Source organism: Erythrolamprus reginae, chromosome 2 (assembly GCF_031021105.1).
Source record: "Erythrolamprus reginae isolate rEryReg1 chromosome 2, rEryReg1.hap1, whole genome shotgun sequence".
Lineage (NCBI taxonomy): Eukaryota > Metazoa > Chordata > Lepidosauria > Squamata > Dipsadidae > Erythrolamprus > Erythrolamprus reginae.
This window is the reverse complement of record NC_091951.1, coordinates 124181138-124325316: the sequence shown is the minus strand read 5'-3', so window position 1 is coordinate 124325316 and position 144179 is coordinate 124181138. Positions and strand designations below refer to the sequence as shown.

The 144179-nt window shown below is 41.9% G+C and overlaps 1 long non-coding RNA gene across 1 annotated transcript; it reads left to right on the top strand.

Moving 5' to 3' along the window:
• Window positions 1–25903: 25903 nt before the first annotated feature.
• LOC139160929 (uncharacterized) lies at window positions 25904–133355 on the top strand. The gene is made up of 3 exons (XR_011558039.1): window positions 25904–25987; window positions 26867–27081; window positions 133269–133355. It is a non-coding gene; the product is annotated as an uncharacterized lncRNA (long non-coding RNA).
• Window positions 133356–144179: the final 10824 nt, after the last annotated feature.

Sequence of the window (144179 nt, the reverse complement as noted above, 5' to 3'; positions counted from 1 at the left end):
TTATCATTATTATTATTATTATTATTATTAATTAGATTTGTATGCCGCTCTCTATCTATCTATCTATCTATCTATCTATCTATCTATCTATCTATCTATCTATCTATCTATCTATCTATCTATCTATCTATCATCTGTGTCTCTTGTATAAGAACATCATACTTATAATTCCCCCTCCCCAGCAATAGCCTTGTTTGATTTGATTGGATGGGCTGGGCTGAATGAGAACGATTGGCTCCCAATTACCCAGTCAGCTTCTTTGGCTGATGGTCCTAATCCATTCTAAAACACAAGCTGTTGCGAAGCCTCAGAGACCATTTAACGATAGGATTTATGTTCTTTAATCTAGCACAGTTTTTTTAAAAGCTTTGAAAGGTTGGAGATTTATTACCTGGTTTTGTTGATCTCCTTTTATAAGATTGTGAGCCTTTCCAACCCTGTATCTAATATTTCATTTAATAATAGCCTTGAGAGTTCCTAAGAAGCACATTTCCAGGAAAATGTTACCCTTCATAGGAGCTGAATACCATTCCATCTCTACCATCCTCACCTTTGACCTTATCTTCCCCTGTTGGACATACCATAGGGTCACATGTTAGCACACTCTTTGGCATGGTCTCCATTGCACATATATCTTTTAGCAAGGAGGGATATTCATCTGATAAAGAAGCACCAAAATACAGGCAGCATCGTTGGCTTCAAATTTAATTCTTCAGGAGGCTGCAGTGTTTCAAACTATAGTTCAAGAGGGAGTTTTCAAAAAATTAGAAAGTGATACTGTTGATACTAATTCATTCATTTATTCCATTGACAATTTCTATACTTCCCTCTCAAAATGACTTTGGGCAGTACAGAAATATTTACATAGGGTGACATCAAATATACAGTTTCTCTCAACACTGTTATTTTACTGCTTTATTTAAATCTGGATTAACAAATTCTTGTTCTTAAGGATTGTCAGTTTATCCTAAATTGAATTTAGTTAATTCATCTGAGATGACAAATTAATGCACATTGGGAAAATATTGGTTATTATAATAAGGGGTTTTAGTTGTTTTATTAAATTGGATTGTTACATGTTGTTTTTTATCATTGTTGTTAGCCGCCCCGAGTCTGTGGAGAGGGGCAGCATACAAATAAATAAATAAATAAATAAATAAATAAATAAATAAATAAATAAATAAATAAATAAATAAATAAATAAATAAATAAATAAATAAATAAATAAATAAATAAACAAACAAACAAACAAATAAATAATGTTTTCACATCAATAAAAGATAATAAATATCCAAAGTGTCACCAAGGCAGATGTGCTAAAAATATCTTTGAATTTATGTCTTGATTTTTGCTCATATACCAAAATGAAGTAGAAATTATTTCTCAGTGAGAAAAGGTTCTTGGCATAAGTTGGGTATTTAATCCACAAACTAGAACAAATATAGTAAAATGATTTCAGAGTATGAGATTTAGACTTCCGTCTTCGTGCTCATAAACAGGATTCACACTTTATTTTGACAAATTCATGCCTGTTATGGACTCCGCCTTAGGTCTCAGTTAAGAATTAGTACACAACAATGCCTTCATTGCCCCTTGTTCGCTGTCTCCCTTTCTTTAAAAAAGAAAAGAAAGGTTATATTGGTTATTTTTTAGTCCTTGGAAGCAAATGATGATTTTAGAAAAAGTTACATATTTTGAAGAGACGATTAACAATTTTGTATTCAAGTTTTTAAATAATTCTTTAAGTATACTCTTTTGACCTGAGAATTACTTTAGTACAGTGGTACTTTAAGGTGACCAGATTTTAACATTGCTAAAGAGGAACATCATTGGGCATGGGGTGTGTATGTGTGTGTGTGTGTGTCTTGATAAAAAATTTGGTGGACATGGAGCAAAAAAAATTCTTTTTCTTTTTCTCTCTCTCTTCCTCCCTCCTTTTCTCTCATTCTCTGTCTCCCTCCCTCTTTCTCTCTCTTCCTTGCTCTGTTTTTATCTCTCTCCCTCCTTCTTTCTTTCTCTTCCTTCCCTCCTCTCTTATTTCTCTCTCTCTCTCTCTTTCTTTCTTTCTCTCTTCCTTTTCCCCTTTTTCTTTCTCTCTCCTTTCCTCCTTCCTTCCTCCCTCCCTTTCTCTTTCTCACTCTTTCTCACTCTCTCTCTGTCTTTCTTTCCCTCTTTCTTCCTTCCTATCTTTTTTCTCTCTTTCTCCCTTCCTCTCTTTTTCTTTCTTTCTCTCCCTTCCTTTCTCTCTCTTTTTTCTCTTTATTTCTCCCTCTCTCTCTATTTCTCTTTTTTCTCTCTCTCCCTCCTTCTCTCCCACTTGCTCTGTTTCTCTCACTGGAATATCTCATTTGCCAAAATATGGTTCAATTCTTGCCAGTTTAATTCTCAGCTAGTTCCAAGGAAGTGATTTAAATGCCCCAATACCTGAGGCAAAACTCCAATCGGCCAATGCAGCCATGCCACAGCAGGCTTCACGTGTGAGGAGGAGCGGCCCAAGTGCATGTCTTCTTTCTCAAGACTGGTGCATGACCGAGAAAGGTGCGGGCAAGTGGTGGCAGTCGGAAAAGAGGGGGCATGGCGACCCATAGTTGGAGCCCCCTTCTGTCCTGGTCCTGGGAGAGGAGGAGGAGGGGGGCCGACTTTCGCAGGGCCCCAGGAGAAGCCCGGGTAGGGGTGGAACAGACATGGGGGGCAGGGGGTCTCTGAAGGACTTCAGAAAGCAGCTCTCCTCCACTTTCCTCTGCTCGCCCCCTCCCTTCCTCTTCCGGCTCCCCCAGTGGCTATACAAGAGCGCGCAGGTGGTGAGAGTAATGACCCCTGTGCGCTCCTTCCTGTGCTTTACCCAACCCTGAGGAGGGGGCTCCTCGATGCCAGGTGTGGGAAATGAAGGGGTGGTGGATGAGCGGCCTCAAGAGGGGTGACCAGATGTCGACCATGACAGCAGGAGCTGTTGGAACTTACCGAGCTGCCAAGGCTTGTAAAACTCATCTTGACAAACCTTGGCAACTCAAGAAGGTCCTCTTCTTCCTCCACCTCTCCACGCTCCCCTTTGTGTGCTGCTTCTGCTGTCGTGGTCGATGCTGCTGCTGCTACCAGTGTCGCCACCGCTACCGCTCAGGCTACAACAAAGGGAAGAGAGGAGGAGATGGAGGGAGGGGGAGGGGGAGAAGATGGGAGTGGGGTCCATGTGATGCCGATGTTGCCAGCCTCCTCCTCCTCCTCCCCCAGGACCGGGACAGAAGGGGGCTCTGACTCTGGATCGCCACACCCTCTCTTTCCTGACCGCCACCACTTGCCTCTCCATGCCTGGGAACAGCGCCTTCAAGTAGCACCCAGGGCACCTTCCTTGGGTTTCTCCTAAAATGTCTGGGTGGAGGTCTGTTAACATGGAGGTCTGTTAAAATCAGGACATTTTTGAAACCCAGCGGGACGCGGGAGAAATTATTCAAAACCGGGACTGTCCTGCCAAAAGCGGGACGTCTGGTCACACTACTCTACTTACGAATTTAATTTGTTCCGTGACCAGGTTCTTAAGTAGAAAAATTTGTAAAAAGAAGCAATTTTTCCCCATAAGAATCAATGTAAAAGCAAATAATGCGTGCCATTGGAGAAACCACAGGGAGGGTGGAGGCCCTGTTTCCTCCCAGGAGATTCCTAGAGAGGCCCCACAGAGGCTTCTTCCACCTTTTCCGGTTACAGTTTTGGAGGCTCCGGTTTGTAAATAGAAAATGGTTCTTGAGAAGAGGCAAAAAAATCTTGAACACAACTTTTCTTATCTAGAAAAATTCGTAAGTAGAGGCGTTTGTAGGTAGAGGTACCACTGTATTAGCCTGTCGGTTTGCTTTATCAATTCTGTTTGTTTCTGTTCATCTGATATTCCTCCTAAAAAAGCCAGATTCGACATACCATAGGTATCTGATATGTCATATGTTCTTACTTAGCAGTAAAAAACAAAAGTGAAGAATTTATTGTGTTTGCCTGCTCTTTCCCTGTTCTCCATTAGAATACCTGATTTCCTATTCCAAATATATTTGAAGATTTTTGTTTTTGTTTGTCCTAATGTGCCTGTAGCTATCCTGGGTGGGAGCCAGGCAAGGGAGGGAGTGACAAACTATGTTTTAGGGCTTAATGACATAAATCCTCTGGCTTATGTACTTGGCCCAATATTGGGACCCAAGTACCAAGGAGTAGGGTTTGCATTGTGACTTCACCACTTGTTTGTCCCTGAGGCTAGCTCTGGATCTGATGCCTTTGCCCTGGGTAAAGTCTTTGTTCATCTTTTATTGACTCCTTACAGTTTGTATTGTACATGTGCAAATAAGGTATCTTTCTGTTCTATGCAATAAGGTATTGCATGGGGGGAAAAAATCACAATTTTATGAATGGCCAGAATAGAATTTAACTAAGAAGGTCTACTGCATATAGCAAATAAAGTTGTCAGATAAATCTGTTATGGTTCTCTTTAAGACAAAGTTATGCTATTTATTGATATGATTCCATCTCATCAATATATATGGTGTAAATGTGTGTGTGTAGTGGGGTTTGCACCTGCTTGTGCGCGCGCACAAGCACACACAAAATGCATATATACAGTACATATACACCTACATACATGTTCTGTCTGGGTCACTCCAGAAGCCAATACCAACCCAAAAAGAGAAGCCAGACACACTGGTAAAAGGCAAAGGCAGTTTTATAAAATTCAAGAAAAACACAGGTAACAGAAAATGTCCTTACAAACAGGAAAATGCTGTATCTTCAGATATATCCACGAAGGCAAAAGTCCATGCAGCAATACAGAATTCTTGCTGCCAAGCCGAGGCTGTAGATAGCAGACCTACACCTCCCACAGGTCTTCCAAAGCTGCTGGGCCACAAGCCAGGAACAGAGACGTCGAGAAACAAGACAGGATAACGCAACTCCAAACTGATAACATTCCACATGGCTTCAAGGGCTTGCCTGCCTTTTAAACCCTGCTAAGGAGGACCACACCCAAACCTAGCTGTTCCTAATTCGGTGCTGATTCTTTAATTGCTCCTTTCTTTGATCTGACCGTCTCTGTCGCATGTCAATGACGGCTTGTGCGTCATCACCTAATGACTCCAAGCTACTGGCTGGGGAGAGCCCCCCCCCCCTGTTGCTCTCATGCTGTTCTCCTTCATCCCATTCCTGATTTTCCTTTCCCCCGTCCGACTGTTCAGCCCCCTCCTCTTCGCTGTCCTTCTCCTCCGGGCATGGAGCCAGCAGAGACACAGCCGGTCACTGAGCAGCATGAAGCTGAACCACAACAATACATATGTGCACTGAAGAGGTACCAAGATTTTTACTACCACACTGTGGGCGTGGTTTATGCAGGATGCCCTGCATTTTCTTTCAACATCTTTCAGTGCAAATTGGGGGCTCTGGTGTGGAGCTCCATTGTCGCTACCCCGTTGTGTGTCCCCCCCCCCACGGTCCGGGCAGTAGCTCACCCCTGCATATGTGTATATGTACATGTATCTGTGTATGTTTATATATATTCCTAATATGTTCTAGTCTCAGATTGCTTAGAAATTTAATGCTGGAATATTGACTTGATATTGTCTTCTTATTTTCCCAGAACTGGGAAAAAAAAGAATAATGCAGCAAATATGTTTTGTATTGGGAAATAGATTAGATGATTAGATTTATTGGATTTGTATGCCGCCCCTCTCTGTAGACTCGGGGCGGCTCACAACCATGGTAAAAAACAATACATAGTAACAAATCTAATATTTAGCAATCTAAATTACAGTTTTAAGTTAAAAAATCCAAAAGAAACCCCAATATATAAAAAACAAGCACACAGTCGAGTCATACACAGAAACTACATGGGCAAGGGGGAGATGTTTCAATTCCCCCATGCCTGACAGGGGAATACCTGGGCAAACCCTTGGAAACTGTCCAATGTTGAGAGGATAGAGGAAGTAGAAAGAGAAAAAAAATCATAGAAATCATAGACATGAACTGGGGTATATAGTTGCAAATGAAACAAAAGATTTATCCCTCAAAAGAAAAAGCTTGTTTTAGGATTAACGTCTATCTGCCAGAGAGTTAAACACATTCCTGATGTGAAATCAGGCTAAAGTTAAACAGTTAACTATCTCTATGGCTTGATGTTGTAATCTATGTTCCAACAATCTTAGGATGATTGGGTTGTTATATTTTATCTCTCCAGCTTGCAAACTTCCCCTTTTAAAAAAAAGTCATTTCATGGTTTATGGCATGATATAAATTGATAGCCTTATCTGACAGTCTTGAAAATGACCTAAGTGCCTTTTTTTTGTTTCCTTTTAAACCTCATGTCGTCATGAATTATTGAGACTAAACATGATGTCCTTGATGTAAACATGGACTTTTGAACCGACTGTGTACAGAAATTCATTATGTTTGTTCTGCTAAGCAGGGATGGTAGTGAGAAAAATAAAAGGCTGGCTGGAGCCCAAAGAGTTGGAAAAGCAACATGTGTCAGATGTACCTGTTGATAAACACCACTTTGAATGCCAGCTTGGCATGCATGGGTGCTCTTTGGAATAAGGCAAGAGCCAGCACATTCAGATATGCTTGGTGTAACTCCCATTCCTACTTGCCAAATATGCTTCAGCGAAATCTTTTTCAAAGGCATGACTAATAGTCATTTAATGGGGCACATGATTCGTAGTTCAAAATATTCAGAGCAGCATATACCTTCTCTGGCTTTAGTAGGTGACTCTCCACCAACAACCTATGCACACGTGTTGCATTACCCATTGGAAGAGGATTTAAAACTTCTGCATATTGTTTACCAAGGGTAATAATATGCACAATGAGATCAGATTGGTCTTACAGAAACCTCTTCTGCACATGGACCACTATGTCATCTGGATCGAGGCCCCATATAAGCATTGAAACACTAGTGGTTCTGGGTCCCGTCAACTAAACAGTGCCGTTTGGCGGGACCCAGGGGAAGAGCCTTCTCTGTGGCGGCCCCGACCCTTTGGAACCAACTCCCCCCAGATATCAGAGTTGCCCCCACCCTCTTGCCTTTCGTAAGCTCCTTAAAACCCACCTCTGTTGTCAGGCATGGGGGAATTGAGACTTTCCCTCCCCCTAGGCTTATAAAATTTATGCATGGTATGTCAGTATGTATGATTGGTTTCTAATTTGGGGTTTTTAAAATTAACTTAAATATTAGATTTGTTTATATTGCATTATTATTGGTGTTAGCCGCCCCGAGTCTGCGGAGAGGGGCGGCATACAAATCTGATAAATAAGTAAGTAAGTAAGTAAGTAAGTAAGTAAGTAAGTAAGTAAGTAAGTAAATAAATAAATAAATAAATATCTTTGTGATATTATGCTCATTTTAGGATTGTGGCTTTTGGTTGTTGTTGCTGCTGCTGCTGCAGGTCAGTTACTCCATTGTATTTAATGTCTACAGTTGAATGCTGTATAGCTGAATTTCCTCTACTCCCTGCTTTATGTGAGGATCATCTACCAAAGCTGAAACACAAAGCTATCAGTAGATGATCTTAGATAGAGTATCTTGGAATATAGTTTAATGAGGGAAAGGATATTACGGGGAAAAGGAAACCACAGAAGACCCATTAGTACAATGTTTTATTTACAGAGAGCCCCAGAATCTGTTCTTGGTTTCTACAAGTAGAAAGGCCTTTTCCAAAATTCTTAGAAGATCTGCTGACAATGTAACAATGAGCTTGATGGACAATTTGCTTTGACAGTTTGGAAGATACTTTCCCAACTATCTGTAATTTGTGTTGCTGAGCAATCATTCACTGAAAACTAGAGGTGCTTATACTTTAACCCCCAAGACCTTACTGCTGATCATTCACTTCTCTTCCATTCCTCCATTCTCAGCATTGTAGCCTTTTCCAGACAACATAATGTATCTAAAGGTAGGTTATTTGAGCCCAAAAATGTGTGAGGAAGTTTATACAAAGCTGAACAATCTGAATTTTTCATTTTCATTGAAAATGGGAGTTGAGACCCAAAATATTTTTTATACTGAGCTTGAGGCCCTAGATGTGTGATTGAATCCATATACACGGCTCAAAAAAGTTAAGGGAACACTTAAACAACACAATATAATTCCAAGTAAATCAAACTTCTATGAAATCTAACTGTCCACTTAGGGAGCAACACTGATTAACAATTTCACATGCTGTTGTGCACATTCAACTTTGTACAAAACAAAATATTCAATGAGAATATTTCATTCATTCAGATCTAGGGTGTGTTATTTGAGTGTTCCCTTTATTTTTTTGAGCAGTATATATTAGTGATAATGGTTGTTGGGTCATTATTTTTTTACTTTTAATATCTGATTTGTATGCCGCCCCGAGTTCGCGGAGAGGGGCGGCATACAAATCTAAATAATAAATAAATAAATAAATCTGCTTTTGTTATTTATTACTTACTATCATTTCTTTTCATTTCATTTTAATAATTGTTAGCTACCCAGAATAATGTATTTGAAGTAGGCAGTTGTATAAATTGAATGAATAATAAATAAATATTATTTTTTAAAAATATTGAATGCTATAATGCTTTTATCACTCAACAGTATTTGAGTAGCCTCAATAAGTTGAGAAAATGCCTAGGCTAACAGCATCGAGCACATTAAAGTAAAGAGCAAGGTTAAAAGTGAATACATCATGAAAGTGAAGAACATCTTAAATTCCAAACTCAGTGGTGGAAATACCATGAAGGCAATTAACGCCTAGGCAATTCCAGTCATTGGATACAAAGCTGGAAGACTTGACTGGTTTCAAGTAGAACAGAAGTCCTGGATAGGAAGATCAGAAAAATAATGATAATGAATTATGCCTTTCATCCACACAGTGACGTTAACAGACTCGGTTTGCCAAGGAACACAGGTAGGCATGGAATGTTGCAAGTACATCAGACATTTAAAGGGAAAAATAGCGCCGGTGGACCTCACTCACCGGCGCCTTTTGCAGGAGGGCTCGGGCAGACACCAGGACACATGGCGTAGCCGCCATGTTAATTTTCGGCCGAAATCTCGCGAGATCGCGAGATTTCGGCCGACGATCAGGCCAGGGTGGCCTGATCGATGACGTGTCCGGGCGGGGCCTGCCAGCCCTATAAAAGGGCGGGCAGGCCTGGGCTCAGCCTTTTCGCCCGGACCTTGTCATTGCGAGCAGACACCCGCCCTCCCTCCCTATTTTGCAGTGTGCTATTCTGGGTCTCCCTTAGGGGGCCGAATAGGAATTTTTGGCTGTCTGGCCTCTTAGCTGTGGCCTATTCCACACTGAGGAGAAAGATAAGCGGTTAGGGGTGCTAACCTGTTAGGTTAATTGGCTTACCTTTGGTCATTTGGGTAGGCAGGTTAGGGGCGGAAAACTGGGTGGTGGTTTAGCAACTGCGTGTTCTCCGTTGGGCATCTTTGGGGATGATTGACAGGTTCTATCCAAGCTTGTGGTTTTGGTGACCTGAGCAGTTGGGGGGAACCTGTCTTTAGGTCCCGCCCATTTAATTCCCCTTCTAGGGGTTAGCCGGCGGGACCTCCCACATGCAAGTGCATGGCAAAGTCTCAGGTGAGGGAGGGGTCCCTCACCTGGATTAGCATGGAGCTACGCACAGGAGTTGCCCAGGAAGTTTATTCTACATCATTTTCCGCCTCGGAAGCAATTGTTTGACCCTGCGGGTCCTTGTTAGGGTCATAGTTAATTATGCTAGTTATGCTAATTTAATTAATAAATTATGCAAATTTATGTTAAATAAAAATGACCCAGTTTTAAATCCAGCTCTTGTGTCCGTGTCGTTACTCCGCGTCTCCTGCAAAAAGACATTGGAACAATATCTGAAGTGCAGTAAAGAAGTACACCAGGAAGATTGACTGAGTACTGAACAGACTAAACTGGCATACAGTACAGTCCAAATGAAGAACAGAAAATAGACATGGCAAGGAAATGTATTACATGGTTAGTACATTAAAAAAAAGCAGGTAAAGCAACAAAATAAAACCAGGCAATAGCTAAAAGCAGGAAAGCTGAAGAAAGAATAGAAGAACTCATTCTAGCTGTGCAACATCACACCTTAACAAATGCACACGCACACACAAATTAAGTATACTTAATGCATTTCAAAACAGAGTCTTTCTTCCTTACAGTTCAGTAATTGTGTCAAGGCCTGAATCATCTTACTCCTTATATTTTCCCCAACATCTTCAGGAATAGCTCAAAACCTTAAATAAAATGTTTCTTGTGCTTTTCCTTTAGAGCAAGTTTATTTTCCTACTGTCTTTATTTTCATTTATGTATTATATTAATATCTATATCTATATCTATATCTATATCTATCTATCTATCTATCTATCTATCGATAGATAGATAGATAGATAGATAGATACAGATAGATAGATAAATCTATATTTGTATGTACATAAAGAACAAATGCATAAATATCCAGGATTGAGTGGAGAGCAATAGACAGCAAATGCCATCTTTGAAAAGAAGTTGAAGACATAGTAGACTACCTATTTAATTGCTGTAAGAAGATCACACTAACTGACTACAAACAATGGCATGACTAAGTAGCAACAATGGTAAACTAGAATATCTGCAAGAAACACCACTTGTCTGCAAGCAAGAACTGGTGGGACAACAAGGTAGACAAAATAATAGAAAATGGAAAAGCTAAATTGCTCTGGGATTTAAAATTCAAACAGACAAACACTTGGACTTGACAAAAAGACAAAAAGATTGTATAGTAGATGCTGCAATACCTGGAGACAGCAGAATAGAAGAGAAAGACCTGGAGAAAATCATACATTACAAAGACCTGCAAACAGAAGTAGACTTACAATGTCAAACAAAAGCAAAGCTAGAAATAATAATAGGCAATTTGAGTGTAATCCCAAAACTTCTACAGTAGAGTGTCACTCAACACTGACAAAATCACCATAGGTCAATTGCAAAAGGCAGTTTTACTTGGAAGAGCTTATATCCTACAACAACACCTTTAACACCCTCAAACAATGCCTGCAGGGCCTAATTCGGCTTGGCTGGTATTATGTGACATAGGCAGTCCCTCAAGTACCCTGGCCTTATGCCACATATAAATTTGAGATGTTCCACAGGTGCTTTTTCAAGAGGCAACTGGACTTTCTGGCTTTCCTTTGAAGACATTTCGCTTCTTCAAGACGTGAAGAGATTTCGCTTCTTGGATGAAGAAGTGAAATGTCTTCAAAGAAAAACCAGAAGATCCAGTTGCCTCTTTAAAAAACACCTTTGGGACAACCATGACATGGACGACTTAGAATCTCCAGTTTGAGATGTTCAGAGAGTGGCTTTATCTTTGATTCAGCCTTTTGTAAGCTGTTATATTTCTAGAGAACACATTTTATCATTAAGGGGTTTTAAAAAGGAAGCAGATTTTTTAGAAATGTCTAACTTTTAACTGTAATAAATCTCCAACAGTAGTAAAAATGTTGCTTTTCCTAGCCAGAATTTTTTTCAAATGATAAAGGTATTTTCAGCTGTTAAATAAATCAGCACCTAAAGTCTTTTTTCATGTTCTTGTTCTTTATGTTCTTTTTTTATACTTGTTTTTAAGCTAATGTTTTTTTGGTAAAAATACACATGAAGCAAATTTTGTTTAATGCCTTTGATGTTTTAAGATATTTTGGCAACTAAACTTGCAAACCATAAGTCAGCTCTTCTATTATTATTTACTCTATTTGTTAACCACCCCAATTTTACAACTCTGAATAACAAGATAAAGCGAACCAGAAATAATATTGAAAATAAGATATTTCTCAGTTGTCATTTTTTTTAGTGGCAACCACAGATGTAATGAGAGTTGCTAACCATTCCATTTCAGTCTAACTGCAAAGAGGTCACTTTGTATGTTGGCTTTGTAATATTGTAGCTTTACACTTATGCATATTGATACAAATGCACATTTAAGTCATCAGGATGGAAGCAAAATCAAGTGAATACCAGGTTAAAGCAATTTTGAATATCAATGGCATGCTAATGTGAGAATAAAGAGAGATTTTTTAAAACTTTTGCCTGCACATATGAAATTGCCCAGAAATTCATAATCATGGAATAGCAGCAACTATTTATATGTAATTTTTCCTGCAGGAAGCTTACATACTATGCCCTTATTTATTTTTTCCCCTAATAAATATTCTGTGGGATAGATTGGGCTAAGATTGGGTTGGTTTTAAAGTCGCCTAGTGAGCTTTTGAGGCTGAAAGTAGTCTAGATCCTTTTTCTCAATCACTCTGTATTTATTTTAAGTTTTGAAAAACACTTTAATTTTCTAGCTTATCAGACTCACTTCTTGCCAGTCAGCAAAGTTGAGATTCAAGGAACAAGTGACCTTAACAAGAATGTTGTGGAGTGGGAGGCTTGCAAGACAAGGTTTATGGAAGTGGGGGGGGGGGATGTTGAGAGTTGCTCAGACCAGAGACTGGCTGCTGAATGTTGATGGGGAAATCTGTCCTGTGCTCTCTAGCCAAGGACACCAATTGAAAGGCTATAGATCTTAAAAGCCCCTTTGAGATTTGGGGAGTATTCTCATACTTTCTACAAATTTTCTCTACATCAAAGAAAAAATGTGAGATACTAGGTCCCTTATCACTTTGTAGGATAAAAATACATTCCCACTCTTGAGACAAAGAGGAGTAAGACCAGGTCAAGATAACAAAGAGTTTGCACGTTGCCAATTTGGTGTCTTTGTCCTATTTTTTTTTTCCCTGATAAAATGAAGAGTTATTCCATAATGTGTAGCTGGGTAGGTGCCACAAAGCCATTCTCTTCAGGCTTTATTGATGGATACATTCAATTCTGGATAAATGGAAACACTTATAAGTGGGGCCCGTACTTGTCCATCTGTCTGGGAAGAGTTTGATCTGGTGACACCTGATGAAGTGGACAAGGCTATTGGAGCTGTGAGTTCTGCCACCTGCTTACTGGATCCATGTCCCTCCTGGCTGGTCTCGGCCAGCAGGGAGGTGACACAGAGCTGGGTCCCGGAGATTGTCAACGCTTCTTTGGGGAGGGGGTTCTTTCCAGATCCCTACAAGGAGGCACTTGTGCGCCCCCTCCTCAAGAAGCCTTCCCTGAACCCAGCCATTCTTAACAACTACCGGCCAGTCTCCAACCTTCCCTTTATGGGGAAGGTTGCTGAGAAGGTGGTGGCACTCCAGCTCCAGCAGTCCTTGGAAGAAGCCGATTATCTAGGCCCTCAGCAGTCAGGATTCAGGCCCGGCTACAGCACGGAAACTGCTTTGGTGGCATTGATGGATGATCTCTGGCGGGCCTGGGACAGGGGTTTATCCTCTGTCCTGGTGCTTCTCGACCTCTCAGCAGCTTTTGATACCATCGACCATGGTATCTTTCTGCGCCGGCTGGAGGGGTTGGGAGTGGAAGGCACTGTCCTTCAGTGGTTCTCCTCCTACCTCTCCGGTCGGTCGCAGTCAGTGTTAGTGGGGGGGTCAGAGTGTGACCTCTAGGCTTCTCCCTTGTGGAGTGCCTCAGGAGTCAGTCCTCTCCCCCTTGCTATTTAATATCTACATGAAACCGCTGGGCAAGATCATCCAAGGGCATGGGGTGAGGTATCATCAGTACCCGGATGATACCCAGTTGTACATCTCCACCCCATGTCCAGTCAACGAAGCAGTGGATGTGATGTGCTGGGGTCTGGATGGGTGTCAACAGACTCAAACTCAACCCTGATAAGATGGAGTAACTGTGGGTTTTGTCTCCCAGGGACAATTCCATCTGTCCCTCCATCACCCTGGTGGGGGAATCATTGAACCCCTCAGAGAGGGTCTGCAACTTGGGCGTCCTCCTCGACCAACAGCTCATATTAGAGAAACATCTTTCAGCTGTGGCAAGGGGGGTGTTTGCCCAGGTTCGCCTGGTGCACCAGTTGCGGCCCTATCTGGACTGGGAGTCACTGCTCACAGTCATTCATGCCCTCATCACCTTGTGGCTCGACTACTGTAACGCTCTCTACATGGGGCTATCTTTGTAAAGTGTTTGGCAACTTCAGATCGTGCAGAATGCAGCTGCGAGAACAATCATGGGCTTCCCTAAATATGCCTATGTCACACCAACACTCCGCAGTCTGCATTGGTTGCCGATCAGTTTCTGGTCACAATTCAAAGTGTTGGTTATGACCTATAAAGCCCTTCATGGCATCGGACCAGAATATCTCCGGGACCACCTTCTGCCGCACGAATCCCAGCGACCAGTTAGGTCCCACAGAGTGGGCCTCCTCCGGGTCCCGTCAACTAAACAATGTCATTTGGCGGGGCCCAGGGTAAGAGCCTTCTCTGTGGTGGCCCCAGCCCTCTGGAATCAGCTCCCTCCAGAGATCAGAATTGCCCTCACCCTCCTCGCCTTTCGTAAGCTCCTTAAAACCCACCTCTGTTGTCAAGCATGGGGGAATTGAGATATTCCTTCCCCTTAGGTCTATATAATTTATGCATGGTATATTTGTGTGTATGTTTGGTTTTTAATTAGGGTTTTTAGTTATTTAAAATATTAGATTTGTTATATGCTGTTTTTATTATTGTTGTTAGCTGCCGCGAGTCTATGGAGAGAGGCGGCATACAAATCTAATAAATAAATAAATATGGGTGTAGGAAATGTGTGAATTTCTGGATAACAAAAGACATTCATATAAAATGTAATGAATTATAGCATGACAATAACTATACTAGCAAATTTCAAATGAAGTGTTTTAAAATATTATTGTTTCGTAAAATATGGTGTGTGAAATAAGAAAAAAAGAGGTTTATTTCATCTTATTTGACATGATTAGCTACTTTCAACTAAATTTCAACTAAAATTTGAATCCTACATATCTGTAAATCCATGTGACCAGTTTCATAAGAGCTGAATTGGGTCAATATTTTAGGTAATGTTTTATAAATATGAAAGTAGAGGTTTCACACTACAACTCATTCATCCCAAACAGTATGCATTTGACAGCAACGAATGACAGCAAGTGGTTTAGAGTCCCTGTTTAAGATATGGCACAATTATACTATCTAATATTAGATGACCTGTAGTTAAAAGTATTGGCTCTTATTAGGTGGTAGCCAACTTTCTAAAGTTTGTGTAATCTTATGTTGTTAGTTGAGAATTATTTAGTACACATTTAGAACAACAAGGAAATATTCCTGAGCCCAGATGCTATTGTAATCTACAACTGTGGCCATACTTTTCTTAGGCAAATTTGAGATAGTAAAATCAAACATCAACAAAACATCAGCATATGCAAAAGACAACGCATAGAATTTCCATTTTTATTCATGTTTCATCAAAAAATGAAGTTAGTTCATATTAGTACTTGAAGTCATCCTCTGTTAGTCATTGAACTGTTGGGGTCGTCAGGCTGATAAATTGATAGGTTTTTTGCTCAGTTTTATCTAGTACTTCCCTAACAAAGACTTTATTTCTCCTCTTCCTTTCCAGGCATTTATAATATGACATACAAATACTTATGCGCACACTGTTATTTAAATCAATCTTCTCCAATTTAGTAGAGGGCTTGCATAGCTGAAGAACCAATTGCCTTCATTTCTATGCACCAAGCATATTCCAGCAGAGTAGGTGAGCTTTAGATTCCCTGTATGTTGTCATCTTGTGGGTCTCAAAGAAATGTGCCCTTTTCTGTTATGGCTTCCACTCTCTGGAACAGCATTTCCCCAGAGATAAGGACTCTGACATTTCTCCTGGGGTTACAGAAGCTCTTCAAACTTGGCTTTGATCCCAGGCTTGTTGCTGAGTTATTTTTTGTTTGTTTGTTTAAGATTCCTGTTTTATTTGATTTGTGTCCTTTTACAGATTGTTTTAATCTGGTTATATGTCAGGGTTTAGATTTTATCTGAATTTATGAATCTGAATGTATGGCTGGGGTAAAGTTTGTATGCGATTAGTCTTGGATGTCTATAATAAATTTAAATAATAAAGAAGCAAACTCAGTACCTTCTGGTCTACGAAAGTGCCACATAGGTACTCACATGGTTATTCCTAGCATTTCAAAACAGTGGTGTTTATACAAGTCTGAAATTTTATCCCAATGAGATGGGGAAAACTGATTTAGGCCTTTCATCGGTAGTAGTCCTTCTTTTCCTAATGCTTTCTAGGCTTGGCATTAATTGCTTGCCATGTGAAGGTTGGTTTTAGAAGCTATTCTTGGAAAGTGACATTTAAGTGGCACTAAATAAGTCAATGATCATGTGGACATTAAAAGCTTGCAGGAGATATATAGCATGCAGGACTCTGATGTGAGGATTTTAAAAGAAGGTTGACATTGTATAGTTAGAATGATGGGAGTGTACAAAACGCAGCCCAGAGACACTTGCAATAATCTAATTCAAACATTTTCAATTGGCTCTCTGATGTAGATTACAATTTACAGAATTTCTAGCCAATGAACACTCCTACTAAAAAGTCTGAGAGTTGCTCCAATACATTTAGAAAGCATCAGATTGGGAAACTTAAATATAGTTAAAGAAATAGAGGCTTCACAAAGATAATCATAAAATAAATAAACTAGCCAAACAATCTCAAAAGGAAATATTGAAAGGAAAAGATAGTTGAAAGAAAAACTGTGAATTTGAAATAAATATGATGACTAAAGCTTTTATATCAATCTGTAGTGGAAACTTGCTCAGTAATGGGCTTCTTCAGATACTCAATTAGAAGTGTAGCAAATACATGTTTCTCAGCAGTTATGTGAAATCTAGCTGCCTTCTATTTTGCTGGACTTCGCAATGAGTGAATAATTTGTTTTCTGTCTACTAGTATAATTATTAAATAGAATTTGCTAGACAGTATGTTCAAGAAAACCTACTGAAAAGACCTCCAGTGTGATTTAGTGATGCTATTTCTTTCCTCTCTCTCTGTCTCCCAACATTATATCTGTAATCAATCAATCAATCAATCAATCAATCAATCAATCAATCAATCAACTATCCATGTATACAGTTAGCCATTTTGCTCCACATGAATGAACTGAAGGGGGAGTTTAAAAAAATTGAAAAAAGTACAATATTTATTTATTAATTTCTTAAATTTCAGCTCTCCTATAATGTGTATCTCAGCAGCTATACAGGAAACTACAAGAGGAACAAACATAACATGGGCCAGAAAAACCATGCAACACCAAAATTGTTAGATTACACGGAAATGAAGAGGTGACAAATAGGAACCATTCAGCACCTTTATCTCTCCCTAGCTGGAAGTAATATGGACTGCCAGCAGGCTGCAGGGAAGCCGCTTTTAAAGGCTTGCCTATAGCCTGCTGGCCACTGACATCAATTCATTTCTCCCGCGCTAGACAAAGCAATCAGCTCCATATGTCAGTACAAATCTGTGTTCCATATATCAGTACATAACAAAAATAAAATGGGATCAACTACTTTTCTCACCTGTGACAAGCTAGCAGTGCCAGGCTAGGTTGTATGGTGGTATTCTACAAGCACCATGACAGACAAATGATATTATTCCAAATCCTGGAAGATGATGTTTTCTAATCAATGGCAGCCTAAGCAAGCTCCTACTACTAAATCTAATAGGATGAGTAGGAACAAATGCATAAAGGGTTGAAAAAACTGAAGTAGTTCTCTATATTAAAGAAAAAAAATGCAGAAAATCCATGTGTCCATTTCATATCTAAATGACAAAGATTTAGCAGTTTCTCCCACATGGAATTTCAGATGTGTTGAACTTCTGGCTGAACAACCACTGTCCTTATTTCTCTCTCCCATGCTCTTTGGTAAGGATGGGCAGTAATTTGGATTCAGTCTCTAAAAAAAGTGCTTTTAAGTATAGAGAACCACAAACGTAATACCTCTCTGTAGTACCTTAAAGCAACCACCCTTTTTCCTTCAGATTTCACAGCTAGATAGTTGGGGTAGGAAATTCTCAAAGCTTTCCTCTTGTGTCCCATTAAATATATATTCTTGGACTTAGTGCCTGATAAATTCCCTTGACTTTTTCATATATAAATTAAAAAATAAAGTAGTTTATTAGTTTAGCATGCCTCAAAGTCTGGTGTTAACATCTAAATAAATTAGAAATTTCTAAATAAATTTTTGGCTAAAAAATATTTCTTGCTTCCTGCTCATGAATCTTCTTTTAAAAAAAAATTAAATAAAAATTGAGTGGCTGCAGCCTGGTGCTTGAAAAGCTCTATCTGAGCAGAAAACAAGAAATGTGGGAGATGTAAGGAACAGTCTGGAGAATAAAGTGGGTAGCATCCTTGTTTTGGAGAAGTAGAGGATTTTTGGAGGGTGCTAATTGTAGCAAGGCAACGAGTTTCTGAATACTTGAGCTTTCCCATAGCAGCTACTTTACGAGAGTACAGTCATCCTTTCCCTAAATCTCAAATATATTCACTGCCTTCAAAGATTGAGAAAGATCTACCCACTACATCACACTAGTCTTCAAGAGAAAAGAAAATAGAAGATGTGAACATACTGATATAAGATTTTCTTATATTTATCATTTCATCAGATAATTGCTTGCTGTGTTAGACAAACATAGTATTTGTTATATTAAACCCAAGCTTTAAAGCCATCCTGATTTAACAACTGGCCTCCAATCTGGTTTGTCACTAGCAGTGGTTGCGACAGCTGTACAGGGAATAGAAGCTAAGCATAGATTGTAGTCATCTATGATGTGGGACTATTGGCATCTGTCTTGTATATCAATCTGTGGGAATACAAGGGACCTTGTAAGCAAGTGGACAGTTCAACAGCTGGAGATATGGCAGGGGGATGGCTTTAGCTCAGCAAACTGTAGCATTTTAGCACATGGTTTGCATCTGGCATGATTTTTTCCCCCTCTAAAGTATTGAGTTACACAAAACTCCCTCCCCCTCACCCTATGAAGCACTTTGCACATCCGTTCAGACTCTTTTGCATGGATATAGAGAGTTTTTGCTTTGCTAAAATAAGTGCACAGATTCTGCAGGGTTGTTGTTTGGGTAGGGAACTCAAATGCTTTATATGAATATTTAAAAAGCGACAGGTTTGAAGTTCAAGGGTAATCTGCACTTTTAAAAAAACAACCTTTATAGTGCACCACTATTGCCATTTGTCCAGATGTGACTCTAAAACAAAAGACACCATAAAACCATTTTGCTTATTAATGGAAAACAAATTGAAAACTATAACCTAGACTATGAAAGTATTGTTTCACTGAGGTTTTTTTTTAAAAAAATCAGCGACTGATGCTAGAAACTGCTGTTATTTTTACCAATTATATATAGATGGAATTTTAGAATGAATAATATAATTATAGACTGCTATTGAAACAAAAGAATAAATGTTACTACTGCCAGACATACAGGTCCTGTGAATGAGACAACCAGAATAGATTGACCCACTAGATTCTATAAGACTGAAATTGTGTTTAAAGTTGTTAACGTAAAATTAATTATGGCTGATTAATAAGAGCTATCTACTCTCTTATCCTAGTCTACCATCACCATAGACAGAGTTACAGCAAAATTTCTCAATGCAGTAAAATCACCAGTCAAGACTGATTCAAAAGGACCAAAAAAATTAGTAAGATAAAACAAAAATCTTAAATATAAATGTTAGGGTGTATGAGTTTTAAAATGTTACTTCTCTGCACACAAGCACAGGCGCAAACACGCACACGCACACAAACACACACTTTCCATTTTTACATGACCCAAATATTTTGTAGTCTCTCTCTCTCTCTCTCTCTCTCTTTGTGTGTGTCTTTGCCTGATGACTTCCTAGTTTTTGCACCCTGAAGTTTGCTTGACAAAATTTTCAAAGTGGTTTGCTATTGCCTTTTTCCTAGGAGAGTGACTGGACCAAGGTTACCCAGCCATCTTTCATGCCCAAGGAAGGGACTAGAATTCACAGACTTTGGGTTTCTATCCCAATGTCTTAATCACTAACACCAACCTGAATATTTCCAGACTATTGTACCTAAAGGATAATACCAACACTGAGGATATAAAAACAGAATGATAGGCTAATTCAGCATGAGATTAAAAAAATTGCATTCTTCCCGTAAAATACTGCCCTTAATGACAGTTTTTTGTTGGATGTTCAATCCATTAGCCTGGGCAGCTTGAGGCTGAGAAGAATTTGGCATCTCTCTGAAATGACCTTCATAGAACACCTTCATTTGTCTTGATATAAACTTAGTTTGACACTTAATATAAATTGCTGAATGGCACCAATGACTGATCAATGCCCTGGTGAAGATAAATGGGGTATATCAAGGTGGGAGAATAGGAATGAGGTAGAGGCAAACTCTATCTCAACATAAAAGAAAGACCCCCCCCTCTCTCCCCATCCTTCTTGCCCCCATTGTCATAAAAATGGCATAAGTGTTCTCATTCAGTAAACTTGGTTCCAAGTACAATCAGCCTTGGGAAAGATATAACGGGAAAGAGAAGTGAAACAATCCTGTCATGCAGTGAAAACATAGAACTTCAGCAAACCAAAATGTAGGGGGAATTTATTCAAGGGTTTAATTTCATGTTATTTAGAGCACAGGCAAGTATTCAATGATTCATGCTATATTTCTTTACTGACTGTTGTATTTCTCTTTTTCCATAATCCAAATTCTAACCCTGTTTTTTTCTTTTTTTAAAAAGTAAATGTTTAAAATTTGTTTGATTTCCAACTATATGATTGCTTATTTTGGCCAATGTTGTCTTCTTTCAAAAAATATAGGGAATTAGAAGACCTTGAATTTCTGAGTACAGTACCTTAAAGTGTGTGGTGGGGGGGGGGGGGGAGCCTTTCTTGAATCCACACGCTCTGATTGGAAAATGTCATTTTAATACCGGTATTTATTGAATGAATACTACAGATGTGTCAAGAGTATGTTATGATTAAAATCTGAGGGTTTGAAATTTTGCTGTGTAATAATCACTGTAATGACTGAAAATTTAGGGCTGTTGTGTAAAGTACGTAGACGAATGTGATATTTTAGGTTTCCAAAATGATGATGACATAGGAACAATTTTTCGTGATGGCTTAATGTTTTCGTGATGGTTTAATGGTATAAAAACTGATATGTGTTCTCCCTGTCCTCCTTCAGAATACAGATGAGTTCTATGTCTCCCATTCTTACTCAGTACAGATAGAAATTCAGGAATTTTTTGTCTGGAGACAGTAGAAAAGAAACAACTGAAGAAAACCAGAAAATATAAAGACCTGCAAAAAGAAGTAGAACTACTATGGCAAAAGAAAACAAAGATAATGCTAATACCGATAGGGACTTGGGTGCAACCCCAGAACCACTGGAGCACCAAAAATCACTGGCTGCCAATTGCAAAAGCCGGTTTTACTTGTCGCAGGATATAAACTTTATATATATCCTGCAACAATGCCTTTAATATTATTCAATAAATATCTGCCTATTGCAAGTCCTTCGGAAGGAGGTGAGAGGTGGACAAAACTGCTAAATCCAGCCTCATCATCTTGCTGACTGTGCAACCAACCATAAAAACATCCAGCAGGTTTTAAGGAATGTTTTATAAAAAAGAAGGTTACTTTTGCGGCAGTATGAAATGCAGAGGCGGCTAAATTTTATTTCAGTGAGCAATTTGTGTTGCTATTAGAAAAGATGCCGAATGAATTCATTCACTCTCAAGCATTTGGTCTTTTGGCATAGTGGCAGTACAATAGGACTGGATAGAGGGACCAAGATAAAAGATTGCCCTGGCTGACAGGATGTATTCTGCTACAATGGGTAAGTCAGTTGCCTTCATATTATTTCCTTTGCAGGAAGGATATTAGATTTATTACAGGGCTTGATACTGAGAGATCAGGGCAAGGCAGATCAATAACTGAGCATTGATTAGCTGAATAATTGCTCACTCCCTGATTGCCCTGTAAGCACATATTCTGAAACACCTGCATTATAAGTGCACAAAAATACCTGAAATATAAATTTCAGGTATCAATAGAAATGTCAATTCTGAAAAGAAAAAAAAAGTGTTATTGATCTGGAAGGTGTGGAGGAACCTTTCACTTTCTGGCAAGCAATTACACCTTAACAGAGTGGCATACAAAGGAATATACGTATTATTTCTTTATATATATAAAGATATAAATATTTAATAATTTTATTAGGAAGGGTAAATTCTTATACATTATAAAAAGACAAACACGAATACACACACACCTTTAAAAACTAGAGAAATACCTACTTCTCTCTTCATTTACATATTACCTCTTATATAATTCTACATATTATACAGATTTTTCATATTTGTATTTTTCATGCTTTCAAATTTAATTCTATGTCTTATATAAATAAAGGTAATTACTTAACTTCATAATATATAAAAGATGTAAACAGAAGCAAAAGTTAAATGTAAATTACAAATTATATTCATTCTGAGTTAAGTAAGTGATTCTTACCAGATCATAAGAAATCTGGTATTTATCTGGTTTTTACTTATGCATAATTTTAGCATATTTAACCAAAAAGAAATAAAAAATTCTCTATTTTCGAAAATTGGAAGATTCATATTATTTCATATAAGGCAGTCCTAAATTTAAACTACAGAAGATCAGCCTATCACATTTTATTGATATGAACACAAGGGCGGTCTTCTCTCCATTTAGTAATATGGGTAGTCCTCCACTTAGAACGATTCATTTAGTGACCACTTAATTTCAACCAAACCTAGTACATATGAATTCTATCTGGTGAAAAATACTGGGGTGTGTGTGGTTAAGACACTCCTAGCACCCGTAGGGGTGTCCTTTTGTAACAACTGTTGTGCTCTGTATACTAAACCTACTCAGCGATCATGTTCTGTTCACTGAGCCTAGCTCAGCATTTTTCTTAATAGGTCTAGGCCTCCCTCACACAGTAGGCCTATGAAGAGAGCCTGATTATGCCAATACAGAGGGCTTTCAACAAGTGTCTCATGGCCTAAATGGTTTGTCCACTCCCACTTTACTGCTGCAGCCCAATCTCACAGGGAACAGCTTTGGCCTGTGTTCCCAGGATTGTCCTTCGCCGCAACAAAGGCCTAGGCCTCCCTCATACAGTAGGCCTGTGAAGTGAAGGGAGCCTGATTAAGCTACTACAGAGACCTTTGAACATGCCATGGCCTAAGGGTAAGCAAAGTTGGCTCTTCTATGACAGGTGGACTTCAACTCCCAGAATTCCTGAGCTAGCATGATTGGCTCAGGAATTCTGGGAGTTGAAGTCCACAAGTCATAGAAGGAGAGCCATGTTTGCCTGCCCCTGGCATAAGTGGATCATCCATCCCCACCCCACACCTTCAGCCCATGTTACCAGGATTATCCTTCGCCCCAACTAATTGCACAAAGGACAGGACCGCCCCAACTGAGGTGAAACAGGTATGGAAGTTAGAGAGGAGATCAACTATTTCAGCAGGGATGGAGAAAGTGCAACATGGGCCAGCTGAGGGATTTATGTTCCAGTCCCAGTTTGAGGAAATGGTAAAATGGGTGGTGGCAGAGGCAGAATAGCGCTTCTAAACCCCCCAGCTGTCCACAGGTTCTGTAGCTGGTATATTTAAAATTTTTAAACCCTGTAAATAAAATTGCTTTGATTTGATACTATTGATATAATTCATTCCTAATGTCTGGTGCAAGATTGGGATAAATAAATAACTACCTGGGCAATGCCAGGTAATCAGCAGCTGAAGAGATGGAGGCAATGCTATGGGAACCAGGAGAAACACTGATTATTTTAACCAGGGAGTGATTGTACTGTGCTAAAATGCAAGTTGAAACTCAGTCAGAGCCTAAATGTGTTGTGTGCATGATGTGTGTTATGGTTCAGGAGATCTTATGAACTCAGAAAATCTGCTGAACTAAGATATCCTGGATAACCTTACCATGAGGAAACCTGTTATAGGAACCCAGCCTGTCTTTCTTGAGACTCAGAAATCTTTTTCTTATCCATCAGTATGCTTGCTTGATCATTTCAACAGAGTCAATCCTAGCATTCCCCTTTTGCTCCAAATTACTTATCATGAAAAGAATTTGAGCAACAGAAGAGTAAGCATCACATAGCTCTCCTTGTTCTAAGTCCTCTATTGAAACTTAGTTGTCTCAGTTCTTTTAGTTTTAATAAAGGCAAAATCAATCTTTCAAGGAAAAAACACATAGCTATGTACATCCTGATTAATATACTGTAGTTCGACCCATTGCCAAGAATAGACAACTTGTTCGCTATTGCTATTGTGTTAGTTTAGGCATCAAGATGAGAACTGAGCAAATTTTTATCCAGTCTAGCCCTATGACCAAATGCCAACTTGACTATTTGGCCACTCATTCAATAACCCAGTCGGCCATTGATAGTGACCTGTCAAACATACATCACTGCATTATGGCTGTGTATGAGCTAAATCAATGATGGATCAATTGACCATACTATCTGCTTGAATCAGAGTCATCTGACCTAGAGACAAAGGCCAGATTACAAAAAAAGAAAAAGAAAAAAGTAGCATTTAATATTTCCAAAGAATAACACAGCAAAATAAATGAAGATTCCGAGATGGCGCAGTAGTCAGAGAGCAGTATTGCAGGCTACCTCTGCTGATCACCAACTGGTAGCAGTTTGGCAGATTGCATCTCACCAGGTTCAAAGTTAACTCATATTTCCATCCTTCCGAGGTCAGTAAAATGAGGACCTAGATTGTTGGGGGCAATATGCTGACTCTGTAAACGGCTTTGAGTGGGCCGTAAAGCACTATAAGTGTTATTGACAAAAATCTACAAATTTGTGAATATCTACTAAGGTAATTCTAAAAGTCTGTCAATATACATAATACATCTTCTCTTTTCCAGAAAGATGATTTCATGTTCCACAGTGCCACTATTCCCAAGAACTGCAACAGCACATCTACTTGTGCAGGCTTCATAAACAATTCAAAATAAGTATTTCAAACTGTGGGCGCAGGCAGCACCTCCCTGTTATTCATAGAATCAGCCTCACTTTTTCTTCAAAGTTCTGCATGAGTTTAGGGGAGGAAAGAGGTGGCCGGGATGGCGCAGCAGGTAGAGTGCTGTACTGGAGGCCACTGAAGCTGACTGTAGATCTGAAGGTCAGCGGTTCAAATCTCATCACCAGCTCAAGGTTGACTCAGCCTTCCATCCTTCCGAGGTGGGTAAAATGAGAACCCGGATTGTGGGGGCAATAGCCTAGCTCTGTTAAAAAGTGCTATTGCTAACATGTTGTAAGCCGCCCTGAGTTTAAGGAGAAGGGCAGCATAAAAATCGAATAAATAAAATAAAATAAATAAACAAAAAAAATTGTTTTAAGCCTTGTATGAATTTAATGGCCAGATCCTTGAAACTCACTCTACACTTAACCTAATTCTTTGCATGTCAAAACTTGAAAAAAGACTGGCTACTTTAATACGTAAGAGAGAAACGTATTGCACTTCCATGAGGACTGAAGCCCTTATTCAGATCATGTGGGAAGCATGTGCAACCCTAAAGCTTGCACTGCTAATGTTTAGTCCAGCTGCTTCCATCTCTTACCAGTGTGGATGTTAAGTGCAGCTGGCTAATCCCTACCAAATCACTGTTCCTGAAAATTATTTACTTATTTGAGCAGAAGGTGGCTTTCTGAAGAATTGTGGGGCTACTGGAAGGGGGGATTGGAAGGGGAGGGGCAAACAGGCAGGGGATGCATTTAAAAAAAAAATACTATCTATATTTTCTGAATGTGGATATTGGTTAATTAACATATAAATGAAGACAAAGTTTACAGATGTTACTCAATGTCTTACATTCATATTCTTTCCCTAACCGGTTTTCCATATTATTTCTGAAGAACTCCTTTTTTCCCTTTCCATTTCATTCTGGAGGTTTGCCTCTTCTTGATACTTTCTTCCTTTTCCATAGAAGTCTTGTAAGATTTATCCAAATAACATCTTACAAACAAGAAAATTGCAAAGAGAAGAATGGCAAGAAACCCATCTTAGGCATCAGGTACATAGGTTTTATTCCCTGTTGTTGTTGTTTTAACCACACAGCCCTAGCTCATAATAGAGAAAATGTGAATTTTCCTTACCTGTTTGAATCATGATGGCAGCTCTTTAAAATAAATTACTTTTAATTAAAAGCAGGTCTCCATGATTTGTAGCTTTGTATACTGGAAATGGGGCCAGAGCTGTCTCATTTCATTTCTGCAGAAGAATGTAACCCTAGTCTCTTGCCAGTTTATACCATTTCCATGTCCAGCCATAGATAATTTCTCATGGGCTCAAAACTTTCAACAATACCCCATTATGTTTCATGACTCATAAAATGGGCTGTTGCCCATGGAAAACCATGTGTCTTAGGGCAGCTTGCTCCCTCCAGCATGTTTGAACGGGTTGCACACCATTCACGATCTTGCATGGTTTATTATGCTTGTGACTTGCATACGCTTTGCTGTTGGAAAGAGCATATTGCATCAGAACAGGAAATAAAAATTATAGGCTGGGATGCATTTCAGTGGGAAATTGTACGCTCACAAAATCTGCCACAAACAAACATCAAACAAAGGACAGAGCTGGGATAAACATCAAGCTTTTTTGACATCAGCAAATGTTTTAAAGCTGTGTTCTAAGATGGTAGAAAGGATAATGTGTTCATTCCTACCTAGATATTAATTATGTTTTTTATTTGTACAGTAGACTGTCCCAGTAAAAATGTGTATTAATTAAGAACCCCTCCAGACAGTGATGAAACTGTCCTCACTGAATACTTATTCATGTAAGCTTCTGGCAATTTGACGTTTAAATGTACTGTTTTAAGAGAGAAAAAAATTCTGCAGCAACACTTCGCATTTGAAAACAACAGTGTTTTTTCTGGTTTTGTTGCAAGGGACATTCAATGACATCAGTGGTTCTCCAGTGGGGAAATGGGTCACCTTCAAGCTTGACCAAGCTCTGGCATTTCCGCTGAACACTGCATTTCAGAGCAATGGCTCTTTTATACCACAACCAAGCTCAAAGGAAAATACTTCAGTTGCTAAAGAGAAAAGGCGTATGGTCACAGGGGCGTGGAGTCAGTTCAAGAGCACCACAAAGGCCAAAAATGTAAGTGCCCTGATTCTCCATACAGTAAATAATTCTCCCACGACAATTATTTGCTAATGATACCTGTGACACTTTTTCAAATTTCCAAAGAAGTTGAAAAAAGTCTGCTTTTTAACCCATGGTTGTGGGATGAAATAATAGATTAAAAGAAACAAACTGTCTCTCTGCATTACGTTCATCTCTCTGCGTTAAAACAAGACCACAGATTATATGATGGAGAAGGCACATCTAAACATACTTTAAAAAGACAAAGGATGGAGACACACAAAATATTTTAGAAACAGTAAGGAGGCAGACTTCCTCATTTTGCAGGCACACAAATAGAGAGAGAGGAGCCAAAGGAAATGCTTATTTTAATTTAATTAGCACAATTACCTCATATTAAGTAGTTAACAGGATTGTTTTTCTATATATTTAATATGTTCTCCCTTTTCTAAAGTTCAGTATATCAGTTTGCAGCAACATGCAAAGTCTTAAGACATAAGCAGTTGCAACCAAGTCTTTTAAAACCATACTGAGGTCCCTGCAGCTGTGAAAGGATTGCGTATTTATCTATTTATTACATTCTAAAATCTTTATTCCATAATCAGAGACATGCATGCTTTATTTTAAATCTTAAGAAGTCTCATTATTAAGCTCCAAAAACCGATTGGAGTTGTTTGTGCAAAAACACTGATGCAAAGCAAAACATCCAAATCCTAGTCTTGGAAAGTTGGCAGAAATAAGAGCAGGCAGGTCTATTATGGTACAAATAATGAGTTCATTTAACTTGGGTTAATGGTTATATGAAAAATTATAGCTTCAGCCAAGAAAAGAAATAAATAGCCCCAGTACCCAAACAATTTCATACACTTTTCCAAGGATTAATTAGTAGAAGCCAGTTTATGGCTAGTTCACATAGCTCAGAGACTATAACTCCTCAAGGTTAGAGAACAGAGAAGTGGGAGCTTATTTTATTTTGATTGATTTGTTTACATAGCAACCAACCAAGGCTAAAATAAAGTCAGTTCAATCCAGAGTTGAAACAAGGGTTCAGGTTAGTTTAGTCTAGAATTTTTCTCTCTCGTTCTCTCCCTCCCCCCTTTCTCTCTCTCTGTGAAAGAATAATTGCTACCCCAGCCACAGTCAGGCAATACGTGTACAGGATCAACCAAAACATCCAGCAATTACTTATAAGATTTGGAGTTCTCATGACTTTTTATCAGATTGGATGCGAGAGAGAATTACAAAAGGGCAGAACAGCAACAGGAAGCTCTAATACAGGGTTGCGGCCCACAGGTCACATGCTTATGTCTGGTTTAGCAAAAGGAAAAAAGTCACGATATGTCACATGACAATGCCATAACGATGCAAATTTGACACCCCTGTTCAGTAATGGGCAGCCAAAATTTTTACTGCCACACTGTAGGTGTGGTTTATTTTGTGGGTGTGGCTTAATGGTCATGTGATTGGGTAGGAGTGGCTTGCTGGCCATGTGATCAGGTGGGAGTGGTTTGAACGATCATCATCGTTCAAGTGAACTGTTAAATCCTCGACTTACAACCTTACCAGTGTCACTCAATGGGGTGACAATTTGCTTCGCATTTCCCACGCTCTCCTTCCTGGATTACCCCTCAGCCTCAAGCTGGATAGCTAGGTGAATAGGTGCTGCCAGAAGCATGAATGCTGCCGCTTCCACCCACGCCTTCTGCTTGCACCTCAGGCGGGAGGTGGCTGCGTGAGGCTGGAGGGGAGCTGGGCAGGAGAGAGGGAAACTCATCCGAGGCCAGGAAGGAGGAAAGAGGAAAAAAACAAGGAGTGCAGACTTAGCAGCAGCAGCAGGGGGAAAAAGGAGAGCCAAGCCAAGACCAGTAATCCAGGAAGTGACAGCCACCAATCAGCTGGAGCTAGGCACGCATCTTCATTTCCGCCGGTGGAACTGCATTCCACCCCATCCTGCCTGCTGCCCACCCCTGCCTCTGCTCTAATAGAGTCAATTTCACAGTCCCAAGAAGTGACACTGCCTAGCTGGTTCTTGCACTCTTACCTGCCCACCAAAATGGTACCTATTAATCTACTTGCATTTACTTGCTTTTGAACTACTAAGTGGGCAGGAGCTGGGGCAGATAATGGGAGGTCACTCCATTGTCAACTCTCCAGCTGATAAGTTCAACATCTTTAACTGCTGAGCCATTGTGCCTTCTTTTTTCATAGTATGGCATAGCAGTATTTTTCAAACTTGACATTTGTACACTTCAATTCCCATAATTCCCTACTCAGCATGCTCGCTAGGGAATTGTGGGATTTGAAATCTGCACAATTTAAAAGAACTCCTTAACACCCACCCCCTACCAACCCCACTACTCTCAGGAGCAGGGTTCCCAAACCTTTCCAGCTTTGTGGACTGGCAAGGGGGGACAGGGCAGGGAGAGTTTTGGATCCTTTTGCTGCCAATTTGCTCAGGGTTGCGCCATGTGCACCCGCTTTGCGTGCCTGTGCCTGCAGGAATAAAAATTAGCTTCTGTGCATACACAGAAAGAAAAATTAGCTTCTGTATGTGTGCAGAAGCAAAATCCAAGATGGCGGTGCCCACAGAGACATCCACAGAACTGGGTCCATGATGTCATCGCCAAATTATTAGCAGTTCTAAGGAACTGGTAAGAATCACCTGTGGAGGTGGGGAGGGGCAGAATAGGGGATGGTTCCATTTGACTGGCAGGCAAACATGCACACAGCTCCTTTTGTCTGAGCAGTGGGCATATGCACAGGCTGTTTGCACAAATGGAATATGAGCACACACACATGCATATACTCACCCACTGCTCCTGCAAATGGGGATGTGAACACGCTCACCCATCATGTGGGCTAGAACAACTTACATAGTATTTTATGACTTTGGGCTGGTCTTATTTTCCCAAGAATCATCCATTCCTAGGGTTGAGATGCTACAATACTGTTGAGATAAGGAGCAAAGCTTACTATACTTACTATAAAATAGTATTTTCCTTACTATAAAATATAAACTAAAAAAATCAAAGGAAGGCCTCCATAATCTTACCTCTTAATGTGAGGTTTTCCGTCTCCGTCCCATAGGATTTACTCTAAAAACTCATTTAATTTTTGACTGGAATAATTTAAAGTTCCCATCTAAATCTGCCCACACTTTAAATTAGTAATTGGAGACTTGGAGATGTTGCTCATCTCTTTGGCCATTTCAATTGTGGTCCCAAAGTTTAAAATTCCAATTTTGGAAGCTTACGTGTATTAATTTCACCACTGGGTGAAATTGAGGCAGTTGCTAGGCATTCTCTCTCACCTCACCTCACCTCACATCAGAGGATTCCTGTTTGTGGGGGGAAAATAGGATAAGGAACACGTATTAGGTATGTTCGCTTTCTTGCATTGTAAGTAAGTAAGTAAGTAAGTAAGTAAGTAAGTAAGTAAGTAAGTAAGTAAGTAAGTAAATTTCCTTAATGTTAACCTTCTCGAGCATTCTTGAAATTAAACTTAGGGCTAGGCATTTTCTAAATGATTAAATAATCAATTTTGCATTTATAAATATTGCAACATTTTAGCAAATACTAATATACCGACTCCAGTATATTTCTCAATCTACAATATCTATACACCGAATGCCTCTTCTCGGGTCATTAAAGCAGCCTTGGCTTTTTCCAAGTTCACATGAAGACTTTGGAAGTTGTTCCTGGCTGTTTCCATATGTGTGTGTATGTATAGCCACTTTCCATTGCAGTCTTCCCCCCCCCCCCCCAACACAACTATTTATTTATCTTAAAAAGAGTATGGCTTAAATTCACTAAAAGTATTCTTGCCACACTTGCTCCTCCTCTCTTATCAGTCTCCCCTTAGTAAGTGCACCTTCCTCTTCCAGCATTTCCTCTGCAATAAAGTCTGACTTGCAAAAGAAAACTTTGTCTTCTCACTCATTCTCTTTTCTCAAAATCCAAAAAAAGGACAGCCAGGGCAAAGGTCTTGAAATTTGCCTGGTTCCCATGGACAGTGCTGGGACTCAGAACTTGTTCAGGTTCTGGGAACAAGCTATTCCTGACTGTTTTTGAAAGCTTGTGCGTATCTGGCAGCTACTCATCTTGGTTGTTTGGTGTCTCTGTTTGCAGAAATCCATAGACTCGTTTGTAATAAAGTCAAGAAGTTAGAACTGCCAATTTTGTAGGCACTGGTTAAATCAGAACAAAATAACTTTATGCAGAAATTCATTAAAAGAACTGATTCTTAAGAGGGAAAGCTCTCCCTGGTTCTGTTTTGAATATAAGCAGAGGAAGGATGGATCGGGGTGGGTGGGGGGTGTCTTCTCAATTGCATAGAATCTCTAACTTTTTAATTTTTGCCTCCGAAACGCATTATCCTGGCTTTTCCTTTCCAAGGGTTGATTAATCAACCTTTCATCATTTATATAGCATGTCCAGCTTAATATAACCAAAACTGATAAACACGTTTTACATAGCTTAATTCTTTTATAAAAATAAAATATCAATAAATGGGAATATAGCTCAGGGTTGAAATGAGGGTTCCTTGGTGCTAATTATGAACACTGATGTGACTTAGTTTGGCTAATGAAACATCTGCAAGAGAAAAAAAAACAAGCTCAGAGAGCACCAAGGCCCTTCAAAAGTAAAATAAAATAAACTCCTAGTTTCTTATCCAGTTAAGATCTGGCTATGGTATACTGGAAATCAGTTAAACGTTAAATTCTTGGGGACTTCTTTCTGGTCCTGGACAGTATCTCTTTCCTTTGACCTCCCAAGTTTGTCCACACACTCCATTATAGCATTAGTTAAGTTGGAAGTGATCACAGAATGGTACAAGCTAAAGTGAAGGTAGACTCTCTTATTAGTACCCATATCATGTCTATAAACATCGTTATATCTATATATAATACCAATACGTACTTAAATAAATAAATAAAATAAACATGGATTAGAAAACAAATAAAAGTATATAATATCATCAAGAAAGTATAAGAATTGAAATGGAAATGACTGCTCCTCTCTGGAAAGAGATTTCAAGGTATTTCTTGCAGGACTACCAGATTCCATAACAGCTTTGTTCCCTATGCCATCCATCTGGTAAACTTGCAAGATTTCTTTCTCTTGCCAAGTACATGTATACATCTGAACTAGACTGTATTGTTTCTCCATGTCATATAATATATGTGGGTACATGTGGGCCTAATTTTGTATTTATTTATTTATTTATTTATTTTGTCATGTCATAAGTATATTGGAGGCGGTGACCCTTTGAGAGCTGTATATAATGAAATTTCATTTTAATGTATGCTGATTAGTGTACATTCAAAGTGCCAATAAAGTTATTATTCTATTGCAGAAGAGACGGAGTAACGACTCGGACACCAGAGCTGGATTTAAACTTGGGTCATTTTTATTATAATAAATTTGCATAATTTATTAATTAAATTAGCATGAATTAGCATAAATTTGCATAAATCAACATATTCAACTATGACCCGGAAACAGTGGACCTGCAGGGTCAAACAAACACTTCCGGGGCGGAAATGACGTAAAAGGTCAACATTCCTGGGCAACTATGGGCGTAGTCGATGCTGGTCCAGGTGAGGGACCTCTCCCTCACCTGAGACCCTGCCATACACTCGCATGAGGGGGGTCCCGCCGGCTCACCCCTACCCTGGGACTTCAATAGCGGGACCCAAAGACAGGTTCCCCCCAAGTGCGCAGGTAGCACCCACCATGGGCTTGGAGAGAACCTGTCAATCATCCCCAAAGATGCCCAAGGGAGAACGCGCAGTTGCTGAAACCACCCAGATTTCCGCCCCTAACCTGCCACGGAGCGGGGGTCAGATCTCTATCTTGGCCCCCCGACTCCCCCCTCTATCTGCGCCAGCTCACGCAGAGACCGCTGCAGGTCCTGTAAGAAAATGGCGTTCCCCTGTTCTGACAGGTGAACGCCATCGGCCCGGTAAAGCCACGGCCGATCTACAGTGATGAGGGGATGGGCCACTACAACCCCACCTAATTCTTTGACAGTTTTTCCCACGGCCTTATTCACCCTGCGTCTAACCCGGTGGATGGCCCTAAGGGAAATGGCGTCCCTCCAAACGATCCTTGGAAGGATCTCTGACCACACCACTTGCGTGGTGGGCCATAACGTGCGAAGCCGCCGCAGGTCTTTGCGCGCCTGGACGATCAACGGTAGACCGCCAAGCAGGCATAGGTCATTGCCACCGAGGTGCAAGACCAGCCATCTGGGTGCGGCTATGGGCTGCCGACCACCCAGTCCCATCTGGGCGCGACCCTGGGTAGCCGCCCGCCCAGCAACGCCGGGTACCGCCCTGAGATGCTGAGTACCCAGCAACGTCGGTAGGAGCCCCTCCCACCGCATACCCCTCCGGCCCATCCAAACAACATTGACCCACCGTCCCAACGACAGCTGGGTCCCGATGGCGCTTCTGGCTGCGGAGCGGCCGGCCCAGAAGACCATGCTGTGGCCACACAGCAGCGCCGTCGGTTTCTGCCTGGACTGGGAACCTGGAAGAGGACACACACAGAGAGGTTACCTAGCCTAAACCCTGCCCAGAATCCTCAGCGGGCCTAACATAACCCAAATATGCCGCTGACCGCCAGCGGCCGATCTCCTGAATCCGTTGGGCCGGGAAACCAGAAAGTGCCGCGCTAGTGGCGGCGCCGATACGGAACGAATGCGTTCCATAGCCGGCGGGATCCAAGCCTACCTGAGACATTGCCTTAGACACTATCGCCCAGAATTGATACCGGGTCAGGGGGGGTGCCATCCTGGTGTAGAAAAAGGTACCCACGCCCTGACCCGCGCAAAACACAAAATTGCTGCAAAGCAGCCACCGGGCAAACAGACTTATCGGTGGCTGCACTAAGTTCAAGTCTAACCCCTCTGTGTAACTGATCTGTCTTGGAGTGTCTCACCAAAAGAGAGACACCCCCCTGTCTAAAGGTCAGATCAGCGAGCTGGAAAGCGCGGAGCGACAAGTCAGACTGCGAGGAGGCCATTGCCTCGCTGACCCTGAGGGCCCCAAAAAACATAACACAAGTCGCCGCCCTGAACAGCCGAGCCTCGTAAAGAGAGGCACACAGACTGCCAAACGTCTGATTAATCAGAGACAGCTGCTGAACCGTCAGGGCCCGACGAGTGTCAGAGGGGAACCCCTGTCGCTCCCTCACCCAGCCTTCCAGCATCCTCCGGATGCGAAAATCACCCGAAAAATCACCAAACCCCCCCGCCTTGGACAGAAAGGCGAGGCCGGCTAACCTAGACCTGATAGTCCTAACTGAAAGGCCACGCCCCTTCAGCAGGACACAAAATTCAGCTAGGTGCTCAACCGGGGCAGGCCAGCAATGGGGGTAACCCTTACCCAGCCTGAAATCCCCAAACTCCTTACCTGCACGCTGATAAGCACGCAGGGTGCTAGGAGCTACCGATAATGCGATCGCCCTGGAGGCCTCGTCTCTCCAGCTCTCGAGAGCCCGCCCAGGCTCCACAGGTGGGCTGGAAACACCTCTGGCGACTCTCGGGCCCACGGGGCCAGGGTCCGAAACCTGGACAACTGACCACGGGACAAGGCGTCAGCCACCCCGTTATCTAAACCAGGGACGTGCCTAGCCAAAAACAAGGCGTTCAGAGACAAGGACTTGTGCACAAAATGGCGGACAAGCCGCATCACCCTGTCACTCTTAGAGGACAGGGCGTTCACAACATGGACAACTGCTAGATTGTCACACCAAAAATGCACAGTCTTATCCCTGAACTGCTCTCCCCAGAGCTCTAAGGCCACTATTAAGGGGAAAAGCTCCAAAAAGGTCAAGTCCTTAACCAATGAACAGGCACTCCATTCCGGAGGCCATGCCAACCAGCACCACTGGTCACCTAAAACTACCCCAAAACCGCAAGTCCCTGCGGCGTCGGAACACAGCTGCAGCTCCGCTTCCAAAAGAAGCTCCTGCCGCCAGAAAGACAACCCGTTAAAACGTTCCAAAAACTCCCGCCACACGCAGAGGTCAGCCCTGACCCCTGCACATAAGCGGGTACGATGGTGGGGCAAACTTAGCCCCTTCATCGCATCATACAACCGGCGAGAAAAAGCCCTGCCTGGCACCACTACCCGACAGGCAAAATTAAGGATCCCGGCCAATTCCTGAAGCTGCCGAAGAGTAACCTTCCTGCAGCCCAAGACCGCCTCAAGCTTGCTCCTAATTTTAATCAACTTATCCAGGGGCAATCTGGAAGATTGCTCCACTGAGTCCAATTCAATACCGAGGAAGGTAATCCTGGTGGCAGGGCCTTCGGTCTTCTCGGGGGCTAAAGGCACCCCCAATTGAGCACAAAGGGCTTCGAAGTCCCGCATCAAAGCAAAACATTGCTCCGAGTGCGCCGGCCCGGCCATCAAGAAATCATCAAGGTAATGAACGACTGAACCCAGGCCACTACGCCTCCTGAGCACCCACTCCAGGAAGGTACTGAAGCTCTCAAAAAGGGAGCAGGAAACAGAGCAGCCCATAGGCAAAGCCCTGTCCACATAAAACCCACCTTCAAAATGGAAGCCCAGAAGCTCGAAGTCGCCTGGGTGAATGGGGAGGAGCCGGAATGCCGACTTAATGTCGCATTTACCCATAAGGGCTCCCACACCACACTCCCTAACCATGGCCACGGCCGCATCAAAAGATGCGTACCGGACTGAACAAAGTTCGTCAGGAATGAAGTCATTCACTGACTCCCCTTTTGGAAAAGACAAATGGTGAATCAACCTAAATTCACCACTCGCCTTTTTGGGGACCACCCCCAGGGGGGACACTCTAAGATTCGAAAAGGGCGGCTCCGGGAAAGGCCCAAGGACCCTCCCCTCAGCCACCTCCCTTCGAATCTTAGCCCGCACAATGTCCTCATGTCCGACAACCAACCTGAGGTTGTCGGACATGAAAGCCTTCCTAACGCCCACATAAGGGATCCTAAATCCCTCGGAGAAGCCCCTCAAGAGCAACTCGGCTCTCGGGCGAGGGTGGTAGTCGAACAACCAACCCTCGAGCACAGATACATTAATTGGGCTGGGCCCCTTTTCCCCCAGCTGGTGGGGGAGGTTTTCCTGGACCCCCGCCCTTCTTCTCCGCCCCTTTCTTGGGGCGGGGACAGACTGAAGCTGCATGGGACCCCCCACAATTCCCGCAAGCATGCTTGTACTTACAAAAGGGACGAAAACACGCCCCTTTTGCAGCAAACTCATGACAAGCGGGCGAGGCCCCCTTGCCAGCCACACCAGGAGTCGCCTTGGCCGGTGAAGCCGCGCCAGGCTCCTCCTCCATGAAGTGCCCACTATCCGTACGCTCACACCCTTCCTTTCCAGACATATGCGTGGCCCGGAACCACAGGTCCGGGACCACCATATCCCATGGCAAGTTAGGCTCGACCGCCATCCTCATACGGAAACCCTTATCATAATGGCGCCATATGGTGCCCTTATATTCGAAGTGGGCCCTAGCAATCAAGTCTATATACTTAAACATGGCAGAGGCCATAGCCGGCTGCCTTTGTATCACCACAGACCCATAAGTAAGAAAAGCATACAGCCAGGAGCTGAAGCATTTCGTTACCTTGGTCTTCTTCGCTTTCTCCCCCGGGACAATCTCTTTCTCCTGCTTAGGAACCTCTCGGTTCAAAAGCGAAAAAAGATCCACGTATTCCCCCCGCCAAATAGCCTCCTTGACTGACGGGTGAAGGTGGCATCCTAGAGGGGTGGACGGCAGCCCGCAAGGTATGGCCCCCGCTTTAATACAAGCGAACGGGTCCCATACCGAGTTGGCCGCTACACCAAAAACTCCCGCACCGTGGGGGTAGGGCAACACGGGGAGCGGGGGCATGACAGCAGGGGCCGGGGGGACCCACCCCCCTGCACCTGGCACCGCAGGTATCCCCGCAGGACCCGTCCCGGGCAGCGGAGCAGTGCCGGCCGCCGGCGGCACCGGAGGAGGAACCGGCTGTGCCCATACCTGCCCGCAGGTGCCCGCGGAGGACCCCAAAAAACTGGACCCACTCCCGACCCCCGCTGGGGGAAAACCCGGGGCGGGGGGCGGAAGAAAGGACAGTGGTGTGGTGTGTGGTGCAGCCTCACCTGCCCCGTACGGGGTCGAAGACATCCACGGGGGGCCCAATGTTGCAGGGCCCGGAAAAGCCGCCATTGGCCCTGCCGGGGCCTGTCGTCCAAACGGAGTCATCTGCCCAGCTTGGGCCGCCGCCGGATCTCTCCCCAACGCCGCGGGAACTTGATCGATGGCCGCTCCGGGGACCGCACCGCTCCTCCACTGCTCGAGCTCGTCGAGCCTCTCCAACACCCTGGCCCAAGACACGGCAGGAGAAAGATCAGGTTGAGGGGCAGGAGGCAACGAGACCACCCCCCCTTGCTCAGGGACCACCCCCGCAGTCCCTTCCCTACTGGCCCGAGCCCGGGCAGAAGGCCTAAGGGCCCTCCTGGGGCGCGCAGCCGGCGGAGCCATAGGGGCAGTGGCAGGCCTCTTTTTAGGAGCCATCCCAACTTTACCCACGTGTGCAGGGAGCAAACCCCAAAACGAACTAGGACCGAACCCACTGCCTGAGTGGGGCAAAGGACACACCCGCTGGGCCCTACCCAGGGCCTGGTGCTGTAAAGGGGAAAAAACCCCGCTAGACCCCCGTGCCCCTTTAAGTTGTTACTAAACTCGGGCGCTGGCAGCAAGCCTCACTGCAGGTAGGCCCTAGAGGCCCGCAATCAGGCCTCCCAAACCTCCCAAGACCAGGGGCCCCAGCCCAAACGCCCCCCACCGCGCCCTCCTCCCAGCCGGGAGGAGGTTACCAGTCCCCCTCGGGCCCGAGGGGGATTGCAGCAAGCAGCTCCAAAACGCAGAGATCCTCCGCAGTTAACAGCACTTTTCGCCCCCTCGGTAGGCCACAAAATGGCGGCCACGACACGAGGGGAACCAAAATGGCGACCGAGCAGCACCAAGCAAGTGTCTGCTCTGATCACCAGGTCCGGGCGAAAAGGCTGTCTTCCCGGCCTGCTGTCCCTTAAATAGGGCCAGCAGGCCCCGCCCGGACCCGACGTCATGCCCAACCACGTGGGCAGGGCATTCTCGGCCGAAATCTCGCCTTGCGAGATTTCGGCCAAAAACAAGATGGCGGCCGCCATCGGAAGGGTCCGAGTCTGCCCGGCCCTTCCGCAACAGCGCCGTGGGGCCGGTAAGTCAGCTGGCGATATTCTATTATTCTCAAGAATATATACAGTAGATAGATAGATAGATAGATAGATAGATAGATAGATAGATAGATAGATAGATAGATGGTAGGTAGGTAGGTAGGTAGGTAGATAGATAGGAAGAACTGATGGCAGGTGGATCAAGGCAGTCATAGAATGGATCCCACTTGATAAAACGACACCCACAAAAGAGACCTAAAACAAGATGGATCAATGACATCAGCAAGTATTGTGGGCCCCATTGGCAAAAGAAAGCTCAGGACCATTGAGTTGGTTGGAAACATGCAGAAGAGGCCTTCATCCTGCAGTGGCTAGACATTGGCTAAAATGATGATGATGATGACGACGATGATGATGAAGATGCTGATGATTAATATAAGCAAGCAAACAAATGGTGTTGCAATATGATAGAAGCAAATAATCCTCAAGTGGAAGCTTAACTCACACAATTTAGAAGCTCTTTGCACTTCCTATAAACATTTCACCCAAAAAGCCTTCTAGCATCCTTTGGATACCACTGCCTGCCAGTGACTGTCCAGAGGCAAGAAAAGAAATGCAACAGAACTCAAACATCAACAGCCAAGAGGCAAGAAAAGTTAGTTGGTGACTTAACTGATCAGAGCATTTTGGCCCAGGTGGGCAGAAATGATGAATAATGAACACTCTATAGCAGAGGCAGGGAAACACTTTCAGTGCTTTCCAAGGTTTTTAGAAGTTTTGGCTTCCTTGATCTTGTCCATCTGTGTTGGGCTTGACTCTGTTTCTCAAATTCATCCTTGGTTGGTCTTTCTCTACCATTTCGCCAATTAATTAAAAGCTGCATCCATACCTACAAAAATGCTCTTCTTCTCTGTGCTCGTGAATAAATACCCATTATAAGTCTTATCCAATTTCAGGGCATAATTATTCATGCAAGGGAATAGATGTCTGAGCTTAGAGAAGCTTTGCTTTCGGAGCTCAATAATCATAGCATTAGCCTTTCTGTTATAATAGCTGTATCTCACATTTTTTACTGTCTTCCAATTAGATAAAGGATGGTTCCCTTCTCCAATAATGATTAATGGACGAGATGACCATTTGATTCTTATTTCCGCACTGGCATTTAGAACACCTGGAAAGATACATCTCTTTCAGCAATCAGTTAATTGTTAATTTTTTGCATTAATTTTAATTGTTTTACACTATTTAGGTATAGAAAAATGGAATATAAATTGAATAAATAAATAACTAAGAACAGGTTGTGAAGTACACAGGGCTGTTGTCTGCTTCCTTATAGCTACTTCTGTCCCACCACTTCTCAACAGCATATTCTGCTTAGGGACAGGGCCACTCTCTATTTATTTATTTATTTAATTTGACTTCTATGCGACGCAATCCCTTATGTTCTGGAGTAGAAGGCACCACATTCTGTTTTTATATTTATAACACTGCAACGTCTTCAAAGTCTTTCAGATGGCTTGTAATATAGATTAAAGGTCTGCCCCTTATTCTAGGAGATGGAAAAAAGAACTTTCAGAACACAGAGAAAGGGGAGAGAAAAATAGTGCTCTTTTACAGTTTGTATTTTTGAATTGAAGGAGGAGGGGATATTACTGGCTATAAGGGGAAATTTTATTGGCTGATTGTGTTATTGAATTCAGGGAGGAGGGGACTAGACTGGGAAGTATAAAAGGGTGAAAAAAGCCATTTTAAACTGCACTTTCAGAACACAGAGAAAGGGGAGAGAAAAATAGTGGCCCGCGCGCCTGGTGGTGCGCAAATTATATAACTATAAACCAAAATCAGCAAAGTTTGGTAGCAATAGGGGTTGATTTTCTTGCTAAGTACCTGTATTTCAATACATTGTTAAGATGATTGGCTTGGTGCAGTGTAACACTTGTCTGGCTGTTGTGTTCCGTAGTACCTTGTGGAACTTGGGGTGCTGCCCTCTTTGCATAAGGACATCTAGGTTAGATGGTGAGATCTCTAGATTGCAGTCCTTAGTTTGTAGCTTGCAGGCAGAAGTGGAAAGATTGTCCCAGCCATGTGCTGTAATGCAGCCATGTGTGCAGCCTCCACTTCCACAGCGCCCCCCGAGGAGGAGGGCTGTGTGGACAACTGTTGGTTCAGGAAGATTATGTGCAGTTGAGCAAAAACATAGCAATTTTGGTCTCTCCGTATCCAATTCCTATAATGTTCTTGCGGATTTAAATAGTAAGGATGTTGAAGGTATTAGCAAGGCCCTTCAGGCGGAGAATGAGGGGATGTTCAAAGGAGAAGTTGTTGTAAACGAGGTGCATAGTGTCACCAAACCAAGTCCAGTTAGTAGAAATAAAATGAGGACACATTTTCTTGTGGGTGACTCGATTGTTAGAGGTGTTGATTTGGGACAGAGGAAGGATGTGGTGAAGGTGATGAGGTGTCTCCCAGGAGCCACTGCCCGCAGGGACAGGAGGCGGATTACAAACATTATCAAGGCTGTGAGTAAAGGTAATAACGTTGATGTGGTGGTGCATCTTGGCACAAATGATTTGTCCCAGAGAAATGTTAATGTAGTAAAAAGATATTTTAAATGTCTAAGTGTGGAGCTGGGTAAAATAACTGATTCAGTGACTTTCTCAGAGGTGTTACCGGTTTGTGGCCAGGAGGATAAAACAACTTGTATCAGAGAGTTTAATGTGTGGTTAAGGCAGTGGTGTAAAGCTGAAGATTTTGGCTATGTAAGTCATAATGTCAGAAGGTGGTCTAATAGGGAGTTGTTTAAGAGGGATGGTTTGCATCCATCATACAGAGGTACCCAGGTGCTCGGTGAGGAATTCAGAACTTTTTTGGACAGGCATTTAAACTAGGTAAAGGGGACAGAGATGTACCAGATGTGGATGATTTCTGTCCCCGACCAATGAGGATAAATCAGTTTCTGGAAGCTTATGAAAAGGGAGCTGTAAATAAAATAGATGTAGTTGTTGATGATAAGGGTCAAACTAATAAGGAAAATAATATTCTTCGGGTAATGTGCACGAATGCTCGAAGCTTGAGCAACAAGCTCTATGAGTTAATGGCCATAATATCTAGAGATAATTTGGATCTGGTTGCCATAACTGAGACATGGTTTAAGGATTCTAATGAATGGGAAATATCCATACCAGGATATACACTGTATAGGAAGGATAGAATAGAGAGAAGGGGAGGTGGAGTAGCCATTTATGTTAAAGAAAGTCTAAAAACAATACTAATTCAAAATACATGTAAAGATCTGGAGACCCTCTGGATTTGCATGCAAAATAAAAACGGTTCTGTCATTAGAATTGGGGTGATCTATAGGCCTCCAGGGCAATCTGAGGAACATGACAACAAGATGGTGGATGAAATTACCCAAATGGCAGTAAAGGGAGATATTGTGGTTATGGGTGATTTCAACATGCCTGATGTTGACTGGAATATCCCCAGTGCCCTTACATGCAAAAGTAAGAATATAGTAGAGGCCTTTACAGGAGCAGCTCTGGCACAGCTAGTTAAGACACCAACTAGAGGGGAGAATATTCTAGATTTAGTTTTTACAAATGGGAATTGGGTTTCAGAGGTCAAGGTGGGAGAAAATTTAGGTTGCAGTGACCATCTATGTTTGTGGTTTGATGTAAAAACTGATTGTGAGCAATCCTATACTGCAACCAAAGTATTAGATTTCAGAAAAACAAATTTTAATGCAATGGGGGAATATTTAAATAATGAATTAAAGGGGAGGGATAAAATGGCAGGAGCGAGCACCCAGTGGACTGTATTTAAAAAGGCCATCTTAAAAGCCACAAGACTTTATGTAAAGCAAATAACTAAAGGTAAAAGGAAGAAGAAACCGCTATAGTTTAGCAATGATGTACGGGCTATAGTCAATGAAAAAAAGGCTGCCTATAGGAGGTATAAAGAGTCTGGAAGTATAGCTGATAGAGAGGTGTATAAAATGAGACAGAAGGAGGCGAAACAGATAATATATGCTGCTAAAGCCTCAAAAGAGGAAGAAATTGCAAAATCTGTAAAGAAGGGGGATAAAACCTTCTTCAGATATATTAGTGATAGGAAGAAGAAAAACTGCAGCAACACAAAGCTTAGTACCGGGAATAATACATGCATTGATGGGAATAAGGAGATCGCTGACCATTTCAATAGCTACTTCTGTTCAGTTTTCTCAAAAGACACCTTACAAAATAATACTATAGGGGGATATAGCATTGCTTCCAGCTGTACGGATTCAGCTCCAGTGATCTTAAAAGCCGATGTCTTAGAAGAACTTGAACGATTAAAGATAAATAAGGCAATGGGTCCAGATGGCATCCACCCCAGAGTTCTTAAAGAACTCAGATCTGTCATTGCTACCCCCGTGACTGATTTGTTTAACCAATCCCTGTTAACAGGAGATGTTCCTGAGGATTGGAGAATGGCCAGTGTTGTGCCTATCCACAAGAAGGGCAGTAGAGAAGATGCTGGTAACTACAGGCCAGTTAGCTTGACATCAGTTGTAGTTAAAATGATGGAGACTCTACTCAAAAAGAGGATAAATCAGCACCTAAAAAACAATAACTTATTGGACCCAAATCAGCATGGCTTTACTGAAGGCAAATCATGTCAGACTAATCTCATTGATTTCTTTGACTATGTCACAAAGGTGTTGGATCAAGGTGGTGCCGTGGATATTGCCTTTCTGGACTTCAGCAAAGCCTTTGATATGGTTCCACATAAAGAGCTGATAGATAAATTAGTGAAGATTGGACTTAATCCCTGGATAGTTCAGTGGATTTCAAGCTGGCTGAAGCATAGACATCAGAGAGTTATTGTTAGTGGCGAGTATTCTGAGCAGAGACAGGTTACAAGCGGTGTGCCACAAGGGTCTGTTCTGAGTCCTATTCTTTTTAATATGTTTGTGAGTGACATAGGGGAAGGTCTGGTAGGGAAGGTTTGCCTATTTGCCGATGACTCTAAAGTGTGCAATAGGGTTGATATTCCTGGAGGGGTCTGTAATATGGTAAATGATTTAGCTTTACTAGATAAATGGTCAAAGCAATGGAAACTGCAGTTTAATGTTTCCAAATGTAAAATAATGCACTTGGGGAAAAGGAATCCTCAATCTGAGTATTGCATCGGCAGTTCTGTGTTAGCAAAAACTTCAGAAGAGAAGGATTTAGGGGTAGTGATTTCTGACAGTCTCAAAATGGGTGAGCAGTGTGGTCAGGCGGTAGGAAAGGCAAGTAGGATGCTTGGCTGCATAGCTAGAGGTATAACAAGCAGGAAGAGGGAGATTGTGATCCCCTTATATAGAGCGCTGGTGAGACCACATTTGGAGTAATGTGTTCAGTTCTGGAGACCTCACCTACAAAAAGATATTGACAAAATTGAACGGGTCCAAAGACGGGCTACAAGAATGGTGGAAGGTCTTAAGTATAAAACGTATCAGGAAAGACTTAATGAACTCAATCTGTATAGTCTGGAAGACAGAAGGAAAAGGGGGGACATGATCGAAACATTTAAATATGTTAAAGGGTTAAATAGGGTTCAGGAGGGAAGTGTTTTTAATAGGAAAGTGAACACAAGAACAAGGGGACACAATCTAAAGTTAGTTGGGGGAAAGATCAAAAGCAACATGAGAAAATATTATTTTACTGAAAGAGTAGTAGATCCTTGGAACAAACTTCCAGCAGACTTGGTTGGCAAATCCACAGTAACCGAATTTAAACATGCCTGCGATAAACATATATCCATTGTAAGATAAAATACAGGAAATAGTATAAGGGCAGACTAGATGGACCATGAGGTCTTTTTCTGCCGTCAGTCTTCTATGTTTCTATGTTTCTAAGAATGTCTGACTTGGAAGTTTTGGATGCTGCCACTACTGCCGTTTCATTGAAAGCTTCACTTTAATCTTTTGAATGGTTCCCTTTAGGAAATTATAAGCCAAGTCACTAACGTAGGAGGGTGGGTGTGGACAAGGATGTTAACAGAACAAAGTCAGCCAACAGACTTGTGCAATTGTGTCTAAGAATAGAGCTACCTGCGTCATGTAAACATGTGGTGTGTATTTCTAGCACTTCTGACTTGGTACAGAAATCAAAGTGAGGAAATTTGGTCACCATCAAACACATTAAACCAAAGAGTGAAACCGATTCCAAGAATTCGCATCCCAAGTGCTGGGAATTGAAGTCAACGTCTTGGTGGCGTGATGAGCAGTGCTAGCCAGACCTACCCGACTAAAAACAGAGCCGCTCCCTGCCACATAGCAAGGCAAATTATCAGGAGAAGATGCAGATCTGTAATCAGGATATTTTGGGAAATGTTTAAAACGGAGCTGGTGAAATAAAAGTCTACATAGATTTCAGAGACGCAAGCTCCAAACCCAGGTTAGAGAGGCAGGAAGCTAATTATAACTCAATTTGGTAAGTTAGCCACAATACTAACTGGTAAAAATATATTTTAGAGATGTGCTCTATGTTTCCCCCATGCACGCTTGGTATTCCTAAGGAGCATCTATACATAGCATTTTATGGGCCATATGTTCCCATGCAATGTGTGACATTTCCGCAAGACCTTCAGTTTGTATTAGTCGGGCATCTAGTCACGTAGCTGGCTTTGCAACTAGACAGCACAATTTACATCACTAATTATTGTTATATTGTCTTCAGAAAACGGCTGCATTCACACAGAGTGCTTAACAATGGTCTTTCTGAGGAATGGCCTTAGTATTTCTTTTACATTGTTTGAGTAGGACTGCAGAAAGGGGAAAATACAGGTAGTCCTCAACTTACAATCACAATTGACTTCAAATTTCTGTTGCTAAGCAAGACAGTATTTACCACCTTTCTTGCTATAGTTGTTAATTGAATCACTGCAGTTGCGAAGTTAGTTAACCTGGTTGTTAAATGAATCTGGTTTCCCCATTAACAGTGCTTGTCAGAAGGTGACAAAAAGTGATCACATGACCCCAGGACATTGCAACAGTCATAAATATGAACCAGTTGCCAAGCACCTGAATTTTGATCATGTGACCATGGGACTGCTACAACACTCAAAAGTGTGAAAAACAGTCATAAGTCCCTTTTCAGTGCCATTCTAACTTTGAACAGACACTAAATGAACTGTTGTAAATCAAGGACTACCTATATAGACTATGCTTATACTTTTAGCAGTTTCTTCATAATTTACTTCAACAGACTTCTGAGACTTGAGCATTTACTATTTTAAATCAACAGTGAATATCTGAACAAAATGAAACTTCCAGTTGGAAGATGTATTTTATAAAAAACTAAACAACCATTGGATTTATTGGATCCTCCTTTGAAAGAAAGATAATGCAATCTGATGTGACTAGAATGAAAATTAAATTTTAGGCTGACCATTTTTTTAACCTCAGTGCTACGATCATTTAAGAAGACTTGTATACTAGGGTTATCTGGAAAGTAAGGTTACAAGGCAGATAGCTCTCGTGGGGAATGTTTGCGGGGGAAGTTGGTATTACTATCGTATAGCGGGAAGCTAGCGGAAGAGAACAAGCAGTGCCAGTGGTCAGTAGATCATCAAATGAAGTTGTGATGAAGGTTAAAGATGAGCGTCCTCATTCCATTTCCCTCGAAGTGTGAAATGCACAATGTAATATGCTGCCTGAATGCTAAGGGCCAGGGCCACCATCAGGAATTTTGGGGCCCCATACAGCCTAAGTGTCTGCCCCCCCCGGCCATTTTAAAACTACTGCCCCCCAAATCCTGTGCCATGCCCACCATGGCCACACACCCTGGGCAAGCCCTCCCCCGGCCCTCTGAGGTCAAACACAGCCCTGATGTGGCCCTCAATGAAATTGAGTTTGACACCCCTGGCCTAGAGGCTAAATCCTATGAACAAGGGCTTAGAGAATGAGTATGTTTAGCTCAATAAATAGAAAACTGAGGGGGGATATAATAGTAGTTTCCCAATCCTTAAAGGGCTGCCACAGAGCAGATGGCATCTATTTATTCTCCATGCCACCTGAAGGTAGTGCAAGAAGCAATGGGCGGAATCTCACCAAGAAGAAATGCAATCTGGAAATAAGGAAAAACTTGGGACTGGGCGGCATAGAAATAAAAAATAAATAAATACATACATAAATAAATCCCTTCTTTTTTATTAAAAGAAATTAATAGAAACATAGAAACATAGAAGACTGATGGCAGAAAAAGACCTCATGGTCCATCTAGTCTGCCCTTATACTATTTCCTGTATTTTATCTTACAATGGATATATGTTTATCCCAGGCATGTTTAAATTCAGTTACTGTGGATTTACCAACCACGTCTGCTGGAAGTTTGTTCCAAGCATCTACTACTCTTTCAGTGAAATAATGTTTTCTCAGGTTGCTTTTGATCTTTCCCCCAACTAACTTCAGATTGTGTCCCCTTGTCCTTGTTTTCACTTTCCTATTAAAAACACTTCTCTCCTGGACCTTATTTAACCCTTTAACATATTTAAATGTTTCGATCATGTCCCCCCTTTTCCTTCCGTCCTCCAGACTATACAGATTGAGTTCATGAAGTCTTTCCTGATACGTTTTATGCTTAAGACCTTCCACCATTCTTGTAGCCCGTCTTTGGACCCGTTCAATTTTGTCAATAATAATTTTAAAAAACCAAAATCCATTACTATTAAAACTAAAACAACCAGCAAAACTATTAATAAAAACAGGTGAGGGCTGGGTTTTTTTCTCTGTTATTATTTAAGTGCTTTTACCATATGCTTTAAATCAAGAATCACTTCTCTCTCTGTTTCTCTCTCTTTTTTGTCATTCTCTGCCTCAATCATTTTCTCATTTCTCTTTTTTTCTCTCCTTTTTTCTATCATTTCTCTCTCTCTTCCTTCCACTCTTCTCTCTCTCTCTCTTTCTTCCTCTCTCATCTCTTTCTTTCTTTCTCTTTCTCTCTTTCTCTTTCTCTCACTCTCTTCCTTCCTCTCTCATCTCTTTCTTTCTTTCTCTATCTTGCTTTCTTCCTCTCTCTCACTCTCTTCCTTCCTCTCTCATTTCTCTCTCTCTCTTTCTTCCCCTCTCTCTCTTTCTCTATCTTGCTTTCTTCCTCTCTCTGACTCTCTTCCTTCCTCTCTCATCTCTCTCTCTCTTTCTCTCTCTCTTTCTCTATCTTGCTTTCTTCCTCTCTCTCCCTTCCTTCCTCTCTCATCTCTTACTTTCTTTCTCTCTCTCTTTCTCTATCTTGCTTTCTCCCTCTCTCTCCCTCTTCCTTCCTCTCTCATCTCTCTCTCTTTTCTTTCTCTCTCTTTCTCTATCTCTCCCCCTCTTTCTCTCTCTCTCTTTTTCTCACTTTCCCTCTCTTGTTTTCTTTCTCTCTCTCTCTTGCTTTCTCTCTCTCACACTCTTTCTCTCTCTCGTTCTCTTTCTCTTGCTATCTCTTTCTCTCCCCCTATTTCTCTCTCTCTCTCTCTCTCTCTCTCTCACTTTCTCTCTATCTTGTTCTGTCATTGCTCTCACTCTCTCTCGTTCTCCGGAGGCTGGCGAAAGTAATTTTCAATTACTTTCAATTGTAATTTTCAATTACAATCAACCTATCTCTCCTTCCTTCCTTTCCCCCTCCCTCTTTTCCTTCCCTTCCTTCCCTTCCCCTTTCTCCTTCTTTCCCTTCTTCCTTCATTCCAACCAACCTATCTCTTCTTCCTGTTTCCTTCTCCTCCGTCTTTCCCTTCCTTCCCCTCCATCTTTCCCTTCCTTCCCTCCCTATTTTTCCTTCCTTCCTTCCCTTCTGTGTCCTCCCGGCCCTCTCTTCCCCTCCCCTCCCCTCCCTTTCCCCGACGAGGGCAGCCCGTAGAGTCACACCCATCCCGGGCCGAGTTAAAAGAGCCGCAGCTGGGCGGGGAGCGCCCCACTCGCTTCGTTCCCGCGGCAGGGCTCGGTCAGGAGCCCGCTGGTCAGGGCTCGGTCGCCGCCACCAGGAATCCAGGAAACCGGGGTCAGGGGTCTCTGGGGCATCGTACCGGGACGGTGCCTGGAATGTCGGGCGCATGGGCTGACGCGCGCTCTCCCCATCCCCTGCTGCCAGCCCAACCCGGAAAATTCAAAGTAAGAAAAACCTTCGCTCTTACTTTGAATGCTCCGGGCAGGCTAGCAGGGAGATGGAGAGAGCGCGGTGGCCCCCGCTGTGAGAATGCCTGCAGGGAAGAGAGGCGGAGCGGACGGGCGGGCGAGGGCAGCGGCGAGTAGCCATGGGGGCGCGAGGGGGCTAGAGGCGCGGGGGGCGGGGGCGGCCGCGGCTTCGTGCACGCCCTTGGAAAAGGGTGCGTGGGGGGCCTTTTGGGGGACACTGGCGCACGCGTGCGAAGCCTACAACTTGCGCTTGTGTTAAATTTTGTTTCTTTCCTAAGCAGCCTTCTGTGTAAAAAAATCCATTTGGGAACGACTTGTTCCCAAATGGATTTTTTTACACAGAAGGCTGCTTAGGAAAGAAACAAAATTTAACACAAGCGCAAGTTGCAACCGCCACCCCGAAGGGGCTCTTACCTTCGCCGCACGCTTTATTCTGGGACTGGAGGACCTCGCTGCCAAAGGCTCCGTCGGGGCTTCGAGTCCTGCCTTGCGAGGGCCAGAGGGCCCGCCTTTTTCGTTGGTGAGGCAGGCAGCTGGCAAGAGAGGGCCGGTACTGCGCATGTGCGATGGCGGGCAAAACCGGGGCCCCCTCATGGCCGGGCCCGGTACACCACTCCCAGTAGTACCGCCCTATCGGCGGCCCTGCTAAGGGCATCAACACTGCTGCAATGGGTGGCCAAGATGCTTATTTAAGCACACAAAATTGACAGTCAGTGCTGCCTGAGAATTTCTTGACCATTTCAAGATTGAAGACGAGGCTTTTCTCAAGTACAATATAGTGACAGCAGATGAAACTTGGGTTTATAACCATACTCCAGAGAGCAAACATCAGTCAATGCAGTGGTGCCATACTCCTTCAGCCAAAAACATTCAAAACTCAGCAATCGGCGAGAAAAATCTTGGGCACCCATTGTACATAAATCTTGGGCACCCATCGCAGCAGCATACATGCCCTTAGCATTCGGGTAGAGGTCGACTCCTAGGTCCCTACCTTGTGGGGTTACTCAGGGGTTGGTTCTCTCCCCTCTGCTGTTTAATATCTACATGAAACCGCTGGGTAAGATCATCCAAGGGCATGGGGTGAGTTACCATCAGTACGCTGATGACACTCAGATGTACATCTCCACCCCATGTCCATTTAGCGAAGTGGTGAAAGTGATGTGCTGGTGTCTGGAGGCTGTCAGTGTCTGGATGGGTACCAACGGGCTCAGACTCAATCCAGACAAGACGGAGTGGCTGTGCATACTGCCTCCCAAGGACACGTCCATCTGTCTGTCCATCACCCTGGAGGGGGAAATTATTGACTCCCTCAGAGAGGGTTCACAACTTGGGCGTCCTCCTCGATCCACAGCTAACTTTAGAACACCATCTTTCAGCTGTGGTGAGGGGGGCGTTTGCCCGGGTTCGCCTGGTGCACCAGTTGTGGCCCTATTTGGACAGAGAGTCTTTGCTCACGGTCACTCATGCCCTTATCACCTCAAGGTTCGACTACTGCAATTCTCTCTACATGGGGATACCTTTGAGGAGTGTTCGGAAACTTCAACTTGTCCAAAATGCAGTCGTGCGAGCAGTCTTGGGCCTTCCAAGAAATGCCCACATCTCGCCATCACTCCGTGGACTGCATTGGCTACCGATCAGTTTCCGGGCACAATTCAAAGTGTTGGTTATGACCTATAAAGCCCTACATGGCACAGGACCAGATTATCTCTGAGACTGCCTTCTGCCGCACGAATCCCACTGACCAGTGCCGTCCCACAGAGTTGGCCTTCTTAGGGTCCCGTCGACCAAACAATGTCGGTTGGCAGGACCTAGGGGAAAAGCCTTCTCTGTGGGAGCCCCGACCCTCTGGAATCAAGTCACCTCAGAGATTCACACTGCCCCCTTCCTCCTTGCCTTCTGAAAGAGCTTAAAAACTCATCTTTGCCGCCAGGCTTGGGACTTTTAGATCTTCCCCCTGACCACTGAATGCCTTAAGTATGTTTGTTGAATGTTTGGTCGATAAGTTTTTCTTTTAATTGCTTTTAAATTGTAGTATTAATTGGATTTACATTATTGTTCTGTTTTTATATATGCTGTGAGCCATGGCATACAAATCCAATTAATTAATTAATTAATTAATTAATTAATTAAATAAATAAATAAACAAACAAACTGAAATACTTAATTGCATAGCTTTCTGGAATCTCTGACCAATCATCAGGGGTTAATTGAGTGGATCCATTTGTAACTAAGTGATTCTTCCGTAGTGGAATTATTTACCTATTTATTGTATGAACTTTCTAACAAGGGATTCCTCTAGAGTGTTTACTATATAAACTTTCTTTCCTCCAATGGTTTGATGGAATAATCCATAGCATTTCAGAGCATTGCAAAATCATGGCTTCAATCTTTACAGGAAATTGAGCCCACTGCATATTTATTAATATTATCATGGAGTGGTGGTAGTGATGATGATCCTCTCTCTTGTTTTTATTCACAAAAAACCAGGAAAAACCTACTGGGAAATGTCCAGCGACACCATCTACTCATGTTAAATTCAGATTCAGAATGGACTGACTGCTAATGTTCTTAAACTACCTTTTATCTGATAAAGCCTACATTTATTTAGCTTCAATAAGGGTTAGCTATCACATGTAGTCAGGTTTGCTGCAGAGATGATGCTGACACTTTTTTGTGTGTACTTATCAGAGTGCATAAACATTGAGTGGTGTGGTGGCTTAGAGGTGGAGCTCTCACCTCCCAATCGGGAGGCTGTGAGTTTGATACTAGGTAGAGGCAGATATTTCTCCCTCTGGGCACACTGAGAATATATCTGCTGCAAACTCCACATTGGCAACAGGAAGGGCATCCCGCCAGTAAACACTCAGCCCCTTTCAGTTGCTCAGACTCCACCCCGCAAGGCATTATGGGGTCATTAAATGTCAAAGAAGAGTGCGTAAACATTATTAAAATGCTCCACTCAGAGCATGCACACTGTGAGAGCTGGTTATTAGATTAGAAAGCGATGAATTAAAAAGCAATGAATCAATTTTATTTATTGAGCCAACAAACAAAACGAAAAGGAAACCAAGAGTCAAACATAAATAAGCACATACAACACTTCATCTTAAACCTAAGGCTCTTTTGCCAAATGATGCTACCTGTGTTTCCCTGAAAATAAGACCCTGTCTTATATTTTTAGAATCCTGAAATAAGCGCCTGGCTTTATTGTCCTGCACTCAAAAGCCCGATTGGGCTTATTATCAGGAGGCAGGAGCTGTCTTATTTTGGGGGAAACGGATAAGATAAGAAAATGTTGCAAAACTGTACTGGAGGTTGTATAAAAAGCCTTATCCTTGAGCAGAAAACCAACATACAGTGATCCCTCGATTTTCGCGATCTCAATCTTCGCGAAACGCTATATCGCGATTTTTCCACCCGATGACGTCACTCCTTTCCTTTCTCATCTTTCTTTCTCTCTCTATTTCTCTATCTTGCTTCTTCCTCTCTCACACTCTCTTCCTCCCTCTCTCATCTCTTTCTTTCCTTCTCTCTCTTTCTCTATCTCTCCCCCTCTTGCTCTCGAGCGGCAAGCGAGCAGCCGGGCGGGCGGGTGAACGGGCAAGCGGCAAGCGGCAAGCGAGCGGCTGGGTGGGCGGGTGACGGGCAAGCGGCAAGCGAGCAGCTGGGCGGGCGGGTGAACGGGCAAGCGGCAAACGGCAAACGAGCAGCCGGGCGGGCGGGTGAACGGCAAGCGGCAAGCGGCAAGCGGCAAGCGAGCGGCTGGGTGGGCGGGTGACGGGCAAGCGGCAAGCGGCAAGCGAGCGGCTGGGTGGACGGGTGATGGGCAAGCGGCAAGCGGCAAGCGAGCAGCCGGGCGGGCGGGTGAACGGGCAAGCGGCAAGCGGCAAACGAGCAGCCGGGCGGGCGGGTGAACGGGCAAGCGGCAAGCGAGCGGCCGGGCGGGCGGGTGACGGGCAAGTGGCAAGCGGCAAGCGGCAAGCGATCTTGGGGTTTTCCCTTTGCCTGGGCGGCGGGAAGACCCAGGGAAGGTTCCTTCGGCCGCCCAGCAGCTGATCTGCTCCGCAGCGCGGCAGCAGCGAGGAGCCGAAGATGGGGTTTCCCCTTTGCCTGGACAACGGGGAAACCCCATCTTCGGCTCCTCGCTGCTGCTGTGCTGTGGAGCAGATCAGCTGCTGGGCGGCCGAAGGAACCTTCCCTGGGTGCCGCCTGCCGCCCACGCAAACTCCACCATCTGCGCATGTGCGGCCATGAAAAAAAGGGTGCGCATGCGCAGATGGTGTTTTTACTTCCGCAACCCTACATCGCGAAAAATTGATTATCGCGAGGGGTCTTGGAACGGAACCCTTGCGATACTCGAGGGATCACTGTACAGTAGAAATTGATTGTCTTTACTAGATTAATAAGACGTTCTGGAAGAATTAACAGATATACCTTGCCCTTCCTTCACAAAAGCCTACGTTGCCTATATTTGAAGAATTGAATTCTTGGATTCTTATTACTTCAATCTTCTTGTACATAAATCTTACCAATCAGATCTCAGCTACTCTTTTTTTGAGAGATTAACTGCTTTCAGAAGCCTGACAAATTACCAGGAAAACAGGCAAATTACAGGCTATTAGTCTGATGTGATTAATCTGACGTTTGGCTAGAGTGAAAAACATTCATTCAAAGCTTATAAATGTAAAAGAGTTATGCATCCCTTTTGAATCCAGTTCCATGTGAAATGTTTTATAACTAAATGTCTTATTTTCATTGAAAGAACCTTTAGCTCGGCTATAGCAAGCTGGTAAATTTTAAAATGCAGCTGAAAACGGTGGCTCCTATGTTTTATCATATTTTTAAATGCAACTCGTATGTCTTTTCAACTTCCCTGGACAAGACTACAGTCTTGTAAAAGAGAGGAAAAAGGAAGAATGAGATACTTTGGGATAAATTCAGTTGCCTGTAATATTTAAAGATATACTATATAGGTACTTTTAGGCAGACTGAGATTCGAAAACCCCCTTCTCACCAAACATTTATGAAAACTTGATCTTTGTGAAACAATACTTCCAATATAGCATGAAAAGTGTTCTTGGGGATCCCATGGCACAAATCCAGGAAAAACTAAGGAGATGTTTCTAAAGAGTTTGGATTATCTAATACTCTTGACTTGAGCAGAACAATTTGATTTCTATTAGCCTTCCCAAATAGCCTCTTTCCCCTCACAGGACCCATTGTGCTGACTGATTGTTAAAAGACTGGACCTCCTAGCCTCTAAGCAGCCACCAAGTTTGAGACATTCACCATGGGAGGGCGGTGTTTAGCCGCTGGAGGTCTTTTTCTTACATGGGGCCTGAGGAATAGATTTCAAGTTTGCCAATTGCTAAGGACATTTTCTACAAGCCAAACAGGACTCTTCTGTGAAGTGGTCTTGCCTTCTGCACCTTCCTTTGATCCAGTGTTCCTAGAGTTGCTCCAGCATATTTATACTTCACGCTTAAGAGAAGAGCCAATCTCTGGTCTCCAAAAATACTCTGGATGGACAATCTGAATCAAGAAGGAATTTGATAGGATAGGATAGGATAGGATAGACAGGACAGGACAGAACAGAATAGAATAACAGAGTTGCAAGGGACCTTGGAGGTCTTCTAGTCCAACTCCCTGCTCAGGCAAGAAACCCTATACCATTTCAGTCAAATGGTTATCCAATCTCTTCTTAAATCTTCCAGTGTTGGAGCATTCACAACTTCTAGAGGCAAGCTGTTCCACTGACTAATAGTTCTCCCTATCAGGAAATGTCTTAGTTCTAGATGGCTTTTCTCTTTGATTAGTTTCAATTTTTCCCCTCCAGGTTCTGAAGCTAATTAAATAAAGCAGCAGGGATATATGAGGAGAGCAGAACATGTGTGTGAGAGAGACTCCTAACAGCAAAAAGGAGATGGGATGGAAGTCTGCACTCTTCCGAATCTTAGTTCTCTTTACTTCAGCTTTTGACCAACCTTAGCTCTATCCAAAATTAACTGAGAGTTATTGAAGTTGCAGTTTCTAACATATTTGGAGATCACTAGGCTGTGGAAGCTACTTTAATGACTTGCCTCAGTCATTTTCTTACCTATTCTTTACAACGTTCTGATATCAAAGTTAGGAACTTTTGAATCAGGAATGAAGGCTGATATAATGTGTGCCTGCAGAAGAGAGAAATATCAGGATCTTTCTTACACTTGCTCCTTCTAGTTAAAAGGAAACTCAATCCCTCCCCCTTTGTATACAAATAATACAGACCTTAAGTCATGATTTTATCCATCTTTAATTATAGTAGATTGAAAAAATATGGAAGAACACCATTGTATTCCCTTTTCAACTTCTTCACTTTACTCCACTCCACTTCAGTTCTTTTACCTACTTTTGATTTGTTTACAGATCTTGGTCTAGCCAGTTCATAATTTATTTTGATCTTTGTACTTCCCCCTAGAAGGATGTGGTACAGTTCAAAATAGCAGATCAGTAAACACAATAAGAGACGTTTGGTAGACCCAGTTTCAGAGGTGTTTTTTCAGAGGAGAAGGTAGCAAATAAATGAGGAATGAGGAAATGGCAACAGGAAAAGCCAAGTCAGCTTGTCTGGTGTTCTTAAGGTGAAATTGTTTCACAGGGAAGTGTGACCCTTTCCATATGGCTTTTCCCAGACGTCAAAGCTGCTGAGAACATTTCAATACCAAGGCATTTTAATGATGATCCCTTAGGGCCAGCAGCCCCATAATTCTCTTCTAACAAGTGCACGGGAACATAATGTTCTTCTCAGTCTGCAAGCAGAAGGCAGGGGCGTTGGGGGGGAGGTAACCTTGGCCCTGTGGGAAAGCATTGCTTTTCTAGGATACGGCATTTAAACAATGCCGGATCATGGAAGTGTAGATTCAGAGATGCTGTCTGTGTGTGATGTCCTTTCTGTACAACTGTACTCTTTCTATTTGTTGTGGCAAACTCTAAGGAGATGTATGAAGGAAGTAATTTGATGACTGGAAATAAATGGATATATGTTTCAGCCAAGAGCTCTAAGCAAAGCAAAGCAAAGCAAAGCAAAGCAAAGCAAAGAAAGAATCTAATTCAACTTAATTCAGAACATATCAAGGTAGACTTAATTGCAGGTTAAATACTAGTGGCAGCCATTGGAATTCTCATAACACTAGCAGATAAGGCAGAAATAAATCTAATGCTAGCTATCATAGAAGAAAATTCATGATTTTCGACCCTCTGGAACCAGCTCTCTCCAGAGATTAGAACTGCCCCCACCCTCCTCGCCTTTCGTAAACTCCTTAAAACCCACCTTTGCCATCAGGCATGGAGAAATTGAAACATCTCCCCCGGGCCTATACAGTTATGTATGGTATGTTTGTGTGTATGTTTGCTTTTAATAATGGGGTTTTTAGTGTTTCTTTTAAATTATTAGATTTGTTATATATTGTTTATTATTGCTCTGAGCCGCCCCGAGTCTACGGAGAGGGGCAGCATACAAATCTAATAAATAAATAAATAAATAAATATAAATTAATAAATAAATAAATTCCTACTAAAAACTTCCAGTGGCTAATCTTTCATAGAATAATTGGTGGGTGTCAAGATGTTGAAATGAACATATATTAGTCAAAGATTTTGCCAAAGTTATATTTGCAGAAACTAATAAAATATTTTTAAATAAAAAATGCGGTCTGATCCTCATTTTTTTTTGTACATTCCCAGAAATGACAAGTTAAGCAAACAAATAGTTAAGGAGCTGGCTAAAATGCAGCACTGCAGACTAACTACTAGCTGTAGTTCAGCAGTTCAAATCTCACCACTGGCTCAAGGTTGACTCAGCCTTCCATCCTTCGGAGGTGAGTAAAATGAGGACCCAGATTGTTGGGGGCAATATACTGATTCTGTAAACTGCTTAGAGAGGGCTGTAAAGCACTTTGAAGTGGTATAAAAGTCTAAATGCTATAAGGTTATGCAGCCAGAAATTCCAAATTGATATGCATGGTGAACATATTTATTTATTAATGAAGTTAATTTTCTTGCTGCCTGGCTTCAATTGATTGTGGGTAGGTCAGGGTGTTTAGTTTTTCTCAAAAGTTCTGGGAATGGCATTCAGTTCTTATTTAAAGTAGATTTTCAAACTATAGAAAAGAAAACAGCAATGTGAAATCAAAACTATCAGTTCTTTAGTTGGTGTTGGCCTTCATATACATTCAGTTCTTCCCAGTGAAGGGCTATCAAATTTTTTACTACTACACTGTTGGCGTGGCTTATGCATTTTCTTTCAACATCTTTCAGTGAAAACTGGATGATCTGGGGTGGAGCTCCATTTTCACTACCCCACTGCCCCCCGTCTTGGCAGTAGCCCACCCCTGGTTCTTCCTAAGAATCTAGCATGTTATAATGTATCAGCGTAGTACACATGCAGGTTCAAGCAGTGTGGCCTTATAAATGGAAATTGTGTCAATGTGCAGCTTTTCTAAGTGCACAACTTTTCTAAGCTTTTCTAAGCGCTGTCCAAGTATGGTGCTTTGTGTGCCGATAATCCCTGGAACCACCATGGCTGATTTATGCCTTACTCTTTCAGTTTTGATGATGATGATGATTTTACTGGGGCTGATATGTTCACCAGTCCCATAGAACTGTGAATGGCCTATTTTCTCTTTTACATTAAAGAAAATGTAAAGATTTCCCCATCTGGTCATGTCCAATTCTAGAGGATGGTGCTCCTCTGCATTTCCTATCAAGGGAGGCAGCATTGTTTCAAATATGCTTCCATGGACATGTAACTCGCATAACTACAGTATATGGTGAAGCACACAGAATGCTACTACCTTCCCATCAAAGTGGTACCTATTTATCAACCCTCATTTACATGCTTTTCAACTTTTAGGTCGGCAGGAGAAAGGTTTACAGTAAAAGGGCTAAAACACAATACAGAATAATGAAAGGAAACAATAATACAAAAGAATAACATTGAATGGATTGACTTCTAGCTCTGTTCTTAGGACTTTCTTAAACTGATACGTTTTCACAGCTCTCGATATGAAACAGGATGGAAGCTGATCATATCTCAAGTTGTAGATTAATTCAGAGAATTGGAACAACTACTATATATTTAACTGCTCGGGTGTTAAATGACAGTCCATAAGGGAAGGAACGTGTTTGATTTTATTGGATGCAGAGCAAAGGATGTAAAACTGGAATTATACATGTACAACTTTGAAAAAACAGTAATGGCATGTTAAAGAATATGATTAATCTGAAAGGCGAAATTGGAAAGGTAAATGGAAAGAGATAACATTGCAGTAGTAAGTTATGATTTCCTTCCAATAGATCAAATGCACGTCCTTTTTGTGACTCAAAGAGATAGAAGATGTGCAATAGCATTTTTTGAGACAAAGTGACAGGTCTAGTTGTCTTATAATGAATTAGAACTGTAAAGAGGTCATGAGTAAAACTTGACATGTGGCACATATTTTCCTTTTCCCAGCATGCCTTGGAAAGAGCTAGAATGCAAAGGCCAAGTCTCACTTGATTAGGAGAAGCTCTTTTGTCTGAACAGAGGTATTTTAGAATGTTTTGCTACCTTTTTTTTTATTATGGCAGAAGTTTTGACAAGATTTTGTTGGAGACCTTCATACCACAAAACTTCGCATTTAATCCAACGCTCCAGTCAATGGAGGAGCTGTTGCAAAACATCCTCAACCAATGCTTTTGCCCTGCAAAGGAAAGCTGAAAACTTAGTGTTTTTCTAGACTTTGTGTTTGCTTTTTTAAAAACTGAAATCTGGTTCCTTGAAGGGAGTACATGAATGAAAATAACACAGCAACCATTTTAATTTAATTCTAGGTTTTTCCCCCTGCCCATATACATCTTGATCAAATTTTATTTAATCAATCAAAATATCTGTCTGTCTGTCTGTCTGTCTGTCTGTCTGTCTGTCTGTCTGTCTGTCTGTCTGTCTGTCTGTCTGTCTGTCTATCTATCTATCTATCTATCTATCTATCTATCTATCTATCTATCTATCTATCAGATTTATATGCTACCCCTCTCTGAGGACTCGGTGTGGCTTACAACATATAAAGGAACAATATAGCATCCTAAATCCAATTAATTTAAATTAATAATCTAAAAAACCCTAAAACCAATTTAAAAACTGTAATTTTATCCAATTTATTCAGGATTGTTTGAAAGTAATACAGAAATTTGGGCAAGACTGACATTTTAATGGTAGATTTTATTCCAATTATTGATATTTGCAATCTGTTCTATTTATCTAATTGTGTTTCTATTTTTTAAAGTAATGTCATATAATTATCTTCTTTAATTGTGGTGCATTTCGCCAATAGTATTACTCCTAAATATTTAACCTTCTTTACAATTTAGATCCCCAATTTTTCTTCTAGTTCTTGATTTTGTATTTTGGTCATATTCTTAGTTATAATTTTAGTTTTCGGTTTATTAATTTTTAACCGTATTAATTTTACGTTTCCAAATCTATCTAACTGATTTAGTAGTTTCGGCCCTACCTCTAGAGGTTCTTCTATGTTCACCACCAGATCATCCATGAAAGCTTGAAGTTTGTATTCCTGATCTCTTCATGTATTTGTTGTAACAGGATTTCCAAAGAAAGTGTGAATAGTAGGAGGTCAGTGGACACACTTGGCGGACTCCCTTTGCAATTGGAAAGCTTTCTGTTGTCTCTCCATTTATTATGATTCTTGCAAATTGGTTTGATTATATTTTTCTAATTGCTTTAGTATATTTTTCTCTGAATTTCATTTGAATTGGTTGATTTATAAGAAGTTCCCAATTCAAATTGTCAAAAGCCTTCTGGGCATCGAGGAATATAAGAGTGATGGATTTCCCTGGGTGAGTTCCATAGTATTCCATAATATTTAGAATCCTTCTTGTATTATTTTTTATATATTTACTGGGCAAGAAGCCATTCTGATCTGAGTGTATCATTTCATTCATTATTGGTTTTAATAGTTCTGCCATTATTATCATAAAGATTTTATAGTCAGCATTTAGCAGCGAGACTGGCTGTAGTTTTGAATTTTTTGTTTCTCCATAATATCCTTTGGAATCAAAGTTACTAATGCCTCCATCCAAGATTTTGGCATCTTCCCTTTCTCCAATACCTCATTGTATATAATTAATAATAATTCTTTAAAATCTTAAAAACCTTTTGCAACTCTTTGTAGCATTCTCAAATTAGTTTGTGTGACTAATATCAAGGAGTGCTAGAAACCATTGCCTACCAACAGCTAGAAGGCCAAGATTTTTCCCCACTTTAACCAAAGTTTTTATATTAGTATGTGCTAACAATTTATAACATCCTATTGTTATATTCATTACTTTTAGGGGGGAAATTACAATTGCAGGCAACAGAAAAAGCCTGGGTCAGAGAGTGTATAAGCATGTCTTCAATAACGGGGCTTCCTTTGAAGAGTGTTCAGAGACTACTGTGCAAAATGCAGCCGCATGAGCTATAGTGGGGCTACCAAGATCTGCCCACATTTCAGCATCACTCCATGAGTTGCACTGGCTGCCAATTGGTCTCTGGGTGCAATACAAAGTGCTGGCTATGACCTATAAAGCTCTACATGGCTTAGGACCAGATTATCTTCAGACCAGTCTTCTGCCACATGAATCCCAGTGACCGGTTGGGTCCCACAGAGTCAGCCTTCCCCAGGTCCCATCAACCAGACAATGTCATCTGGTGGGACCTAGGGGAAGAGCCTTCTCTGTGGTGGCCCTGGCCCTCTGGAACGAACTCCCTCTGGAGATACGTATCAACCCCTCCCTCCTGGTCTTTTGTAAAGCTCTGAAGACCCACCTCTTCCAGAGGGCATGGGGGCCGTGAGCGATGAGATTGTCTCCGGCTGATATTATGAATGATTGAATTCGATGAATGTGTATGTCTGTATATGGGTTTTAAAAACATTTTAAGATATTTTTATCAGTGCATTAAAGTAAATTAGATTTCTTTTATTTATTGTTGTATTTATGATGTTGAATGTTGCCCTGAGTCGTTGTGAGAAGGGTGGCATAGAAATCAAATAAGAAAGAAAGAAAGAAAGAAAGAAAGAAAGAAAGAAAGTAATTTGAATATCTATTCCATACCAAGGCTTGAGAATATATTTGAAAAATGGAAATACTAGAGATGTCTTGAAAGGAAGGAAGGAAGGAATAAAGAAAGAAAATTATATGCCTTTAATGGTCTTTGTTGCATTGGAAATTTTTTCCCCTTCAAATAAATATCTTTCTTTGTTCTGAGACAAAAGAGAAGTCTGGATGAAGGGACACCATGACCTTTACAAATAAAAATAAAATAGAGGCAGATGTTTCATTAGGAATAGAATGGAACACTTAAAACTTTGCATGGTGGTTAATGCCTTTGTTTAACTTTCATGTAGTACCATTTAAAACCCTAATACAGCAAACTTGTATCTCTATAAATTCTGTATAGGAAATTATTTCACTCTTTCTGTAAAATAAGAAAGGTGGGGGGACTGGGTGGGGGTCTTTTGTGTGATACTGTATAAGCATAGCCAGCAAAGTTTATCTTAGCTTAGAAATATATGGGCATTGTAACTGAAAACGGACTTATCTATATATGCCCTCTAGTCAAGAATTGGTCATTTTTTAGTATTTTGCAATTAGCTGGCTAGCTTGTATTATACCAACAGCAAATGTCACTAGAATTTTCCATTGGGGCTGATTTCCCCCCCTATAGCTCACACTAATAGCTCACCTCTTTGCTTTCTGTATAATATAAAATGGAAAATGTTACTAACTTTAAAGTAATTACTACAGAGCATATTGTAATTCCGGTGTCTGAGTCATACGGCAAGAACTTTTTATAACGTCTCATGTTTGTTCTCCCTTCAAATGATTACATTTTTTGAATCTCAAGAAGAAATCTGAGATTCATTTCCTGCTAAGGGATAAAGATGCTACAGACCATGTTCCTCATCATATGAACCTGCTACAAATCTTCTGCTGTTGGGTGTGTCCGTGGCATAAATACATGTTGTTTCTACATCAGGAATGTAAATACGCACAGTAGGTTCTGGATGATATAGGAGAGATGTTCCCTACCATGTAAGGAATGTACAACTTTGAAATAAGGAAGCTCATGTGAGAACCCAAAACGAATAGTTCCAGGAATGATCTAGCACTAAGTATCAAAAGGTGCTCTGGGAAACACCTGGCAAAGAGTTTTCTCATACAACAAATTGATAACCATTATTAAAACTGACTCAGTAAATCTTATCCTGTTATTTGCTTTTTATTGGCGGGATGGAGCAGTTAGCTCACATTAAGTGTTACACTGAACAAGAAAATGAAAAATAAATTGGAATTGCCGATAAACACACATTCTTGACACAAACCTACTTTATGAGAATTAGGGATATCAAGAATTATACACTAAATGTTGTCATCCCACTCAGACCCAGTGTTTCATAGTTGTGTCTTTCAGCGGTAGATGTCTGAAATGCTGACAAATTATTTATTTATTTATTTATTTATTAATCAGATTTGTACGCCGCCCCTCTCCGCTGACTCGAGGCGGCTCACAGCAATAATAGTACAATGTAAACAAATATAATATTTAAGTTAATTTAAAGCCCCAATTTAGAAACCAATCATACATACTAACATACCATGCATAAATTTCATAAGCCTAGGGGGAGGGAAAGTCTCAATTCCCCCATGCCTGACAACAGAGGTGGGTTTTAAGGAGCTTACGAAAGGCAAGGAGGGTGGGGGCAACTCTGATATCTGGGGGGAGTTGGTTCCAAAGGGTCGGGCCGCCACAGAGAAGGCTCTTCCCCTGGGTCCCGCCAAACGACATTGTTTAGTTGACGGGACCCGGAGAAGGCCAACTCTCTGGGACCTAACTGGTCGCTGGGATTCGTGCAGGATTGTACAGGATTTGTCATGCTATATACAACAGGGTGGCATCTGTGGTGGGATTCAAATAATTTAATAACTGGTTCTCTGCTCTGATAGGCAGGGGGAGGCATGGCTTGGGGACATGGTTGGTGTGGCATGGCGTGCCTAGGAAGAGCCTTACATTGGAATCTATGAACCGACAGGTCAAGGCATTGGAGTATGCAGTGGGGGGCCGTTCGTCCTGAAAGCAGGTGAGATCGAAAAGGAGCTGAGGAAGGGTATAAAAAAGCTTTTTACGGAAGTCAGCAAATCCAACATTGGTGATGCACGATGAACGCAACTTTAGTTGGGCCATTCAAGCTGCTACTGCAGGGCCAGCCGCTTGGTGCAAAATCTCATGGTTTTTCTCCACAGTGTCATCTTCCCTGCTCAAGCAGCAGCTGGGTCCATGGGAATCATTCCTGCCTGTGTACAGTTAATACTAGCAGGCTAGATGCAAGTGTGAAGGGCCTGGCTCCGCAGTGCTTCCTCGCTCAGTTGAAAACTTCATTCAGCCCTCTGGAGTTCACTGTGCCTGGGCAGGAATTATTCCCGCGGACCCCACCGCTGCTTGAACAAGGAGGATGATTCTGAGGAGGAGAAAACCCACAATGTTTGTATTGGGCAGATGTTTTACATTTGACTTTTCATCTGAAGCTGAAATTTTAATTTAAGGATTGGTTCAAATCAAAGTGTAATATCTACAAGTCCTTTTTCATAAACTCTCATCTACAAATGCACTTAGTCTTACATAAACATACATATACCCAAACAAAACAATCAAACACACATACTACCTGAGAATAAATATGACGTTTTCCATCACAATCTCAATACAGGCTGATGAAGAGTCAGAAATGCCTTCCTCAAGAATCTTGGATTGGTATGATATGCCTCTTCATTCCTCATGGCCCAGCTAATCCATGTTGAGAGTGCTAAGAGGGTATTGATAGATCTGCTTTGTTGCCTGCTTCCAGCACTATCAACTTGGCACTATGGGAGGAAAGCATGTAAGGGATTCAGTCAGTGTCATTAACTGTAAGTACTTTAAGACAGTGGTTTTCAACCTGTGGTCCACGGACCCTTGGGGAGCTGTGATGTCATCACAGGGGAGTCCATGAAGGCTTGAAGAAATGTTATGATTTAAATGTTGAATTAACTCTTGGGGGCCACAAAAGGTATTTAAAGGAGGTCTGTGGTGAAGGAAATGTTGAGTACCCCTGTCTTAAGATATAGGATCCTGAATTGCTAAACACTGTAACTGTTCATAAGATCATAGGTTAAATCCCACCAGGAATATATATTTTCTCAGTAAAGCTACTTACTTGGCATACTTTAGAATTTTTCATGGGCTTGTCAACTTTATCTTTTGCTTCATACATCAAATTAGGTCTTAGTTGCTCTCCAGTAACTTGGCAATACCATATCATTCTTTCTCTCTTAGCAAAAATAAACATATTTTGTTTTCCTAATCCAAGTTGAATTGCTTTATAAGGGACTTTATAACTACATGGTTAAGGTATGAAAAAAAATTCCAGAGGCATAACTTTGTTGGCTTTTATGAGTATCACAAGCACAGACGTCTGATGAGGATGCTACTAGGTCTAGCAAACTAGGGCTGCAGGGGGAAAATAGTGAGAGTGGGGAAGAGAGAGTCAATGTAAGATACTGGCCATCCAAAGAAAAAGAAAATCAACATCAGTCACATATTTATCAGTAGGAAAGAAAGGGAAAGGTATTAAAAGAAGACTGCCAAACAAAATAGCATGGTGTTATTTGATGCAAAATGCAGTCTCCAACAATAATGTCCTTAGTTTTTTGATAGGGTAAATGTATAAGCTCTTCTTGATCCCTGTCTGTGAATTGTGACTACATCTGACTCCAAATTGCTTTTTTCAGGGTTAAGGCTTGGTGAACTGATTGCATTTGATAGGGCTAGTCTGGAAATGCAACTCTCTCGGTTAAATATTTTGAATTTTTTTCAGAAAAGAAATATTTGTTAACATAACTTAATATAGCTGGGGAAAATAATAGGATCACTGCCTAATTTTTTTTCTTGCAATCATGCAAAGGGACATTGGAAGCTGGCGCTAGATTCAGTATTGTATGGTGATAGATGATAGATTAGATAGAAGGGGAGATAGATAGATAGATAGATAGATAGATAGATAGATAGATAGATAGATAGATAGATAGTTAGATAGATAGTTAGATAGATAGATAGTTAGTTAGATAGATAGATAGATAGATAGATAGATAGATAGATAGATAGATGGATGGATGGATGGATGGATGGATGGATGGATGGGAATATAGATAGATAGATGATAGAGATAGACAGATTATATAGATAGATAGTGATAGGGATTCTGAGAGAGATAAAGATAGGCAGACAGATATTAAAATAAGTTATTGGGACTTCTGATATAGTAAAGCTGGACAGACTATGAACAAAGTTGTCAGTAATGACGAACACATGCCATGGTCATTAAGTAGAAATCATGGGACTATGATAGGTATATAAACACACTTCCTTTCGGGTGATTAAGAAAAACATTACATGACTATGACTTACAATTTTACCTCTTTCTTCTCTATTAACTCAGTGGCAAACCAGTTGCAAAGCACAGAAATGGCAACCATTCTCCTCTTTCTGTTCCTGAAGCTTTTTCCCACAGCCCCTTATAATGGGGAAGGGGACAACACACATATTTTCTTGACAGTTTTTGGAGAGGAAAATCCCGCTATTACTCTACAACCAATTTAATCGAGAGAGATAAGGATAATGAATGTCATCAGGTAACAATGTACTGTGTAAGCCTAGACTTTTTGGGTTCTTCTCAAGTGCTCTCTTGCCTGGCATCCCTACCTTGTTGTAGTATTTGCTGGAACTTCCTCAAAGATACAAATTGGGCCCTGTGAGTGGATCCCTCTTCAGTGCTCCTTTTTACATTGTTGAGACTACTTTAAAAAAAGAGATGCTCTGATAATCTCTATAATTTAACGAAGGACACTGAGGCCAAGATTAACACATGTTTTCTGATATATTAGGGGTCAAGTTTTGTGGAGGCTTGATTTCCTGGTATTCAGTGAAGGGCTGCAAATTTTTTTACTACCATACTATGGGTGTGGCTTATTTTGTGGGTGTAGCCTGCTGGTCATGTGACCAGGTGGGAGTGGCTTGGCAATCATGTGATGCACGCACAGCTCTTCTAAAATTATATACATTCAACCTCATTTACTGCAATAGGAAAAACATATCCAGATCCCAGAAGGGGGGGGGGGATCAAAATTTTTCTACTGATTCTGCGTGCCTGACTGTATCTGTAGGAGCCCATCACTGCTGTTTATTTTTCCCTCTCATGCTTTTATGCATTGTTAATCATCCAGAGTCACTAGGTTGAAAGAGGTTTTTAAATCTAGCCACATCTATATTTTATTGCTAGACCTTTGCCTTTTGATCCAAGGACAAACCCTCTCCTTTGGTTTTAAGCTAAGAGCTTGAGAAGGTCTGAAAATGTCTGATCCATATAAATTGTCCCGGTGTCTGAAATTGGCTGCATGAAGGGGGAGGGTAGGTTGTATGACGGGTTTGGGAGGTTGGTAGACCTATCTTCTTCCTGTGGTCTTATGTTAAAAGAAATCGCTTTGTGTAATGTTTCTGTGCTCATTTGGTATCCAAAACTATTGCTGTTGATAAAATTTCAGACATTTTATCTTTATCTTGTAGAGGTTCATGTGGACATTTTCACATTCTAAGTCCGTTTCCTCTACCTTCTTTGCTACTGAATGATCTGGCATAGGATCAAAATAACGTGAAGTATTAGTACTGCTTTATAAATCCTTAATAAGACCACACTTGGACTATTGCATCCAGTTTTGCTCACCACATTAGAAAGAAAGATGTTGAGGCTTTGAAAAAGTGCAGAGAAGAACAACTAAGCTCATTGAAGGCCTGGAGACAAAAACATAGGAAGAATGGTTGCAGGATTTGGGTATGGCCAGCCTAGAGGGGAAAAAAAGGATTAGGGGGGACATGATAGCAGTATTCCAGTATTTGCAGGATTGCCATAAAGAAGAGAGGATCAACTTATTTTCCTTAATTACTTTTAAAATAGAAAATAATTAAATAGTATGTTTTTACCCATAAATGCTTTAATCATTTTAATAATTATCTAGAACTGAATTTTATAGCAATTGAAGAAAATTGAGCTACTTGCCTAATCTGTTATCATACTGAACCTTGTGGATTCAGTACAAAACCTTAAAATGTTACTGTGCTCCTCAACAAATAATGCGGTCTGTCATTTGTCCCTTTTGTGGCTATTCAAATAATGTGACTTAATCAACTGAAAAAGAGTCCAAGTACCTATTTGAAAACTTATCTTGGTTGGCAAGCCCCTCCCACCCAGTCACATGACCTTTAAGCCAACCCGGTCACATGACTGTCAAGCCACTCCCACCTGGTCACATGGCCAGCAAGCCACTCCTACACGGTCATATGACCATCACGCAATATACACAAAATGAGCCACGCCGACAGTGTGGCATTAAAAATTTTGGCAGCCCATCACTTGTGCTTCATCACCAGAGGTTTTTTTTAGAAGTGACTGGACAGTTATTTGTCTGAAATGGTATTGAGTCTCCTGCTTGAGCAGGGGATTGGATTAGAAGACCACCAAGCTCCGTTACAGCTCTATTCTGATTGATTGATTGATTGATTGATTGAACTACTGCTACTGGACACCTGTCAAGTGCCAAGTAGCCAAGACATCCTTTGAAAAGCACTGTGACTGACAGAAGCTGCAGGGACTACAAAGGTGGCCTCAAGTTACCTCTTTTTTCTCCTACTTCATTTTTATTTATTTTATTTGTTAAATGTTTATGCTGCCCATCTATCCTCTCCTTACAGCCCCTTGGAATTTCAATTCCATATTTGAGATGCATGGAAGAGCGACAAACCTCTGCTGTTGTTTATGCTGAATATTTTTTTAAAAAATATTTCAAGAGATATACTTTTCTTTCTACCTCCACGTTCAGGGACTGGGACAAAGTCTGGCTGTGCCCTTGTATAGATAGGTGAGTACATTTATACATGCCGTGCGCAAGATCCAATGATGAAGTCAGTCTCTAGCAATGCAGGGAATCAGAAATGATATGTGTTTATTTGGAGCAATACATGACACTGTTGAGAAATTCTCCTGCTTCAATTAACTGCCCAATTATTTTAGATTTACGACCATTGTATTCAAAACCCTTATTTATGTAGGTTTCTGGCCCACCCTGAAAGAGCACAACACTTACTTCACTCACTTACTTTTACCAGGGATTGTATATCCTAGTGGAAAGTCTTACCTGCCATACTGATGCACTCTTAACATACTGATGTTTATGAACTAATACAAAGTGGAAGATGATGTACACCAAGCTAAAGAAAAGACTCCAGTGTTGAACCTAAATCAAGGTCCTAAATCATGAACTGTGGTGTGACAAACTACACAGCCTTTGCCAGTACTTTTAAGATGGGTCTTTCTTGCCAGGCAGAGGATCCATAGAGTCCAGCCAAAGAAAACAATCAGTGGAAGCCAGGATTCTCTCATTCTTGGCCTCCAATCAACAATAGTAGCTTTGGATAAGATCCATGGATTGGAGCACATGCTCCTCAAGGTCACTTCAGAACATCATAATTACTTGGTATTTACTTCAGGAGCTTTGCAAGCAAAAACAACGTGGACAACAATACTGTTTAAGGCACAGATCACTATCCCAGGACCCTTGGCTAATCTCTCTCAACCCGGAAGACAAGAGCCAGATCATCACAGTCAAACAAGGAAATGTTGGCATGAGACAAGGTTGTAATGTAACACATCTATAGTGCTTCTAATGAATTGCATTATGTCAAGCCATATCAATGAAGACTATGTGAAGCTTCACATCTCCAGATCAGATCTCCTTTCTGTACTGAAAAACAAATAGAATCACTGAATGTCTGTGGACTGCAATGATTTGGTAAGGATTGTATACATCCCAGACATCAAGTTGACTTTCTAAATTTAATTGTATTATAGAATGAGATTGGATCAAGAACTGGAGCACAAAAAATAGATCTCAACAAAATGCACATATTTGGAGTATTCCATCTTGTTTTAAACTTATTTTTGATGGGGGGGGGGAGGGAAGGAGGAAGCACACAAGTTAATAACCAGGGAACAGTGAGTTTTAATATCCCCCTTAAGTGTGAAAGCTGGTTGGATGATTTTGGGCCTGTCATTCTTTATCTGTCCAGCTCACCATGCAGAAATGTTGTGGGATAAAAAAGGAGAAGGAAGGAGTATTATGTAAATTTCCTGCCTTATTTAAAAAATAATAAAGACAGGATAAAACCAAAATCAAAATGTACTGTTGAATCTGACTCCAGCTAGATCTTTCGCTGAGGAGAGACTGACAAATATAACATCCTGAGTAAATTGTTCACTCTTTTCCTATATCCTTCTCGGGCCCATAAGCAAGCCTTCTCAGCACTTTAGGTTAGCTTTCAGGAGCTGCAATATTTGTGGAATATTATGGAAAAACAGAGAGATCTTTATAAAAGGCTACATAATATTTTGTTCTGTCCTCTTATAAGGGTTCTTGTCACTTCTGACACCACAATCACCACTTCATATACCTTCTATGACAGTAGTTCTTAACCTGTTCAACCCAATTATTCTGTTTTTCTATCTCAAATAATGTTCCTTTCCCTACCAAAAAGGGGAGGAAACCCCATCCAGATTGTTGTTTTATATTTTTGTTATGTTCAGAATAACTTGCAAGACACGTGGCTGCCTGATTCTTCTTTATTAGGAATCGGCTCGTGTGTAACCCAAAAGTGCAACAATGTATACAATTGAATTCGCGGCTAAAGACAAAGCACGCCTCTAGGGTTTTGCTTTTTAAAGGATTTTTTCCTTGTAGACGTGGCTTTAACAGCCACTCAAATTGCCCGGCCGCAGTTTAACCAATCCGCGGCCAGTATGTAAATGAGGTGATTAGCATGAGGTATTAACATAACATATTTACATATTGAGTATTTACATAGGTACACAACAATTTTTGCCCTCCCCAGGCTCCAGAGGATTTTCTCGAGCCTCCAGGAGGATGAAAGCGACCTCTCCTGGGCTCTGGAGGCTCTCCATAGTCTAGAAATGGGCCTGTTTCCAGACTTCTGGAGCTTACAGGAGACCTGTTTTTTATCCTCCCAGAGTCTCGGCGCGGTCCTGCACTTACTTGCCATCCAAAATGGGCCATGTGGAGACTCCAGGGAGGGGCTAGCCAGTCCTTGTAACTACTGGTTTGGTGAACCAGATATAAAATTAGCATCTGGTTCACTCAAGCCATTCTGAACCAGCTGAATCCCACCCCTGATGGTACTTACCCCCAATTTAAGAAACATTTTTATTTTTATTTTAAACAAGTATGAGAAGCCTTAATTCTAATTTCATATCTATCAACCTGATCCCAAAGCCATCCAGAGTCATTTTGGATAGCGAAATGGACAGCACATAAATTTAACAAACAAACAAATAAATAAAAAGCTCTTTTGCAATTTTCTAACCAGATGCAGATATGGAAAATTCTGGTGACCAAGAAGGTTATGTAGTCTCCTTTAAAAAAAAAAAGTGACTGTAAAAGTGACTGTAAAAAGTAGAAGAATGTAGTTCATCATTAAAAGAGATTATAAAATAAAGCCTTAGTCAATAAGAACAGATATGCATTTGGGCTTTCCTCATTATTGGTAACAAGCTATTATTGCCAAAGCCATTAAATGCTTGGGAAATCCACTAAAACTTCAATTAAACCTCCTGTTCACTTTTAGTTTTCACATTCTGAATATCTGAAATTTGAGATTTAAAGAATGGAAGAAGGGGATACAATAATTCACTTGGACAGATATCAGTTTGTTAACATGTGTTTATAAATATAAGACCTGGCTGCCCCAGTGCAGTCTTCTTGGTAAAACAATGTCACAATTTAGTTTGCCAGAATAGGCTTTCCAGACTCTGCATTGCAGTAGAACTAATGAAGAGAGAAATAAGAGCTGGAAGCCAATAATCAGATTCAGTCTGTGTCAGGCAAACCACACCTGTTTGGTATCTCAGGAGCTAAGAAATGAAATTCTCTCAGCTGCGGAATCTATGCCAAATCTATATTAGAATGAATTCTTTTCTCTACAGTGTTACAGGGAAGTACTGCATAAAAAACCTTGGCTGACTTTTGGAAGAACCTTCAATCCCCTTTACACTTTATTCAACTAAGGTTTGGAATAATTTTATTTTAACAAGCATTTTATCATCAGGAGTCAGATTTCTCTTAAGGCAGATTTGACAAAGGCTTGTCCCCAAAAGTTGGAAGTTATTTTGGAGGTTTCGTACTCTATTCTCCTGCCCAGTGCAGGAATCCACAGCCCATGCCAGACATGGGATTTCTAGTCTTTTTCTTTTAAAGCACTCTAGTGATTGAGTACACACAACCTCTGGAAACTAGCTGTTCTATTGCTTAATAGCTCTCTCAGTCAAGAAGTTTCTTCTTTGCTCATGTTTGTTTCCCTTTCTATAAAGATTTCATTCCTTCATCCTTGCCTTGCCATCAGGTATTATGGAGAATGAATTTACATCCACTTCCTTGTGATATCCCTTCATGTATTGAAAGAATGCTGCCATATCTCCCCTCGCCTCTAGTTGAAGAATATGCAATGCTTTTAACTACTGTTTGTAAGAGTTAGCTTTCAGGCATCTTGCAATCTTTGTCGCTCTTCTCTGCATTTTCTTCCCTCAATGTCCATTTTGACAGTGGTCTATTCTATTCAATATTGTTAATACTATCTATCTACTTCAATTTTATATTTGCAGGAATGAGTATGGAGCACAAACATTCTAGAGCTAGCTTGCTACAGTTTGCAGTAAATAGGAGTAATATACGCGGCCCAAAGAATACCATTAAGGCCAGATTGTATTGGTGGTTTTAGAAAGAATGTTTATCCTGCAGTGAAGTCATTGCAATTTGAGCAGAGGTTTTTCCCATGCCCTAATTACTTACACAGCCCTGGCAATAGAGACTATATTTCTCCAGTTAAGGATGCTCTGTTCTTAGTGCCCTCTCATTGGTGACTTCTTCCACATTTTTCTTAGACAGGTCACCTGCCCCACAGAAATATATTTCTTTCCCCGGTGATTTTTAATCCTTGATCAAATCAGGAAGGCTATAAAATTAGTTAGGAACCCATCAAATATGCAGATTGACAAACCTGTCAAGGAACCTGACATGATGCATTGATGTTCAAGCAGAGGTGCCATTAGACAATTCTTGAGGAGGGGTGCTGGATGTGTCACGTGCTGGCCACGAATGGGGAAAAGGTTGTGAAATGCCACGTGATGGCAACGTGATACCATGAGTTTGACACCCATGTACTAGAGTGTTTCCAGATGGACTCTGTCTATGATGATGCTAGAATGATTTTGTTTTTGTTCCCCTATCCTGCTCTTTAGAAATAAAGAACGGTGGAAGTTTAAAAAGGAAGATAGCTTTAACTATAAATTTCTTCAAAGAAAGAAGCATCCCATCTAAAAGCATAGACATAGTTTGGACATAATGTTCTTATGGGCTGCCTTAATTCAATAGTAATGTGAGCTATTGCAATTTATCTCAGAATGTGACAAGGCCTATTCTATTTGGGGTTTTATAGGTCATTCGTCCATAGCTTTCCCCCTCCATTTGTCTCCTGATTCTTTCCCTCTAGGTACTGAGGTCTGAACCTGTACCTTTTGCTTGCAATGCCTGCCTTGTTCCTGGATGATGAGTGCTGTAGATCATGATGATGCAGTTATTATATCAGTCTAGTTTAAAGTGACCAGATTATAACTTTGGCAAAGTGGGATACCATTGAAGTCGGGGGGACTCAGCTGTGGTTTTGAGACCACCAAAACTCGCAGCATCGAGGGCAACAGGCTGGCAAGGTGGGTTTCTCCGCTGAATCACCAGGAAGGGGAGACAGAGGAATAGCGCGAGAACCGGCAGGCCACTTGGTGGGGGGAGAAGCGCTGAGGGGCTCCTCCTTCTCGGAATGCAAACAAACTATGCCCCTTTTAAGACTCAGCCAATGGTGCCTTCCCCACCACTGCGCTTCTCTCCCACCTTGGCTTTCTCTTTGCCCCACGGTTTCCCCACAGTTCAAAAGGAGGCATGCATTGTGTGACCAGACATCCTGCTTTCAGTGGGACAGTCCTGCTTTTTGATCATTTGTCCCACGCCTTTTGAAAAATGTCCTGCTTTTTTTCCCCCTAACCCTTGGGAAGAGGCTGGAGGGAAGGGATTCTGAGCTCTCCGCTGCTGCCTCGCCCGCCCCGCCCCAACTTAGCTTGGCCGGAGGTCTCTGTGCTTACATCCAGCTAGCTGTGCAGGGTCTTTGCTCGCCCGTTTCCCCCACCCCGCCTCCTCTCCCGCCTTCGCCTCCACCTGGGCACCATCAGGGCAGGGAAGCTGGGCGCCTCCTGTGCTGTAGACATCTCACCCGTCGGCCTCTGAGCCCGAAGGAAGAGTGGAAGCCCTGCCCTCTCTCTCCAGGTGAAGCTGCTCCTGGGCCAGAGTGCCTACTGAGCCCTGGGGAAGGAGCTGGGTTCATAGGGGGGGAGAAGAGGAAGGAAGGGAGAGAAAGAAAGAGGGAGGGAAGGAGGGAGAGAGAGAGAAAAAGAAAGTGGGAGAGAAAGAGAGAAAGAGAGAAAGAAAGAGAGAAAGAAAGAAAGAGGGAGGGAGAGAAATAGAAATAGAGAGAAATGGAGGGAGAGAGGGAAAGAAAAGAGGAAGGAAGAGAGAAACAGAAAGAAAGAAGGAAAAAAAGAAAGGGAGAGACAGAGAAAGAGAAAGGGAGGAGGGAAGGAGGGAGAGAGAGAGAAAGAGAGAGCAAAAAAAGAGGAAGGGAGAAAGAAAGAGGGATGGAGAGAGAGAAAAAGAAAGAGGAAGGAAGAGAGAGGAAGAGGGAGGAAGAGAGAGAATTTTTTTTTTTGCTAATTTTATTGGGCTAAACTTTTTTTAGCCCCCCTGCCCCCCCCCCCCATCAATGGTGTCCCTCTTTCCCAATCTTAAAATCTGGTCACTTTAGGCGTGGAGAAATGAAAGGCAAGAGGTGGCCTGGATGAAACTGTGAGGAAACCGCGGGGTGAAGTGAAAGCCAGGTCAGGAGAGAAGCATGGGGGTGGGGAAGGCACTGTCAGCTGAGTCTTAAAAGGGGCATAGTTTGTTTGCATTCTGAGAAGGAGGAGCCCCTCAGCGCTTCCCCCCGCCAATCCGCCTACTGGTCCTCACGCCTCGTTGCTACAAGCCTAAAGAGGGAAGCACAGATGTCAATTCTCCTGCCTTGTTCCAGGAACCTTTGGAAGGTGCCCAGGGAGGGGGAGGGACTGGGAGTCTTTCCCTCCCCTGTCTTACCTCCATCTTCCTCTTGATTCTCTCCCTGGCCTCCTTTTCCTTCTCCAGACTCGTCCTCTCGGCGGCCTCTCCGGGCTCCCCTCCCATCTCCCACCCGCTGCCCTGGCTCTTGCCCTGACCTCCCTTGGGATCTGCCCCGGAGCCCCTCTAGAAAGCCCGGGCAGAGGGCAACGGGGGAGAGTTGGGGGTGCCTGGAGGGGCTGTGGGCATCGAGAGCAGCACTGGGCCTCTCCCCTCCTGGGCCATGTCGGGGCTCTGTCTGCAGAGGCTGCGGGCACCCAAGAGAGCCTGGCAGGGAAGAGTGGCAGGCGGCCAGCCTGGAGGGGCTGGAGGGGGAGGGTCACTCTGGGTGAGGGAGGCACCTTCCCCCCAAGGAAACGGGGACAATCTGTGACCCCCACTTCTGCTCCCCTTTGGGTGGATGGAGTTATATCTAAACTCCATATCCATTGCTAATGGCATGATAAAGCTTCATGGAGGCAAGCATGTTGTGCCTATGGCTACAAGGTTTAACAATGGATAAATCTAAGAAGAACCTTGTTCCTTCATCATCTTGCATGAACAGAAGGTAAAGATCTAACCAACATCACAGTGTGCACAACATCCAAAAGCTCTTGCAAATCAATACATTTCTTTGGGATGGCATCTCCTTCCTTCTGTGTGAAATGCTGTGAATATGTCTCGAAATGGTTAATAGAAATCCGCTACAGCAGGTGATTCCCACATGTGGTGATGCCTCTTTTGGTCCCAGATGTTTCAAGCGATAGGAAAGCGTGCACTGGGAAATTAAGCCAAGGATTCAGATGAGGAAGATAAGGAGTAGCATGACATTGACCCTTGCTGCCCTGAGACTGCAAGAGGAAATGTGAGCAGGTGGTGGGAAGGACTGGGGAGGGGGGGGAGGGTTTAGCATGCCTGGAACATCAGGACCTTGAAGGCTGCTTGAGTCTGAGAGGCTAGTTTTAAACTGAGCAGAGCCTCCTGAGAACTTGGATCACAACTCCAGACTTCAAGTCCAATTTAGTTTTATAAATGTTTGCATGCCTGTCAATAATACACAACAGCAAATGCATGTTTTTGCAAGGATGGAGAAACCAAGCAATTTGAGCAGGGGTGGCAAGCAATGAAGCCTCCCCCAATAGGACTTCATTTAGATCTATTGGTTCGTGCACCCATTAACTTCTCTTTTGTTTCATCCGAACTATTATATTTGACTGTCAGCTGTAAGTAGATGCTATTTGAGTTAAGATTCTGATGAAAGAAAAGCTCTAAAATGTTCAGGGCAAAAGACAAACACACACATAAAGAAATCCAGCTCAGAGAGACCAATGTTTCAAGGGCAATTAAGATAAAGAGGCCAACTCCCATTTTAATAATTATTTTAAAAAAGCCACTAGTAGCATTATCTGAAAAAGCTCCGTGTTCTATTAAAGATCATCCCAAGTAACTAATGAGTCACTACAATTCATTATTGGGGAACATCTCAAGTAGGCGGTCTCTGCCTTCCAAGTTAATTTTTTAAAATTCAGCTATATGATGGTATGCAATATACCACTTCTTAAATTTCAAAGTCTAAAAGGTTTAGTAAATATCACCTTCTGCATAAGCTTCTTTGGTACTTAATATCTTTTGACCTCTGCAATTTTGCCCTAGATTACATCTTATGGATGGGGTGATGGGGGAAGTTTGCGGGTCGGGTTGCCCCAGTTTGATGAAGTGCTATTTCAAGGAACCTTGATTTTTTCTTTTTTGTTAGCATGCCATCTGTATGCACACATACATTTTAGCTGATCAGTGAAGGGGTATATAAGTCTAAGTACTATTGCTATTGCTGCTTTTCCATCAATCATAAGGTAGTAAGTGATTAATAGTTGAGTTTTTATAAATAGCTATGAATATATGCAAACCAGTATGGAAATATCAGATTAAATGACTATTAAGCTACAGAACCTCTGCTTACTTTTACGGATCTGAAGAATGCAGAATGTACTATATACGGTATGTCCATGCTTGTGTGAACACGTTGCTAATTATCTGCACATTAGCCTTTTCCTCCAACTGACTTTGATATGAAAAACTGAAAATAGCTTCATTGTTTTTAAACGCTGATTTTTTTTCTCCCTTGTCTAATAATACTAGAAATATTTTCTTATTTATGTACCTTATGCCAGTGTTTCCCAACCTTGGCAACTTGAAGATATTTGGACTTCAACTCCCAGAATTCTCCAGCCAGCGAATGCTGGCTGGGGAATTCTGGGAGTTGAAGTCCAGATACCTTCAAGTTGCCAAGGTTGGGAAACACTGCCTTATGCCATTAAAATTCAGTTGCTTATGTATGGTTTTCAGATGCCCTATAAAGAAAGAGAGAACATGATTTATGAGAATAAACCCAAAGCCAGTGTAGATTTTGAAAGCTTTGCTTCCTTCAAATTACAAAATCGTACTGTTTACACAATCCATTTAATCTTTGCCGCCATGGCGCAAGACTGTTTTGAGGCAACAGGTTCATACAGGGAACCGTGGCAAGGTTTAATTAATCAGAAATGGAAAGGGACATGCCAAGTGTCATTTGCTGCAGTAACCACTGGTGCTTTCAGCCATGTCCGGTTGTTCCCTGAGTACAAACTTGAATTATGCACTTTTTGGTTTTGTGCTCATTCAACAGTGGAAGTGCCCTATGTTTGACATAAAATGTTAGCAATGCTCCAAAGGCAAGTAAATAGCTCTGTTTAAATAAGGTTCTTAATGATTTAAGTTTCTTCTTGTATGACAAAAGCATGTCAACATTAGTCTTTCATGTGGATCATCACTTAAATATTCAGCTCATATTTGTTCAGTGCCCATTCATTCTTAACCTTGCCTCTTTTTGTTTTTATTATTATTATTATTATTATTATTATTATTATTATTTAGATTTGTATGCCGCCCCTCTCCGTAGACTCGGGGCGGCTCACAACAATAACAAAGACAATGTAAGAACAAATCTAATAATTTAAAAAACACTAAAAAACCCATTATTAAAAGCAAACATACACACAAACATACCATGTATAAACTGTATAGGCCCGGGGGAGATGTCTCAGTTCCCCCATGCCTGACAGCAGAGATGGATTTTAAGAACTTTATGAAAGGCAAGGAGGGTGGGGGCAGTTCTAATCTCTGGGGGCAGCTGGTTCCAGAGGGTCGGGGCCGCCACAGAGAAGGCTCTTCTCCTGGGTCCCACCAAACGACATTGTTTAGTCGACGGGACCCGGAGAAGTACAACTCTGTGGGACCTAACCGGTCGCTGGGATTCGTGCGGCAGAAGGCAGTCCTGGAGATTACAGTAGAGAACATTACAGTAGTCGAACCTCGAGGTTTTGCCACTCATACTTCTTAAAAGTGGGATTCAAATAATTTAACAACTGGGCCAGGTTGGCTGTGGTGGGAAGCATGGCCCAACCCTGTCCTTTGGCTCTGCTGCACATGTGGTACAAGATTCTGTGATGGTCAACATGACCCTCAGCAAACCTGTTGTTAAATTACACCCCCTCCCCGTTATCAAAATGGATCCTGAGCACTGCTCTGCAATGGAGAAATGGTCAATGGAGCAGCCGGCATGAGAGAAGGAGGAGTTTAAGTGGCCTTTTCCTTCTTTTGTGCTGGCCACTCCATTCTCCATTGTAGCACAGCGCAGCATCCAGGGTCCACGTTGATAACAGGCATGGATGGGTAATTTAGTAACCTGTTTGCCCAAACTAATGTAAACCGGCCGAATTCCACCCACTGTATGAAATACTACCTGCGCTTCGCTATGAAACTATGTGATAAGGCTTGATCAATTAACACTTAAAGCTTGAAAACTAAGGAGAAGTTTAAAAAAGGACTGTATTATTTCATTAGAGATGGTAAGCTAAGTTTCTGTTACAGGTGAAGATATTATTTGCATAGCATAGATTTTCTATTCGTCCCTCAGATGAATTCTTCAGGACCTCCTTGTAAACAACATGCCTGGATTTTTGTATGGCTTGAGGATGACCTGTCTGTCAGGTGAACTGACTCTGGAGCATGCCACATAGAACTGGCCATGGGAGAAACAGGCAGCTTCCTTTACTTGTGTTTTCCTAATTGCATTTGTAAATCTTTTACTGCTTTTTTTTAACCTCTTTTCCCTTTAATTGGGGTTACAGTAGAAGGAACAGATTTATCTGAACTGAGGAGGAAAATAAGGGAAAATATTGTATTTTCCTCCCAGAATCCATTGGTATTCATCTGACAAGTGTCCTGTGAGTGTGTGAGAGAGCTGAGGGGTGTTTGGAAACTCAAACAGTATTTGTTGTGTGAGCAATAAGGAGACAAGATGGAGTTTGTATGTGGCTTAGCTCAATCATTTTGTAATAAAGCTGCTTGCTGCTGTGAAAGCAAAAATGAAACTGAAACTCCTCTGCTTGTGTTTTGCATTTGAATCAGATTTCTTTTCAAGTGGGGAGGCAGGAGTAGAACTCCTTAGCATCAGAGCTTGTTAATAATAATATAAGAAATATTCATGTGCCAATGGTCATTTTGAAACATTCTTTCTTAGTGAGCACCTAGAAGCCAAGAGGAATATACGTGGCAAATTTCAAGTTTGTAGGCGTTACAGTTCTGGAGATTGCATGATTGATGTGTGAGTGGTTTTCACTCTCATATATACAGATCCCATCCCCAATACATTCAACCTACCTTTATGTTTTTCCTTTCTAACTCTCATTTCTGTATTTATTTCATCAATTTACAATCCTGCAATGCATGCCTTTGTACTAGTGTTTGCACATTTTAAAACATCTCTATTTTCTCATTTTCATAAACACTCTAGCAATCTACTTGCTCTAGGTGTTTGCCATTTACCATTTGGCATTCCGCCACTCAATCCATGTTTTCTTGGCACGACACATTAACCTTTAGATGTGTACTTCTCTTTAGGTCATGCTTAACATTTGCTTTAACTCTTAGGTTTTCAGCCAACTTCAGTGCAGCACTTGCCTGCAGAATTAACAATATATTTGCATCCCAAAGTAATACAGCTATGATTTTACAATAAGTATTCTTTGTGTGTATTCAGAACTTCTCATCCACTTGTTTGCCCTTCATTTATTTCCTATATCTTTCAGTCATGCTCTAGATTTATGTTCATTCCTTTTCCATGTATACATACAATTAGATCTATTCCTTAAAAAGTATATTCTATTATCCATTCTTGGGTCTCTGAATGGCTCAACTATTGCTGGTTATTGTAGTTTTGTAAATTCAGTTCTCATAAAATCCTTTTCAGTACTATAAGGAAAGTATAATCTAGACGAGGGGGCAGGCAAAGTTGGCTCTTCTATGACTTGTGGACTTCAACTCCCAGAATTTCTGAGCCAATCATGCTAGCTCAGGAATTCTGGGAGTTGAAGTACACTTGTTATAGAAGAGCCAACTTTGCCTACCCCTGACCTAGACTACTAGCCTTTGTTGTACTCATGCCACCAAGTCTGCAAGGATAGTTTGTAATAGTTGTAGGCTACAAATTTTGTAAATCTGCAACAAAAGACTTAAAGCAATTTGGGTATGTTTGGCAGGTCCCAGGGGAAGAGTCTTCTCTGTGGCAGCCCCGACCCTCTGGAACCAGCTCCCCCCTGAGATTAGAACTGCCCCCATCCTCCTTGCCTTCCGCAAACTCCTTAAAACCCACCTCTGCTGTCAGGCATGGGGGAACTGAAATATCTTCCTCAGGTCTGTACTGTTTATGTATGGTATGGTGTGTGCATGTTTTTTTTAAACTATGGGTTTTTAGCTTTCTAATTATTGAATTTGTATTACATATTGTTTTCTGTTACTGTTGTGAGCCGCCCCGAGTCTGCGGAGAGGGGCGGCATACAAATTTAATAAATTTAATAAATAAAATAAATAAAATAAATAAAATAAATAAAATAAATAAAATAAATAAAATAAATAAAATAAATAAAATAAATAAAATAAATAAAATAAATAAAATAAATAAAATAAATAAAATAAATAAAATAAATAAAATAAATAAAATAAATAAAATAAATAAAATAAATAAAATAAATAAAATAAATAAAATAAATAAAATAAATAAAATAAATAAAGTGTGTATAATTTAAGCCCAGTTTACCACAAATACTCATGCTATTCTATGTAAATTAGGAATTCTGGAAATTACTTGTGGAAAGCTAACATATTTTCCCCTGAACCCTATCACTAGGAAGGATGTGCAGTGAATTGATGTACACAGGATATACTTCCCTTTTCATTCTGTGATGTTCACAAAGCAAAGTTTATCCAGTGAAGACTGAATCTTAGAATTCATATTCTATTTTCTTTAGCTTCTTGATAAAGGCATTGCAAACGGTCTGTCACCGTCTCTCACGTAGTTGAACATTTTTTATTGCACCATTTTAATTTCACAAAAAGTACAATACATTGCCAATAAACGAATGCATGAATTAGTCACATGCCTGGTCTACTTAAAGCAAAGGGGGCTATTTGGCTGGACATGATCAAGCACATTTAAATATATATATGCCCAATAATCAGAGTGGGGAGAGAGAGCCAATGACACCATGATGTAAAATCTATGGCATAGGTATTTGGGTTTATCACCAGGATGCAATAAAGAAGCTTGCATTATATTATGAAGAGCTTGAATTGTGATATTATGATATTATGATATTATGATATTATGATATTATGATATTATGATATTATGATATTATGATATTATGATATTATGATATTATGATATTATGATATTATGATATTATGATATTATGATATTATGTTATTATGTTATTATGATATTATGATATTATGTTATTATGATATTATGATATTATGATATTATGATATTATGATATTATGATATTATGATATTATGATATTATGATATTATGATATTATGATATTTATTTATTTATTTAATTAATTTAATTTATTTATTAGACTTGTATGCCGCCCCTTTCCGTAGACTCGGGACGGCTCACAACACAATAAAAACAGTTCATGACAAATCTAATAATTCACAATCTAAAATTTAAAATAGTTAAAAAACCCCATTTTTAAGCAGACATACCTACAAACATACCATACATAAATTATATTGGCCCGGGGGAGATATCTCAATTCCCCCATGCCTGACGACAAAGGTGGGTTTTGAGGAGTTTACGAAAGGCAAGGAGGGTAGGGGCAGTTCTAATCTCTGGGGGGAGCTGGTTCCAGAGAGTTGGGGCCGCCACAGAGAAGGCTCTTCACCTGGGGCCCACCAACCAACATTGTTTAATTGACGGGACCCGGAGAAGGCCGACTCTGTGGGACCTAATCGGTCACTGGGATTTGTGCAGCAGAAGGCGGTCTCGGAGATATTCTGGTCCAATGCCATGAAGGGCTTTATAGGTCATAACCAACATATATATATATTTGTCTTTTTAAATCACTCCTACTAATAGTGGTCTCTCATGGCAGGAACTAAAACACATATGCACATTGATTGAAATCAGAAACAGTAAGAATAATGGTGACTCCAGGTAGAGTTCTAAAGCTAAATGTTGTACCTCAAACAGATCTGAACTCAAGAAGAGATACTTATTTGTTTTAATTGGTAAATTATCTTCTGCCTGCCAATGAGAGAAGTTGTGAAAACAATGTATTTCTTCTGCAGGGAAAAGATACCTAGAACATACAGATGAAACTCGAAAAATTAGAATATCGTGAAAACGTTCATTAATTTTTTAAAATATATATAAATATATATATATATATATATACTGTATATATTGATTTTTTTGAATATTTACATTTTTGTACTTACAGGTGAGTCAACATCCATATATTTACATTCTTATCGATATTTTCTGTTTATATATTTGTACATATAATTCTTTGTAACGTTCTATCACTTACTGTGAATTTGAATTTTTTTGGTGTCCATTTGTCCAGCTTAAATAATAATCAGAGTCCTTTTGATCATTTAACTCCATAGTTAATCTGTCCATTTCTGCGCATTCATATTTAAAAAATTTTTTTCCTTATCGTCGGGTATCTGTGGGTTCTTCCATTTTTGCGCATAAGCAATTCTTGCAGCTGTTACAATGTGTAGTATTAGATATTTTACATTTTTAACATACAATCTTCTAATAATGCCTAACAAAGAATTCTGGCGTAAAATCAATTGCTATACAGTGGTACCTCGAGATACGAGTTTAATTCGTTCCGGACCTGGGCTCTTAAGTCGAGCAGCTCTTATCTCGAACGACTTTTCCCCATAGGAATTAATGTAAATAATTTTAATTGGTTCCAGCCCTCAAAAAACTCACAAAGTTAGTCTAAATTATGCAGAAAGACATGTTTTTAATGAAGAAATGTACATGTACATATAAATGAATAATGAAGTTTCTTTCACTTAACTTGTAAACTTTCTTAAACTTTTAAATTTACATATGTTCAACTTCTCTGCCACCCAATCCTGTAGGACAGAGGTCCCCAACCCTTTTTGCACCAGGGACCGGCTTTAAGCGATCAAGAGAGGAATGGGTGAATGAATGGACGGAGGGTGGGAAGGAAGGAAGGAAAGAGGGAAGGGACAGGAACAGAGGAAGGAAGCAAGGAAACTTATGAAAGGGGAGAGTAAGAGAGGAATGAGTGAAGGGAGGAAAGAAGGTGGGAAGGAGAAAGAAAAGAAGAAATAGAGGAAGGGAAGGTAAAAGAGAGAAAGAAAAAGAGCAAGCAAGCAAGCAAGCAAGCAAGCAAGCAAGCAAGCAAGCAAGCAAGCAAGAAAGAAAGAAAGAAAGAAAGAAAGAAAGAAAGAAAGAAAGAAAGAAAGAAAGAAAGGGGGAAGGGACAGGAACAGAGGAAGGAAGCAAGGAAACTTATGAAAGGGGAGAGTAAGAGAGGAATGAGTGAAGGGAGGGAGGGAGGGAAGAAGGTGGGAAGGAGAAAGAAAAGAAGAAATAGAGGAATGGAAGGTAAAAGAGAGAAAGAAAGAAAGAAAGAAAGAAAGAAAGGGGGAAGGGACAGGAACAGAGGAAGGAAGCAAGGAAACTTATGAAAGGGGAGAGTAAGAGAGGAATGAGTGAAGGGAGGGAGGGAAGAAGGTGGGAAGGGGAAAGAAAAGAAGAAATAGAGGAAGGGAAGGTAAAAGAGAGAAAGAAAAAGAGCAAGAAAGAAAGAAAGAAAGAAAGAAAGAAAGAAAGAAAGAAAGAAAGGGGGAAGGGACAGGAACAGAGGAAGGAAGCAAGGAAACTTATGAAAGGGGAGAGTAAGAGAGGAATGAGTGAAGGGAGGGAGGGAGGGAAGAAGGTGGGAAGGAGAAAGAAAAGAAGAAATAGAAGGGAAGGTAAAAGAGAGAAAGAAAAAGAGCAAGAAAGAAAGCTGCAAGCACACACACCCCCGAGCCCCCCAGGCCGGCTGCAACCTTTTAAAACACACACGCCGCTTCGCAGCTGTCTCCTGAAGCCGAACGCGGAAGTTAGCGTTCGGCTTCAGGAGATAGCTCCTTGGCGCTTGTATCTCGAATTTGGGCTTGTAAGTAGAACAAAAATATCTCTCCCCTCCCAGCTCTTATCTCGAGTTGCTCTTAAGTAGAGCAGCTCTTATGTCGGGGTTCCACTGTACCTGTTATTTCTTGTAACCATTTTCTCAATTTCCTCCAGTACTTTTTCGCTTTGGGACATAACCACCATAGATGGAAGAAGGTGCTTGCTCTTCTTTACACTTCCAACATATCAGATTACAATTTTGATATATCTTAGCCAATCTTTTCGGTGCTAAATGCTACCGATATAGCATATTATATTAGAATATCGTGCAAATGTTCATTTATTTCAGTAATGCAATTTAAAAGGTCAAACGTAATATATGAGAGATGCTCAAAACATGCAAGGCAAGATTGTTCAAGCTGTGATTTATCAGAGGTCCCATATTGTTATATGTACAATCCTTTTTTAATTGATAGTATATAATATTATAATTTTCTGTGTTCTGCCGGTGTGTTTCAACCGCCCGTAATTACAGGGTAATTAGTGCAGGAAAACACACACCACACGATAAAAGGAAAACCCAAAAGTTTTTATAAACAGAAAAACAGAAACAGCTCCCTTTTTAAATGTCAAAGGGATTTTCTGGTACACACAAGGCATAGGTTAAATGCAATCCAATTGCTCACCCAATAACTGGGAAATTGAGTCCAATTCTAAAGTCCAGAGAGTCCACACACAATCTTGAACAGCACAAAAACCACAATCTTGACGAAACAATGAATCAGATAAACTGCCACAAGGCTAAAGCAGCACGCTGTTCTTTTTATCTGTAGCACTAATTACAGCAGCCCCACCCAACCACAGGTGGCCTCAATTTCTCTTATAATAATCCTTCAGTTGTTGTCTCCTTTGCATCACTCTACGCACGCGTGGTTGTGTCATTAATTCTTGTTCAGAATCCAAGGATGATACAGATGATTGATCTCCTCCTGGGCTGTCTGCCAAACTCCCCTCTTCCCTGTTACTCACGCTTCCTTGGTCAGAGGAGGAGGCTTCGTCGGCAGATTCCACTGGGAGCAAAACAGGCCTGTGGCATGTGGATGTTTCCCCCACATCCACCTGCACATTCCTTGGGGCAGGAGCTGGGCCAGAGCTAACCACAACATTCTGAGATGGGGGAATTTGGAGTTTTCATGAGCTGTAGCCCATAATCATCACAATTATGACAAATTACATCTTGAACTATCTTGCCTTGCATGTTATGAGCATCTCTCATATATTAAGTTTTACCTTTTAAGTTACATTACTGAAATAAACGAACGCTTGCACAATATTCTAATTTTTTGAGTTTCACCTTGTATTTACAGCCCAAGGCAAACTGGATAGTGGTTCTAATATGCACGTTCTGTATTAGCAACATTAAGTACACATGGGTTTGGTTGCAAAAAAGCTTCATAGACACTTTTTGTCTATATATTTAGACAAAAAAAATATTTTATTGGTGTTTTGGGATCTAACATTTCAGTTGTAACTTTCCAACTTTTCTTTATACTGGCTGCAAAAAGAACAGTAATAGTGAAACTGGGTTAGTCATGATTCCGAGAACTGAGGTTTTCAGAGTGATGCCATATATCACAATAAAATGGTGAGATCTGACTGCCCTTGTAAATTTGGGTTCAAACAAATCATCTTAATGTCAGTTTATGGACAGTTTTTGTTAGACAAGCGCATTGTTGCATAATGATTCCCTGTCAAAGATGCCACAGGAGTCAGTTTGCCATGCTGAACTCATTAAGTGGGATGGACATTTTGACTAATAAAAGCAATCATGCTGAGCAACAGCTGGCTGGTTTTCTTGTGATTTGAATATTAAACTTTCAAGAGAGGGCTTTGCATTTTTAGCAGGAAAAAAAAAAGGAATAACTGGCTCATCAGTTTAAATCTTCATCTAGATTGTAGCCTAGAAGATAGAATAAAGTTGAAAAGTTATGTTGGTTTCAGTCTTTCTGTGTGTAGTGTTCCCCCCTCCTCTTCATGGCCTATGACTATAAATAAGCTTGAAACTAAATGCAGTGCCATTACTTTCATCATAGTCAACTTTACTAGATCTGGCATCACTTTCTGAGATGATGCCATTAATTGCGGGATGAGAAAAACACATGAAGCTGTTATTTGAGGAATCTAATAATAGAGTACCCACTGAGCCAATATTTTCTCCTGATACTTGTCCCAGCTTGGATATGCAAACTGACAATGTTTCTTCGTAAAGAACATAATTTTTTCAGAAGAATTTATTTTTTTTGGGGGGGGGGGCGCGTTAATGTTCTATTTAATCTGGAAGCATAATATACTTACATTCCTGCCATCATAACATCACCGCCCCTAATTACTGTAGTGTTTAGTTAATTCACCAAATTATTGCCCTTGGGCTATATCTTCCTTTATATTTCTTTGTTCAAATCAATTTCACATATTTCAATCAGTATTGGTGTGTGTGTGTGTGTTTTCCCTATGGCAGTAACTAATTTTTTGGTACTGGTCTAACATTATTAAATTTGTATAGATGAAAAGGGTTTTTGTGAATTGGAGTGGCCACAACTTGCAAAAGCTAAGAAAAGAGAACTCTATTAAGGCCCACAGAGTAAGGAGTGACAGCACACCAAGATCACAGATAGTTAGATAACATTGTTATGGGAATTGTTTGCCATTGCTTATTTCCTTAGGCTGAGAGGAACTGGCTCAAAATGACACAGCTGACTTTGCACTTAAGTGGGACCAGAACTCATGGCTTCCTGGTTTCTAGCCGGATGGCACAGTTATTAGGATGCAGTAACGTAATGGTTCCCCCGTACATATGTGCTAGTCACTTCTGGCTCTAGGGGTGCTGCACATCTCTGTTTCTAAGTCAAAAAGTTAGCACTGTCCAAAGACCTCTCCGTGGTCATGTGGCTGGCATGGAACACTGTTAACTTCCCACCAAAGTAATGCCTATTTTTCTACTTGCATTTTTTATTTGCTTTCAAGCTGCTAGGTTGGCCAAAGCTGGGACAAGTAACAGGAGTTCACCCCATTACACGACACTAGGGATTCGAATCACTGAAGTGCTGACTTTCTGATTGACGAGCACAGTGTCTTAACCACTGAGCTACCGTGTCCCTTAGAACGCAATATTGCAGGCTATCTCACTGCCAGGAACTCAGTTCTGACCAAGTTGACTCAGCCTTCCATCCTTCTAAGGTCAGTAAAATGAGGACCCAGATTATTGCGGATAATATGCTAACTCTGTAGAGAAGGCTGTAAAGCACTATGAAGTGGTGTATAAGTCTAAGTGCTATTGCTAATGCCTTAACCACCACACCAAACTGTCTCTCAATGGAAATTTAATATAATTAAACAGAATGTGAAAGATCACAAATGCCCCAGCCCTCCACATTCTCTGAAATAAAGAAACATAGTTAGCAATTATCAATCATTCCTTCTATTTACAAAGAAGTCATGATTGAAATTAAACATGAAGCATGATAAACTTCAGTCTCAACCTAAGCCACACTAAGATCCATCCAAATAACGTGACTCCGAAATTCAACTTAAAAAAAGCGAACTACGAACTCATTGATGCCCATCTTTCAACATTAAACTGGCAAACTTTATTCTCTAACTGCAACTCTATGGATGACCTCTACAACACATTCTTGCTTGAGATGAAAATAATCACCAGACTTTACATACCATTTGCATCTGCCTCAACCAAGAAAAATAACCTTCCCATCTCAATAAGAAAATTACAATTAGAAAAAACTTCTCTCTGGCGTAAAAACAAAAAAGGACAAGTAGTAAACTTCAAAAGCCGTTATAAAAGTGTATGCAAACAAATAAAAGCAGAATGTCTCAACTACCACAGCATACAAGAGGAAAACCTTCTACGCACCAAATTCAATCGTGCCTTCTACAACTTTGTCAACAACAAACTCAAGGACTCTAGACATATCCCACCTCTTAAAGGACTACCAAAGAAAACCACAATGAGTCATCCAAAGCTAACCTTCTCAATTCATTCTTTGGCTCTGTCTTTGTCAACAGCAATGGCTCATCCCCCAAATTCATCACTCGTACCTCAAACTCTCTCAATGACCTAACCCAAATAGACTTCACTGAAGACCGAGTTGAAAAAGCATTACGTGACCTTAAACCTTCCCTATCAGTAGGTCCAGATGGTCTATGTGCATACTTCCTAAAAAAGCTCTCTTCTGCTATAGCTGGACCACTAAGCATAATTTTTGAAAAATCCTTCAGTACCAGCACACTTCCTAAGATATGGTCGAAAGTAATGGTCATCCCAGTCTTCAAAAAAGGAGACCCCTCTCGTCGATAACTACAGACCAATATCACTATGCTGCGTCACATGTAAAGTTATGGAATAAATTATAAACCAATCAATTACTCTCCACCTAGAAACTAATAATCTGCTCTCTAACAAACAATTTGGATTCAGAAAAAAACTATCCTGTAATCTACAGCTCCTTCACTGCAAAAACATATGGACAACTCATCTTGATCAAGGAAAATCTATAGATGCAATTTATATTGACTTCTCCAAAGCCTTTGATTCAGTGGTCCATAACAAACTACTTCAAAAACTCAAATCCTATGGTATCTCAGGATTCCTCCACAGCTGGATTACTGTGTTCCTGTCTAACAGGCAACAAGTGGTCAAAATAGGAAGCTCCATATCCACACCCGTCCCTGTTAAAAGCAGAGTTCCCCAAGGTAGCGTACTGGGACCTATGCTCTTCATTCTCTACATCAATGACCTTTGCGATCTCATCACAAGCAACTGTGTTCTTTTTGCAGACAATGTAAAACTCTTCAACACCACTGATAACACAACTACTCTACAAAAAGACCTAGACTCAGTTTTTGACTGGTCCAACACATGGCAACTCCAAATCTCAACCAGCATATGCTCTGTTCTACACATCGGCAAAAAGAATCAGAACTTCAAATACAAACTTAATAAACAAATTATCACAGATAATCCCCATTCGGTCAAGGACCTCGGAGTACTAATAACTAAAGATATAAGTTCCAAAACCCACTACAACAACATCACTAAGAAGGCCTCAAGAGTTGTTAATCTAATCCTACGTAGCTTCGCTCTGGAAATCTCACACTATTTACCAGAGGTTACAAAACTTTCACCAGACCAATCATATTACAGCTCATCTGTTTGGAACCCATATCGCATCTCAGACATTAACACCCTTGAAAATGTTCAAAGATACTTTACAAGAAGAGCCCTTCACTCCTCCACTCGAAACAGAATACCCTACGAAACTAGACTTACAATCCTGGGTCTTGAAAGCTTAGAACTACAATGCCTTAAACATAATCTAAATATTGCCCACAAGATTGTATGCTGCAATGTCCTGCCTGTCAAAGACTGCTTAGCTTCAACCACCACAACACAAGAGCACACAACAGATTCAAGCTTAATATTAAATGCTGCAAACTTGACTGTAAAAAATATGACTTTAGTAATCGGGTTGTCGAAGCGTGGAACTCATTACCGGACTCTGTAGTATCATCCCCTAACCCCCAACACTTTACCCTTAGACTATCCACGGTTGACCTCTCCAGATTCCTAAGAGGTCAGTAAGGGGCGTACATAAGCGCACTAGAGTGCCTTCCGTCCCCTGTCCTATAGTCTCTCCTATATCTCGGATTTCTTCTCTACTATATCCTCTATAACCTTCATTGTGTATTGTTGTATATTGGACTAAAATAACTAACTAACTAAATAGAATAGAATAGAATAAAATAAAATAAACCAACTAGTAGAAAAAGCCATTCTCCTGATTATATATAAACGTGTTTCGAACAAGCGCATAAACTGCAACGCCTTTGAAATCGATCTGTAATTTCAGGAAAGCTTCTTGCTTCTTGCCTCCATTTGGAGGATCTAGGAACATCTGCAAGTCCTGGCAAAGGGAGCAACTGAATTGTAGCAGGGGAAAATATTCTTTCCAGTTCTTTTTTTGGCAAATGGTGAATGTTATACTTGGCTTTTTTTTTTTTTTTTTTATGAAGAGGGGAAAGGAGAGAGGTCGACCAAATCTAATGAAAGCTGGCTGGGATGAATGGCTGGTCTGTCTGGAGATCCCTTTGTGAGCTTCTTATTCAGGTGCTTCCTCGTCTGCAGAAGTTGATGCTTGTCACCTGTGCTGAAGCGGGGGGGGGGGAGCAGCTGTCTGTCTGGCAAGTGCTTGCTGGTACTAATTTCATCATTCTCCATTTGTTGCCCTCAGGTCAAGCTGAAGCTTCCCTTGGGAACCATTGTAATGAAAGGCCCTTCACATCATCCACACAGCTGTACAAACTACAGCCACCTTAGCCCCTTGCTTGGCCTGGAATGCAGCTGGGATTTGGAAGCGGTGACTGAGCACCGCCTTTTGAGAGCCTGGAGGATTCCTTTTAGCCTTGTTTATCTAATCTCTGCTAAGGTCACCTTTCAGAAGACAAGGAGCATTCAGACAACCCTGATTTGAGGAGGGGGGGAGGGATGGGATAAGCTGTTTCAGGGCTTCAAACTCCTGTCGCTCTCCCACGAGCATAGTGCCTATAAAGTGAGTTCCGGGCTCTGCCTAAGAAAGCAAAGTCAATGGCATAAATTAAAGTCAGCAAATTCTGAACAAACGTTTGCATCAGGTCTTTGCTTTAGGCCTTAACCTTACCAGCTGCAGCCCATGACATTTGGGGACTGTTGAGGCAGCAGTGAAAAATAATGCTGGGTATTCATTTGCAGGTGTAGAGCTGTTACTTTAGAATGATACCCTTGGCCAAAGAGTCACCCTATATCCTACTTTAGAATGATACCCTTGGCCAAAGAATCGCCCTACATCCTACTTTAGAATGATACCCTTGGCCAAAGAGTCGCCCTACATCCTACTTTAGAATGATACCATTGGCCAAAGAGTCGCCCTACATCCTACTTTAGAATGATACCATTGGCCAAAGAGTCGCCCTACACCCTACTTTAGAATGATACCCTTGGCCAAAGAGTCGCCCTACATCCTACTTTAGAATGATACCATTGGCCAAAGAGTCTCCCTACATCCTACTTTAGAATGATACCATTGGCCAAAGAGTCGCCCTACATCCTACTTTAGAATGATACCATTGGCCAAAGAGTCTCCCTACATCCTACTTTAGAATGATACCATTGGCCAAATAGTCTCCCTACATCCTACTTTAGAATGATACCATTGGCCAAAGAGTCTCCCTACATCCTACTTTAGAATGATACCATTGGCCAAAGAGTCTCCCTACATCCTACTTTAGAATGATACCATTGGCCAAAGAGTCTCCCTACATCCTACTTTAGAATGATACCATTGGCCAAAGAGTCTCCCTACATCCTACTTTAGAATGATACCATTGGCCAAAGAGTCGCCCTACATCCTACTTTAGAATGATACCATTGGCCAAAGAGTCTCCCTACATCCTACTTTAGAATGATACCATTGGCCAAAGAGTCTCCCTACATCCTACTTTAGAATGATACCATTGGCCAAAGAGTCTCCCTACATCCTACTTTAGAATGATACCATTGGCCAAAGAGTCTCCCTACATCCTACTTTAGAATGATACCATTGGCCAAAGAGTCTCCCTACATCCTACTTTAGAATGATACCATTGGCCAAAGAGTCTCCCTACATCCTACTTTAGAATGATACCATTGGCCAAAGAGTCTCCCTACATCCTACTTTAGAATGATACCATTGGCCAAAGAGTCTCCCTACATCCTACTTTAGAATGATACCATTGGCCAAAGAGTCTCCCTACATCCTACTTTACAATGATACCATTGGCCAAAGAGTCTCCCTACATCCTACTTTAGAATGATACCATTGGCCAAAGAGTCGCCCTTCATCCTGGTCAGCAAGTAACTGGTCAGCAAGTAAGGAAACTATTTGGAAGTTGGCTGCTTAGCTTCTTCAGCATATGGATTGCTGGCGAATTCCAATGCCAAATCTCCTATTTCTTCTTGACCCACCCACTCCCTTTTAAAAATTATCTTCCTGGTAATTGGGGAGAGAAGAACTATAAACAGCTAGTCCTCGACTTACAACAGTTCATTTAGTGACTGTTAGAAGTTATGGCACTGAAAAGAGTGACTTAAAACCATTTTTCACAGTTACAACCTCGTAGCTCCTCATGATCATGTGACCAAAACACAGTTGCTTGGCAAATGATTCATACGTATGACCATTGCTGTGTCCCAGCAATGAATTCTTTATTGGCCAAGTGTGATGGGACACACAAGGAATTTGTCTTGGTGCATATGCTCTCAGCGTACATAAAAGAAAAAGATACATTTATCAAGAATCATGTGGTACAACACTTAATGGTTGTCATAGGGGTCAAATAAGCAATGAAGAAACAATCAATATTAATAAAAATCTTAGGATTCAAGCAACGTTACAGTCATAAAGTCCTAAGTGGGAGGAAAAGGATGATAGGAATGATGAGAAAAAACTAGTAGAAATAGAAGTGCAGGCAGTAAAAAGTTTGACAGTGTTAAGGAATCATGTAATCATCTTCTGTCTTTTGACAAACAAAGTCAGTGAGGTAGCTAGATTCACTTAACTAGATTACTAACTTGTCAATTGCAATCATTCACTTAACAATTCTGGCAAGAAAGGTCATAAAATGGGGCAAAGCTCACTTAACAAATGACTCACTTAACAACAGAAAGTTTGGGCTCAATTGTGATGATAAGTTGAGGACTACCTGGTATAAAATGCACAAGAGATTACTTCATTGTCAGTCCCACTAAAGAGATCAGAGTTGAATGGGTGTCGGCAACCTGCAGCTCTAGACTAGAAAATCAACATCACAGGAAGGCTAAATAAACATTTTTTTAAGTCATAAGAAGAGAAATCTGATTCTGCTGTCTTTCTTCCCCTTTTTATACTGTAGTGAATTGTGGTGGGAGGCATCTGTCTGAGTTGCTTCCTAATATTATCTCCTTTCTCGGGAATTAAAAATCATGACAAACAGTTCACAGGTAACAATAGCAATAGCACTTAGACCTATATTCCAGTTTACAACGCTCTCTAAGTGCTCTACAGAGTCAGCATATTTCCCCCAATAATTTTGCCCTCATTTTACCCACCTTGGAAGGATGGAAGGCTGAATCAACTTTGAGCCTGGTGAGATTTGAACTGCCAAGTTGCAGGTAGCTGACAGCAGAAATTGTCTGCAGTACAGTACTGCACACTAACCTCTGTGCCACCATGGCTCATATAAGTATTATACAATACTTGCATCCATCCGTCAAGGACATCTTCCTTACACTCTACAATCATAGAGGGTTATTTCAGGTTATTGCTCTTGAAAAAGGATCATAGGAGGGAACTACAAGGGTTATGAGTACAACATGAAAAAATGGGCTTTGAAGAAGCAAGATCAGATCTGGGGAAAATTGCATCTTAGTCTTTTTTAAGTTAAGATCAAAAACAGCTTTGATGCATAATCTATGCCAGGCTTCCAACACTTAACAAAGTGGAAACAACTTGCAATTTGCATTTCAGAAGGCTTTATTTAGTTAATCCTTGGTGGAGATGGGATGTGATTTTTTTTTTAATCACATGGTACAGTCTATCAAGAGCTGATATTTGAGGTGAGAAGAATCTAGTAGACTAGAATCAGGAATTAGTACAAAGCCATTTCAGTCTTCCAAGGCTCAGTGTGGCTGATCAGTGGTTGACTTTGTTATGAAATCACTGAACCTGAACTTATCAGAAGGCCTGGTAGTGTGTTTAGACTTGAATCACAATGGTTTTCTATATCTATGCAGTTATTTATATTCTATATCCATGCAGGTATTTACACTCCATGGCTGCCAATTGGTTTACGGACTCAATTCAAAGTGTTGGTCATGACCTATAAAACCCTACATGGCATGGGACCAGATTACTTACAGGACCGCCTCCTGCCACATGAATCCCAGCGACCGGTTAGGTCCCACAGAGTCAGCCTTCTCCAGGTCCCGTCAACTAGACATTGTCACTTGACGGGACCCAGGGTAAGACCCTTCTCTGTGGGAGCCCCAGCCCTCTGACTCAACTCCCCCCAGAGATTCATGTTGCCCCCACCCTCCCCGTCCTCCATGAGAGTCTAAAGACTCATTTATGCCGCCAAGCTTGGGGTCATTAGATTCTACCCCCTGGCCAATGAATGTATAGCGGACTCGTTTGAATGGGTAAGTGTGTATACTAATAGGCTTTTTTAGTTTTTCAAATGTAATTAATTTTAATTTTAATTAATCATATCTCGATGTATACTGTTTTTATATGTGGTAAGCCGCCCCGAGTCTTCAGAGAGGGGTGGCATATAAATTTAATTAATAGTAATAATAATAGTAATAATAATAATAATAGTAATAATAATAATAATAATAATAATAATAATAATTTATAGGAAAAATGGAGTACTGCAACTACTGTATTATCAACTACTGCTGCTGTGAATGTTAATTAAACAATCTTAATTTTGTTTAGTGGGCATTCCCTCTTTAGACTGTAGGAAATCTTTCATTTTGTCTATTGGGTTTTGAAAAAAACAAAATACGGTATAAACCGAAGCTTCTCTCCAAATGTATACTGTATATCTGTTTCAGAAAATCATTTTGGAGGGACCACCATAGAAAAGCTCTCCACTTCCCTACATCTCCTCTGCTATTTCTAATTCTTAAAATGAGGTCTATAATTTACACATATAACATTCTAAAAGGAGGGACCTTATTTAGCTTTGGATATTAGTACTATCAGAAATACCTTGGATTAGCAAATAGTATTTTATCTTAATGCTTTAATATATCTACAGCTTTCAGTGTCTGATAAAGCTATTAGAAGATTTCATAAACAACTTAGCTGAAGTCAGGGCTTTAAAAATGAGCAGAAGGGTGATTGATAACTAGTCATGTGACCAATTGTTTAAACCAAGGTTTATCTTATCTTGTTTCCCTCCCTTTCTCTCTTTGGGTCTTTGGTTCATGTGGCTCCATCAGCCACTTGGTTTTAGTTCTGTAGGAAAATTTACAGTTTGAATTTGACAAGAACCATCTATTACACTGCTGTGCAGCTGTTCAAGTGAAGACAACTCTAAATGCTTCCAGAAATTGTTTGCATTCATCTGCAGACATTCCTAGCTGGACCAAGAATGAAGGAGTCAGAATTGCCTTCTTTTTCCTTGGCAGAGAGGATCAAGCTTCTATCACCTTCATCACTGCCTGGCTTGTTCTCTGACAGGCAGGGATTTGGGGAGGACTAACTTCCTTCTTGCGCTCTGCACCATTCATCCTGACCATCAGTAAGGAGGTTGTATTATGAATACCTGAAATCTTTTCCCCCTGTCATTTATGAATGGTATGTAGCAATTGCTAATGGATTCCTACCTCCTTTCTCACTATTTTAGTAGGGCAAAGTCTAGACAAGTAATTTCTCCTAAGTAGAGAGTGATTTTTTAAAATTATTTTGGCTTGCAGCACAACATTCTTAGTGAACACACCTAACGTTTACTCCTACCATCTCCAAAATTAGCATTGGGGAGCCCAAGTCATCTTGCCTTCAGAGCCAAAACAAATTAACTCCCTAATTTTTCAAAATTTTCCTTTACAGCTGTTTGTGTCAGCCATTCCTCTTAAGAACTTTAACTTTAAATTGTTTTTGAAGCTACTAAAGTAGCTTCAGTATAGTCTCTGAATACTAGATATCCATAATCTTTACCTCGAATATGTTTTGCATTATATGTTAAAGGGTTAAATAGGGTTCAGGAGGGAAGTGTTTTTAACAGGAAAGTGAACACAAGAACAAGGGGACACAATCTGAAGTTAGTTGGGGGAAAGATCAAAGGCAACATGAGAAAGTATTATTTTACTGAAAGAGTAGTAGATCCTTGGAACAAACTTCCAGCAGACGTGGTTGGTAAATCCACAGTAACCGAATTTAAACATGCCTGGGATAAACATATATCCATTGTAAGATAAAATACAGGAAATAATAAAAGGGCAGACTAGATGGACCATGGGGTCTTTTTCTGCCGTCAGTCTTCTATGTTTCTATGTTTCTATTATTGAATAGTAGATAAACACAGTTGATTTCTTGGTTCAGCAAGAATGTTGACAGCTTATTAATTTCTTTTCCTGGTTGAAATTTACTATTGCAGTAGCACTTCAGCTTATACACTGTTCTACAATGCTTTACAGTCAGTGATGGGCTCCTACGGGAATGATCAGGAACGCACTTCCGGTAGCAAAATTTGGAGCTCCACCCCAGAGCACCCAATTTGCACTGAAAGATGTTGAAACAAAATGCATAAACCACGCCCACAGTGTGGTAGTAAAAATTTTGGTAGCCCATCACTGTTTACAGCCCGCTCTAAGGGGTTTACAGAGCATATTGCCCCCAACAATCTGGGTCCTCATTTTACCCACCACCGAAGGATGGAAGGCTGAGTCAATCTTGAGCTTGGTGGGATGTGAACTGCCAAGTTGCAGGCAGTCAGCAGAAGTAGCCTGCAGTACAGCACTCTAACCACTGCACCACCGAGTTTCACATTCACTATAGTGAATTATTAAATTAATCCTGATTATGTGCCATACTGTCAGTGTCAATTTTCAGTGGCCACAAAGATAGTCTCCATTGCGGCTGAAATTTAACCAAACTACCTTGTAGCTGCTCATCCTCTTTCCTTGAATTTTTTCAGCACCAAAATAATTGTGATATGAATCTTTTCATTATGAATAGGCTGGATAAAATAATGGGGCATTATTATTATTATTATTATTATTATTATTATTATTATTATTATTATTATTATTATGTCAATACAACACAGCAAACGAGATCACTATGCTGCATTTCGTATTTCAACAGTAATTGGTACATACAGCAGTGGGGATTATTATTATTATTATTATTATTATTATTATTATTATTTTGGTAGTGAATGATTCCTTCAGGACAATGAACACTGTTGATTTTGAATAGAGCACATGCATAACGTTTGCTGTAAGTGCATTTCTTGAAGAAAAAAAAAGATTAGTAATGGAGACCAAGCTATCCATCTGCATTGCTTTCCATGGAGGGAACCCTCGTTAACTTGCAAAGAATGTTCCTGCAAAATCATTTCCATTGTAGAAATGGGTGTATCATACTTGACAGTTTTTTGATGGAAAGCAATTAAAGTTTGCAGCAGTACACATTAATCATGTCTATGGAACTTTTAAATAGAAGAAATATTTTATAAACGATATCAGTTTTTTTGAGGTATTTGGAAATCTGCTAATTTTTTCTTGCTGGCGACATAAGATTTTCAGTGAGTGAATGCAATAATGTGATATTTCTGACATTTTTATATAATCATTCATTCTTCTTATATACTGTATAGCTTTCCTTCTGGCAATTTTTTCCCTCCTGAAGCATGAGTTAGCAGAAATGTCAGACTTCCATTTTTTCCCCTAAATTATTTTTCAATATGAGTGGATTGTTTTTGACAAGAGAAAAAACTGCCCTTGGTTCTGTGAAAAGATGTTCTCCACATCTAATGTGGAACTGATTGCAAACAAGGAAAGGAGAAATAGCATTATCCTATTAGAAGGAGAAGTTCCTCTGTGTAAATAGAAACATAGAAGTCTGACGGCAGAAAAAGACCTCATGGTCCATCTAGTCTGCCCTTATACTATTTCCTGTATTTTATCTTAGGATGGATATATGTTTATCCCAGGCATGTTTAAATGTTCTTTTTGGTACTCTAAGGTATAAGGTCCCAAATGAATAATAGTCAGTTGGTCATGAGGCAATGAAGTATCCACCTAATCTGCAAGTGAAAAATAGTAATTTCACAGATAATAATAATAACAACAACAACCCCCTGCTTAGGCAGGAAACCCTACACTACTTGAGACAAATGGTTAGTCAACATCTTCTTAAAAACTTCCAATGTTGGAGCATTTGCAACTTCTGGAGGCAAGCTGTTCCACTGATTAACTTTTCTGACTGTCAGGAAATTTCTCCTTAGTTCTAAGTTGCTTCTCTCCTTGCTTAGTGTTCATCCATTGCTTCTTGTTCTACCCTCGGGTGCTTTGGAGAAAAGTTTGACTCCCTGTTCTTTGTGGCAACCCCTGAGATATTGGAACACTGCTATCATGTTACCCCTAGTCCTTTTTTCGTTAAACAAGCTATGCCTAATTCTTGCAACTGTTCTTCGTATGTTTTAGCTTCTACTCCCCTAATCATCTTTGTCACTCTTCTCTGCACTTTTTCTAGATGGGTGTGCTTAATTTCAATTCATTTATTTAATCTTGGATTTTATGTCTCTTTCTTTCTCTTACCCTGAGGGGGAATTATTGACCCCCTCAGAGAGGGTTTGCAACTTGGGCGTCCTCCTCAATCCACAGCTTACATTAGAGAAACACCTTTCAGCTGTGGCGAGGGGGGCGTTCGCCCAGGTTCACCTGGTGCGCCAGTTGCGGCCCTATTTGGACCGGGAGTCATTGCTCACAGTCACTCTTGCCCTCATCACCTCGAGGCTCGACTACTGTAATGCTCTCTACATGGGGCTACCTTTGAAAAGTGTTCGGAAACTTCAGATCGTGCAGAATGCAGCTGCAAGAGCAATTATGGGCTTCTCTATATCACTCCAACACTCCGCAGTCTACATTGGCTGCCGATCAGTTTCCGGTCACAATTCAAAGTGTTGGTTATGACCTATAAAGCCCTTCATGGCACCGGACCAGAATATCTTCGGGACCGCCTCCTGCCGCACGAATCCCAGCGACCGGTTAGGTCCCACAGAGTGGGCCTTCTTCGGGTCCCGTCGACTAAACAATGCCGTCTGGCGGGACCCAGGGGAAGAGCCTTCTCTGTGGGGGCCCCGACCCTCTGGAACCAGCTCCCCCCTGAGATTAGGATTGCCCCCACCCTCCCTGCCTTTCGTAAACTTCTTAAGACCCACCTCTGCCATCAGGCATGGGGGAACTAAAGCATTTCCCCCTTGCCCATGTTGTTTTGCCATTTGTTTGATTGACTGTGTGCCTGCTTTTATATATTTTGGGACTGTTTTATGAATTTATTAATTTTAAATTGTAATTGGATTGGTGGGTATTGGATTTGTTATTATGTACTGTTTTTTATTATTGTTGTGAGCAGCCCCGAGTTTGCGGAGAGGGGCGGCATATAAATCCAATAAATCTAATCTAATATAATCTCCCTCCTTTCCCTTTTTGTTTCTCTCTCTCTCTCTGTGTCTCTCCCTTCCCCCCCTCTCTCTTTCTCTCCCATTACTAACAAAAATGATTGCAGCACCATCAAAAGTACCAAATTTATATTGCTATTAGAGTTCATGGAGCATAATCAATTTCATCAAATGAAAAAGACTTCCATTCTCAACCTTTTAAGCCACTATACCTTTATTAGTCTTGCAGATGCCACAAGGGACTTGCTGTTTTGCCTCTAGCAGACTTGCTTGTTTACCCCTCTGGAAATAGCACATTAGTTAAATGATAATAAAAGAGGCTATTGCTTTCCAGCAAAGTATGATGTGATGCTATTGACAGATCCATTTTTAAACCTTTATGGGGAGGGGGAGGGGAGGGGGAAGAGACTCTGTGGACATAAGGGCAAGAGTCCAGGGTGTTATAAAGATGATTTAGAGGCAATAATATTTGAGCAGCTGCTTCTAGCATTTGTACTATCTATGGACATGTTATAAAGTGGGACTAGGATTTTTTTTTTCCATAGTAAGATTCAGCAATTTGATATTGTAGTATTAGATATTAATGCTGAGGTTGGGAAGGGAGAGTTACTTTCCCTTTCAAGGCTCTATCAGGCTTCCCAGCACTGCTCACCCCTTGCTTCTCTCTCTTAGTTCTTTTGATGGCCACTTCCAAGTTAGTGTTCTCCTTTTTGTCATTCTTCTTTACTTCCCAAATTTTCTTCCTTGACTCCTCTTTCTCTGCTCATTTATTATTATTATTATTATTATTATTATTATTATTATTATTATGTCAATACAACGCAGCAAACGAGATCACTATGCTGGATTTCGTATTTCATCACCAGTCGGGTGCTTCTCGAGCACCTAGGACTGCGTGATGTAGCGGCGAATTATGTTTGCTGATCCCAGTAAAGCGGCCTTTTGCAATTGACAGATGGAGATTTTGTCAATTCCGATGATTTTCAAATGTCCGCTAAGATCCTTTGGCACTGCGCCCAGCGTGCCAAGTACCACTGGGACAACTTTCACTGGCTTATGCCAGAGTCGTTGCAGCTCGATTTTTAGATCTTCATATTTCACTAATTTCTCTAGCTGCTTCTCCTCAATTCTGCTGTCCCCTGGGATTGCGATGTCGATGATCCATACTTTCTTTTTCTCCACAATCAGGATATCTGGTGTGTTATGCTTCAGAATTCGGTCAGTCTGAAGTCGGAAGTCCCACTAGTTTTGCTTGCTCATTTTCGACCACTTTTTCAGGCTTATGATCCCACCAGTTCTTTGCCACTGGTAAATGGTAGTTCCGGCATAAGTTCCAGTGGATCATCTGTGCCACAGCATCATGTCTATGCTTGTAGTCAGTCTGTGCGATCTTTTTGCAGCAGCTGAGTATGTGATTGATTGTTTCATCTGTTTCTTTGCAGAGTCTGCACTTTGGATCGTCTGTTGATTTTTCAATTCTGGCTTTGACAGCATTTGTTCTAATGGCCTGTTCTTGTGCCATCAGTATTAGTCCTTCTGTCTCCTTTTAGAGTGTTCCACTTGTAAGCCATTATTATTATTATTATTATTATTATTATTATTATTATTATTATTATATTTGTATGCCGCCCCTCTCCGAAGACTCGTCACATTGGTCCACCCCATTATAGATTGCACACACTTTTCATTTTGACTTTAAGGTATGAAATAATTACAATAGGGCAACTATTTTAAAACAGGTACATACTGTACATGTCTATTCCCCTTGCATATCATAACTGATCACCTAGGAATAGCAAAACATAGCACATGCTATTGGCATTGGTGGTGTTTATCTTTCCCAGTCCAGAACAGCAGGACCTGTGTAGAATCACCAAACTGGAGCTTCTGTGAATGAATTGTTTATCATTGAACCATTAGGTTATATCTTCATGGTTTCCATCATAAACCATTATAAATGAAGTAATGTTCAGGATTTTGTTCTGTAGACCCTGGTGCACACTTTCTCTAAGTTGTGAGAAAAGCTCTTCCATTCCATTCAGGTCCAAAACCAAGAATGACATGTATTGGTTCTTCCAAGATGAGTTCTTTATTGTTTAGCACACAGAGATAAAATCTTGCCAGACTGAGGTCTCTACGGTCTGAATCTACAGTATTCTTTGTGAGATATCAGAGGGACTATCTTTACCTTATTTCCCTCAGAAGTAACATCTGAATTCAGTTGCCTCTTATTTCTCTGGACGGCACCCATCAAACTCCTCACTATATACAACCATATCTGGCTTTTTAAAAAGGTTATGAGCTGCTGCTTCCTCCTTGCTTCACTTATTATGATGAGCCATGAGCCATTAGAAAGCAGTAGTACAGGCTACTTCTGCTGACTGCCAGCTGTCGGCAGTTCAATTCTCACCAACTCAAGGCTGACTCCACCTTCCATCCTTCTGATGTCAGTAAAATAAGGATTTAGATTGTTGGGGGCAATATGCTGACTCTGTAAACTGCTTAGAGAGGGCTATAAAGCACTGTGAAGCAGTAAATAAATCTTAAGTGTTATTGCTATTGCTCTCTGGTAGAACAGTTGAATGGTAAGAACATACATTGCCTAAAGGCACCATTTATTTGTGTATGTAGGTATGCAACAGAGTTATATTTCTCTCCATAATATACAGACCAATGGAAGTGTTGCTGGAAAAGCTAAGGCACTACCATGGCCCAATTCTTCTTCTTCTTTTTTTTAAATGTACTCTGAAAGTTTATTGAAGCCTTAACATTATTCTGCATTTTTGTAGCCCATATATCTCGGAAAGTTAATCCTAGGCATAAAGTCAAGTCTTCAGGAGCCAAAAGAAGTGGCTCAAGGCAAGGAATTTAAATAGCAATGTGCTGCATTACTTTAAGATTTGTAGGAACAAAACAGAAGGAAAGCCAGAACAATCAGTGGGAAATTTTCTGATACAGAATGTACTTTAATTTTTTTTTACAGATTACAGTTTTCAGATCCTCCCGTTAATAAATTACAGTGGTACCTTTACTTAAGAACTTAATTCGTTCCGTGACCAGGTTCTTAAGTAGAAAAGTTTGTAAGTAGAAGCATTTTCCCTCCAGAGGAATCAATGTAAAAGAAATAATGTGCACAAACCCATTAGGAAAAAAATAAAAGCTCAGAATTTGGGTTGGGAGGAGGAGGAAGAAGAAGAGGAGGACAGTTGCTCTCCAGAGCAAAGGGGGTGTTTCTTTTCTCTGGGCACTGGCAGAGGTTTATTCTCTCTCCAAGCGCCCAGAGAAAGGAAAATGCTTTGTTCGCTCTGGACTGCCAAAGCCTCCTTAAACACCACCGAAAGGCTCCTCTGGCAGCCCAGAAAAGCCCGAGGTGGCCGGGATTAAAGGGGGAATGGCAGGAAACTGGCCAGACCTTTGTGCTGCTCTCAAATTTCCAGGGAAATTTTTCCAGGCTCGGGTTCTTAAGTAGAAAATGGTTCTTAAGAAGAAGCAAAAAAAATCTTGAATACCCGGTTCTTATCTAGAAAAGTTCTTAATTAGAGTCGCTCTTAGGTAGAGGTACCACTGTATTAAACCTGAAACTTATTGCATTCTGATTCTTCTTTTAAAATAAAAGTTGTATTATCAAAATTTGATGGTGTCCTTTCGAGGAGCAGAAAAAGGGAAAAGGACCAGGGCTGATGCGGGTTCTAACTTACCTCACTGACAATTCGCTTCCTACCCAAGCCATGTGGGTGTACGCGCATACGCAGTGCTGAAACCTTGGCTTCTGTGCATGTGCAGAAGCGAAAAACAAGATTGTGCTGCCCATGGTGCTGCCGAGAGAGCTGGTTCAGGGGCATGGCTATCTGGTCATTGCTCCCGTTTTGGCAAGCGGGGAAAAATTCCCACTGCTGGTTCTAAAGAACCGGTCTGAACCAGGAGGAACCCGCTTCTGGACCAGGAAACTGCATGCATTTCCCTAGAAATCTACATAAGCCTTAAATGAACCATAATTTTGAATCTTTCAATGATATCGTCATTGAATGATAATGTTATATCTATTTAGGGAACATAACTGAAAAGTTTGGCCTGCACAAATATGAATGACCACTAAATGGTAGGAAAAAAGGTAGTCTCTCTAAATCAATGCTTCTCAAACTTTGCATCTTCAAATCATGTGGACTTTAGTTCCCAGAATGTCTCCCAGAATGTCTGGAGCATTCTGGGAGTTGAAATCCATACATCTTAAAGTCGCCTGGTGATTACAGACACAGAGTTGAAAGAGTTATCAAAAATAATCTAATCCAAATTCTTGCTCAGTGAAGGATCCAATAAGCACATTTAAAGAAGGACTACCTGGTCCCAGACTCTAGTGAAGGAGAATGTTAAATCCTTACAAGAACTGCAGACTCTTAGAGTAAGTAATGGTTCTTTTATTAGAGCAGAAGGTAACGGTTTACAGAATGGAAACAAGAAAACAACAAAACATGGCCGTGCCTGGCAGCTATATATACCCCGGGCTGCCAGGCTGAGCCAACCAATCACCGTGTAGTATTTTCCCGCCCAAGGAATATGGGGCGGGTACAAGGCCTAACTGCCTTCTGGACACAACAGAGAATTCATAACTTCTTTTGGCAGCCTCTTCCACTTGTATATTTAACAAATTCCTCCGCATGCTGAGCCCTGAATTATAAGCCCCTCCCTTCTTTTCTGAATATCTTTCCAACATCTGAAGACCCCTAACTCCTTCTAGTCATTTTCTGTTCGCCAAAGGACTTGCTTGATTCAGAAGAATTATATGTGACTACCCCATATTTCTAAATATGAAAAACCTTCTGGATATTAAGAAAGCAGACTATCCAGGGAAGTTGGTTGTCACAGGGAAGGGGTGAAAGCTAATAACTGAAGTGGCCAGACTATTTACGGAACCGTCTCTTGCCACATACCGGCCAGAGACCAATAAGAGCACAGAGAGTTGGCCTCCTCCAGGTTCTGTCAACTAAGCAATGCAGGTTGGTGGGACCACGTGGGAGGGCCTTCTCTGTGGCTGCCCCGGCTCTATGGAACCAACTACTCCCTGATGTCCGTACTGCTCCCACCTTACTAGCCTTCCGTAAGGCCATGAAGACCTGGCTCTGTTGGCAGGCTTGGGGTCCATGAATTGTATATCTCTCATGGCACACTTTATGAATGGTGTGTATGCATGTGATTATGACTGGGGTTTTTTTATATAACAAATGGGTTTTTTATTATGGGGTTTTATAGTTTTAGATATTATATTCAACTTCTTTTTATTGTTCTATATCTATTTGTATTTATATTCTTATTGTAAGCCGCCCTGAGTCCTTTGGGATTGGGCGGCATAGAAGTCAAAGAAAGAAAGAAAGAAAGAAAGAAAGAAAGAAAGAAAGAAAGAAAGAAAGAAAGAAAGAAAGTTAGTTGTGTGTCTATTTAGCAATTGAGTTTCAGTTAAAAAAATACCATTTGGGGCATGTCAGATAAGGTGTAAGGGATTTCCCTACTTCCAAGGTCCATGCATTGTGGATGAGGAGTAATGTTATTTTTTTGGATCTTACAGCTGCTTACCAGTCTTCTGTTCTTCCATTTTGGTCAACCTGAACCATATATGGATATCATACACAGGCCATTCCTTTTTTTCCTGACTGACTCTCAACAAAGCTGTTTAGATAGAAGCATAGTTGTTGGTGTGAGGAACTAGAAATGTAGAAATCCCACTACCTCAAAGCATACAAAAGAGGCATGCAGACGAATTAGGTGCATGACCCTGGATCCTTAGACAAATGAAAATAAAGTGTGTTTTAGAGAGAATTTTGTTCCTCATAACTTTGGGGAAATAAGGCTCAGTCTCAGATAGACCTATCAAATTAATGACCCCCTCTCCTTTCATTGCACTGGAATCCCTGGCTAGCAGATGACAAATTATTTTGTTTTCTTCACAGTCTACTCCACTGCTTTTTTTTCAGACCACTTTTATGACTTGTATTTATTGCAGTTTCCAAATTATATTAAGCTGTGTAGCAACAGCACAATATTGTTCTTCATTCCTGTGGCAGTATCAACAAAGTTAGAGAGCCCATTTGCAACATTTTCCCCACCATTATATTTGACCCGAGACAGAAGACAGCTTATGAAGACAGGATAATTGTGGTTGGCCTGCCCTACAGTGTCTCCTCTTTTGCAAGAAGTGGGTCATCAACAATGCTTGTTTCAGCAAGAGAGATTTATTCTCAGCGTGTGCTGCAAATAAATGTATACGTTTTTCGTTTTAAACTGCACTTTGTAGGCGAGGACCAGGCTGAACCTGAGGGAAGCTGTCAAACCAGGGGTGGGTTCAGTGAAGGGCTACCAAAAGTTTTACTACCACACTGTGGGCGTGGCTTATGCAGAACGCCCTGCATTTTCTTCCAACATCTTTCAGTGCAAATTGGGTGCTCTGGGATGGAGCTCCATTTCCCCTACCCCACTGCATTTCCCCCCTCCGTCCAGGCAGCAGCCCATCCCTTGGTGGATTCCACCTACCTTCCCTAGTGGTGTGCATCAAGTTGGAAGATATAGCTTAACTTTATTAGATGAGGGAAGAAACATAGATCAAACAATATGGTTCCACTTCCTGTTTGCCAGCTGGAGAGACTACAATTAGCTTCTGATTTTATTATTATTATTATTTTTGGAGCATATTGAGGCAAAGGAAAAGCAAATATGTTTGGTTGGTTAATTTCAAACTCTTTGAAAGGATTAAAGAAATGGGGAAAGTGAGACAATGGACGAGACCTAAGCATATTACAGACACACAGTGGAGGGCTACCAAATTTTTTACTACCACACTGTGGGCGTGGCTTATGCAGGACAACCTGAATTTTCTTTCAACATCTTTCAGTGCAAATTGGATGCTCTGGGGTGGAGCTACATTTTCGCTACCCCACTGTGTTCCCCCCCATCTGGGCAGTAGCCCATCCCTGCAAACGGGGCATACATAAGTGCACTAGTGTGCCTTTCGTCCCCTGCCCAATTGTCTTTCCTTTATCTCATATATCATATATATTTTCTTCCTTTCATATATCTTCTCCTCTATTTTTACATATTATCTTTATATATATTACTTCATGTCTATTCTCTTCCATATGTATTGTGTATTGGACAAATGAATAAAATAAATAAATAAATAAATAAATAAATAAACAAACACAAGTCCTTCTTGGTTTATTAAGGCTAAAATTGCAACTTGCCTAGAGCCATTTCTAGGCACCAGATTGCAGAACTGTGTTCTACATCTTCAACTGGGAAGAAGTACATGGATTCAGGGGTGGTTTCCTCCTGGTTCGGACTGGATCACCCAAACCTGTAATGATCCTCTGGTGACATCACGATGGCTTCATGGAACCGGTTCGGTCGGTGCCGGTCCATGGGTGCCACCATTTAAAAAAAAAGTTTTTTACTGTTCGGAAATTTTTTCCTCTATTGCTGCTTGAAAAAGGACCCTCCCGCCTGCCCCTGGGTTTGGACTTACCTTTATTCCTTCACTGGAAGCAAGCAGTGGATTGCACTTACCTGCATACTAGTGCGCCGCAAGTGCATCCTCCCAATTCGGGTTTGCCCGTGCAAACATCTGCGCACATGTCTCTTGTGCGATTTTACTTCCACGTAAGCGCAGGAAGCAACAATGCACTGAAATGTTGTGAGGGGACACTCACGCATGATTTCGGTGATTTTGTTTGTTTTCATGCATGTGCAGAAGCAAAAAAATCAGCGAAATCTCACATGAGCGAGCGTCCCCTTGCGAGATTTTGCTTCTGCGCATGTGCAGGAGGCAAAAAAGGCCCCAAAACTCAGAAAAAAAGATGGCACCTCTGACAGACCGGTGAAGATGGCACTGAAGCGGTTATGCACAAATTGTGCAATCTGGCACCCGCTACCAGAATGGAGTCACCTAGCACACTGGTAGGAACTCACCACTGCCGGAAGCACAGCTGATCAGCTCCTCATCTGTGTTTTGGGCTGATTATAGCTACTGAGCATGTGCAGAAGCAGAATTGAACGAGTGGATGGGCACATGTGAAACATTGTGATAGAAACTGTTGTGGTTGGCTTTAGGCCAGCTCCTATGGCTGCAGATTTTGACTCAGAGGAGTGGGAGCTGTCTGATCACAGAAGACCTGTCTGTCTGGAGGACAAATCAGACAGTGAACTGTTGTGGTTAGCTCTGGCCCAGATCCTGCCCCAAGGACTGTGGGTGTGGGGGAGACATCCACATGCCGCAGGCCTGTTTTGCTCCCGGTGGAATCTGCTGATGAAGACTCCTCTGATCAAGAAGACATGAGTGACAAGGAGGAGGAGAGTGTGGCAGACAGCTCAGAAGGAGATCAATTATCTAGCTCCTCCTTGGACTCAGAACAAGAGTTAATGATACAGCCACGCATGCGGAGAGCGATGCATAGGCAGCAACAACTGAGAGATTATTATCAAAGAAAATGAGGCCACCTGTGGTTGGGTGGGGCCGTGGTAATTAGTGAGGCTGCTATAAATAGCAGCCTGTGGGTTTGGCCATTGTTGAGGATTATCTGATCGTTGTGTTTCGTGCCTGCTTTGCTGACTTCGACCTTTGTGTACTGATTTTCCCCCGCTTTGAAACTAAACCAGAGCAAAGTGTGTTTCACTTTGTGAAAGAAGAAGGACTGTGAATTGCCTCACAGCTGCAAGCTAAGTATCTCAGAACTGATAAGGGACTTGTACAAATTACCAGTTTGTTTGGAGACGAGTGCTGTTTGATATACCAAAAGAGGGCTTGGTTTAAGTGAATTTTTGGTATAAAGAACATTGTTTTGACTTTTCAAACGTGTGTGTGTCTGACATTTGTATCTGTGAATTTTTGGGAGGATTCTACCAGAGAGCTCGACAGAACATGAACTAGAAGGAGAAAGGAATGAGGAAGGGGTTGGAGAGGCAGAGAGGGAAATGGAGTCAGTCAGATCTCCAGCCAGGGTTTCATCTGAGTCAGAGGGGGAGGACATAATGAACGGTCCTATTCTCAATGTTTGGGTAAGGAGAATGATGGGACACCAAGAGCAGCTGCACAAATGCAAACAGATTCTAGGTCACAGGTGTTAAGAATTAAAGATGCTGCCGCAGCCTTGATAAAGGGGAGTTTTTGCAGATGAAGGTGTGGGAATTTATCATTCTTGAAGACACTTTGATGAATTGTGGTTTTGTGTTTCTGTGGATACATTTGGACATTCTGATATTCAAGCCGTGTGTTATTTTGGCTGACATAAGCCAGAAAGGCTTCTGTGCTGACTTGAGTGATTAACTCTGACCTGTTGGACTCATAAACCAACATTGCTCTGAAACTCTGTGGTTTGCAGCCTTCTGAATACAAAGAACAGCTCTTTGCTTTATTTTTACAAGCCTGCATGTGTGTGTGTCTGTTTGATTAATTACTTCGTTTCCGGGTGGCCCGCGGCCAGGCAGAACACGAAATGGGGCAAAGGTATATGGAACCCACCCATGCATGGATTCAGTAACTATTTAGGAATAGCAGGATATAGGTTGGGGTGCTAATATTTCAGAAATTGAATGAGTTACTCTTATAGTTTCCAAACTATTGTAGAAAAGGTTTTTTTTACTACTTTTACAAGAAGGCAAAAGTAATTACTGTTTTTTCTACTTTTATAAGAAGAAGGCAGCTGGTCAGACCAGAGACATATCAGTCCCAATCAAGTTGAGCATGAGTTGTCTTTGACTGGTTGTGTACAATTTTAGGGGTTCTCCCTCTACCCTTTGGCAGCTGCTGCTTCTGTCTGAGACTTAATTTCAGCATGGCTGCAGACAAGTGCTTGAAGAAGCCTGGTTATAAATCTATATTTTTGGCCTGAGGTGTAGCAGAATAATATCTGCAGTCTGGAATTCATTTATGAAATTAATATATGTCTAACATCTTTAGCCTGTTTTACCCTGACAGCCAATTCCTAAACGGGACTGGAATCGATGGGAAAACAGGCCAATCTCATTTCTTCATTGGACCTGCCCTATGTTAGATAAAACTGTTTGCTACAGCAAGGGAGATAACCTTTCCGTAATCAAATAGTGAAAAAAATCACTTCGATGGAGCAATCAATCTTCAGTGCCATATCTTAATGAGTTGAATGGTAAAGCTTGGCTGATGTGCAAAATGGCCTGGGTTCAAAGCTGACTGTTTTCAGGTAAGGCAGAGGGAAAACTCCAGCCTGCTACAGTGCTAACTCTGAACCAGCCTGATTTGATGTTCCTTGGAGAAGGCGGCATATTTTTCATAAATCACTGGTTTCAGGAATGTACATCTACTTCATTAAAAAAAAACACTGATGGGAAGTAGGAGTCCATGTCTGAAAAGTTACTTCCATTTGCATTACAGGAAGCTGAGAAATCAACATGGCAGGACTTCCTCAGTTTTTTTTAAAAAAGGAGGGATGTGACTGGTGTCAGGACTGGGCCTAACTTGATGTAATATTCCAAATGCAGAAAGAAAGAGAAATGTAATTACCATAATGAATGCAACACTGAAAGAATGCTTAGTCAATGTGAGTCTACAGAATGAGCTATAACCTGATTGGTTGACTAATGTATATAACATGATATAACTTTGCATAGTTGTTGTGGCTTGAAGGTATTGTGACTTGAAGGTTAGTTTGGCTTGAAGTAGTTATTGTGTGGCTTGTGATTGTAGTGTATGGTAGAGTGATTGTAGTGTACGTCTAGTGAGATAGTTACAGTGTAAATATATAGGATAGTTTTGCTAAGAAGGAGTAAATATTTTATTAAAGAACCTTCCGCTGTGTTTGTCTTCAATTATCTGCAAAGACTTTAGTTCCTGGTATCCTGCTCTGTGGCTGGCCTATTTGGATTGGGCAGCTTCTGAAAAATGCAACTCTAACAATTGGCACATTGATACGAGGACAACCAAACTTGCATCCTGGCTGTTCACTGTTTTCAGCTTTGGCTCTATTCAGACACTTCTTCCACCCTCCAATCGTCTGCCTCAAATCAATAAGTATATGATTAACACAATTGATATCAATAATGGATTATGATGTTAGCATCGTAGAATCTTAATTAAATTCAATATGCAAACCATTAAATGCTGACAATTAGACGGTTCCCCTGGGTTCCCATAACCCTCAGTTTTTCAGTATATTATCTGTCTCTAAGGCAGGAAAACTTGGTTCACTAAGACTCTTACTGATTGGAGGAAGGGAGCCTCATTGGTGATGCTTTCAAAGCATGATTAATGGGTAATCACGGTCCACTTCTCTTCGTACATAGTGATCCCACTTTAAAATGCAAAAGGGCAGTAGGCTATCAGCTGTTTCTCAAGTTGTGCCAACTTGCTTGGGTGGTTATTCTTAAAAGGTTGTGAGCCAATATAAATTCCTGAAGCACCATGGGAAACAATAGCTTTATTTGCGACTTTCCCCCGGCTATCAACACTTTTTTACTATTCCCAATATAGCTACAGTGATAGAGATATGAACACACATATACGTGCACACACCAGTACAAACAAGCTATGTGCCCTTTCCTTTAGGCATGTTGAGGGCCCCGTTATAACAAGATGGAGCAGAGAGAGAGAGAGAGAAACTAACCTTCTTAAACCCCTTTCAATTCAATTCTCTGAATATTTGCAGAGGGTTAACTGCAACAGAAACAGTAAAAATTCCAATATGGCAGGAATGATTTTAATAGTGGCTGGTCCTACAGCTGTGTAACCATAGAAACATAGAAACATAGAAGTCTGACGGCAGAAAAAGACCTCATGGTCCATCTAGTCTGCCCTTATACTATTTTCTGTATTTTATCTTAGGATGGATATATGTTTATCCCAGGCATGTTTAAATTCAGTTTACTGTGGATTTATCTACCACATCTGCTGGAAGTTTGTTCCAAGGATCTACTACTCTTTCAGTAAAATAATATTTTCTCATGTTGCTTTTGATCTTTCCCCCAACTAACTTCAGATTGTGTCCCCTTGTTCTTGTGTTCACTTTCCTATTAAAAACACTTCCCTCCTGGACCTTATTTAACCCTTTAATATATTTAAATGTTTCGATCATGTCCCCCCTTTTCCTTCTGTCCTCCAGACTATACAGATTGAGTTCATTAAGTCTTTCCTGATACGTTTTATGCTTAAGACCTTCCACCATTCTTGTAGCCCGTCTTTGGACCCGTTCAATTTTGTCAATATCTTTTTGTAGGTGAGGTCTCCAGAACTGAACACAGTATTCCAAATGTGGTCTCACCAGCATTCTATATAGTGGGATCATAATCTCCCTCTTCCTGCTTGTTATACCTCTAGCTATGCAGCCAAGCATCCTACTTGCTTTCCCTACCGCCTGACTGCACTGTTCACCCATTTTGAGACTGTCAGAAATCACTACCCCTAAATCCTTTTCTTTTGAAGTATTTGCCAACACTGAACTGCCAATACAATACTCAGATTGAGGATTCCTTTTCCCCAAGTGCATTATTTTACATTTGGAAACATTAAACTGCAGTTTCCATTGCTTAGACCATTTATCTAGTAAAGCTAAATCATTTACCATATTACAGACGCCTCCAGGAATATCAACCCTATTGCACACTTTAGAGTCATCGGCAAATAGGCAAACCTTCCCTACCAAACCTTCCCCTATGTCACTCACAAATATATTAAAAAGAATAGGACCCAGAACAGATCCTTGTGGCACACCGCTTGTAACCTGACTCTGCTCAGAATACTCGCCATTAACAATAACTCTCTGATGTCTACGCTTCAGCCAGCTGCAAATCCATTGAACTATCCAGGGATTAAGTCCAATCTTCACTAATTTATCTATCAGCTCTTTATGTGGAACCGTATCAAAGGCTTTGCTGAAGTCCAGGTAGGCAATATCCACGGCACCACCTTCATCCAACACCTTTGTGACATAGTCAAAGAAATCAATGAGATTAGTCTGACATGATTTGCCTTCAGTAAAGCCATGCTGATTTGGGTCTAATAAGTTATGTTAACTTAGGCATTTATCATATGTTTCAAGCAGATATAACATCATCTATGTGCTATATGTGTGGAAAACCAGCAACAAATCATGGCTAAGCAATGTGGTTAGATATCCAGAATTTAACACCATATGCCTTAGGAAGGAAGGGCTGATTGTTGTATGTACATGGCAATACGGACATAACAGGAGCAGGAATAATAATATATCCCTGCAGGCAATTTGGACTTCAGCTATCACAGTTTTTAATTTAGTTGTGTTAAAGAGGCTGATGGGAGTGGATGTCTAAAATCCCTGTGAAGGACAATGGATTATTTTGGAGAATTATTTCATACACTGTATTTTTCGGAGCATAAGACGCAACGGAGTATAAGACACACCTAGATTTTAAAGGTGGAAAACAAGGAAAAAAGTATTCAGAAGAAAACGGTGTAGTAATATATTATTTAATAAAATACCAGTACAGTGTTCCCTCACTTTTCGCTGGGGATGCGTTCCGAGACCATCCGTGAAAGTTGAATTTCCGCAAAGTAGAGATGCGGAAGTAAATACACTATTTTTGGCTATGAACAGTATCACAAGCCTTCCCTTAACACATTAAACCCCTAAATTGCAATTTTCCATTCTCTTAGTAACCATTTAGATTATTACGTACCATGTTTATTTATTAAAGTTTATTTAAAAAAAAATTATTAAAGGCAGATGAAAGTTTGGCGATGACGTATGATGTCATCGGGTGGGAAAAACCATGGTATAGGGGAAAAAACCCGCGAAGTATTTTTTAATTAATATTTTTAAAAAACCGTGGTATAGACTTTCTGCGAAGTTCGAACCCGCGAAAATTGAGGGAACACTGTATAGCACTTTTAACAACCATGTACACTTTTTACAAACTTCAAACTTGACAGCTTTAAGACTTGTGTGGATTTCAACTCCCAGAATTCCTTCTCCAGTCATGCTAGATGGGGTAATTAGAGAGCAAAATCAGTCCCGTTTTTGCGAAAAATGGGCCATTTTTCACCATTTCCCCCCACAAAAATTAGGTGGGCAAAGGGTCTGGGAAGCCTGCAGGGAGCTCCTGGGTGCTTGGGAATGGCAAAAATGGCCCTGTTTTTGTGAAAAACAGGCATTTTGTGCCCCCCCCCCTTTTAACTAAAATTGAGGCATTTTTTGCCTTCCCCAGTCCGCAGGAGGTTAGGTTTAGGTTTAGGTTTATTGGATTTATATGCCGCCCCTCTCCGCAAACTCGGGGCGCTCACAACAATAATAAAAAACAGTACAGTACACAATACCAAATCCAATGCCCACCCATCCAGTTCCAATTGAAATTAATAATCTCATAAAAAGCAGTATATATAAAAAACAGGCACACAGTCAATCAATCAACAAAACAACATGGGCAAGGGGGAGGTGTTTTAGTTCCCCCATGCCTGACGGCAAAGGTGGGTCTTAAGGAGTTTACGAAAGGCAGGGAGGGTGGGGGCAATCCTAATCTCAGGGGGGAGCTGGTTCCAGAGGGTCGGGGCCCCCACAGAGAAGGCTCTTTCCCTGGGTCCCGCCAGACGACATTGTTTAGTCGACGGGACCCGGAGAAGGCCAACTCTGTGGGACCTAACCGGTCGCTGGGATTCGTGCGGCAGGAGGCGGTCCCGAAGATATTCTGGTCCGGTGCCATGAAGGGCTTTATAGGTCATAACCAACACTTTGAATTGTGACCGGAAACTGATCGGCAGCCAATGCAGACTGCGGAGTGTTGGAGTGATATGGGCATACTTGGAGAAGCCCATAATTGCTCTCGCAGCTGCATTCTGCACGATCTGAAGTTTCCGAACACTTTTCAAAGGTAGCCCCATGTAGAGAGCGTTACAGTAGTCGAGCCTTGAGGTGATGAGGGCATGAGTGACTGTGAGCAATGACTCCCGGTCCAAAATAGGGCCGCAACTGGCGCACCAGGCGAACCTGGGCAAACGCCCCCCTCGCCACAGCTGAAAGGTGTTTTTCTAATGTGAGCTGTGGATCGAGGAGGACGCCCAAGTTGCGGACCCTCTCTGAGGGGGTCAATAATTCCCCCCCCAGGGTAATGGACGGACAGATAGAATTGTCCTTGGGAGGCAAGACCCACAGCCACTCCGTCTTGTCTGGGTTGAGTTTGAGTTTGTTGACACCCATCCAGGCCCCAACAGCCTCCAGGCACCGGCACATCACTTCCACTGCTTCGTTGACTGGACATGGGGTGGAGATGTACAACTGGGTATCATCGGCATATTGATGATACCTCACCCCATGCCCTTGGATGATCTCACCCAGCGGTTTCATGTAGATATTAAATAGCAGGGGGGAGAGGACCGACCCCTGAGACACCCCACAAGGGAGAAACCTCGGGGTCGACCTCTGACCACCCACTAACACCGACTGCGACCGACCGGAGAGGTAGGAGGAGAACCACTGAAGAACAGTGCCTCCCACTCCCAACCCCTCCAGCCGGCGCAGAAGGATACCATGGTCGATGGTATCGAAAGCCGCTGAGAGGTCAAGGAGCACCAGGACAGAGGACAAGCCCCTGTCCCGGGCCCGCCAGAGATCATCCATCAACGCGACCAAAGCAGTTTCCGTGCTGTAGCCGGGCCTGAATCCAGACTGCTGAGGACCTAGATAATCGGCTTCATCCAAGGACCGCTGGAGTTGAAGTGCCACCACCTTCTCGACAACCTTCCCCATGAAGGGAAGGTTGGAGACTGGACGGTAGTTATTAAGCACGGCTGGGTCCAGGGAAGGCTTCTTGAGGAGGGGGTGCACAACCGCCTCCTTATAAAGTGGCGGAAAGGACCCCCTCCCCAAGGAGGCGTTGACAATCTCCTGGACCCAGCTCCGTGTCACCCCTCGACTGGCCGAAACCAGCCAAGAGGGACACGGATCCAGTAAACAGGTGGCGGAACTCACAGCTCCAATGGCCTTGTCCACTTCATCAGGTGTCACCAAGTCAAACTCCTCCCAGACAGATGGACAAAGACGTTTAGCCCCAGTCACCTCGACTGACTCATTGTCAGTCGACTCTGTTTCACAATTGGAGTCGAGGTCTGCTCGGATCCGGGCGATTTTATCAGCGAAAAACGTGTTAAAATCCTCGGCACTACTCTGCAAGGGCTCCCCAACTCCCCTCTGATTAAGAAGGGAGCGGGTTACCCTAAACAGAGCGGCCGGGCGGGATTCCGCTGATGCAATCAAGGCGGCATGATATGCGCATCTTGCCACCTTGAGCGCCACTTTGTAAGTCTTAATATGAGCTCTTACAAGTGTTCGATCGGATTCGGACTTACTCTTCCTCCATCGCTTCTCCAGACGTCTCTTCTGGCGCTTCAACACCCGGAGCTCCTCGTTGAACCATGGAGCTCTACGGGGTCTAGTGCCGCGGAGAGGTCGCAACGGCGCAATCCGGTCAAGAGCCTCCCCTGCAGCCTTGTTCCAGGCCTCAGCAAGAGACTCTGCCGAACTGTGGACAAGTGTATCTGGAATAACCCCAAGCGCCATCTGGAAGCCTTCTGGATCCATCAGGCGTCTGGGGCGGAACCTCCTAATTGGTTCCGCCTCCCTGCGGGGAAGGATTGGAGCCAGGAAGTTAAGCCGCAGTAGGAAATGATCTGACCACGACAAAGGCAGCACTTCTAAGCCCCTTAATCTCAGATCATTACTCAGTTGCTCAGAGAGGAATATCATATCGGGTGCGTGCCCACCCTCGTGAGTCGGACCCTGAACTACTTGAGTCAGGTCCATGGCTGTCATGGTGGCCATGAACTCCTGTGCCAGTCCAGAGGAACCACCGAGCGACGGCAGATTGAAGTCCCCCAGGACGATAAGTCCGGGGAACTCCACCGCCAGCCCGGCCACCTCCTCGAGCAGCACAGGCAGGGCTGTTGACACGCAGCTGGGAGGCAGGTACGTGAGTAACAAGCCCACCTGAACCCCTAAGTCCAACTTCACCAGGAGGGACTCGCAACCCGCAACCTCTGGAGCAATGAGCCTACGCAGGCCAAGACTCTCCCTGGCTATAATAGCCACTCCTCCCCCCCTTCCCTGGGGTCGAGGTTGGTGCCATACCCGAAACCCAGCTGGGCAAATTTCAGAGAGAGGAACTCCTCCCTCCGGGCCCAGCCAGGTTTCGGTCACACAAGCCAGGTCGGCCTCCTCATCCAGGATCAGATCCCGGATGAGGAGAGCTTTATTTACCACCGACCTGGCATTGAGTAGCAACAACTTGAGCCCAGGGCCAGAATTACACTCATCACCAGTGCTTTGAGTTAAGCTCTTTGCAAGCTCCCCAGACCCTTTTTGAGAAAAAAAGTGGGCAAAAATTGGCCCGTTTTTCACAAAAATGGGGGCATTTTTGCCACCGCCCCCAGAATTCAGGAGCTCTCTACAGGCTTCCCAGACCACCTGTCCAAAAGTGGATCTGGCCACTTCCATGGCCAGATATTTCTAGTACTGGTGGATGCCTATTCAAAGTGGGTTGAGATGGCTCACATGCCCACCAAGGATTCTGGAAGCCTTTTTTGGCACCCATGGCCTGCCTGACACCCTAGTCACAGGCACAGATCCGCTAAAGAGACTTTGGGTTGCCTGGGACATTTAAATTGACACACAAGCCTCACCACCTACCCCATGGTAAAACATACCACCCCATGCCAGGCCATTGGCCTGAGCCTGACCAAATTGCCCATGGGTCACCACCTAAGTACCCAGCTTGACTGTCTATACCCCGGCTATGCCCTGGGACCAGGGCCGCCATCAAAAATTTTGGGGCCCCATACAGCCTAAGTGTCTGGGGGGCCCCTCCCTTCTTCCTTCCTTCCTTCCCTTTTTCTTTCTTTTTTCTCTTTTTGTTTTTCTTTTCCTTCCTTCCTTCTTTCCTCCCTCCCTCCCCATCCCCTTCCTTCCTTCCTCTTTGTTTCTTTCTTTCTTTCTCTTTCTTTTTTTTCTTTTTCTTTCTTTTCTTTTTTCTCTTCTTTTTCTTTTCCTCATTCCCTGCCTCCCTGCCTCCCTCCTTCCTTCCTTCCTTCCCTTTTAAATTTTCAAACTGTCTTCTCCATATTCCTGGCTGAGGAATTCTGAAAGCTGCAGTCAACTGGTCTTCAGCCATTGTCCAGCCCTGCACTACGGACCCCTCCCTCCACCCCCTGAAGAGGCCAGGGGCTTCTTTCCAAAGCCAGTGGTAGTGATGCCAGAACCCCCTTCCCTGGGGATGGGAGTGGGGGGGGGCTCCACTGGTCTCCCTCGATAAGACCTTCAGCAACACACCAGCCCTGCTAGGCAGGCCTCTTAGCCCTGCCAAAGAAATGGGGGTTAAGGAAGACCCCCACCCCCCACCTTGCCCCAAACACTGGCACTCTGCATAACCCATTCGGTGGCTTTGGCTTCCCCTCTGCAGAACAGAAGCTGGGGACCGCTCCCTCCACATACACCGGATCCCTATGGCCCATCCGAGGGCTGGCAAAATAGGTGTGCCCCCCCACCTGCTTTTCTATCTCTCTCTCTTTTTCTCTCTCTTTCTCTCTCTCTCCTTTTCTCTTTCTTTTTCTCTTTTTCTCTCCCTTTCTCTCTTTTCTTTCTCTTTTTATCTCTTTCTCTCCCTCTCTTTCTCTTTTTGTCTCCCTTTCTCTCTCCCTTTCTCTTTATATCTCTTTCTCTCTTTTTTCTCTCTCCCCCTCTCTCTTTCTCTCTCCCTCCCTCTCTCTTTCACTTTCTCTCTCTTTCTCTCCCTCTCTCCCCTTCTCTCTTTCTTTCTTTCTCTTTTTATCTCCCTTTCTCTTTTTCTCTCTCTTTGTCTCTTTCTATCTCTTTCCCTCCCTCCCTCTTTCTCTTTTTATCTCTCTCTTTTCTCTTTTTATCTTCCTTTCTCTCTTTTTCTCTCTCTTTCTCTCCCCCTCTCTCTTTGTCTCTTTCTATGTCTTTCTCTCCCTCCCTCTCTCTTCCTCTTTTTCTCTCTCTCTCTTTCTCTTTTTATCTCCCTTTCTCTCTTTTTCTCTCTCTTTCTCTCCCCCCTCTCTCTCTTTCTATCTCTTTCTCTCCCTCCCTCTCTTTCTCTTTTTATCTCTCTCTTTTTTCTCTTTTTATCTCACTTTCTCTCTTTTTCTCTCTATCTTTCTCTCCCCCTCTCTCTTTGTCTCTTTCTACCTCTTTCTCTCCCTCCCTCTCTCTTCCTCTTTTTATCTCTCTCTTTTATCTCTTTTTATCTATCTTTCTCTTTTTTCTCTCTTTCTCTCCCTCCCTCTCTCTCTTTTTATCTCTTTTTTCTCTCTTTCTCCCTTTCTCTCTTTCTCTCCCCCTCTTTGTCTCTTTCTATCTCTTTCTCTCCCTCCCTCTCTCTTCCTCTTTTTATCTCTCTCTCCCTCCCTTTCTTTCTATCCCTTTCTCTCTCTCTCTCTTTCTCCCCCCCTCTCTCTGAAGTGGGGAGGGCCAGGTTGGCACCAACGGAGCTCGAGACGGGGTGCAAAAGCAAACTACTCTGCCGGCCCGGGCCCGGATGAGGCGAGCGCCCGGCCGCCCAAGCCTCGTTCCCCAACGCCGCCACCCCCCGAAGGGGCTCCGACCTTCGCCACGCGCTTTACTTTATTCCGGGAGGACCGCACTGCCAAAGGCTCTGTCGGGGCTTCGAGTCCAGGGCGTACCTTTTTCTTGCAAATGAGTCCCGCTCCCGTTGGTTAGGCAGGCGGCCGGCAAGAGAGGGCCAGTACTGCGCCTGTGTTCACTGGGCACAAATTACTGCAGGCGCCAGGGCCCAGGGGGCCGGCACAACCGCCCCATTTTTAAATTTGACCGGGCCCCTGACGCCAGTAACAGTAGTACCGGCCTATCGGCGGCCCTGCCTGGAACAACAACCCCACGCCACGATCACCCAGGAGATACTTCTGGCCAGGATACCCTGTTTTTTCCTTGAATTTTGGGACTGGATTGCCTTGAATTTTAAGATGGATTCTTGGGAACATGGACCAATTAACAGGCCCATGTCTTATAGAGTGCGCCTGACTGTGACAGCGCCACATAAACCAACTACTCCGGTGAATCCATGCAATGACGCACCTCATTCACAGCCAAAATAAGTCCCAAACAATGTTAATTAGTCTGATGGAAGTCTGCCACAGTCTTCTGGAGGAAGGCTGAGAAACACCAACCTTTATCTCGCTTGACACGCAGCCAAAGACCTAATTGGCAAGGAGCTTTGCAAGGCCAAATAGAACACAGAGTCAGAATGGAGCTGCTGAGGTCCACCAACTAGAATTGAACCAAGTTGCTTCCTGCAACAAGCACATCCAGTGGCTCCTCTTTTATGTCCTATGGGAGGGGCCAATCTTCTCCAAGCCTTACACATTTTTTTCCATAACTGTTCTTGCCTTCCTGCAGCTCTGCGCGTGCGTGCATTGGGAACAGTTTCTCCCTGTTCCTCTGCCTCGCTCACGTCAGCCTCTGGAGGCTCTGGAGTCAGCACAGAGCTCCCAGATGGCCCGGGCTGGATTTCTGCCACCGAGCCTTCTCCAGACTCCAGGACTGGCTCATGTTCCTCCGCACCCTCCTCATTGTCCGACTTTGCTGTCAGCTCCACAGGTTGTTGGCAGACCATAACGGGGATGCTGGAAGGCACCATGCATGGATTGTTTTTGAAGACTATTTAGAAAATGAAGCTACAGCTGCTAGATTGTTGAGATGGGGCATTAGAATCATATTATACCAGTCTGCAGAGATTCTATCTATCTATCTATCTATCTATCATCTATCTATCTATCTATCTATCTATCTATCTATCTATCTATCTATCTATCTATCTTTTATTGGATTTGTAGGCCGCCCCTCTCTCTGGAGACTTGGGGCGGCTAACAGCAATAACAAGACAGCATACAATAATAATCCAATACTAAGAACAATTAAAAACCCATTATTATAAAAACCAAACATACATACTGACATACCATACATAAAATTGTAAAGGCCTACGGGGAAAGTGTATCTCAATTCTCCCATGCCTGGCGGCAGAGGTGGGTTTTAAGTAGCTTACGAAAGGCAAGGAGGGTGGGGGCAATTCTAATATCTGGGGGGAGTTGGTTGCAGAAGGCCTGGGTCCCGCCAAGTGGCATTGTTTGGTTGACGGGACCCGGAGAAGACCCACTCTGTGGGACCTAACCAGGGCCACCATCAGGAATTTTGGGGCCCCATACAGCCTAAGTGTCTGCCCCCCCCACCATTTTAAAACTATTTTAAGTCGCCAAGCCACTCCATCCCCTGGGGATCATTTCCCGCTTCACGCCAAGCAAGGCGGTCCCATAGGCCAGTGTTTCCCAACCTTGGCAACTTGAAGATATCTGGACTTCAACTCCCAGAATTCCCCAGCCAGTGAACGCTGGCTGGGGAATTCTGGGAGTTGAAGTCCAGATATCTTCAAGTTGTCAAGGTTGGGAAGCACTGCCATAGGCTATTTCAGGAACTGGGTTAAGCCGATTGTGTGGACTCGTCCAGGAGAAAGAAAGAAGCGGGAGCGACGAGGGAAAGAAATTTCCTCCTGGCATCGGTCAGGCGGAGTGAGGCTTATTTACGGCTCCTTGGCACTTCTCCCTTCTTGGAAGAGGCCTTGTTGACAAAACCATGTGCTTTCTAGCGAGGGGAGAGGGGAGGGGAATCCCACACCCGGCAGCCACCGGCGAGGAGCTGGAAAGGACGAGGGGAGAGAAAAAGCAGGGTACCAGCAGTCAGGCGGGTGTCTTGAGGGGGCACTCCCATCTGGAAGGAAGGGAAGAAAGTCGAGGGCGAGTTATGAAGGAAGGAGGGAGGGAGGGAGGGTGGGAAGGAAGGAAGGAAAGAGGGAAGGGACAGGAACCGAGGAAGGGTGCAAAGGAAGCAAGGAAAGGTGTGAAAGGGGAGAGTAAGAGAGGAAGGAGTGAAAGAAGGGAGTGAGGGAGGAAAGAAGGGAGGAAGGAGAAGGAAAGCAAGAAATGGAGGGAGGGAAGGAAGGAAAGAAAGAAAGAAAGAAAGAAAGAAAGAAAGAAAGGGGGAAGGGACAGGAACAGAGGAAGGAAGGAAGGAAACTTATGAAAGGGGAGAGTAAGAGAGGAAGGACTGAAGGAAGGGAGGGAGGGAAGAAGGTAGGAAGGAGAAAGAAAAGAAGAAATAGAGGAAGGGAAGGTAAAAGAGAGAAAGAAAAAGAGCAAGAAAGAAAGAAAGAAAGAGAAAGAAAGAAAGAAAGAAAGAGAATGAAAGAGAAATAAAAATAGAGAGGGGGAATGAAAGAAATGGAAGGAGGGAAGGAAGGAGAGAAAGAAAGAGAAAGAAAAAAAGCAAGAGAAAGAAAAAAAGAATGAAAGAGCAAGAGAGAAAGAGAGAAAGAGAGAAAGAGAGAAAGAAAGAAAGAAAGAAAGAAAGACAACTCCAAAGAAAGGCTCACTGAGCATGAAAAGAGGGACTCCCCCTCGCGCCTCGCCCTTCCGACCCGGCCACCCGTGTGCGCTTACCTGCTCCCAGCGCCAGCAGCAGGAATTCGAGCGAGTAAGCCCAAAAGAAGCCATTGGCTCCGGGCGGCGGGCGGTGTTCACAGCCCCCCCGAACCCCCGGCCCAGCACTTCTGGAGGCCGAAAGGCGCATCTCTCTTGCCCTTGCAATCCTCGGGGGGACACAAGGCCGGCGGAGAAGCCGGCCAGGCTCAGCCCTCTCCCGGCTTCCTCAATTCCGCTTCCCCAGCAGCGTGGCTTGGCTTCCGGAGGGCCGAGCCAACCCCGCGGTCATTCCTCCTTCTGCGGATGCCATCGGGGCTCCCTGCCTGTCTGCTGGCCTCCCTGCCTTCTTTCCTTGCGGCGGGGTGGGAAGAAGGTGCAGGCCGTGGTCGGAGAAGCTCCGCAGAGGTAGAGTTTGTTGCAATCGGGGTTGGAGAGGTTTTGGTGGGCGCCAAGCCCCCCCCCCATTTTTCAATTTGGCCGGGCCCCTGACGCCACTCCCAGTAATACCGGTCTATCGACGGCCCTGGACCTAACTGGTCGCTGGGATTCGTGCAGCAGAAGGTGGTCCCTGAGATAGTCTGGTCCGGTGCCATGAAGGGCTTTATAGGTCATAGCCAACACTTTGAATTGTGACCGGAAACTGATCGGCAACCAATGCAGACTGCGGAGTGTTGGTGTAACATGGGCATACTTAGGGAAAGCCCACAATTGCTCTCGCAGCTGCATTCTGCATGATCTGAAGTTTGCGAACACTTTTCAAAGGTAGCCCCATGTAGAGATCCTGTCTGAGTGCAAACTAGGTTCTTCATCTGAGACTCTTCTCCAAATGTCCCCATGAGCTGTGGTGGGTGAAGGGAGGTTGCCAAGGAGAGAATGTTTCCAGCGATGGCTTCCCAGTAATTGAGAATCCTGTTTTGGCTTGTTTGATTCTCTGCCTTAGCCTGAGGACATTCTCCCAACTCTGATCAACCCTTCTGGCCTTCTTATGTAATGTATTTACCTATGTGGCTATTGTTACACTATTATTTCTACCACATATGTGATTTCATTTCTGCCAATGACGTTATGTTGTGCTTGGTCTCCCACTCTCTCTATCATATAATAAGGAACCTAAGTATTTTTCCTTGGCACCAAAAAAGTACAGCGTGTATTTTATGTCTGACAGACCACAGAATCTGAGAGAATCTGAAATGATTATTCAATCATTTTGGGGTGAAGGGGGAACAACAACAACAACAACAGCAGTACTTATTAATGAAAATTTCAACATGGTTTTCATTGACAGTTGCATTTTCTGGAGTCGGAAGTGAAAATCAATGACACAGATTCAAGACACACACACACACACACAAACACACCATTTTATGTATCATGGTTTCCCCCCACTTTTTAAACCTTGGTTTGGTAACTGTGTGAAGAACTTGCAACCTTGCCCATTAAATGCAATTTTCAGTCTTCATGAAAAGACTAGAAGAAAATTAAAGTATATAACACAGACATAGTGACTCCTATTTCAATTAATGAGACCTAATGCCATTTAGCATGATGGAATGGAATGGGCAGGGAGAATTAGCTTAAATAATACACTAACAGTAATTTAGGGTAGCAAGGCTATATGAGAAGAAGGTTATACAAGGCTAAAGGGATTGGCAGAAAGGCAAATTTCAGAGTTTACTTCAAATTTCATATAGTTATTTATTTTAAATTTTTTTTACCATGCCTTGTAGTCAATCGAATGTGACACTGAATAACTTCCAACTCCAAATTACATATACAGAGAAAAACTATGTAACATAAAGACATCAGAATGTACCACCAAATACTAACAACCTATCAATATTAACAATTTTCTCCTTGAGGAACCATAATGACTTTGAACAAAGTTATACCTATGAAAGGATTTTAGTTACAGGTTAAAACATGTTATTACAGAGATAGTAAGCCATTTGGCCAACATGTAAAATTAAAACTGAATTTTACCACATATAAAGGAAATATTTGGGGAAAGTGAGCTATGTAACTTCAGTGTTCCTTTGTTTATTGGCTGCACATTCATAGACCAAATATGTATGTATATACGTACATATGTACATATGTGTACATAGACATATTAGGAATCAAGCATGCTATTGATGAATCAAACCCCACAAGTTCTAGTAAGGATTGCAATGGCAAACAAACTTCTATTCAGGGATTGACAATAGAATAGAATAGAATAGAATAGAATAGAATAGAACAAACTGAAACAAAATAGAGCACCAAGTCTCCAAACTTAATTATAGGACAGGCCCAATAGCTTCTGGTGGACACTGATACAGCTAAAAATTTCACAGGCTTCCAAAATGATTTATCAAATTGGTCTTGCAGCTACGGATCTGTAATGACTGACTGAGGAAGGTGGGGAAGCTTACAGCCAAGTGCCTCTATAAATTCAAGATGCCAGGTGTGGTATAGAAGGCAACTCGTGTGCTATCTATTTCACTTCAGCCCATGCAGATGTGATGTTGTAGTGTATGTTATTAAAGATGCCTGGGAACTCTGCTTAGGGCAGGGTACCAATTCATGCTGCTGTAGACACCCTTCTGTATGAAGTGTTAAGGTATCATAAAAAAATATCTATGTATATTCAGGGGTACACTTGCTTGAATCATGATAGCAAATAGGCAAAATTGTGAGTCTGTTCTTTGGTATGTCTAGAGACCTAAACTTTCCGCGTTTGCCATGGCTTTATGTGGACTCAGTATCCAGCTAGGAGTAGGGATAGCTCCCAATACACCAGATTAAAATCTAGTTGGTGCTATTCATGAGATCCCATGAAAATGTTTCATTATGAAAATGTTCAATCATTGGGGCCTTGGTGACTGTGGGATGTGTCCGTGTTTGTGGGAGAGAAAGGAGCTTTGTATAAAACTGTTCTCAATATGAGAAGCCACAGAACCTGCTGGAAAGTGAATTGCTGGCCTCTCTTAAAGAGAGGAGAGAGAGAGAGAGAGAGAGAGAGAGAGAGAGAGAGAGAGAGAGAGAGAGAGAGAGAATGGTTAAATTTGTAGGTTGACCTAGAGAGGTAGGGATATAACAATGGATTATACATTCTCCTTTATTCAAGGTTTAAAATATCGGTTTTGGAACGCTCTGCAACCTTTAGAATTGTTATCAGTCTCATTTGTATAGATGTATATAACTACAGGTAATTATTGATTGAATGTTTACATATTTCCTTTATGGCGAAAATTATGAAAACTATGCATATATTTAGAACACAATTGTGCTGTTGAGATCAAACCCTCCCACAGATCTCCATCTGCTTTATCTTTCTGGTGTTAAGATTTTGTGTGGTGGTTAAAACACCAAGCTCGAAACCTGGAGACTGTGAATTCTAGCCCTGCTTTTGGCACGAAGACAGATGCCGTTCAAGTGATGGAGAAATCTTGGTCAGATAATGCTGCCATTAAGGTAGAAGGATAGAAGTCCAGAATGTGAAAGAAGTCCTGTCATGTGTAGGTTGGGTTGACCACATTTCAAAGTCAATTAAATATTATCCTTAATCATCCTGTAGGGATGGGCAACCAGATGAGCCAAATACCAGCAGGCTCAATCAGAAGAACCAGTTTTGAAGGATGCTGGAACTTGTAGTTCCGAAAATCTAGAAGTTTACAGATTGCACAATGTTGATTTAAAAGATCTATTTGCATAAGATTTTTAAAACACACTGTGTAAAATTTCCCAGCTCCATCAGTGCTCTGGAACCTGAGTGCTTATTTGTCCCTAATTCCTAATTCCAGGAGTACATTCAATGGAAGACATTATTCTCTTTCATTTTCTCTCGACAGCTGTAGCTATAGTAGCCGTCTCTGTCCTAAAGCCAGAAGTGATCGCCCTCCAGTGGACATTAGAAGCAATGCCAGAATACTGGACCATTGATACTAAGAGTACAGTAATAGTCATTTTCACAGATAATGTCTAACTTCTCTGAGGTGCTTAGAATAATGTAGTGATGGTGAACCTATGGCAAGTGTGCATTAGGTGGCATGCAGAGCCATATCTGCTGGCACGCAAACTGTTGCCCGAGCTCAGCTCCAACGTGCATGTGTGTGCCGGCCAGCTGGTTTTTGGCTCACACAGAGGCTCTGGGAGGGCGTTTTTGGCTTCCGGAGAGCCTCCAGAAGGATAAGGGAGGCATTTTTACACAAGGAGCCTTGGGAGGGTGAAATACTGTGCCCACCATAAGTCAGGAATCAGGCCATTTCCAGCCTCCGGAGGGCAGGGGAAGCTGTTTTCACACTCCCCAGGCAGGGCCGCTGATAGGCCAGTATTACTGCTACTGGCATCAGGGGCCCGGCCAAATTGAAAAAGGGGGGGGGGCGGTTTAATACATAATTGATATGTCGCAAAATAAAGTAGTTTTAAAATGGCGGGGAGGCAGACACTTAAGCTGTATGGGCCCCCAAAATCCCAGGCATTGAATTATGGAATCATAATAGCGCACACCCATGTTCTTATGGCATCCAAGGAAAAAAAGGGTCATTATCACTGGAATAATGTATTTAAGAGAACAATTATAGGCAGATTGTGAATAACTGAATGGCATACAATGTCCCGGAAATAATATGTATAATATTTTTGCGGGATTTACAATGCTCTTTTGCATTGATAGGAAGCTACATAGTTAACCACATTTGGGTGAAATCTGGGAACCTGAAACTGAGTAATGTATAAAGATTTCATACATGTCATTATAATACATGCTGCTATTGACTCAGTGAGTCTTTTATGGGATTATTCTTATAGCAACAATAGGAATACTTCAGAGGTGAGATTCACATAATTTTCCTTCCACTTTGCCCAGCACCAACAATATGAGCTTGCGTGCACACTTGCTTCAGTAGCAAAAGCACCTTCCATGCATGCGCATGGTCTTCTGCACATGCACTTTGCTCATGCACATGGCTTGCACACATCCACATGGCTTGAAAACATGGCATAGCACTGAGGCAGGTGGGGCACCCCATCCCATAGAACATAGAAGACTGACGGCAGAAAAAGACCTCATGGTCCATCTAGTCTGCCCTTATACTATTTTCTGTATTTTATCTTAGGATGGATATATGTTTATCCCAGGCATGTTTAAATTCAGTTACTGTGGATTTACCAACCACGTGTGCTGGAAGTTTGTTCCAAGGATCTACTACTCTTTCAGTAAAATAATATTTTCTCATGTTGCTTTTGATCTTTCCCCCAACTAACTTCAGATTGTGTCCCCTTGTTCTTATGTTCACTTTCCTATTAAAAACACTTCCCTCCTGAACCTTATTTAACCCTTTAACATATTTAAATGTTTCGATCATGTTCCCCCTTTTCCTTCTGTCCTCCAGACTATACAGATTGAGTTCATTAAGTCTTTCCTGATACGTTTTATGCTTAAGACCTTCCACCATTCATGTAGCCCGTCTTTGGAACCGTTTAATTTTGTCAATATCTTTTTGTAGGTGAGGTCTCCAGAACTGAACACAGTACTCCAAATGTGGTCTCACCAGCGCTCTATATAGCGGGATCACAATCTCCCTCTTCCTGCTTATTATACCTCTAGCTATGCAGCCAAGCATCCTACTTGCTTTCCCTACCCCAGAGGCTGCTAATACCGGCTCGCCCAAACTGGTCCAAACTGGCTGAATACCACCTCTTGGATACTTACATCTAAAATATTGAGTTCTTCATTTTAGTAAGAATCCATAGTATTCAGATAACCAGAAAGACTTGCAAATGCGTATTAGCAGCAGGCCTAGAACCCAGGAAAGGTTTGGATAAACATAGTCCATCACTAAATCTCTTCTACATATCACACACATAAGATTATCTTCATTGTTGCTTGAGATTTATAAATTCAACTGATGAAAGATGGACTAAGCTAAGCCTATCACTCGTTTCTCACTCACGTGAAATCCTCCCAAAGTCAGTTACCTAATATCGCTGGACAAAATGGTTCCTTCCATTCTGGGTCAATGGGCAGCCTATATCAGGACTTCTTTTAGCGCATGTAATGTTTCATCTCTGGAAATCTTCCAGGCAGAGATATAATCATGATTTGGAAGATGTTCCTTTGGTTCAAAAAGAATCAAACGCTTCCTTCCAGCAAAACACTATTTTATGAAGCTTATGAGATCACATAAATGCATCCCACAACAATTATGTTTAGGGTAACTACATTCCAGACTTCTTGTCAGCCTCCTACTAAGGAATTTATCAAGGCTTTATTCCCTATAAATCTGTACTTTATGGGATGCATCTTAAAATTAGCTGGGCTCCCTGTTGGATTCTTCCAAGAGCAATTTTTATTGCCTTGAGATTGCCCTGGATGCTTTAATTAGCACTGACTCCATCGTGTTTTTTTAAAAATGATATCACCAACTTGTGGGACTGTTTATTTATACTGATGTTCTATTTATATATAAATAATATGTTTGCCTGTTTCTCATCAGTTCTGAGAAAAGCCACTGAATGTTCAAAACATCATCTGGATCTAGGAGCCATTTCTGAACTTCTTTCTGCATTCAGTTGGACTTAAATTTGTTCTTATGTCTATTCAGATTGATTTTACTTACACAGAAGATTCCTGAGCACACATCTTCTGCTACTTTTTAAAGGGACAAGAGACGTTTCTTTTTCATAAATGCTAATATAAAACTGGATTCTTGTGTGTTCAGGGCTATAGTTGTTAATGGTTACATGAGTGGTGGCAATTATTGATGCTAAATAGATAGCCAAGATGAGGATAAAAGATAGGAAGAAGATTTACATTATTTACAATTATGTCAATTATGTTATTTTTTTCCTTATGTGAACAAAATGTTATTAAATAAATTGCATGAGGAATAAATGCAGATGGGAAGGAGATTAAGTAGAAAACCATTCCAATGGAAACATCATAATAGATAATTACTGTCTTTAAACAAAATAAAATGTTGGTTGAAGTACCTATTCCACAAAAAATCTGTTGTGCGTAGTTTTATGAATTTGTGATACCAAAGTGATGACAAAAGCAAATTCTATTTCAAATTTTAGGAGCTCCTAGCAGAGTTTTGAGAATCCCCTGCCAGAATTCTCCAGTTAACTACAGTATTTTGATATTTCTCTTTTTGAAGGATGAACAAGATGAATTGTTGCTGGAAAAGATGGCTGCCTAATTCAGATAAAGCCCTTGGCAGAAGGCTCATTCTATCCAGTATTTCTAGGCTTTGAGTGGGGAGATTGAAAGAAATATTTCCCCCCTATTCCCACCGCACCCAAATTGTGTTGAAGGGAGAAGTCTTGACGAAAGGGAATAGCATTCCTCAACTAGGCAAGTGAGATTATATCAGAAAGGTCAGCCTGGCTGCTGGCTGTTTTAATAATTATCTTTATCAGAAATCCCTTGGCAGAAGCGGCCTGCCTGAGTTACCAATCTCTTCAACTCATGACTGAGAGAAATGGAAAGTTGGATGATTTGGAGAATGACTGAAGGAGGATCAAGAGAGAGTGAGTCCAGTGTGAACTGGAATGAGGACGGTGAAAGAGTATAGCCGTTCCTTCACAAGAGAGAAAGCGCCATCACATGGAATGACTCCAAAGGAGACTCTAAGAGACAGTGAGGCATAATTACAAGGTGGGGATGGAGTTAAATAAATCCCTTTATTATAGTTTTTCTTCTCTTTGACCCAAGGTTAATCTTGACAGTAGTATGTAATGCAAAAGCCCCGCTCCTATTTATTGGACATTTAGTGCTGATCATACAGAAGGACTTGTCTTTAAACTTCTCTCATTTTAAAATGAAGAGTTTATGACACTGTAAAATCTAAAACAGTCAAGAAAGAATTTCAAATATTGGCAGGCTTCATCCCTTCAAATAAAACTTTTTTCCCGATAACTATTAAAGTAGCCCTTCATAGCACCGGACCAGATTATCTCAGGGACCGCCTTCTGCTGCATGAATCCCAGCGACCAGTTAGGTCCCACAGAGTGGGTCTTCTTCGGGTCCCGTCAACTAAACAATGCCGCTTGGCGGGACCCAGGGGAAGAGCCTTCTCTGTGGCGGCCCCGGCCTTCTGGAACCAACTCCCCCCAGAGATTAGAATTGCCCCCCACCCTCCTTGCCTTTCGTAAGCTACTTAAAACCCACCTCTGCCGCCAGGCATGGGGGAATTGAGATACCCTTTCCCCCTAGGCCTTTACAATTTTATGCATGGTATGTCTGTATGTATGTTTGGTTTTTTATTATAATGAGTTTTAAATTGTTTTTAGTATTGGATTATTGTTATACACTGTCTTATTATTGCTGTTAGCCACCCCGAGTCTCCGGAGAGGGGCAGCATACAAATCCAATAAATAATAATAATAATAATAATAAATAATAATAATAATAATAATAATAATAATAATAATAATAATAATTTCTAAAAGTATATTTTTTTAAAAAAATATGATTTTGCAAAAGAGTAACATGCCACTATAGAATGTGAAAACACTAAACTATTGGTTTATCTTTGTTAAGTTGTTAATGCATTTTCTTGTGCAGAGGGATCACAAATTATACGGTACTAAGCGGGATTGTTCTGTATCTTTGAGAAGCAACTTTCTTTTTGGAAAGACCCTATAGCTAGACTGAAAAAGAAAAAGACTACTAATATGTAGTGTCTTTAATATGAACATCTAGAGATTATTTGGAGTTTTGCAACCCAAATATATGATTGTATTTCAAGATGATCATTGTAAGAATACAGGTAGTCCTCAACTTGTTTAGTGACCATTCAAAGTTTCAACAGCACTGAAAAAAATTGAAAAAAAACCCTGTTTTTCATAGATGTGACCTTTGCAACATCCCCATGATCCTGTCAAGATGCCAAGATGCTTGGCAACTGACTCACATTTATGATGATTGCGGTGTCTCAAGGTTACGTGATCCCCTTTTGCAACTTTCTGACAAGGAAAATCAATGGGGAAGCCAGGTTCATTTATCAACCAGGTTACTAACTTACCAACTGAAGTGATCCACTTAACAACTGTGGCAAGAAAAGTTGTAAAATGAGGCAAAACTCACTTAACAAATGTCTCTTTAACAACAGAAATGTTGGGCTTACTTGTGGTCGTAATTCGAGGATTACCTGTGGCTACTTGTCCATTTCAGAGATCAGGATCCATAACAAGAAAAACCAAAACCGAAGGTCCTTTACTTGATAATCAGCAGTATCAAATCTTTTAATCTCTGCGTATAGAATTATCTTAATTCAGTAATCATATATTGAAATAATCCCCAGGCTTTTAATCATAAAAGGATGCATTCTGGTTTTGATTTAATATTAATCTTTAAAATCCTTTGTATCAAAAAATGTATTTGAATCTAAAACTGTTTAACTTTGTAAAATTGCCATCAAATGTGCTAAAATGTCATGCAGGGTTTATATTTATTCCATACTCTCAATGTGACTTGTCAAATGAGTTTTGAAATCAATATTAATGTTATTGTACCATAAAGATCCATGCCATCCAAAGCTCAAGCCATGATCTTCCAACTCTAAAAGTCTCTTATTTCCCAGCTTTCTCTCATCAATTTTTTTCATCCAGATCAAACACTAAGCAGTAAAATACAATTTCAGATCTAGTAAGCCCAATCCTCACTTTTATTTGCATCTTGTAACATTTTATATTTAAATCATGGTTTTGTTCCCTTTTTATTCACACACACACACACACACACACACACACACACACACACTAAACAACCATGCTCAACTATGGAATTAATCGGGCTTGATAAATTGACATTTACAGTTTGAAAATTAATGATTTATTTGTTGATTGATTGATTGATTGATTTATCTATCTATCTATCTATCTATCTATCTATCTATCTATCTATCTATCTATCTATCTATCTATCTATCTATCTATCTATTTATTTATTAGATTTGTATGCTGCTCCTCTCCGTAGACTCGGGGCGGCTCTTTTGCGCTCAGCCTCTCTTATCCCCTTCTCTACTCAGGCTTGCCCTACAGAAGCCTCTACTTTCCTATCCCCTAGTCCAGTGGTCCCCAACCTTTTTTCCACCAGGGACCAGTTTCAGCAAGACAATTTTTCTATGGCCCGGTGGGGGCAGAAAGGGGGTTTAGCTTATCGTTCCATTGTCTCTCCCCCCCTTTTTTTAATTTTGCGGGGGAGTTGAGGTGACAGAGGGAGGAAGGGTAGGAGGGGGCGGTTTCCTGTCTCTTTCCCCTCCTGTTCACTCGGGACCGCCGTTTGCCTTTCAGCAGTTCCAGAGGACATCCCCCCCCCGTTCCGTCTGGGATTGCAGCAAGGAATCCCAGAGCAGGGGGAGGTGCCTCCACGGACACAGTCACCTTCTTTTGCGATCGCTGCCTGCTTGGAACGCCCACCACTGCCAGGTCTGGTAATTTTCTTGCAGCAAGGAATCCTTCCAAAAGAAAATTACCAGAGCTGGTGGGGGGGGTTTCATGGTCACACCCCCCCCTGGCTTCGCTCCCACCCAGGACCCCGGGAATAGGGTGGGGGAGCCTAGCAAAAAAAGAGCTGCACAATGCCAAAGCCTTTTCGTTTGAGCTGCAGGCAGAGCGAGGGCTTTGCAAGGGCTTCGCAAGGAGGAAATAGACCACTTTCGACGAGAGAAGAAAGACAGGAAAGGAAGAAAGCAAGCAAGCAAAGGTTTTCTCAGCCCGAGGCAAATGGCGGTCCCAAGTGAACGTGAGGGGAAAGAGACAGGAAACAGCTTGGCACTCGCCGGCTCCACAGTAGCTGCTGACTCCGCGGACCGGTGCAACATGCCTTGCGGCCCGGTACTGGTCCGCGGACCGGCGGTTGGGGACCCCTGCCCTAGTCGGTTCTCTCCTCCCTACTATTTAACATTTACATGAAGCAACTAGATGAGATCATCCGACGGCGTGGGGTGAGGTATCATCAGTACGCTGATGATACCCAGTTATACATCTCCACTCCATGCCAATTCAGTGAAGCGGTTGACTTGATGTGCTGGTGCCTGGAAGCTGTAAGGGTCTAAATGGGAGCCAACAGGCTCAGGCTCAACCCCGACAAGACTGAGCGGCTCTGGGCATTCCCTGTTCCATTTATCTGTCCATTGTTCTGGGGGGAGGCTCTGACCCCCTCAGATAGAGTTCGTAACTTGGGTGTCCTCCTGGATCAACAGCTGAACCTTGAATACCATCTCTTGGCTGTGGCCAGGGGGACCTTTGCCCAGGTTTGCCTGGGGTACCAGTTATGGCCCTATTTGGATCAAGAGGCTTTGCGCACAGTCACTTAGGTCCTCATTATCTCTCGTCTAGATTATTGCATTGCGCTCTACATGGGGCTACCCTTGAAGAGTGTTCAGAGACTGCAGATAGTTCAGAATGCAGCCGCATGAACTGTTATGGGTGTGCCTCGGCATGCCCATATAATACCAACACTCCGTGTGCTGCACTGGCTACTGATTAGTCTCCAGTCACAATTCAAAGTGTTGGCTATCACCTATAAAGCCCTACATAGCTTAGGGCCTGACTATTTATGGGACCGTCTCCTGCCACATACCTCCCAGAGTCCTATTAGATCGCACAGAATCGGCCTCCTCCAGGTCCCATTGACTAAACCATGTAGGTTGGTGGGACCATAAGGGAGGGCCTTTTCTGCTGCCGCCCCGGCTTTATGGAACCAACTCCCCCCCCCATGTTTGCACTGCTCCCACTCTACTGGATTTTCGAAAAGCTGTTAAACCCTGGCTTTGTCGATAGACCTGGGCGCTATGAACTCTAACATCAGATGTGCCCAAATTATGTTTGCCTGGTATGCAAGTTTGTTAGATTGGTTTGGGTTTTTTTTATAATGAGTTATAATGGGGTTTTCTTTACTGTTGATGTTCAACTTCTTTTTTTATTATTGTTCCAGTGTATTTTTTATTGCTGTAATCCACCCTGAGACCTACGGGATTGGGCGGCATAGAAGTTGAATAAATTAAATTCTCTCCCTCAAACTGGCCCCCCTGATCCTCCTCTATCCCCTTCTCTCCCTCAGCTTTGCCCCACAGAAGCCTCTCCTATCTTATCCCATTCTCTGCAGTTACAGTAGTCCCTCACCTATCGCTGGTGTTACGTTCCGACCCGGCCGCGATAGGTGAAATCCGCAATGGGGAATTTATCGACTGACAGTTCTTTATGGGGGACGCTCCCTGTTCTCTTTCTCCTCCTTCTCACCAGCTCCAGATGCCTGGAGGCGAGCAACGGCCGGCTAACCTTCCCCCCCACTACTACTTATTCTGCGCCTGAGGAAAAGAAGGGGAAGGGGGTAAAAGAATTGCCGCCACCGAGCATTCCCGACCCACTGCTATTCTTTGCAGCAGTTCGGCCAAACGTTGTCTTTTTTGCCTTGCCCCGGCTGGAAAGTCCCTGGTGAGCTGCCCCGGCTGGTTCTTTTTTTCTCTCTCTCTCTTTTCTTTTTTTCCCCCCTCCACCCGCCCAGCACTTCCTCTCCCACCCTCGAGCCCAGTCTGGAAATCCCCGCCGCATCGCGTTCCTTTCTTTGCTCGCACTCGCTCATTTGCATGCTGCCGGGAGCTCTTTCTACAACCCCAAGCACACCGCCGCCAACCACTAAGCGCACCTCCAAAGACTGCCTTCTCGGCACTGGCGAGGCGGGTTGAACGAGGGGACGGGCCTCCGCCGGAGCTCAGTCCCCGCCCCGCTCATCATTCGCCCAGCCGCGGGCTGGTTGGCTTGTCCTGCCCTTCCAAACTTCTAAGCACCGTATCTGTGCCAACGCTGACTTCAAAACCTGCGATGAAGTGAAGCCGTGGTGGGTGAAGCGCGATATAGCGAGGGACTACTGTATTTTCAGGTTGGGAGGTGGTGTAGAACATCTAACTAATTAGCATCAGAGTGTTTTGATACTTTTTTACTGCTTTAATGACTTGGGGATGAGTTTGAGATACTTGTGTTCAGCTTCCCTTGTGTTTTCCTAATCGCATGACCTACAGATCTTTACAAAAGATCTGTAAATGTTTTTCTGCTCTTTTTGCCTCTTTTCCTTTTAACTGGTGTAACAGTAGAAGGAACAGATTCATCTGAACTGAGGAGAAAAATAAGGGGGAAAAAAATCTGTCTCTGCCTACCAGCAGCCATTGGTATTCATCTGGCTAGTGTCCTGTTAGTGTGTGAGAGAGTTGTGGGGTGTTCGGAAACTCAAACAGTATTTGCTGTGTGAGCAAGAAGGAGACAGGAAGGAGTCTGTGTGCGGCTTAGCTCAACTGTTCTATAGTAAAGTTGCTTGCTTCTGTGAAAGCAAAAGCGAAACTGAAACTCCTCTGCTTGTGTTTTGCATTTGGATCAGATTTCTTTCCAGGGGGAGTAGAACTCCTTAGCATCAAAGTTTGTTAATAATAATGTAAGGAATACTCATGCTCCAATGGTCAATGTGTAAAATCCCTTCTTAGTGAGCACCTAGAAGCCAAGAGGAACATGCATGGAAAATTTAAAGCTTGTAGGTTTTATGAATCTGGAGATTCCATGATTAATGCAAGTAGTTTTTGCTTATATGTGTATGTGTGTGTGTGTGTACACACACACACATGTACATGCATAGATACATACATATGCCATTATTTAAATGGTGCATCAGTTGTCAAAATAGTGTAGGTACTGTAGGAAATGAGAACATCATTCTTGGTAGAACATTCATTTTTATACAGAGGTTCTAACAGTGACTGTTTTAATTTCACTTATTTTAATATTTTTGTTAATTTCATGTCTTATAATTATTTTACTGGTAAAATAAAGTACAATTCATATTTATTTTAGTATTTTATTTTTATTAACGTTTTCATCTTCTGATTATTAATTTTAAAACCTGATAATATACCAAGGTCCTTTAATTTTCCAATTAATGCTTCTACTCCCTCTAGTGGATAATCTAAAACTAATACAAAATCATCTGCAAATGCCTCCAACTTAGTTTCTTTTTAAATTAATTTCTGCAACTGTTTGTCATATGGTCACTCTTTCTATAGTCTCAACATATTTTTCGTATGATGGTGGCTACTCAAGTGTAGCCTTACTACTGCAGCTTAATGGTCAAAGTCTTGTGTCATCACAAAACAAGGTTAATTCACTTGGTGCAAGGATTTACAGCAAACTAGGGATTTTCTGGAGAATATAAAGGGAATCTCCCACTACAAGGCTGACTATATACTTTCAGAATTACTATGTGAAATTGTGTTGTGTGAACATGTCTTTCAGAATGGGAGAAATACAGGTGAATTTATTGTTCATAAGCATCAGAACACCTTGTAGTAATGTTGTTGACTTAGATCTGAAGTCGAATTATCGTTGATGGTTTCTGAGATGCTCAAGATTTGTCTGGGAATCTCTGCCCCAGCTTTCAAATCAGAGCAAATATTTTCCTGATATATGATGAGGATACAGATGTTTCTACTAACTAGGAAGCTGGTAAAGTGTCCCAGGAATAATCACTGGCAACTTTTTACAAAGTTTTGGAAGAAATTGATTATTTGATGTCTTGTGCACACAAAGGCCTGCTGGATATATAAAGTGAAAGAAACAGACTGAACATATTTTTTTTGTCCTATACACATATAGGACACCCCATGACCTAATCTTAGTATTTCTTATGGGGTTGGGACAGCTGAAAATTCTTAACACGTTCCATTAAATGGATCAGATTACAGCTGTGACAGGAGGCCAAGATTCTCAGGGCAAGAGCTCAGTGTCCTGATCCGAGGCCAAATGTTCGGGGTCACATATCTGAAATCCTCCCGATGAAACTCAATATATCGAAGGGGATCAAGTAGTGCTCACCACGTGAGGCTAATATCTTCCGGTACTGTCAGACTTGAACTAATCAGCCAATCAGCTTTGAGATAGCCAAGTGAAGATGTTAACCATATCAGTTCCAAAAAAGAACAAGGGCCTCTAGAGCCAGGTTGGTCTAAAAACATCCCACAGGTGATAGCTACCCCACCATTATGGGAAAGAAACCTGGGACTAATATGATTGTGGCCCTCATACGCTTCTGTTGCTACTTACAAAGTAATTTTCACTCCAAACATTCCCAGAAGCAGGTTAAACCAGTTTTTAAAGCAGCCAGGAGGTCAACTGTGTCATGTTTAGAGTCATTGTTATATCCTACTGGTTCTGCATACCTGACCAAAATTTTTCTACCGGTTCTGCATATCTGACTGTGCCTATAGGAGCACATCACTGAATATGAAGTGGCCTGTTAAGTAAAGTAATATTTAAAGTGCTTGGCTCTGGAGCCCTGATTCAAGTCCCAGGCGCTGTACAATGGAATGAGCTCTTTAACTTGCCCCTGCCAACTTATAGTTTGAAAGCATGCAAATGTGAATAGATAAATACAGTAGGTACCACTTTGTTGGGAAGATAACAGAGCTCCATGTGCCTCGGTATAATAGTCATTCATTCATTCATTCATTCATTCATTCATTCATTCATTTATTTATTTATTTATTTATTGTTAGAGTTGAAAGGGACCATGAAGGCCATCGAGTTCAACCCCCTGCCCAAGCAGGAACACCAGTCAAGTGGCAGTTCAATCTTCTCTTAAAAATGTCCAGAGTGTTGGAGTTCACAACGTCTGCTGGTAGGTTGTTCCATTGGTTGATCGCTCTGACCGTCAGGAAATTCCTCCTTATGTCCATGTTGAATCTCTCCTTGATCAGCTTCCAGCCGTTGTTCCTCGTCCATCTCTCTAGTGCTCTGAAGAATAAAGTGATCCCCTCCTCTCTGTGACATCCCCTCGTATACTTGTAGACTGCTATCATGTCCGCTCTGGCCCTCCTTTTCTCTAGGCTATCCATGCCCAGTCATGCTAGCCACAAGCAGTGTTCCCTCTAATTTTTTTGGGGGGTGGGCGGAAAAGTATAGTGTCTGAGCGGCAGTCCCTTTGGGACTGGGCGGCACAGAAATAATAAACAAACAAACAAACAAACAAACAAATAAAAAACCCACCCTGCTTTGTCTCAGAGAATTTCAAAATAAAATACTGTACTGTGTGTCTATAACAGTGAGCTCATAATAGGGCAACTCTATCAATATCAAAATGCCACTTAAATAGTTGAGCTAGTTTCAAACTAGATTTTGATTTTCTTTCTCTCTTCCTTACTCCCATTCTTTCTCTTTCTCTTTTCCTTCCTCTCTTTTTTCTATCTGTTTCTCTCTCTTCCTCTCTCTCTCCTTCCCTCTCACTCTTTCCCTCTCGGCTTCTGGGCAGGTTTGGAAAACTCTGAGTTGATGATGATTTTTAAGTGAGCGATTGCTCACTGCTCAGCTTAGAGGGAACTATGGCCACAAGGCCATAGAGATGTCTTCAGACAATGCTGGCTCCCTCAGCTAAGAACTGCGGATGAGCACCGCCCCCTAAAGTCAGACACAACTGGACAGGATGAATATGAGTGATTGGTTTGAGGATATCGGGATTTTAGAGTGTATTTTAGATTTAGATTTCTACATGTTTTTATATTTATTCCTGTTGTGAGCTATCCTGAATCTGAGGAGAAGGGCGGCGTAGAAATCTAATTAATAAATGAAATGATAAATAAATTTACCTTTATTTTGCTTAATCAAAACTCTGATAGCAAAGTACCGTACATTCATAACAATTGGATATTTATATTACATAGATTATATAGCATCTTTCATTTTAAATATTTTAGCTTCACAGAAAAGGCCAATTACAAAAAAGGTTCATTACTTGGTTAACAATAAAAGTGTAACAAAAACCACAGAAGAAAACATACTTGAACTAATCTAGTACATCCAGAGGTTTTAGATTTGTTCCAGGTCAGTTCCTGATGTGAAATTATGAAGTCATGGACCAAAGCAGGGGAAAACTTAAATGTTTAGAATTCTTTAAAAAAATGAATTATAATTTATTCATAAACTTAATTACTACCAAGTTAATAAAGTTCTCTGAGAAACAGATTAAAATGGATGTCATATACTGAAACTCTCATTTTCCAAAAGAATCTGGCGAAGAGATAAGCTGTTTTGATTGTTGGAGACATCAAGGTCACATTGAGAAATGGCTCGCCGTCACCATTATCTTTAAAGAATGTTCTCCCTTATTAACCTTAATTCAAATATTTTCCCAGTTTCTGTCATGTACAATTCTGACTCTTGACATCTCTCCATTTCTATCCAGTTTGGCAATTAATAGAAATAAGAGGATCAGAATCTGAAAAACAGAGTTTTTATCTTCACACTGCCCAACCCTGACATTATTACATGGTTATATTTGTCTGGGGGAAAAATATTTTGTATTTCAAAATAGTAAATGAAATCCCCTACTATAAAGGATTGATCTTTTGTCAAGAATGTAAAATAGCCAGTATCTCCATCCAGAAAAAAACAATCCTAATTTCCCAGTCATTTCCAAGATCATATTCTTTTTCAAGTTATAGGAAAAATGTTAATTTTTTTCTTTATATCTAATTCAATTTCCACGATTAAAACATAAAAATAACCTTTCTTCTGTTCTGTCTGGGTGCCCCCAGACTTCAACACCAACTGAAAAAAGCAGCCAGACACGCTAGTAAAAGCAAAGGCACTTTATAGTTCGAAAAACAAACACAGAGAAAAACCTGTTCTTCCCAACAGACAGGCTATGAGGCTTCACAGCAGAGTCATGACGGCCAGACAATACAGCAGACTTCTTGCTGGCACACACACCACTGTAGAGAATATGACCCACGTCTTTCCCCCCAAGGTTTCAGCCTTCAGGGCCACAAGCCAGAGTCAGAAACGCCAAAGATCACAGCCAGGTCCCAGGACTCCCAAAGATAATACTCCACAATACAGGAAGGGTGGGTCTGCCTTTTCAGCCTTTCTGGGGAGAACCACACCCAAACCCAGCTGTTGCCTATTTAGGGCTGGAAATACCTGGCTAATTGTTCCCTTCGTTGTGCTGCTCTTCTCTGCCTAAGATCGATGATGGCTTGTGCATTTTCATCCAAGGACTCCAGGCTGCTTGCTGGGGAGAGCTCCACCCCGGGGGACTCAGGCTGTTCCCCCTCTCCCTCGGCCTGATATTCCTCCTCCCCGTCTGCCTGGGCCTCCTCCTCCTCCTCCTGTTCCTCATCCTCCCCCTCTGAGCATGGAGCCGGCAGAGGTTCAGCCGTTCCCTGAGGAGCCTCAGATGGAATCACAACACCTTCTAACATAGGTGGAAGGCCAAAATGGTTAAATGCAAAAACATCACCATGGTTCAAAGTTTTTTTTTAACTGCATGACCAAATTTGATGTCATCATCAGAAGAATTCAATTGACTGCAGCTCATTCTTAAGATGTTTATATCTTCAGTAAAAATCTGCAAAATTACAATCTTACCTGCTAGGGAGTTGTCTTCTTTTGAAATTAATAGACCATAAAATTTCACCAAAGTTATTTGCTATGCTCTGCTAAAATGTTCCTGTTCTTGATGAAAAGGAAGTACAGTATTTTGCCAATGAAGTGCAATATTTTAAATGGCAAGATAACACTTTTATAAAAAACACACACAATCTTTAAAATATTTAAGAATGTAAGAATACTTGCTTGTCCATACCTTGTTATCTCTTGCAGAGGAGGAGGAGGAGGATGAAGACGAAGAACATGGGACCGTGGTCCTAAGCCCTTATATATGCCCACAAGTGTAATACTTACTCTTCTCATGCAAGACCACAGGTAATGCAGAAAACTTTTTTTTCCGCTGCCCATTGCTACTTACAATACTCTCTGATTTTGCAAATTGACCAAGTGTGCATAAAATTTGGACCTCAGTGATGACATTCTGAATTGGAAGGCTGAATGATTAATTGGCATACCTGTAATAGATATGGTCTTGATGTTCTGCATATGGAATTAACTTCTTGTTTTTAATCCTTGGGGCTTATTTCTTGTTAATTTGTTCTGCTACTTTGGATAAAAACTTTTATTTGGCCTCAGATTGGAGTACGAGAGGAAAATCAAGTGGAATTCCACATTTTATCTGATGAAGCGCAAACCACAATTAAATATAAATAAAAGAAAATGGAAGTCCAGTTATTGAATTTGAGTTTGAGTGCAGCTCCAAAGGGTCTGGACAGTTAGATGCATGACCCTTCCCCTCTTGCACCTAGCCACAATACAAACTTTTTTGGTGTGTGGTCACGTCTGTATGATGTTGCCTTGGTTTGTCCCCAAGTCATGAGTGAGACAAGCTAGAGGATACTGCTTTGGCCTTCACCCTGGTATGGAGTATAGCTTCAGGGTGTGTAAAATCTGTTAGGTTTTGTCATCTATCACCATGGAAGAAAGTGAAGTGATCAGTGATTTGAAACAGAAGCAAAAAAGACATGATGGGCATCAGCAATTGTGATGATTTTAGTAGCTTTCAGTGAGGTAAGGAAGGATGGAGAACAGTTGAACTCACAACTGAGGAAAGAATCTTAAATCTAAAATATTATCACACTGTTTTCCAGGGCTCCAGAGGGCTGGACCAGGAGCAACGGATGGAAACTGACCAGGGAGAGATTCAACCTGGAAATAAGGTGAGAGTGATCAACCAGTGGAATAGCCTGCCAGCCGAGGTTGTGAACGGCCCATCACTTGACACATTCAAAAGGGAATTGGACTGCCATCTGGCTGGGGCGGTGTAGGGTTTCCTGCTTGAGCAGGGGGTTGGACTTGATGACCTACAAGGTCCCTTTCAACTATAAATAAATAAACAAACAAATTAATAAATGTATAATAAAGAGGGAAGAACAGAAAAGAGTGTATGCATTTTTCCTCCTTTAGTTCTTTCTTTCTATTCCAGCCCTTTTAGGCATATTCATTCTTCCTTTTCTGCTTATGCAGATGGATGTCACCCAAGGAATTGGTACTCCTATAACAGTTGACTTAACAAAGTTTGATCAAACACAATGCCGGTACTCTTTTGGATTATTTTCAATCTCCTGGGAATTACCATAGATGAAAGATCCCTTTTTAGCATTTCCACCAGAACATGTTCATCTCCAACTACAACTAGCCCAGTTCAGTGTTTCATGAGAAAATAAGCATTAGATTCTTGTCTTCTGTCTGTATCACTCTCCAAACTGGTATTTTATTTATTAAATTTTTGTGCTGCCCATCTATTCTAAAGATTATAAATATCTTCCAAATGAAAATCATGACACTCAAGAGTTGAACCATAACACACAGAATTCTCCATCCTGACCAAGTTGGCTAAAATTCTGAGAGCAGCAGCCTCAATACACCTTGAGGTCAACAGTTTGGGGCAGACTGACCTAAATCAACTATCCACTGGTAGCTTGGGTGGTAATTTGTCCTATTTTTAATCCATCATTTGTTTCCTGTCAAAGCTATTAAGCAAAGGGAGGAAAGCAAGGTATGTCCAAACAGCAAAGCAATTCATCTTCCACAATTGATGAAATTCAGCTCTTTATAACCTCTAAAATGCTCAAGAAGGAAAAGGTAATTGGATAGACTGAATAATAGGACGTGGCAGAATCATGTCATACGATGCACTTCTTTTATAGCCCAAGTCCTTGAATCCCCATGATTAATTAAAGGACCAAAGCTGCTTACCTTTTCAGCAAAATTCAGGGCAAATGACATAGGTGTTGTTTCTCCATATCTAGCAAGTCTCCCGCGACTGAGTCAGAGGCTAGGGCTGGTCACGCTTGGTACTGCAAGCTGCTTCTGCTGACTGTAGTTCACCAGTTCAAATCTCACCAGGCTCAAGGTTGACTCAGCCTTCCATCCTTCCAATGTGGGTAAAACAAGGACCCAGACTGTTGGGGGCAATAAGCTGACTTTGTAAACTACTTAGAGAGGGCTGTAAAAACACTATGAAGTGGTATATAAGTTTAAGTGCTATTGCTATTGTATAGTTAAATCTGAAGAGGGAGGGGAGTACTGGATTAAAATCCCATTCAAGTGGGAAGGGTGACCATTGAGTAGCCACTATTTTGAACATAATCTACTGCATGGGAATGTAAGTGGGGATATGAGGTGCGCTCAGTTCTTTGGAAGAGTATAACTTAAGCATGTACTTCAAAGACACCTACTTCTGGGAGAGCTACTTCAGTAATGTCAGAGGTTTCCCATTTAGTTTTCTACAAAGATTCGATAGTGTAACTTTGAATTTGCTTTTAGATTTAAGAGTCTGATGAGTATATTTAGAATTGTTGGCAATTCTCAGCAGTCAATCTATTGCCAGACCTTATCCGTACAGCTCATATCTTCCTAAGATAAGGCGGGTGATGGAAATTTTAAGTCAGTGTCCTGTGAGCGTGAGTTTCAACACTTGTGTGAATTATTTGAAAGCCAATAGTGGCAGTAAATAAACAGTTCCTTCCTTTATTCCTTCTGTGCTTTGATTCATCACATCCTCTCATTTCCTCTTCCTGTTACGATTTCCACTAAGGATTTCCTCAATGCTTTTTGCTGAGAAAAATGTAATGTGCCAAGCCTGTGGCATTTTGGAGGAGGCTTAGTCAGTCTGTCCACTTGATGAAAGAACCCACAGCAAGGGTGTGTGTGTGTGTGTGTGTGTGTGAGGGGGGGTACCCTTAACTTTGCAGAAGATGGGCAGGGAAATGGACACTCTGTCCCTCTCTCTCACACAAACTGGGGACTACTGGACTTTGCAACTTCCATTTACAGTGGCTGCATTTGCAGCTAAAGGGTTGAAAAGGGGGAGTACTCTCAACAATTCTACTATCTTTCACAGCAGCATAACCAGCTTAGCTTTCAGCAGAAAGTAAGTGGGATATGGGAAGAGGGTATTCTCAGAATGGCTTTCCATTCTCTCTTTATTTAATTTTACTCTATGTATTTGGATGAAAAAACTCTCATGCTGCTAATAACATTTAAAACCAGCAACAAGCACAAAATGCACAATCAGCCTAGATAAAACCAAAACCACAACCACTTTAGAGTCTCCAACTGATACGCCAACCTCCCTGCCCCACAAACACAGGGAGAGAAGTGTGGAATTGGTGTACATTTGCTCCACTTCATACAGCATATAGACCTTATGCTTTTAGACCATCCGAAGAAGTATTTTCCTTTCATATTAGGACTCCATGGATGAAGGAATGCATCAAATGAAGTTTGGGTTCTGGATAATTCAGAATAAGAGCTGGAAGGGACCTTGAAGGTTTTCTAGCCCAACCCCCTGCTCAAGAAAGAGACCCTATATCACATGGGTCCCCAAACTTGGCAACTTTAAGACTTGTGGACTTCAACTCCCAGAATTCTCCAGCCAGCATAGGTGGCTGGAGAATTCTGGGAGTTGAAGTCCACAAGTCTTAAAGTTGCCAAGTTTGGAGACCTCTGCTATATCACTTCCAACAAACAGTTGTCCAGTCTCTTCTTAAAAACTTCCAGTAATGAAACACCCACACCTTCTGAAGGCAAACTTTCTCACTGGTTAATTGTTCTCATTGTTAGGAAGTCTCTCCTTAGTTCTAGGGTCACTTCTCTCCTTGATTAGTTTCCATCCATTGTTTTTTGTCATGCTTTCTGCTTTGGAAAATAGTTTGCTTATTCAATTAAATGGAATAACATGCCCAATATGGGATAGCTGTCTACCTTCCCTCTAGAACAGACCTGGGCAAGGGGCGGCCTGCCCGCTGTCTGTGACCAGTTTCCTGGAGAAGGAAGCCATGGAGTGTGTGTGTGTGTGCGGGGGGGGGGGGGGGGCAAGCGCCTTGAATGAACAGGACAAAAAAGCACCCATCACCAAGGCTCTCTTAGAGCCAGACCGTCACGGGACAAATCAGGGTCGCCCTTTTTAGTCCCATTTTGCCACAGGAAAGCAATGGCCCCTCCTTCCTCACGGCTCTCTCCTCTCTGCGTTGCCGGACAAAAGGCAACGGGTTAGGAGGGGGGGCAGTTGCTGAGGCTCAGGGCAGCAGCAGCAGCAGCCCAACCACGACGGGAACAGGCTGGGCAGACAAGATGGGGGGAGGGGGGGGACAACAGCCCAGAGGATAGGATGCAAGGGCGGAGGGCTGCTGGGGGAGGTGGCGGTGGGCCGACACAGAAGGGATGAAGGCAGGCAGGCAGCTTCATGCCATATTGGGTGTTATTGTGCCATAAGTGAGTGTTATT